Source organism: Myodes glareolus, chromosome 11 (assembly GCF_982192425.1).
Source record: "Myodes glareolus chromosome 11, mMyoGla1.1, whole genome shotgun sequence".
NCBI lineage: Eukaryota > Metazoa > Chordata > Mammalia > Rodentia > Cricetidae > Myodes > Myodes glareolus.
In genome coordinates this window covers 59,934,995-60,079,173 of record NC_142036.1, presented here as the reverse complement: position 1 = coordinate 60,079,173, position 144,179 = coordinate 59,934,995, and positions in this window count along the sequence as shown.

The following is a 144,179-nucleotide window of genomic DNA, read 5'->3' as shown; positions in this document are numbered from 1 at the left end:
TCCAGTAATAGGTTGCATCTAATTGAATTGTTGGCCTAAGGGGCCCATGGAAACCCGCAAACAGCTCAGACTATTGTCAAGACCACTGAATACTCTCCACAAGGTTATAGTAAGGGCTATTATTGAAATGAACACTCACATATCTCATTGAGCATGGATAGTTGAGCTATCCATGTCTAACTGGAGCCTTCACTTCCATGTTCTAGCATCGTTGTAAACAGTAAGATACTCTGCATGTTACCAGAGAAGAAATGTAAACACCAACTTCATAAACCTATTGATATACAATGGTCCCATGTGTACAAGATATACTGGTGTGGAACTAAGCGGTGCTTTGCATAGTCCCAGAGGAGCAAGGTAACCACCAACCTTGCTACAATCCCTGTGATCTACAATGCCTGTAAATCCATACTGGTGCAGTAATAGTACGACGGTTATGGGAGTAGTCAACTACTATCTGATTGGATTTAAAGTCCACTTAATAAAATGGAACCCATGCCAGACACTACTTGGTCTGAGAGTTGATGGGCCACGGACCTGGGAGAAAAACAAATACTATTGTTATACTAATAAAACAGCAATTAAATAACTCCTCATACCATTTTTCCTGTATGGATATATCAGTGTCCCATGAAACCATCATCAGGAAAGCTTTGTCCTGCAGTAATACAGAGACCCACCGAGAATTCTTTGAACATCTAGTTTTGTTTCGTTTTGTTTTTCTGAGACAGGATTTCTTTGTGACTGTCCTGGAATTCACTTTGTTCACCAGGCTGGCCTCAAACTCAGAAATCCACCTACCTTTGCCTTCCAAATTCTGGAATTAAGAGCATAAACCACCACCGCCCAGAGGAGCACTTAGATCTTAATGGGATGTGTTCAAATCCTTCTTGTCAGGGCTCAGGAAACTATGCAAAAAAGGAGGCAGAAAGAATATAAGAGCCAGAAAGGACTGAAGACACCAATGAAACAAAATTTTTTTTCAGATGTAAAGGGTTGATGTACATATAAATTCACAGAGACTGTGGCAGCATGCACAGGTTTTGCTTAGCTGTCAGCCAGAAGTGGTTACAGCCCTGAGACAGGGAAGTTATTCCCTTACCAAAAAGCTATTGTGAATTGACAGTTACTCAAGAGTAGTTTTCTCCAATGGAGTCTCACTGGAAAAAAAACACCTAAGGACAGGTCCCATACCCAGAAATAGATGGCCAACACAAAATAAACTCAATGGTATTATTTGAAATACTTCATCTCATATTGTTTTGCTTGGACATTTCTAGTCTTAATGATATTTTTCTTGCATACTATGGTTTCTGTTTTCTGAGTCTCACATTGCATGCCATCTGCAGTAAACCACCTTTTGGGGGGACTTCTGTCACAGTACTAGCCAGGATAGATTTGTATGAGCCAGGGTAGGGGCATGAGGATTAGAAACATTAGGTAGGAGGAACAGAGATATGAAAGAAACACAGAGACTTAGGATAGTACTGGGAGGGCAACTCAGTGAATACTGAATGCTGAATTGCTGAATTTATTTTCCATACACTTTATATTCCAATACAAAAACAAGGGGAAGAAGGCAAAAGATGCTTTAACATGTCACAAAGGACAACCAGAACAGTTACTTGCATCAAGCCATTATTTCCTAAGCAAAGGTATTTGATGTTTGGGACAGAAATATGCATTGAACACACCATAGACCAAGTATTCTGTAGGCAGTCACTCCCTATGTCAAACCTCCTATTTTAAAAGAAGGAGTGGAAGTAGGCTTGAATTCTTTGACCTTTTGTCAGGGTGGAAGAGATCCATCTCTATAGGCCATCTTAGTGTTCAAAACACCAAGTACCAGAACCACACCCTGGGTCAGGGTGTGTAGCCACATTTGTTTGTAACAACTTTGAAAGAGTAAAAATAAGCTCAAACTCTTTGACCTCCAGTAAAGGTGGAACAGGCTCACATCTGTGTGTGTCCCAATATTTCTGATTTGGGTTTTTATGGTTTTGTTGTTGTTTGTATGTATGTATTCTGTGTGTGTGTGTGTGTGTGTGTGTGCGCGCGCGCGCGTGCACATGTGTTTGTGTATCTCATGCTTTTCTTTTTATTTGTTTAAATTCTGGTTTGTTTGTTGTTTTTTATTTGCCTATGTTGTCTAAAGAAGATATGGGATTGGGAGGAGATGAGGGAAAGGAAATTAGGATCAGAATATATTAAAGGAAAAGAAATATTTTCAATAAAACAATAACAACAACAAAGAAGACTGGAAAGGTCAAAGAGACTAGAGTTAAGAAAAAGAAGCTAAGCAGATCGCACACACGTACAATTTCCCTAATGTTACTAGTTCCCAAATATTTTCTGATCTTTGTTACCCTGAGGGTGACAGCAACATATATAGACTCTAAGTGTCTAACAATTTCTCTTCTAAAAGAGATAGGTAATTCGATTATTTTTTAACCAGATACCAACACCTAAGTGCTCTTGTGGGAGAAACATTAAAATGCCTACTGTATTTGTGTAAAGGCCATTTGAGAGTTTAGAAGTAATTGGCTCCTATAAACTCATAGGGAGTGGAATTATTGGAAGTTGTGACTTTGTTGAAGTAGGTGTGGCCTTGTTGGAGTAAGTGTGTCACCATGGGGTTGGCCTTTGAGGCTTCCTTTGCTCAAGATATTACCCAGTGGCACAGTCCCCTTTCTGTTGCCTTCTGATCAATATGCAGCCAGTGCCATGTCTGCCTCCATGACATGTTCCCTGCCATGATGATAATGGACTAAACCCCTGAAACTGTGAGGCTCCCACCAAGGAAATACTTTTCTTTCCAAGAGTTGCTGTATTTGTTGACAGCAATAGAAACCCTAACTAAGACATCCTTATTGAACCACTCTTTATTAAACCCTTGGTGACATAAGACTTACTGGTAGTTGTTTAATGTTTCCTCATTGTATTTCATCACTGCCCTTTTACAGAGGTCTAGTAAAGTTCAGTGTGATTCAGTTACACAGTCTATGACACACAGCTAGTAAATAAAAAGTCCGGATGTGACCCTGAGCTACTTGATCCTAAACATTTTCTTATCTTGGGGAGGGTTTGAGATAATACTACAAACTTGACTTAACTTCTTCATGTTGTGAATATATTTTATTAGTATCATTAAATCTCTAGACTGGCCTTTAATGTGTATACTCGGCATTTTCCTCTGTCATTCCCCTTTCCATTTTTTCTGTTTTGGATAATGTCACCCATTTCTATAAAACACCTTCCATAATAATACTGTCTTTCTAAAAGGCAATTTGAAACAACATGGACAATCCTTTTTTTTTTTTTTTTTTTTGAGTTTCTAAATAGTTTTAATGACGTATTCCAGTGAAAATTTGTCACGTTTTTATAATTAGCAAGAAGTACAGTTAGGGATAGGAGTGGTTATTAAAGACACACATTTCTTATTTTTTCATTGCTGTGATAAAATATTTGACAAAACAGATTAGAGAAATGATATTCTCTTTTAGATCGTAAGTCCACAGTACAGATGGACAATCCTTAAGAGTATTAGTAGTTGAGCAGTGAGAATGCATTTAGAATCTAGTTTGCTTTTCATTAGTCATGTGATCTTAGATGGTTCCCCTTCAAGATAATGCTATTCCTTATCTTGTGACACAAGACCCTTTATGTTTTACTTCTTGCCTTCTACAGGACCCTTTATGTTTTATTTCTTGCCTTCTCCTAGACTCTCATTCTTTCCACTTAACCACTTAAGATATTCTTACCATTTTGAGAAACTAGTTTTATTCATCTTGCAATTTAATTGTCATGTGTATGTCAAATTTGGGAATTATACTTAAATCTCTATCATCAGATCATCAGAGGAATAAGAATGTAATATGCATACTCATACATGTGCCTTTCCTAGTGGCTGACATCCTCCCCAAATTTTTTCAGGTGCTCCCCTTCAACATACTTCTCACTCCCAATAGGTTAAAACACAGAGATAATTTGTCTTGTGAAAATCTTTTCAGCACAGTGTCTAATTTTTCTTTGTGTTTTAGTTGGACAGCCAAGACTGCTGTGTATATTTCCTTCACATTTCCTATTCTGTAGTTCAGTTTCAGACTCACCTGAGTTGCACGCATAACAAAATGGTCATTACACCATTTATTTTCAAGTTTTGTAGCAAACTAATTAGCAAACACTCTGTATGTTTAATACGAAAGGGAAACACCATGCCAGCTTTCTGTTTCTATGGTGAAGTAGCAGGCAAGGGCGACTTATAAAGGAAGATGTTTACTTAGTTCGGAGTTCTGAAGGCTCAAAGTCTAAAGTCATAGCACATGCCTTTTGTTACTCTTTGCCTGATGGGAATATATGGCAGAGTAAGCTGCCACATCTGAAACCAGACAATAATGAACGGGATCAGGCTAGGTTTGCTCTGTCAATAACCTTTTATTGACAATTGCTGCTGGGGTTCAAAACCTCTGTTTTTTTAGTGTTACAACATGTTCCAACACTCACATCCTGGAAACAGAACTCTAATCACATGTACTTTGGGGGACTAGCCCATAATTAAATCATTTCCAAACTATATTTATCCCTAAGGCAAACTATTGGTCTTTATTAAATAAAAATCATTTTGCATATCGAATTACAGTCCTCTAGAGAAGTGGGGGCAATAATATGAATACACATTGAGGAAGATTTATTAAATGGGTTCACACAATAAGGTCTGGGTAGTCCAATAATGGCTGTCTTCATACTTGAGATGCAAAACCCAAGAGCTTCCTGATCCACAAGGCTGGATGAGTGTGAAGTCACTCTTCTGAAGTTTCATCAAAGCTTCAAAGATGTTGTGTTCTAATGTCAGAGACAGAATTGGCTATGGTGGCAGCAGCAGTAGCAACATCATCAGCGTCAGCATCAGCATCACCATCACCATTATCAGCAGCAGCAAAAACAAATTCATAAACAATGTAGGTGAACTTGCTGATGAGATGCAAAACCAAACCAACAAAAGGCAAGAAGTCCTTTTTTTTTTTGTACCTTCTTGTGTTCCGGCCACAATGGAAGGTGTTGCTAACATTTAGTGTGGATTTTCACACTTTTATATATCTGATCAACAAAACTCCTCATAGGTGTTCCCAACAGCTCAGTTGATTTCAGATACAGTCAAGATAGTAACAAAAACTAAACATCATAGAGTTTTTATAGTTATCCAAGATAAATTTGCTAAAAACTTTGCCTGTTAGAGTCATATGGTACACTCAAGAATACCCTTTTCTCCCCTTTAACCATGTGAATTCACATGTCTACCTTGGCTTTACATTAGGATATATTTAATTCAAAGTGGGGAATATGATTTTTATTTTCCCCAGAATGTTTATTAAGCAGTATCTAGAAAAACTGTTAAAAAGAAACTGTTTTATAATGTGTCCCCACCCCTACTTAAGTTTTTAAAGAGGAGACAAAGAAATTCAGCAATGCAAATCAAATGTTAGCTTTTAGACTTTGAGTTACCCCAGCTCCCAAACTGAATGCAAGTTAAAGCCTGAGGAAGCCATACCAAACTCTCAGTGCTGCCATGGGCCACATGCTCTTTTGAAAATTTGTTTATTACTCCTGCCACACTCTATGTGCATAAAAGCCAAAAATATGACTGCACCTAAAGCTAATTCCTTCGGTTAAATTCCTCCCCATCGAACAAAGCAAGAAAGCAAGCACTCCACTTCTCTGTTCACTGCAAGATATATCACCATTTTGTCTCATTCATTTTATTTGTTTGAACTAAAAAAATCATTTATTCCTGTAAGCTCTTTAGTGAGAATATATTTGACCTTTTGATAATGTGGGTAGAACCAATTTTCATATATTTCAGTATAATTGCTTTCTGTGAAAAGAAAGGAAAACAGAGCCACATTTTCTATGCATGTTAGTATAAGGAAAGAAAATGGAACTTTTCTATTTTCTTTAGTTGGTTTATTATGAATATAAAAACCCCTGTTTAACTGGTCTGCAAAAATATTGTGTGTGTATAAAAAATATATTTTTAACTTATACCTGAACTGCTCTTAGTTTCTTTGGCTTAAAGCTCTTTCTGTTGTTAGTTGTTGGGATTAATGAGTCCTGGCCTTCAGCTGGATGTTGGGATTAATGAGTTCTGGCCTTCAGCTGCTCTTCCCTCCTAGAACCCTCTAATTAAAGTTACTAGAAACTGTGCCTAGTTTAGAGGATCAGAGGATGGGATTATCAATTGTTGGCCATTGACTGCAGTGTATTTAAGCCTACATGGTGTTAATAAAGGGGGCTTTCTGAACCAGCGTTTGGAGGTCCGTGTGTTGGTTTGCCTCTGCGTGTGTATTCTCAACCTCCAGCCCCTTGCCCGAAGCTCGCGGACTGGATTCTAGCGCACAGAGCGCAGACACGGGGGCGTGGTACGCAGCAGTTAGTCTTTTATTAAAGTCGTTCTTTCTATTTTAATTTTTTAAATCTCTCTCTCTCTCTCTCTCCTCTCTCTCTCTCTCTCTCTCTCTCTCTCTCTCTCTCTCTCTCTCTCTCTCTCTCTCTCTCTGTGTTTGTGAATGTGTGCATGAGGATTTTGGATCCAATGCAGATCTTCCCAAAGGGCAGAGTAATAGGATTCTTCTGGTGTTGGGATTAATGGAAGTTGTTTACAGCTCCAGATGGGTGGTGTGAATTGAACTTGAATCATCTGCAATAGCAGTATATATTTCAACTGCTGCCATGTCCCACCTTTCTTTATTTTTTCTTTTTGTTTCTCTCTCTCTCTCTTTTTTTTGCGGGGGGGACTGTGTATCTCTGACTGTCCTGGAACTCTCTCTGTAAATCAGGGCTGTAACATGAGGGTCTGCTTGTTGGCGTTTCTGTCCTGCCCAGTTCCCACAGTCCTTAGCCCCAAAGGAAATCACACAGATGTCGCCATAAGTTATAAACTGATTGACCCATTAGCTCAGGATTCTTGTTAACTTTTATAATTTTTAAATTCTTATACTTCTTGTATATGTTAGATACATGGCTCAGTACCTTTTTCAGCTGGGCAGGTCACATCCTGCTTCTTTGGTGTCTGAACAGGACTGTGGAAAGTGCTTCCTTCTTTCCAGAATACTCCTGTTCTCACTGTTCTGCCTCTACTTCCTGTCTGGTTGTCCTGCCTATACTTCCTGCCTGGCTACTGGTCATTCAGTGTTTATTTAAAACATAGTTGACAGAATACAGAATTGTCCCACACCACAGAGCAACTTCAAACTCACAGAGATCTGCCATCCTCTGCCTTGTGAGTCCTGGGATTAAGGCATACACCACTTCTGTTCAATCTACCCAACCCTTATTCTTTTGTGACTATGTGACTTTAAAATTTTCTCATCCAGTCCCTACTATTCCCCATGTGGGTGTAATGAGGTAGTGGAGCTATTTAGTCTCACAGATATAGGATAGTCCTTCATGTGTGTCCTGACTCTCATTCATCTGTGAAGGTGGGTCTGATCTTCCCATTTATATATTTGATGCTGAATTTATCCCTTGCCTTTGGATGCTGGAGCTCTGTACTGGATCAGATCTTTTTTGTAGGATCTGTCCCACCATTGGCATGTCTGCACATTCTCTATTGGCACACTTGAATGTTTCTGCCACTCCATGCTATGATGAATACGATCTTAGGAGGACTAAAAAGTGTCTCTCGAAAGCTTATTGATGGCCCCCAGGATGCCTCCATGGCACTGTGTCTCTACTTCTCCTATTTTCAGCTGTTTATCTCCACAGCTTCCCTATCCTTATTATAGGAAACACCAGGTTACACGCTGGTATGTATTTTCAACAGAGCTAATGGGTAGAATTTTAAGTGAATGGTATCTCTTCTCCCATACGGGTCAAATCTTCAATGAAGTCATGCTTTCCTCTTTCTAAATATTCTCTGCCCTGGAGTTTTGGGCTATGATGAATTGGGCCAGTGGATAGAAAGTTACTAATAAGGTGCTCATGTTCTCTACTTCAGACCTACTCCTCGCTTATGGGTACCAACTTGTCATTTTTTCCTTCAGTGATGAATAGCTGAACTAAGAGACAGAGAAGTAACAGGATTAAGCATTTATAGATTTTATGACATACATCAGACACTGAGCTTTCAGTTTGTATGAACTTCGAATTTCTGGTTTACCAAAGTAATACCTGAAAGTATCAAAGGTAACAATCAACATCCCAAGACTTCTACCATAACCGACTCATCTTTATAATCATAGAGAAGTCTGCAGTCATCTCAACACAGAAGTCCTTTAGCATAAATAACGTTTAGTGCTTTATAGTCTGTACTAGTTTTCCATTTAGAGCAAATTGGTTAATCCCAAGATGATCTAGCGACAATTTTCTGTCATCTCTCAATATCAACCAGACAGAGTTGACATCATTTTATCTTCTTATGATATGGTATACTTATCCTGCTAAGTAAGATCATTTGTCAGGGATTACATACTGTCACAAGTACTCATGGCTTTGTCAATCATTTATTTCTTAAATAATCCCCCCGGTTACTAATTTTCTCAAGAGTACACACACACACACACACACACACACACACACACACAGAGAGAGAGAGAGAGAGAGAGAGAGAGAGAGAGAGAGAAAGAGAGAGATAGATAGATAGATAGATAGATAGATAGATAGATAGATAGATAGATAGATATAGAGATTGCTGAGGCATTGACTCAAGGAAAACACTCTCAAGTCTTGCTTTCTCACCTTGCTATCTTTTATGGGAAGTTTGTAAGTGCTGCCATGTTGCCCGTGGAGATATACAGTGATTCTCACTCTTGCTGCATTTTCCTTTTCAACTGAGCCTAATTTGAAATTTAACCATACTGCCACAAGCATAGAAACTTAAATATAAACAACGAATAGATTTTACTTTAATTGATAAGTGTTAAAAAGCAACTCTACATTGTGATAGATTGGATATAGAAGCACAATACAAAAAGGAAAGCTTCACATACTTCTAGTATATTATTTTCAAGAATTCACTCACTCCAATACAGGTTTGATGTATGATATTGCCTATGACAGTTTCAGCATAAAGGGATGGCATTGGCTCAGTGATGTTCAGTATTTCACAACCAGTTTTTTTCCTCATGCAGACCAATTCCTTAACTAGTTTCTACTTTGCTTCTCAGCAAAATGTGTGCATTAGTTCTTCTGTTTAGCATACTCATTAATCATACTTCCCAAATTGAGCTCCCAGAACGATTCGTGGCTGAGAAGGCTCCTCTCTGCTCTGCTCATTTGTCCATTCTAATTATATTTAAAGGTGGCATTATATATTTTTTTTAATTTGAAACTTCAGAGGAAAGGAACTAATGGAGTAATCAGACAAAAGGATAGAAGCAGGCAGAAAGAAAGTGTTCTGTCACTAATCCAGGACAATGTGCACTTCTTTGTGCTCCCTTTCAAGGCGGGATTTGCACTAAGCATCTTTTATCTTGCAGAAAGCAGACATTAAGTGCATCACAGAAAAACCCACAGACAAAATGTGGTAATTGAACTGGCCAAGCTCTGTTACTCTCATCCCAAGTCTAACTAATAGGATCCTAATATAAAAGGAACAGACTGAGTCAAGACAAAGGAGATGTAACTCCTCAAGCTAATACACGGAAAAAGGGTCAGAGTATTATTCAATTACATAATCTTCTTTAAACTTTTAATTAGAGACCGAATCACAGTTTGTTGTATGCCTGGAGATTCCTAGCACATCCAATAAAAAGGATGGAAGTACTGAAAATCTATGTGTGATCTTAGTGTTTCCCTTTCTGAGTTTCTTTTCAGTTTTTCAGGGTAGAGATTGTCTTAAAGATGAAAAGTTGGTTCCTTCTGTGTTTGTTTGCTCTTCATAGAGAGTTTGCCCTTTCAACTTCATTGGGAGTGACTAGTTAATCTGGCCATGATTGTGATAGTAATTCCAATTCAGTCAAAATAATCAAGTAACTTTTGAGAGAATGTTCAGGAAGTGTGTGAGTTTTGACTATCTCAAGTGGATTATCACATGACTTATCACAGTTCTCAGTTTTTTTTTTTTTAGTAAATTTTATTAAATTATAAAAGTTTCCATTTCCGCCCCCCCTCCCAACACCCTCCCACTCCCCCCACTCCCCCCCTCCTTCCCCTCCGTCCCCCAGGGCAGTCAGGGTTTCCTGCCCTGTGGGAAGCTCCAGCTCCCTCCCCCTCCCTCCAGGTCCAGGAAGGCGAGCGTCCAAACAGACTGGATCCCCAAAAACCAGCATATGCAGAGGAAACAGGTCCCAGTGTCATAGTCAATGGCTTTTCAGAAAGACCCCGGGCCAGCCACAGTCAGAGAATCCGGCCAAATTCCGAGAATCTGGCTAGATCACGTCTTCGTTCAGTCCCAGTCCGACTGGCCCTGGTAAATTCTCATCAGATCCGTTCCCTTGTATCAGTGGGTGATAGCATCCCTCGCAGTACTGATTTCGTCTTTCATGTTCCTCCTCCTTCCGCTCCCGCTCCGGACCTCGGGGGGCTCAATCCGTTGCTCCAATGTGGGCCTCCGACTGCATAGCCGTCCTTCGCCAGACGAAGGATCTATGGTGATAAGCAAAATATACATCAGTATGATCATGGGCCACGGCCGATTCAGGCACCCTCTCCTCTGTCCAGAGAGCAATCTGGGGGATTTCTCCTTGGACCTGGGATCCCATATATAATCAAGTCTCCTGTAAACCCTAAAATGGCTCCCTTAGTTGAAATATATTGTTCCCTGATCCCATATTCATCCTACCTCCCTCCCCCCCCCCATCCCCGGCCACCAAGCTTTCCCCGTTCCTCCCCTACTCCCTTCTCTCTAGCCCTCTCCCCCTCCATCGACCCTCCCACCCCCCCCATGCACCCGAGGTTACCTGGGACTCTTGTCTATTTCCTACCTCCTGGTGGATAGCTAAATAATCTTCATCAGGTTCATCTTCTTATTTAGCTTCTCTAGGATCACGAATAATAGGCTCAAAGACCTTTAATTATGGTTAGAATCCACTTATGAGTGAATACATACCGTGTTCCTCTTTTTGGGTCTGGCTTACCTCACTCAGTAAAGCGTTTTCTATTTCCATCCATTTGCATGCAAACTTCAAGATGTCATTGTTTTTAACCGCCGAGTAAAACTCTAATGTATATATGTTCCACACCTTTTTTAACCATTCTTCTATTGAGGGGCACCTAGGTTGTTTCCATGTTCTGGCTATTACAAATAGTGCAGCTATGAACATAGTTGAACAAATGCTTTTGTAGTATGTTAGGGAATCTTTAGGGTATATTCCCAACAAACTTCTTCACAGACCTTGAGAGAACATTAATCAAGTTTATATGGCAAAACAAAAAACCCAGGATAGCCAAAACAATCTTATACAATAAAAGAACTTCTGGAGGCATTACCATCCCTGACTTCAAACTCTATTATAGAGCTACAGTATTGAAAACAGCTTGGTATTGGCATAAGAACAGAGAAGTCGACCTATGGAATCGAATAGAAGACCCAGATATTAACCCACAAACTTATGAACACCTAATTTTCGACAAGGGAGCTAAAGGTATACAATGGAAGAAGGAAAGCATCTTTAACAAATGGTGCTGGCATAACTGGATGTCAACCTGTAAAAAAATGAAAGTAGATCCATATCTATCACCATGCACAAAAATCAAGTCCAAATGGATTAAAGACATCAACATTAATCCGTCCACTTTGAACCTGATAGAAGAGAAAGTGGGAAGTAGTCTACAAGATTTAGGCACAGGAGGCCTCTTCCTAAGTAGGACCCCAGCAGCACAGACAATAAGAGAAACAATGAATAAATGGGATCTACTGAAACTGGGAAGCTTCTGTAAAGCAAAGGACACTGTCAGTAGGACAAAAAGGCTGCCTTCTGACTGGGAGAAGATCTTCACCAACCCCTCATCAGACAAAGGTCTGATCTCCAAAATATACAAAGAACTCAAGAAACTAGGCACTAAAACTCTAATTAACCCAATTAAAAAATGGGGTACTGAACTTAACAGAGAATTCACAACAGATGAACTTCGAATGGCCAGAAGACACTTAAGGTCATGCTCAACCTCCTTAGCGATCAGGGAAATGCAAATCAAAACCACTTTGAGATACCATCTTACACCTGTCAGAATAGCTAAAGTCAAAAACACCAATGATAGCCTATGCTGGAGAGGATGTGGGGTGAGGGGAACACTCATCCATTGTTGGTGGGAATGCAAACTCGTGCAGCCACTGTGGAAATCAGTGTGGCGGTTTCTCAGGAAACTGGGAGTCAACCTCCCTCAGGACCCAGCAATACCAGTTCTCAGTTTTCCTTAGATAAAATTTTATTTACATAAAATTTGCCTCTGTTTAGTACCATCATCTCTAAATAAAAACTGCCAGACAAGAAATATGATCTGGTAAGTCTGTCCACATTGTGGGGCTTCACCATGTTCTCTTCACAAACCTAGAAGTCTGGAATGAGGCGCACAACATACATAAGGTGCTAATTCTAAGAAGCAATGACCTTCTTTGGTAAAATAAATAGTACATTTTGACATAGTTTTGGGGACCTTTAGCTAGAATTTATCAAAATATGCAATACACTTATTTTAATGTGTTCAATACATTTCTGTTCTCTTCTGCTCTGATACTATGCTTTCTATATTAAGCATTCCAGACCCCTTTAATTTTCTTTTTGCTTCATTGCCTCCAGCTTATACAATCATTGCATTTAGCTTGCAAATAAAATATATGATTACCTCAGTTAAAGAATGATAGACAATCATTGTGTAATTAATAATTCTTTGAATGAATGTTGTTTTGATAACTTAACTCTAAAATCATATTTAGATTGCCAAGTTAAAACTTGAAGTTTTGGTAAAACTTTTAAAAATAGACTAGTGTTTTAAATATAGTCATGAAATCACGACTAAGGACACATTTCTGTTTATATTTCATTGTTATCTGTTTGGTACATTACTGTTGTCAGAATCTTAGTGATTATGACACCTGCAAGTTAAGTCCATGATAGTCTTGTAACATATGACTGCATAGCTTTGGAAGGGCAAAGGCACGCAAGGTCTTCACTCACAATCCTCACACTAATTTAGATTATCTGGCAGATGTTAGCTGTTTCTCTGCCTGGAGGAACACATGCCTGGAAGCAGAGATAGGCAGATGTTGGATCCATTTTCACCAGCAATCTTCCCTCTTCCCTTGACTTATTCCAAAATGTACTCAGCGTTGTTACATTAGTTCTCCAAACTTCATAAGATTTTTAAAAATAAATATTTTATTGATGCTTTAGTAAGAGAAATCACACTGACAAAGGAATCTTAAACATATTTTTTTTCAGTATACACATGTTTTATCCAAAGTTTATCAATTATCCCAACTACCTTATTTTTTTTATGTATGCCACTTAAAAGTTTCAATATTTTCCTTTATTGGTCTAAGCAATTTTGTCTACCTAGCTCATTTGTCAGAGCATAAGTCTTGGAATAGTAAATATTTCTTGCTTTCTAAGAAATCACATTTCAAGGTTCATAACAAAGCTTATTTTAAATATAAATTCCATGTGTTAATCTCATTAAATTAATCAAAATGTAATAGTACTCAGATGAATAAGAAACTAATTTTGCCACAAGGAATAAGCATTATAAAGTAACTTAGAGTTTTGCTCTGGATGATATGTATATAGTTCTTCTAGGGAGACAAGATTCGAGGTAAATTCCAGATTTAAAAAAGGAGTACATGTGTAGGACATGAAAGGTAGAAGGATATTCTTTGAATAATTTTGTTCTTTTTGGTTTCTAATAGTAAATGAAAGTAAAATCCATATTTGAAGATTCTTTGAACAGATAAAATCTCTTAGGCCTGGTATATGATCTTCATCTCACTTAATTTGAAAGCATCAGAAATACTTAACTTGAACTATTTCTTGTAAATATCTGTAGTACAGGAAAATGAAGCTAAGGTATATTCAATTAGAAGCCAACAGAGTCCATCTACACTTGCGTATCTAAGAACTTTTGATCAAGAGAGACCAAACAGATCAATTCTACCACTATATCCAATCAAAGATTTCTTCTGGCTTACTTCTGTTTTTCTCTGTAAAGTCTTACCCTTGTCTTCTCTCATTATAGTTGAAAACTACTTCCTATTTGGAGTTCCCTAATCTATGAATCCTTATTTGCTCATATAAACTTGTTGAAATTTTTCATGATTTTATGTGTGTGTTTCTATGTGTTTCTGTGTATGTATGTATGTATGTACGAAGAAACTATATTCATTTAAATCAATTTACTCTTTGGGGATTTCATATATGCATATAATACATTTTGGCCATATTTATCATTCACATTTTCTTATCTTCCAATATCAAAATCCCTTAATAACTCCCTGGATAACAATATAACTTTTTGTTTGATGATTTATTGAGTTAAACCAGTGGCACCTTCATGTGCACGGATTTGGATCTACATATTCGATCACAAATAACTCCCTACTGGCTACATCTCTGAGGATAATAATTCTCCATCCCCAAGCAGATAACTGAAGAGGATAAAAGGCCCAATTAAAGTTTAAACAATGTGATGCCAGCATAGACATCAGAAATGAATAGTCTAAAAATGACTGGCCTAGACATGTGAGAAAACTGCAGTAAGAAATGATTTAATCCATTGTTTAAATGTTTCTTTCAAAATACTGTATTTGTGTGAGATTATATAAATATGCTGTGAGATCAGAGGTGTACGTCTTCCCCTCTCTGAATAATGTGTGCAGTATCTGCCCATGGATCCTCATATTTTCTTACTCTTCCTGTTTTCTACAACCCCACTTCATCGTATTAAGAAGTTGAACATCACATCATCCAGGCACCATGAGCCCCTTTCTTGTCCATTAATTTAATACTGTCATATTGTCAGGTACAATCTTGGGCAGGTCCTCTATGGGTCACCACAGTTGCTATGTGTTCAGGAGTGCTATGTCAAGTTCTCAAGTGCAAAGTCATGAGTAGCTTTGTTAAGACTAGAAGGCAGTATTTCACTGATCCCCCTCATCATGGTCCAGTCCTTACAGTCTCACTACTATGTTTCATGATGTTGCTTGAGCTGTAAAAGGGTGGTTCTGTTGAGTCTGAGGGCTCAATAGTTAGCTGTTCTCAGCACATTTTGCTATGAGTTTCAATATTAACACCTTTTTTTTTGGTGAAAAGATTTACCAAGGCTTAGAGCAGCCATAGTATATGACCAATTAATAAAACAGGAGTAATATATACACTCCTAGCACCTATAACCTTTTCAGTTACAGACCTTTGTCCATGTTCATAGTACTTGGCATAAAACCTCCTGTGGCCTCAGGATCTACCCCCAAAAAAGTCATTAGTTACACACCTAACAGTGATGCCTCTACTGCAACTGTAGGCACACCTTGCCCTGCAAGTTGATATTATAGTATGTAATGTTCACAGGTAGGTAAGATCATTTATGGCTTTTCTCCTCTTTCAGTGTGCACATCACCTTCCAGCACTATGAAAGCTAATCAGTAAATAATTTCTAGATTAAACCAAACATAATTTATTTAGGTCAATATCCAAAAATATGTGGTGTCTTCAGCAACAGGGTCTCAATATCTAGTTCTAGTCAAGACCTAAGAAAAATGTGTTAGGAGCCATGTAGGAGGGTCATCTGTCTATGTGTTACTTTCATTGGTTAATAAAGAGACTGCCTTAGCCTTTGATAGGACAGCAGCTTAGATAGGCGGAGTAGACAGAACAGGATGCTGGGAGAAAGAAGGCAATGAGTCAGACGCCAGAGAGAGAGAATAGAGGACAGCTGCTGCTTTTTTAAAGAGAGAGAGAGATCACACCCTAATGGGCTGGTATCTCAGCAGCTATTGGCTGAAGGAGCAGAAGGAGCTCCCGCAGCAGAGCCACAAGACTTCTTTGGGGATCAATGCCTTGGAATAGCACGAGCAGCTCTCCTTGTGACAAGACCCCTGGAGGTAAGGACCTATGGACAGGTCACTGCATAATTCTGAGCATGACCCCAGGAGCATGTGTGTTCTGTGCTCTTCTCACTTTCACTGTGCCAGCCATACTGCTGGTCTGAATGAGTCACAGTATTATGCAGTTACATTACTGTTATGGAAAGAATGATTTTAAGTACAAGACTTTTAAAGAAATGTTATTAAATGATGGTATCTGGAATTAATGTGAACATTAAAGGAACAGGGAATGAAACAGAATCATAGAAACCCTCCGATCCCTCATTTTTAATAATTGTGCCAATACCCCGAGAAGTTAAGGGAGATAGATGAGGACAAAGGAAAAACAGTGCTAATGACTAAGAGCAAGTCTTCAGGTTATGTTGCCTATAGGATAAATGGAAAAGCTCGGTATGCCTTCAAAAGCATTAGAGGAATACAAAATTTAAAATGGCTTAATCCAGCTGTGGTTAGTGAGTTGATCATGAGAACCCAGACCCTACCAGATGTAAACATTAACCACAAGAGAAAAAAGTATCTCTCACCTTGCATGATACTTTAACAGCATATCCTGCCAACTGGGTAGATTGTTCTACCTGCAGGTGTGCCTAGTTAGAAAAGTTACTTTGTAGATTGCAAAATTCTTATGCCTCTGATTATAGAGATATTGTTCAAAAAGGTTAATAGCTACCCCTGGGAGAGCTGGGAGATGAGAGGGGAAAGAGGCACGGAGCAAAGCGGTAATTATTGTAACCATTTTTAGATACTTAGGGAGTAAAAACTGGTTGTAACACTGCAAGTAAACCATTGAAATGGTATAAATCAACACAGCTCAAGCAGTCTGGGGCCACTTGTTTGAACAGCAACAGGGGGGTCACAATACTTTCTTGGTGTCAACTCAACATGTTTGCCCCAGTTCATCAAACCTGTCTGTAGCAAATCTACCAACTGAAATGAAAGTTACTTTTATTGTTTTGTGAACTTTGGTGCCTTTCTGACCAACAACTCATGAGAAAGTATGCCATATGTATTGGTGACTTTTCAGTTGCTGCGCTAAAATATGACTAAAAGCAAGGTAATGGACAAAGAGTTCATTTTGGCTCACAATTCCAGAGGGATAAGCGTCCATCATGGTGTGGGAAGTATGCTAGTAGTAGACAATGGAGAGATCACATCTTCAAACGAAAAGATGGAACCCACACATTCTTTGCAGACAGAGCAAATTGGAAGTAAAATGAGGCTATAAACTCTTAAAGCTTGCCCTCAGTGATGTACTTCCTCCACCAATGACACCTTCTAAAGGTTTATAACCACTCCAAGTAACACCATTAACTGGAGACCAAGTGTTCAAATATGTTCACTTATGCAGGACATTTATAATTCAAATTACCACACCATACCTAACAGGCTGAAGGTGAGGTCAAAGTGATACATGAAACACATCTGAAGTCCGGCATCGTTGTGAGCTCAAAGAAAGTGGGGCCCAAATTTGTAACTAGCCAGCAACCCAGAAAAGTAGGGAAAATATCAACTAGCAAAACTACTTGGAATAGTTAGTGATAGTAGTTATTTTGTATTCATTTCAGGTGACTATATATTTATTTTGATAAAATTATTCTATTGTTGCAAAAGTAAGTGGGTCATGGCTACCCTTCCTTTTCTAGCTCTGTCTTCCTTCTTTTTCTAAAATTGTTCACATTGTATAATAATGCTATTGTTCTGAAAGTACTGCTCTCCGTTTACTCAGATCAATATACACAGAATGAATGCTAATGCAATGTAAATAACAGCGTCTAAACCCAAGTAGCTATTTGGAAATTCAAATGTTTTCTTTATTCTTTGTCTTTATTTATTAATTCATAAATATTTACTGAGTAATTATTGGGAAATGACCCTCTGGTTTTATGTGTACCTAATTTTCTTATCAGTATATTTCACTTTTACAATTTACATGAAGTTTTACATTACTTGTTGAAAGAATTATGAAGAGTTTTATAAATCCCATTTTATAACCAAGAAAATACACAAATTGTAGCTGCATGAGATCATATAACTGATGATCTGATGATTGACATAATATAGAGTTAAAATCAAGATTTGAGTTGGACATGTTGGCCCATCCATATACACTTTTCTATCTTCTGTTCAGCAAAAATGTCAGTTTCTTAAAATAAATTTATTGAAGTGTTAATCTTTTAGTTTCGATGAAAGATCATGAATTAGCTCAATTTGATTTTCTCGTTACATGTCATGAGAAAACAATGAAAGCTATATGGAATTTTCTATACTCATTGGAAGTATTCAGATACTTTTCTACTGCAGCATGAAAATGCCCTAAGGAAGTATTTGTCATTTTTATAGTTTATCCCCAAGGTTGTGCCTTTTTACCCTTGAGAATTCACTAGAATGACTTGCTCAGACACATCAACATCAAATAACTTCTGCACCATTGCAAAGCTCCTGTTTATTCTCCAGATCCCAGGGGGGGAAAGTGACATTGACTGCATTTAGGAGACTGCGAGAGTGCTCACAGGTACCAATACTTACTTAGCATAACCAGATTCAGGCTCACTTAAGCCTGTGAACTAAAAGGTCATCCAACTGAAAATGTCTTCCATTTGTTTTTATTATTCCCCTGTCCAGAACTATTTTGTAGCTCATACATACAATGAGCCCATGATAAAACAGCATTCATTGGCAGCTTGGGCTATAATGCATTTGCATTAAGGCTTCTTTAGCATTGCGCTGAAGATTACTTTAAAATTTAAATATAACAGATTGCCTGAGCTACTTCACTATGAAGATTGTGAGTTCAGAATGCAGCTAGAAATATTCTTCATGGCATTTTCTATCACTAGTTTCATTTCATGATATGGGTAAAAAAAATAATCTTAGAGTTTCAAATTATCTTATTGTCTTGTGGTCTGTAGTAGCCTTTCTTGTTACTTGATTCATTTATTCTCATTTATTCTATGGACATTAATATTTAATGAAATTAAATAATGATTTAGTAATACACAAAACAGAGCTGGCTTCTCTTTAGAGAGGCAACTTAATTATAAACAGGGGAATTATAATTTTGACACAGGTATTAAACAGTGCCTACATATCCAAGCACTTATAGCAATAATACAAGTGTACTGCAATTATACTAATGAGTTTAAGTGTAGATTATAAATGCTTACTGGGCAGTCACTAAGTAAACTGATGTCTTAAGCATAATTTCTTTTTATTCAAACAGTAAATGACATTGTTCCTACCCTTGAGGATGTTATGACTGTAGGGTAGAGACAAAAGTGTATGTGGATGATGACCATGCATCCTGTTGAATGTGTGTAAAGAAACAAAGTCTTGGAAGAATGAAAGAGTTAGTGTCAAATGTAGTCAGGGTCTGAGGACTCACAGTGATTTTCAAACTAAGATACCAGGATAGTTAGAGTTTACAACAACACCTTATGATATTTCAGTACCACCAGTAACTTGCAGAAATAATAATACGTCCAGTTCATACAATTTAAAAACCGCTCTACATCACAAATTATAATGGAGGGAAGAAGAAACATTGAAAACACTGACATTTTATTCCTAGGTGGAAGGGATCAATATTATATAAAAAGCTCTTCATTAGCACCGGGAGGAGGCTTGATTGATAAAATGCTGCTTGTTAGGAAATTCAAAGAACATTCTTCAGTTTAAATAAATGAACTAAGATCATTTTAATAATAAATACAACTGAAAAACTGAGAGGTTTAAATGACAAACACAGAAGGAATAAATTTTAAGTAAAAATATAATAATTTTAAAGGTGAGTTAAACATTGTGAAAGTCAAAATAGGAGTTTCCAGGAGATCTACTGAGAAGAATGAAAACAAAATTAACTTTTAGAGAATTTTTTTTTCAAGTATACTAAGAATTAAATATTTGAGTAGTTTTTGGCTTAGGAATACTAATGTTAGAAATGTATTTTAAGATAATTAGCAATTGGGCAAAGATTGAGACCAAAACTATGAAGATACAAATGGCTTAAAATGGAGTAAATAATCATTAATTATTTGGCGCATATTACAAATTATCATAATTGTGTTTATATAATAATAATCCAAACTCATTTTTTAATTTTTAAGATTTTTTCAGAATCTCATACAATAGTACTTACTTATATCATTTCTACCATTTTCTCTCCTCTGACAAACTCCTTTCATGTACCCCCAAATAAAGCACTATAGACTCTTGGCTGCCTCCCAGAACTTGAAGCTAAGACCCTGCTGATAAAGACACACCACATCCTTTAGAACAGGACTTGGAATCAATCTGGAGTTTACCTTGAAGTCTCCTCTCTGAGGACTAGCTCTCAAAGTATTGGAAAGCGCTATATAAGCTTTCAATGGAGAAAAGCAATCAACCATCCTACCCAAGTATAAAACCTGTGCACCACAACAGTGACCAATCTAACGAGGTATGTACAAGGGTGCAAAAAGCCACTTACATCTCAGGGTAAACAATGGCTGTCTAATTGAGCAGGGCTTAGGGACTACTCGGTACTGTGCTTTTAAATTGAATAAACAGATGACATTTAGAATATCTGATGAAAAATTCTGGAACTATCAAAGCTATTTTGCACATTTTAAGCCACAAGTATAAGTCAAACAAATTCCCAAACTATAAATAGTACAATCTACTTAAAAGTATTGGATATTCACATGCATGGAATACCATGAAAAATATTAGAAATATAGTGACATTTTAGATGGTTTGTCTTACGTCTTATTTAGTTCCTACTGCTTTCTTGAAATAAATGTCTATTGTTTATATAATAATCTAATATATTCAGTCTAAAAAATGAAAATTTCAAAGAAGTTTTACCACTTTCAGTTAATCTATATTGTCACTATACTTTCCAATGAAAATTCAACAAATTGATAGTAGTGGTTTATTGTTAAAAGTAATCAAATATCTATTCAAACTATTTGCTTTAAAATTCTAAGGGGAAAGATTTATTTTTTAAAACATAGCTGCATAGAATATATCATATTAGGAAAAGGAGGAGGAAGTGAAAGAGTAAAATATGGTTATTAACAAGAGTAACAAGGAAAACCACACAAACACAAATGAGGGAAATCAAATCAGCTGTAATTTTAGGTGTTTGTGTGGGTGCACACAAATCCACCTTCAGAGGCTAAAGGAGATCCTGTGGAAGTTATTGTGGCCCCTAAATACTAGTAATCTTATTTAATGGGTAAATTTCACATTAGAAGGATTGTTAAGTGAGTGCAAGGAAAGGAAAGGTATTTTAGTAGAAAAAAATCTTTGAATTTGGTTTATAATAAAAACAATGCAGGTTTCCTGAATGATGTCTGTTCCATCGGCTTCACTTGTTGCCTGTGATCTCTACAAATTTATTTCTTATTGCATTCTTTAAACTTTTACGTTTTCGCTATCATCTGATTGAATGGTTACGTTTTTATTTGGAACCAAGATTTAAAGTTACCTACATTCATTCTAAATATATACTTTTTGTTTGTTTTGTCATGTTATTGATAGATAATATGCAATTGAACAATAATAAACAATCCAATACTTTGAACCAAAAGCTATAGAAATAAACATAATTTAAGATGAGTCAATTCTGAATGATTGTTAATTTCATATTACAATTACAATTGTAAACTATGACTCCTTTGAATGTCGAGACTTATTATTTGAGTACAGGGTGTCATTAGATTTGAAGTTACATGAAGATTCAACTGGAAATTGAAAGCCAGTGGGAAAGCATGTAAGTTGATATGGAGAGTACATCTCAGTCTTTCAATAAAATGACTTTCTCATTATTGAGAAGATATCCTCAAAGGAATTACACAATGTTCCTGGTAGTCTACTTTTAACTTTAAACATTCCACAGCAATGATTTAATTACATTCTCATGTACAATTTTAAGTTTACTTATAAAAGTAAGTAAACTTAAATTTGTTTGCCCCGTGCCTAGCACTTCTTTCTCTATGTCTAATTTCTTATCAAATAATCTTCTCCAAAATCCTGTGAAATATAGATGTTTATCCTGTGAAATATATATATTTATATTAACTACCATCCTATATATGTGTGCGTGTGTGTGTGTTTCTGATGAGGATTGTGAGGTGCACACACACACATATGTGTTGTGAGGTACATATATATATATATATATATATATTTGATACACACACATATGTATTTATAAGTGGTAGCATTTGTGTTTAAGAGGTTAAGTAATTTCCACAGAATTGGCAGCATGAGCACCAAGGGGTTAACCAGCTACTTTCTGATTATATTTAAGCCCACTACATAAGATAAAGTCCATACCTGGCCTCATTATCAGGCAAAGAACCTATGGTTAGCAGATCATAGGTCCTACACAGTAAGAAGCTACTACTATTACTCTGTTAAAAGGGCATAGTATTAAACAACCTCTTAATGACTTATCATTATAGCCATAGATCTATGTATCTCACAGCCTTTTTCAGAGAAGTTTGTGATTGTAGTGGATGGTGATCAGCACTGAGAATCATACCTGACCAAAGTCCATAACAATAAGAAATTTCAGATTTCTCAGCATTCCTTCTTCTCAAGGCTCAGCATTCATTGCAAAGGAGATAGAAAAAAGAATGTAAGATCCAGAGGCACTGACGGGTGACAATGAAACAGTGTCTTATGACACCTACTCATGAACTTATAGTGGTGGTGATGGCATTCACCAGACCTATGCAAGCCCAAGCCAGAACAAATCTGAGCATGTGTTAATCCCACACATGTAGAGTAATGCACTACTGTAAATTTACTGTAGCCTTCCTTACCAACTTGATTTCTAGATGGTAGTTGGGTAGGTTTCACACCCAAGCTATTGTGAATAGTGCTGTAATGAATGCAGAAAAGCGAAGCTTGCTCCTGGATCCTGACTTAAATTTCTATAGATCTTTTACCAGATATAGGATTATTGAGTCATATGATAGTCTCGAATTTGACTTGCATAGGACACACATAACATTTTTCACAGTGATTGGACTTTAATTCTTTGTACTAACACTGTAGAAGAGTTCTGCCTTCATTTTATGCACACACACACACACACACACACACAGAGAGAGAGAGAGAGAGAGAGAGAGAGAGAGAGAGAGAGAGAGAGAGAAAGAGAGAGAGAGAGAATCTGTCTTTTTGGTAATTGTGGTTATGTCAGCAATGACGGGTAAAAGAGGAGATTTGATAGATGTTTTATTTTTATTTGCAATTCCTCAATGTTCTCAGTGTTGCTTCTCAGGTACTTGTTGGCTGTAAGTGTTTCGTTTCTGGAAAACTGTTCCTTTGAGTCATTGTCCCATTTTGCAATCATTTTTTTAAACCACTAAATTGTAACAGCTCATCACTCATTTTGTAGATTAACTCCTTATCAGTTGTCTGGCTCAGAAGAGTCTTTCTCTTCTCGTGGTTCGGCTGTACAGTTTGTTTTCCATTTGTTGTGCAGAAGCCATTCGACCTGCCGCCTTCTCACGACAATGTTGCTGGCTTTGCTGCTTCTGTCCTAGGTGTCATGTCCATGAAGCTATCACCGCGACTACTGTTACAAAGCTTTTTCTCTGTTTTCAAAGACTTCAAAATGTTCGTGTCTCATGTCCAAGTTTTAAATCTAATATGATTTTTTTTTCTGTCTAAAATTAGAATCTGACTTCATTTCTTCCTCTGGGGGTCCAATTTCCCCATTACTATGTGTTGGATAATAATCCTTTCATCAGTTTGCATTCTTGATGTTTTAGAAAAAAATCGACTTACTGTAGAGTTTGAATTTCTGAAATTATTTGTTGACTCTCTTGTTGGTTTCATTACCCTATATGTGCAAATACCACGCTCTTATCACCACTGTGGGTTTGAACTTTATTTTAATGTCAAAATGATGTCTCCAGGTTTTATCTTTTTAATCAATATTGTTTTGGCTAATTGTGATCTTTTGTAATGGCACACAGATATGGTAATTGTGTTTGCTATTAATATTTCTGCAAGCTACTATTCTGAATTATAATTTTATTTTCATGATTTCTTTCCATTTATGTTTATGTGCCATGCATGTGCAGGTGCCTGTGGAGGCAGGGATAAAGCCTTGTATCCCTGGAGCTGAAGTTATGAGGGCTGTGAACTGCTAATGGGGGTCCTCAGAGACAAACCCTTGTCTTGCAAAAGAGCAGCAACAGGCTTTTATTGCTTCTGCTGATCGTTTCTGGCAGTATACATTATTTAACAATATTAAATCTGCATGTATTAAATACTGTATGTACTGTATTTTCTTGTTTGTGTTTTATTTAAGCTCTTTCATAAATGCAGTATACTCTTAAGTCTACAAATCTTTTACCCCATTAGTCAAGTTTGTTTTTTGGAATTTTTGGATGCAATTATGTCTAAGATTGTTTTCTTATTTTTTTGAGACAGATCCTTGCTAGAAATGCAACTGATTTTTAAAATTTGTCAGTGTTGTTGAATTTCTACGCTAGTTTAGCAGTATTTGGGGAGGAGGTTTAAGTGCTTTTTGTATATTTGATGTCATTTGCAAGCAAGGGAAATATTACTTCTTTGCCAGTTAGATTCTTTTCCATTCATTTTCTTACCTGGACCCTTTAGTTATGACTGCAGATTCTGGACTAAAGGGGAGCAGTAAACCTGGGCCTCTTGCTTTGTGACTCAGCATGTAGAGAACCTTTTGAGTTTTCACGCCTCAGTGGACCTCTACCAACACTCTCCATTCCTGAAAAGAAGCTGAAAAATGAGAAGTGAAATCAAATGTACATCCCCAGAATGAAATGGTGAATAATTAAATGCATGAAGTGCTGATAGATGATACCACTTGGAAGAACCTTGGAAATATTATGCCAAGACACAGAAAACCTTGTTTCATGACTTACACAAATAATGCATGTACTTTAGAGATAAACATAGATAATCATAAGGAAATACGTAATTGTGGAGGGCTGCGAGATCTGTTGAGAGTAAATGTGAACTGACTAGTAATGGGTACACAATTTCTTTGAAAAATGCTTCAATTATTCTAAAAAGACTAAATGCTAATTTAGTTATTATCATGATGCTATTATTTTTAATAAACTCTCTTCTTCTTGACATTCTTTTACTTACTATGTAAAACTGCTCCATTTCCCTGAAGGCACTAATAACAGAAAATATGTGCAATATTTAACAATGCAGCATGTATAATATTTATCATGCTCATATGGTTCTGGTACATGCATAAGTAAAACAGTAGTCAGAGACATGTGTACTCTATCTCCTGTGTACACCTGATCCGTGCTAAATGTTTCAGCTTTGTCACCTCAGTTCTTTTTGAAGTCATACAGAATCAAGTTTCAGTGCTATTATAACTAAGAGGATTAACATTTGTGAAGATCAAGTAGTCAAGATGGTGTTGAAATGTTACCCTTTTAAAGTTCATAATTTTTATATACTATTCTGTTTCTGACACAAAGGTTGAGTATTTTTCATATTATTTTCTTCGTCCACAAACAAGTAAATTTCAAAATGTGGCCTACTGTTGTCCAGAAAAAATATAAATTTGTAAATTGCTTCATTAAATTTTACACCAACAAAATGGTAGAATTTTATACTGCCAGACCTCAGATTTTATGTTTTTAATTCACACCAAATGAAAACATGAGTTTGACAGCCTCTGTAAAATGTGTTCAGTGCAAAAGTGAAATAGGAGACTGACCTGAAAGAAACTCACTTCAGAGGATTTAATGACCCAGCAGCTGAGCATTGACTTCATCCATGGCAATAAATAGACAGAGAGTTGTGTAGATGTTTAGAAAACATTGAATTACTTATAAACCAGTTTAAAATATCTAATACTTTGTTATTAAATAAAGGTTAAGGATTTGTAAAATATATCCTTCTTTGAAACAAAGCTTACAGCATTTCTTGGTTTCTTCATCAGACACTTTAGAAACTCCATCAGATAAGAATAAAAGACCATGAAGGCTCTCTTATGGCATTAATTTTCTGGGAAAAAAGTCTTCTGATTTTGCAAACTATCTATTGAAGAAGCAAATGGAAAGCAAAAGGGCTTAAGATAAATTCATGCTATTTGTAAAATTCAAGATATCTGTAATTGGCTCTTCAGTGATGTAATGTTTGAATAAAAGTAGTTACATAGTTACTGGGTTCTCAATCCAGTTCTGTTTAATTTCTGATACTTGGTGTCAGAGTGAAAAGGAAAAAATACAGAATAAATCAATATTTGTGCAACCTGTTTTGAATGAAGTCTGTCTATTGTTGGGTAAGTGTTATACTATTTAAATACTTGTATTTCAGAGTGAAAAATAATGTTGAAATACTGACAGACAGATATATATATACACATAAATGCACACACACGCACACACACATACAACCTGCTGCACCATTTTTATTATTTATGTATGTAAGTATGATTTCAGGACTGACAACTTTGTTTTGGGTAGTAAACTGGACTTAACTTCTTCCTAGGAGTCAAACCTCCAGAGATTTTTCTTGCTTTTAAATTAGCATATCTATTGATACTGTCATTATAAGACTTCATTTATGCAGCTATTTCTGTGACACGGTTTCACAGTAGATTTTTTTAGTTGTCCTGCCCTTATAGTCTTCAGCTTTCTCTCTTCGGATGTTCCCTGAGCCTTAAGTGCAGGAGCTGTGTTGTAGATGTAGCCATTAGGGCCAGGCTACATACAATCCACTGATTGTGTCCAGTTGTGGTATTCTGTAATGGTCACCTTTGTTGTAAAGAAAAGCTTCTTTGATGAGGGTTGAAAGCTACGCTTATTTTCTGTGCTAAGGATAAGGTTTAGAATGTAGTTAGAAATTATGTTGGTCAAGTAAAGTGGGTTTGCTAGGTCTCTTCTAAGACTTCACTAACCCCAGGAACATGGCCAACTTTCCAGTTCCAGGATTTCCCTCCTGTTGATTAGGCCTTAAGTCATTAAACACCAAGATATGGGTACCTCTATTGCACCTTTAGGGATAACTTGTCATGTTGGTTATTACTGTGGTTTGTAGGTATCATACCTAGATAGGTTGATGAATTGCTTCCTTCCCTTGGTGACTTGCATAGTACTTTATGGTACTATGCAAACTAGACCCTAGGAAGAAGGCTTTCATTCTAATAATATATGGAGAAATATTGCTTTTTAAAATAAATATTCATCATGTTTAATATTTTCCTAGAATTAAATATAAAAAATTCTAATACTATCATTTGGGCTATGAATTATTTTGAATTTTATTCTGTTTCAAACATTTACCTGTGAATCTCATAATTTTACTTTTTAATGACCAAGTAATACTCCATTGTGTAAATAAATGACATTTTCTTTAACCATTGATCTGTTGATGGACATTTAGGTTATTTCCATTTTCTGGCTATTATGTTATGAATAATGCAGCAATAGACATGGCTAAGCAAGTGTCTCTGGGGTAGGATGATGCATCCATTGGGCATATGCCCATTGGTCTTGACTAGATAAATTCCTACGTTCTTAAGGAATTACCACACTGATTTCCATAATGGCTGTACAAGTTTGCATTTCCACCAATAGACACATCCTTGTGAGTTTGAGTTGTCTTTTTTGTCGCTTGTTTTATGAATCTTAGCCATCCTGGTGGGTGTAAGATGAAATCTCAATGTAGTTTTGATTTGTATATCCTTGATGACTGAGGATGTCGAGCATTCCTTGAAGTGTTTCTCAGTTATTTGTATTTCCTATTTTGAGAATTTCCTGTACTCTATTTTTAGATAGCCCTAGCTATCTTGGAACTCAGGCTGGCCTCAAACTCAGAGATCTGCCTGCTCCTGAGTGCTGGGATTAAAGGTGTGTGCCACCACCTGGCTCATACCCTGTTTGTAATTGGGATATTTTTCTTAACATTTATTTTGAATTTCTTTATATAATTTGGATATTAGCCCCCTATAGAGTGTGTAGTTGGTAAAAAAAATTGTTTCTTATTCTTTAAGCTACTTCTTTGTCCAAATAACAGTGTCCTTCCATTCATGAGGTCCTATTTATTAATTGTTCTTAGTGCCTGTGTAGCAATGTTCTGTTCAGAAATTTGTTTCCTGTGTCAATGCATTCAAGGCTAGTCCCTATTTATTCCTCTGTCTGTATCAGTGTATCCAGTTTTTATGTCAGGGTCTTTTATTTGGAGTTGAATTTTAGGCATGATGATAAGTATGAATCTATTTGGATTATTTAAATGTATCTGGTTTAATCAGTACCATTTGTTGAAGATGCTGTCTTTTTTCTAGTATTTATTTCTGACTTCTTTATGAAAAATCATGTGTATTTAGTATGGATTTAGTGTCTTCAATTCTATCCTATTGGTCAACATGTCTGCTTTATGCCAATACCATACTGTTTTTATTATTATAGCTCGGTAGTATAATTTGAGGTCAGGGATGGTGATATCTCCCCCAGATCTCTTATTATTCAGAATTGTTTTAGCTATCCTGAACATTTACGTGTGTGTGTGTGTGTGTGTGTGTACTTCCATATGAAGCTGAAAATTATCGTTCAGCATCTGTTAAGAATTATGTTGGAATTTTGATGTGGTTTTCAGTGACTCGATAGATTATGTTTGGTAGGATTGTTATTTTTACTATTTTGATCCTTCTGATCTGTAAGCCTTGGAGATCTTTCCATCTGATCTTTTTCAATGTCTAAAAGTTTTTATTACATAAGCCGTTCACATGCTTGACTAGAGTTACCCTATTTGAGAATATTGTGAAAGGTAATGTTTTCCTGAATTCTTTCTCAGTTTGTCCTTTGTTTCTAAGAGAAAGCTACTGATTTTTGTGAGTTAATATTTTATCTTGCTATTTGGTTGAAAGTTTTTACCAGTGTAGGAGTTTCCTGCTAAAATTTTTAGTGTCGCTTATGTGCACAATCATATCATCTTCAAATAACGATATTTGGTCTGTTCCCTATCTATTTGTATACTCCTGGTCTCCTTCCACTGTCTTCTTGTGATTCCTAAATTGTAGAATAAAAGATACAAAGAAATTTGCTGTTGCTCTCAGTATATAAGATGATTTTAATGTATGCTTACAATGCATCAGATATTATTTTTAATATATGTCCCCTTAATGCATGACCAGTTAAACTGTGTTTGTACTCTGACACACAGAAACAAGAAAATAAGAAATGTATTCTGCTTTAAGTCTCTCCATATGATTTTTTGTAATTTGCAATAGATTAAGGAAAACTAATACAAAATTTGTCAACTGAAAGTGAAGTGCTATTAAAAATGTGGTGACTGTCTTAGTAGTCATTAGTACTGTAGAAAATAGTAGTGAAAGCCTAATTTTGTTTCACTGGGTCGCTAAGAATGCTTCTGAGGTGTTTCAGAAGGAAACAGTTATGATTTTAATCTGACAGCAAAGAGCTTGTGGCAGATTCCTTTTAGTTATGAACAAAGTGTTACTTACAAACAGTGCAACTGCATTTAGTGAGGGCATTTCCAGTTGATGAACTACAAGTGTCTTTGGATATTTTCTTACTGGACACACTATAATTTTAAAGTGAATCCCCTAAATGACAGAGAGGAAAGCTAAGCATGGTTCACAAGAAGATCTAAAGCTATGATTCTGTCACTGTTTCCTAAAATCAAGCATTTTACTTTAGTTGAATCTTTGAAAATGTCTTTTATTCTTAAATCATGTGTATGTGTTTATGTGTGCACTACCTGACAGAGGTCGGAGACACTAACATCCATCTAGAGCTGGAGTTACTGGCTGCTATGATTTCCACCACACCCCCCTACCCCATGGATGCTCAAACAAAAACTGGCCTCTGCCAGCCCAGTACTAATACTTGAATTCCTCCTCAGTCAGAAACCTGAAAATCTAAAACTCTTTGCAGGCTGTATTTACCTCTCAGTTCATCTCAACAAAATCTGGGTCCTTAGGAGATCTAAATCTAGTGTCTATCCAGCATTTTACCAGGAAAATGGAAGGGGGGCAGTGTTAGCGCTGGGATTTGTGGGGGTGTCTTTTGTCCAATGGAGTGGAACCAGTGATTTTCCTGAAGGACTATGACAGTTTGAAGGAGAATGGCCCTCATAGACTCATATATTTGAATACTTGGACCCAGTTGGTTAAATTAGTCAGGAAGAATTAAGAAATCTGATCTTGTTTGAGAAGGTGAGTCACAGGGTGCCAGTCTTTAATATTTGAAAAGACTTGGGTCAATCCCAGAATTCTTTCTGTTTCTTGCTCGTGGTTCAAATGTGAGCTGTTAGTTGTCCTTAAAGTTATGCTTTGCTCCGCCATGATGGATCCTAACCCTCAGAACCCGGAAGTTCAATCAAATTTTTATTTTATAACAAAACATTGTCTTGGCCATGGTGTTTGTCACAACAATAGCAAAGTAACTAAGATAAGGATACACAAAGTTGTTGAGAAAATTGTTTTAGCATCCTGGTGGAGTGAAGGACACTGTTGGATTTGAGCCTATTTCCATAGACTGTTAGAACATCTGATCTCTAGTTGACGGCACTGTTTAGAAAGGTTGGCAATTTCTAGGAGGTGGCACTTCACTAGAAGAAATGGGTAATTGTGAAGTGAACCTTGAGGCGTTTTTACCTAACCCTACTTCCTGTTCACTCACCGTTTCCTCAAAGTGTCTGCAATGTGACTAGTCCTTACTCTGCCACTATGACTCCCATGCTTGCTGCATGTATTTGCCCCATGGTAGATTGTCTCCCTTTGGGAAAATAAGCCAAAATAAATTCTTTCTTCTGTAGGATGTATTTGTCAGAGCGTTTAAACAGAGTGGGGAGAAACTATGAAAGGAGCAGAAGACTATAAAATAAAATAAGGTTTTTTTTTTCCACCCTGAAGGACTCCAGGAGAAAGCAGGAGAAGAAAACTGTGTTCCACAAACTCATCCCAGTGTTCCAGGAAAGAGGACAGCATGGGCAACATAAGACCCCAAGGAGAGTGTTAAGAACTCATGGCAATGGCACAGATCTTGAAACCCAATCCAGGAAACCCCATTCTTTTTTTCAGGTTTTTTTAAATTGATTTTATTAAGCTATACATTTTTCTCTGATCCCCTCCCTTTCAGCCCTCTCCCAACAATCCCCATGCTCCCAATTTACTCAGGAGATCTTGTCTTTTACTACTTCCTATGTAGATTAGATCCATGTGTACCTCTCTTAGAAACCCTAACCTCATGCTCGTGGTTATTTGGAGATGTTACCTTCCTTTTGCTTTCTTATGTTCCATTTTGGAGTTAAAAAAATATCAAAGTGTTATAACATGTCTTTTCTCTAGTTTAACTGGGGAGGAGGGAGATTTGTGTCATTGGGTTCTCAGGTTAACAGATGTAGAGGAACTTTTCCCCAACAGCCTTACTGACCTATGTCTGATCTGAATTTAGGTTTTGTACTTTGATCTGGTGAGATATGAGATTTTCAGCTTCGAATGAATGGTGTAATAGGTTGAGGCTATGTAATAGGGAGATAATTGAATATTTTGCTTTTGGAGACATATGAGTTAATGTGGGCCAGAGGTTAGACTGTGGAATATGAATAGAAAATCAATTTCTATGATGTTGAAGTTTTATAAACTTATATCACTTCATAGAAGAATGTTCGTTTCACTTTTAATGTCATCTGAGTAAAAGCATGATTACTTACGTTAAATTAAAAAATATATTTACTTAACATAAAATTTTATGTGTATGTGTGCTTGTTTGTCTGGAGGTATGTGTACATGAATGTGGGTATCCCTAAAGGCCAGAAGATGTCTTGTGGTTCCTTGGACATGGGTTTAGAGGTGTTTGTGAGCTATTCAGCATTGATACTAGGAACAAAACTGAGGTCCTCTGTGAGATCAGTATATACTCTTAACCACTGAACTATTCTTCAGTCCCATGTATATTAATATTGGCTAAAGACATAGTTTTTTTAAATTTTTTAAAACAAACTTTTATTTTTCAAAAGATTGTGTTGTTCTTAAAACCACAAGTAATCTAATTGCTTTTCAGAAATGCCTTTCTGACTCTTGTGTGAAATTTTTCACTGTTAGAGAGTAGAGAGACAGATGTGGGTGCTGTCAAATTACAGAAATTAGTTTCCAGTCTTTCTTGAAGTTGAAGACCAAACAAGATGGCTAATGCTTGATACACATATGTAACCATTCCTACTTCAAAGTTATGCTGCTTATAGTATCCAAATTTTTAAAGACCTTTTTCACTTTTTCACACAAGAACTATATGCCTTTTAAAAGTCATTGCTTATTTCACGGCCAAAGTTATTAATATATGCATTTATTAAAAATTGAAAATAATTCATATAAAACCAAGTTGCCGTAGAGTATTAGAGCTGATTTATATATTCTTCTCTTCAGCTTGTTGACAATGTACCTATTTAAACAAAGGAGCCTGATGTATATGCTAGCGTGTGGCAAGTGTGAATAAGAAAGGAAAGGGTGTGTGATAAAATGGAGTCACCAAATTATTTCAAATTTGCAGACTAATGGGCTGAGTGAACAAAATCCTGTCAGGTGTCATCGTCACTGCCAACATTAATGCTCCAATTGGAGAGTAAGTGATTTCGCTGTAATTCCAGAATTGATCAGGGAATCTTTCCTAAGTTTAAAGTATGAGCAAATATTTCTAAAAGATTTTTACAAGTAAGAATAACTGGGGCACTTGTCTAACTTGGTACCTTATATTCAATGAACAACTACTGTATCATTACTTGGTGTTTCACTGAGCATCTCAGGGGATCTAATTTGTCACTGAATCATGCTGATTAATTTCAATTTCTCTAAACCAATGTTCAAAATTGAAAATGAAGCCATAAAAGAAAAAGCTAAAACAGCTATCAATTCAAGTAAACATTTAAAACACATAGAAAAACTGAAGGCAGAATATGGGACAAATTAGCTTTTACAAATACCCAAACTGGGAGAACAAGAGCAGGAGAAGAGACCATCACAGTGATCAGCTCAGGGATTGTATCACCTGTAGGAAAACAGACCATTGCAATGACCATCTCAGGGACCGTATGAGCTGCAGGAGAGGAGACCATCACAATGGTCATCTCAGGGACCGTATAAGCTGCAGGAGAGGAGATCATCACAATGACATGCATTTGTTGAGCAGACAAAAATCATAAAAGAATGGAATTTAAAATTTGAAACTTTCTCAAAGCACAGCATTTCTCCCTGTTGTCATTTCTCTATTTTTTCTATCTTCCTTATTTCCTTCTTCCTTTCCTTACTATTTCCCTCCTCTCTCCTTTATTTGCACTTATTTTGTGCTGGTGGTTACAACTGTTGTTAATTCATGACTGAAACAGTCATATCAGGTACAAAAAGAAGATTTTTACAGCACTTCTTCCTACCCTCTGCTTCTCATATCCTTCTCCACACTCTATTTCAATGTTCCCTGGGTCTTGGGAAGGTGATATATATGTCTCACTAAAGACCAAGCAGTCAAAAGTCACATATTCTCAAAACCTGGACCACTTGTGATTCCTTGCTTTTGACTACCACCCAATGCAAAAGATGGCTCTTCTGAACAAAGTCAAGGACTACACTACTCTTTGAATATAAACATAAATATTTAGAAGACATTTTGGCCACATGTCCAATTATCAAGCCTTTTTCCTGGTTAACTTTAATTTTCCACTTGAAATAGTCTAGCATTATTTGAGATGACAAATATCAACTGAGATGTTTCCTAGATCAAGTTGGTCTTTGGGCACATCTGTAAGGGACTGTTTTGTTATTAATCTTTTGTTTTTGGTTGTGAGCCTAGCTTTTTATGGCTGAGTCATCATCTCTGTCCCTGGTTATTAATAAAAACCATACTGTGATTCACCTTACTGTGGTCAGTACTTTTCTTAGACTGATGGGCCTGAGCTATATAAGAAAGTTATCTGAGTGGTTGATAGACCCAGTATCATTTTGTTAGAGAAAACTGATTTTCCCTCTTTCAGTAGGTACAATTCATAAGTAGTTTGGTTGCTAATCTTTACCCTGTCGCTAGGTTTTCATTCATTCATTCATTTCTTCATCCACATTTTAAAACTACAACAATAAAATATAGTAAGATAAAGCAATAACTCTTACATCGAAGTTGGACAAAGAAAACCAACAGAAGAAAAAGAGCCCAAGAAAAGGCAAAAGAATCAGAGTAGCACTTGTTCACAAACTCAGAAATTTCATAAAAATACTAAGCGGGAAGTTGTAATATATTAACAGAGAACCTGTCAGGCCTATTCAGGCCCTGTGTATACAGCCTTAATCTCTGTGAATTCACATGAGCTTTGATCATCTCAATTTAGAGGGACTTGTTTCCTTATCAACCACTCCAGGACAGAAAATAGTTGATCAACATATAATTGGAGAGCTTGGCTTTGTGTGTGTGTGTGTGTGTGAGAGAGAGAGAGAGAGAGAGAGAGAGAGAGAGAGAGAGAGAGAGAGAGAGAGAGATTTCATTTGGCTATAGCTTGTTTTTTGTTTGTTTGAATTATTTCTTTTGGAAGTTATTCTCTTTTGGTTTTGGGAGATTTGTTGTTATATTGGGTTATTGTTTATTTTTTCTAAGAAAGAACTTAAATTTGGGTGGGCATAGCAGGGGGGATCTTTTAATAGCAGATTTCCAAAGCCTATCACCTCCCTAGCTATGGACTTCTAATTGTACCTATAGAACCAGGTATGATTTCCTCTCATGGAATAGCCTCAGATCCAACCAGAAATCAGTTTATCTCTGGAATATTAATACTTCTATTGTTTCAGATGTCATAACATACCTTGCAGATCAGTACTGTAGTATACAGGGCTGAAAGCAGAGTAAAATCATTAGTGACATTTCTCCACCAGAATTTTATATCACTTTTTTGTCATTATGCATGCCAGCCTTTGGGGAGAAACGTGTGTGTGTGTGTGTGTGCGTGTGTGTGTGCGTGCGTGTGTGTGCGTGTGTGTGTGTGTGTGTGTGTGTGTGTGTATTACAGCTCTAATTTTATTTCTGCTCTTTTTTTTATCTAAATTGGGTTGTGTCTTTAGAAACAGGGTCTTACTATCTAGTTCTGATGGACAACAAAGAACACTGAAAATAGTTTGTGTCCTTTTAGGATTCTCTAGGGGATCTCTATCGAAAATATCATATGGAGGTGTTCCATACCTGCTGCTGGATTTTTGGGTTAAAACACTTTGACTTCTGGGCAAATATTCAGCTATCTTTTGCTCCATGGCAGAGATACTTATACATCTCTGTTTATAACGACTCTATTCACAAAGCCAAGAAATAGACTCACACTAGAAGTCCATCAGCTGATGAATAAATAATGGAAATGTGGTACTAATGAACAAGTCAGTACTAAAGAAAAATTAACCTCTGAAACTTTTAGAAAAATAGATGGAAGTGGAAAACACACTGAATGAATTAAGTAACCCATGGCCAGAAAGAGAAATATCATATGTTCTCTCTTACATGTAAATTTCAGCCTCACAAGTTTAGATGTTTTTAAGTTGCCATGAGTATCTGTTCTATAGGGTCAGGAAACAAGAAAAGAACCACAGTGGAAGAGGTTAGGGCAGTAAAACACATGTAACATAGGAGTACAAAGTAGGGGTACTAGGAGATAGAAGGTTTAAATGGGGCTGGAGCAGTAAATGGGAGAAAGGTAGAAAGGGGAAAAATTACCCAGAATAAGAATGTATGGAAAAAACATAAACCTACTTCTTTATGAAAGCAGACATTTTTTTTCTTTATCAAGTATCTCATCAGAAAACTTTTGCCTTTTTCTGACATTTGGATTGGAAAAAATTTTCAGATGACCAACTCCAAGGCTACGTTAAATTGAAAACTGAAACTTAACAGATGACTCAGGTTTCTGGGTTGGCAATATGTCAGACAGAAGGAAGAAAATAAATTGATGCTTTTCTAGAAATTATATGAATCTGAACTTCATGTAAAAGCTTGACAAAAATAAAATTTCATAATATTTGAAAGCTATCCATATTGCTATTGTTAACAATTGTACTATTCCTTTCTTATCAATCAAACTTTTACTATTAATAGAGTTCATAACTAATTCTTCATATATATGTATGTATATATGTCTTAGGGTTTCTATTGCTGTGAAGAGACACCATAACTGTGGCAACTCTTTTTTATTATTTTAAAATAGAAAAAAATCACAATCTTATATCATTATACATACCAATCCAAGTTCCCACTCCTTCCCCTCCTCCCATTCTCTCCACTTACCCCCTAAAAACCCACATCCAACCCTCAGAGTGGGTAAGGCACATTGATTTTGGGAAGGTTCAAGGCCCTCCCTATAATATCTAGGTTGAACAAGGTATTCATCTGTTGGTGAAGGCTGCTGGCTGGTTCCTGGCCATCTGGTTAGCTTAGATCCGAAATAATCGCACAGAAACCGTATTAATTAAATTACTGCTTGGCCCATTATTTCTAGCTTCTTATTGGCAAACTCATATTAACTTAACCCATTTCTATTAATCTGTATATTACCATGTGGTTGTGACTTACTGAGTAAAGTTCCCAGCATCTATCTCCAGTGGCTTCATGGCTTCTCTATAACTCTGCCTTCCTCCCCCCATGCTGTTGGCCAAGCCTGTTTCTTTATTCATTAATCAATAAAAGCAACACATAGACAGAAGGACCTCCTACACCATTCATCCAAAGAGAATAGACTACCAAAAAGCCAATACAAGCAGTAGGAATAAATCGTGGTGCCACTGCCAGTGTCCCCTCAGTCTGCCCCAGCCATGCAACTGTCATCCACATTCAGAGGAATTAGTTTGGTCTTATGTTTGTTCCTTCCATGTCCAGCTGGTGTTGGTGAGCTCCCATTATCTCAGGTAGACTGTTTCAGTGGGTGTATACATCATGGTATTGACCTCTATGCTTTCATCCCACTCTTCAACTAGACTTTGGGAGCTCAGTCCAGTGCTCTAATGCAGGACTTTGCCTTTATTTCTATCAGGTGCTGGATGAAGGTTCTATGATGATATTTAACATATTCATCAGTCTAACTACAGGGTAAGGCCTGTTCGGTCACCTCTCTTCAATTGCTTAGGGTCTTAGCTGGGGTCATCCTCGTGGATTTCTGGGAATTTCTCTATAGTCAGTTTTCTTGCTAACCTTATAATTGCTCCCTCAATCAAGATATCTCTTTTTTTTTGTTCTCATCTCTGTCCTTCCTCCATCTTGACTATCCTATTCTCTCAAGTTCTCCTTGCCCCTCTCCTTCTCTCCTCCTCTTCCCTTTCCACCCTCCCTTCTTGCCCAAACCCCAAACTCCCCAAAATCAAACTCCGTCTGATTTTGTCAGACGATCTTGTATTTTTTCACTTTCCAGATGGATCTTTATATGTTTTTCTTAGGGTTATCCTGATTACTTAGCTCCTCTAGGATCATGAACTATGGGCTCAATATCCTTTGTTTATATAAAGATAAAGGACTCATAAGCATCCACTTATGAGTGAGTACATACCATATTCATCTTTTTGGGTATGGGTTAACTCACTCAGGATGATATTTTCTAGTTCCATCCACTTGAACTTGAGTTTTGTGCATGGGGATAGATATGGATCTATTTGCATTCTTCGATATGTTGACATCCAGTTATGACAGCACCATTTGGCTAAGATGTTTTATTTTTTCTATTGCATAATTATAGCTTCTTTGTCAAAAAACAGGTGTTCATAGGTGTGTGGATTAACATCCAGGTCTTTGATTTGATTCCATTTGTCAACCTCTCTTTTAGCCAATACCAAGCTGTTTTCATTACTGTAGCTCTGTAATGGAGCTTGATGTCAGAAATGGTGATGCTTCCAGAAGTTCCTTTATTATATAGGATTGTTTTGGCTTTCCTTGGTTTTTGTTTTTCCTTATGAAGTTATTTATTGTTTTTTCAAGGTGTTTGAAGAATTTTGTCGAGATTTTGATGGGGATTGCATTGAATCTGTAGATTGCTTTGGGTAGGATTGCTATTTTTGTTATGTTGATCCTACCTATTCAAGAGCATGGGTGATCTTTCCATTTTCTGGTATCTTCTTCACTTTCTTTCTTCAAAAACTTAAAGATTTGTTGAATAGGTCTTTCACTTCTTTGGTTAGTATTACCACAATATATTTTATGTTAGTTGTGGCTATTGGGAAAGGTGATGTTTCTCTGATTTCCTTTTCAGCTTCTTTATCATTTGTATGTAGAGGGCTACTGAGTTTTCTGAGTTGATCTTGTATCCTGCAACATCAAAGAAGGTATTTTCAGCTGTAGGAGTTCCCTGGTAGAGTTTTTGGGTAATGCGCGCGCGCGCATACACACACACACACACACACACACACGTATGTATGTATGTATACTATCATATCATCTGCAAATAATAAACTTTAACTTCTTCCTCTTTAATTTGAATTTCCTTGATCTCCTTTTGTTGTCTTATTGCTATAGCCAGAACTTCAAGAACTATGTTGAAGAGATATGGAAAGAGTGTATAGCCTTATCTTGTTTTTGATTTTAGTGGAATCACTTTGTGGTTTTCTCCATTTAATTTGATATTGGCTGTCAGCTTGATGTATATTGATTTTATTATGTTTAAATATATCCCTTGTATCCCTGATCTCTCCAAGACTTTTATTATGAAGGGATGTTGTATTTTGTTGAATGCTTTTTCAGCACCTGATGAAATTATCATATGGTTTTTTTCTTTCAGTATATTTATATGATGGATTATATTTATAGATTTTTATATTTTGAACCATTGCTGCATCTCTGGGATTAAGCTGATTTGATCATTATGGATGATTTTTTTATGTGTTCTTGGATTTAGTTTGCCAGTATTTTATTGAATATTATTGTATCTATGTTCATGGGTGAGATTGGTCTATAATTCTTTTTCTTGGTTTAGTCTTTGTCTGGTTTCAGTGTCAGGGTAATTGTATCTTCATAAAGAGAATTTGGAAATGTTCCTTTTGACTCTCTTATGTGGAATACTTTGAGGAGAAATGGTATTAATTCTTCTTGAAAGTTCATGTAGAATTCTGCACTAAAACCATCCAGCCCTGGCCTTTTTTGTTGTTGTTGTTGTTGGGAGGCTTTTGATAACAGCTTCTATTTCCTTGCAGTTTATAGGTTTATTTAAATTGTTCACCTGGTCTTGATTTAATTTTGGTATGTGGTATCTATCCTAGAAAATTATTTATTTCTTTTATGTTTTTCAATTTTGTAGAGTACAAGTTTTTGTAGTATGACCAAATGATTCTCTAGATTTCCTAAGTGTTTTTTTGTTATGCCCACTTTTATTCCTGAGTTTGTTAATTTGGATGTTCTTACTCTGCCTTTTGATTAGTTTGGATAAGGATTTGTCTATCTTGTTGATTTTTCTCAAAGAACCAACTCTTTGTTTCATTAATTCTTTGTATTATTCTCTTTGTTTCTATTTTATTGATTTCAGTCCTCAATTTGATTGTTTCCTGTCTTCTACTCCTTCTGGGTGAGTCTTCTTCTTTTTGTTATAGAGCTTTCAGGTGTGCTATTGAGTCACTAATGTGAGTTTTCTCCACTTTCTTTATGTTGGCCTGTAGTGCTATGAACTTTTCTTTTAGCACTGCTTTCATTGTGTCCCACAGGTTTGGGTATGTTGTGCTTCATTTTCTAGGAAGTCTTTAATTTCTTTGTTTATTTCTTCCTTGAACCAGTGGTGGTTCAATAGTTCACTGTTCAATTTCCCATGAGTTTGAAGGCTTTCTGAGTGTAGTGTTGTTAAATTCTTACTTTAACACCATGGTGATCCAATAAGAAACAGTGCGTTATTCCTATTATTCCATTTTTTTTTAAACTGTAAAGGTTTGCTTTGATACCACGGCAACTCCTATGAGAAAAAACATTTAATTGGGGCTAGCATATAGTTCAGAGATTTAGTCTATTATTGTCATGGCAGCTGGCATGTTGGCTTGTAAACACACATGTGCTGGAAAAGTAGCTGAGAGTTTTGTATCTACATCTACAGGTAGAGGAAGCAACCAGCAACCATGTGGCCCACTGAACATAACTTGAGCATAGGAGATCTCAAAGTCCACCTCCTCAGTGGTACCCTTCCTCCTACAAGGTCACATTTACTCCAATAAAACCACACCTCCTTATAGTGCTACTACCTATGGAGTGCATTTTCTTTCAACACGACATATATATATGCAAATAGCAACAACAGATACCGATTGCACTTCCTGGGATGTACTTTTTGTCATATATTGTCATCTTGTCCTGCAACTGGTAAAAGCAACATGATAAAGAGAATCGAAGTAGACGGGCATTATTAAGAGATATGGATATGGAGTGTAGAGTCTGTATTTACTGATTTGAAATCAGAACTTTAAAAAGTGGTAGTGACTTTGTCAATATCATATATTTGTCATTTTTACCTCTATCTAATATATATTTCTTTCTATTTCTCATTTTATATCACATTCACTAGTTTAGCTTTCTGTTATCTTTAAAATTTTCTCTTACCATTTTCTAGTTTTAATTTCTTTAGTATCAGTTTATAAGTATTTGTTAATGGGGCATTGCTTACATATCTGGATATTTAAGTGGTAATGAAAATTTATTTGGTAAAAAGATTTAGAACATACAAAAAATAAAATTAATAGATGGTCATTGTAATAGTGCCTATAAGTTCTATTTGAGAGATGTATTTAGACAGAGAATGTCCTAATTAGAGTTACTACAGCTATGATGACTAAAAGCAAGTTGGGAAGAATTTATTGGGCTTGCAATTTCACATCACAATCCATCATTGAAGGAAATCAGAACAGGAACTCTAACATGATAGGAAACTGGACACAGAGCTGATGATGAGATCATGGAGGAGTGTGTCTTACAGACTTGCTCCTCATGGCTTTCCCAGGCTGCTTTCTTATATCATGCAGGACCACCAACCCAAGGATGGCACCACCCACCATGATCAGATCCTCTCCTACAAGTCACTAATTAAGAAAATGCCCTAAAATCTTGTGCACAGCCCAATCTTATGGAGACACTTTCTTAACTGAGTAATGATGATGATTTTAACTTTTGTCAAGTTGACATAAAACTGTCCAGCACAGTGTGGAAGTATACAGGCTGGGTAACTACTATCATCTGTGAACTGGAATAGAAAGATGTAAAATCAAAACAAACTTATAAATTTACACAAGGAGACAGGGATTAAGATTTGTTACTTTGTAGAATTTAAGTTGTTACATTAATTATAGGTAGTTCAATTTGGGATAGCCAATGAAATACAGAGAATATTAATAAAAGATTTTTTTGTTTTTATTTAAACTCTAGTTGGAGGAAGAACCTGTGGAGAAATTTAGTTAGTGTTTAATGGTAGAAGAGAGGAAAGCAAAGAAAGTGCTTTGGTGAGCACATATACTTGCTTTGTTTTGACTCTCATAACTGGGCATATAAACCTTGGGGTTTAATTTTTACTTACCAAGATAGCTGGTTTTAATTGTCAATTTGATGCAATCTAAAACCACCTGTGAAGTGACCCTTGGTGATGAATTGACTTCATGTAATTGGTACATGTGTATGTCTGTGAATTTCTTATTTGGGTGAGTTGAGGTCAAAAGACCCACTCTGGACATGAGTGGTACCATTTCATGGGTCAGGCTCTGGAATGTATTAAAAGGAAAGAGGTGTGCTGAAACTGGCATGAATGTATTAATTTATTGGTTGTCCTCTGCTCTCGACTGTGGGTTTAGTGAGACCAGCTGTTTCAAATTCCTGCCAGCTGACAACCCTACAATGAAAGACAGTAACATGGAATTATGAGTAAATAGACCCTCTTTCTTTCGTGTTGCTTTCTCTTATGCTGCAAAGGGAAACTAAACTAAACATATGTGGAGTGATTTTTTTTTTTTGGTGGGGGAAAGTTGTTGGGATAACTGTAAGGAGAAAGGAAACAGCAAGGCATCTGTAATTGTAAGAGATTAGTGTCATCAAGAAAGACCTGATGCTTTGCAGTGGGACTGTAGTAAGGTATTTTCTCCGGTCAGCACAGAAGATGACACACCTGTGATTCCAGGTCCTCTTGTCGCCAGTGTTCTAGCTGGTAAAGAGCAGCATTTTGGTCCAAGGGATAATGAAAAGGCACAGCCATGCACGGCCCTTTTGGAGTAGCAGCTGGTGACCTGGTTAGGATTCTCCATTCTGTTTTGGAATAACAGTGCACAGATTTTGCTTGCAAGTAAACAGTAAAGTAATTCTTTGACTCCCTTCTTCACCTTCTTGAGCAGCAGGGCTTGGCAATGTCATCTAGATGATACTGGTTGTAAGATATGAACTAAGCACATTTGGAGACATCATGGAGAACATCTAAGGACAGTCATTGTGTGGTAGAGTTAAAGTCCCTGCAGAGAGACCTCAAAAAGCCATTTAATAAAACTGTGGAGATGAGTCAAAGCTTTAGTACAGAACCCAAAATATTAAAGATGCAAGAACCTTGGGGCCTCCACCAAGAAGTGCTGGTGAGGAGTTGACCAAGCCTCAGCTTACAGAGAAGCTGTGTTCTGCTAAAGGAGTGGACTTCCCAAGCTGGACACAGAACTGTGGGATTTTCGTTGGCATTGCTGGATTTGGATTTTGTTTTGATGTAACTATTCTTTTTTCATGTCCTTGTTTTGAGTTTTGAAATAAAAAAATATCTATTCTGTTTCATTGTAGGTTGAACGTGTGTAACTCATTCTGATTTCTAGGTACTCACACTTAAGATACATTGGACTTTTAAAATATAAGAGTTTTAAAAATTTTGGGAACTTTTTAAAAACTTTAGAAACATGCATGAGACTTTGGGGACAGATAGGGGAAGGTTATGTCTTACTGACCTGTTTGTCAAATGGCCTAGAAGAGGAACTGTGATGACTGGCTTTAATTGTTACCTTGACACAATCTAGAAATGAGTCAGAGAGGAATTGTGTGGATTATGTTGACATGTGGATATGTCTGTAATGGGGTTCTAAGTTGTATTTGTTGAGGTTTAGGATGCCAACACTGAGTGTGGGTGGCATCATGTCAGGTGCTGTGCTGTGGACTGGATGAACATATGAGAGTGAGCCACGTGCCAGCACACATGCATTAACCCGTTGCCCTCTGCTCCCTCAACTGTGGATGTAAGGTCTAATTGGGTATTTCAAGTCCCTACCCTCTTTTGTTCCCCCGAATGATGGGCTGTAACTTGTGATTTTCACATTAGATTAATATATAACATAACTAGAAGATTCAGATACATCAAGTGTGTAACTTATTTCTTAGATTTACTAAATTTTAAATTCTGAATTTATAGGTAAATTGAATGGAAAGTTCAGAGTTTTGTACTCCATACCTGTACTATCAATATTGTGTTCAAGAGTGATACTGTTATTATAGATGATGGACCTGCCTTGATGCATTATTGTCATGTAAAGCTTGCAGATTACATTGGGATTCGTTCTGGATGTTTTTCACTTAAGGTTTTGTGAAAAGCTGTATTTATATATACCCATTATTGTATTCATGCAATACCATTTCATTGCTTAAAACACCATTATTCATTTCTTGCTGTTGTAACTGTTTCTTTTTGTTGTGTTTATAGTTCTGTCCTTTTTTTCATTAATAGCAATAAGAGACACATATGAAGCAGCAGAGTCAACAACTCTTGCTATAATATTAAAAACTATTACTAGACATCTTTGATGCTGTCATTCTAGACTTACCACTCATAATAATCTATAACTCAAGCTTTTATAATTTGGCATGTTGTGTGAAGATTCCCCCAAAGCACATGCACAGTATTCAGCACAGAGCAAGGATCTTTATGTTCACGACACAACATATTCAGACTGGCCACACTAGACATAAATTTGCACATTTCTAACTTACTTAGCTTAGAAAGTAAGCTTGCTATCAGGGGTCTGGTTCTGTGAAGGAGGATGAATTTCCTGTGGTTCCATGGATGGTGTTGAAACTCAAAAAGCTAACGATAGCACACAGGATATATTATCCCTTGGAAGTGGTTTGTTTAATGGTACAAAAATCATTGTCAAACACACTCCCCAAAATGAGAATTACAGTGGAAATTTTTCTGTGTATATTGTACATGTCTGATAAAGACATTCAGAAAAAAATAGGAGATGGCAATTGGTTTAAAACAGTATGAAAGTTCTGGTGCGGGAGAATTGTCTGTATTCTGTCAATCATGTTTTAAATAAATGCTGATTGTCCAGGCAGGAGGCATAGGTGGGAAAAACAGACAGGAAGTGGAAATGATGCAAGGAGAGCAGGAGAATTCTGGGGAGGAGGAAGTTGATTCCTCTCACTCCTGCCCAGACCATCGAAGCAGCAGGATGTGAGCTGCCCCGCTGAAAAAGGTACTGAGCCACATGGCTAACATAGATCAGAAAAATGGATTAATCAAGATGTGAGAGTTAGCCAGTAAGAAGCCTGACCTAATGGGCCAATAAGCTTTATAACTTACAGAGATCTGTGTGTGATTTTTTGGGGGAATAAACAGCAGGGGGGACTGGGCAGGACAGAAAAACTCAAACAAGCCTAGCCCCTCATGTTACAAAGTTCAGTTCTGTAACAGACAGTTTAGAGAAGTTTGTTTCTATCATGAATTATGATTCACTTAAAGATTCATTATCTTACATCTAGTGTTCTACACAAAGAGAGAAAGAGAGAGAGGGACAGACAGATACAGAAGACCGACACACACACAGACACACACACACCCCTTCACAAAGGGAAAGGACCAAATAATCATCTCTCCAGTCTTGTCTGACTGTACTTTAATATTGCACATATATAGAGTCATTTACCATTCTATCTATTCAGTTGGTCTCAATGACTTAAATATGAAGTTGTTAAATACCATGTGTAGTCCTGTAGTAAGAGTTTTCAACTTGAGTATTGATACAGTTTATAAATTTAACTCATATTTATGCTTGGTATTAGCTCAAGTAGGTACTTTTCCTGATCTCATTTTTATTAGACTCTACAATGATTCTATCTAATCATGCACGTTTTTTAAAATTATGATAGTTGTGGTCTTGTGAAAAATTTAAAGTGGAAATCTAACTACAAAATTACCAGAATCCTCTGAATAACAACCATTTAATTTTTTCAGTGTTATTTTATTTCTAACAGCAACATGGAATATGAAATTCAATCTTTCTTTCTTGATTTCTTAATATGTATTTTGGGTTGAAAGTTTATTTTTTCATTGGCACTTTATGTTAAAATAGTTTGCCACTTTTGATGTGTTAAAGATAACTGGTTGCAATATTTATTTTTAATATTTCCTTAAGAATTTATTTCAGGCTTAGGAAGCAGACAACTCAAGGGATCAGTCTCAATTGCATTAAATTCTTTAAGATTTCACTGAGTTTCCATGTTTTTGTGTAGTGACAAGTATGAAGAAACAATATAAGATGAGGACTCATTAACTTGGCAGATATAAGCTCTCCTTTCTCTCTCTCTCTCTCTCTCTCTCTCTCTCTCTCTCTCTCTCTCTCTCTCTCTCTCACCATGTGTATGTCCATGTTTGTATGTGTGTGAAGGTGCATGCAAACATGTGTATGTGCATGTGGAGGCCCGAGGGTGACAGTGGGTGTCCTCTTCTATTGCTCTCTCCCCATAGACTTTCACATAGAGTCTGTCACTGAATCTGACATTCACTGTGTGGTGAGATTTTTCTGGTGAGCTCCAGGAAAATGTTTGTCTCTGGCTTGTAGGTCTGGAATTACAGACCAGAGCATCTACACCTGAAATTTTATATGGATGCTGAGAGTTGAACTCAGGTCCTCGTGCTTGTGTGTCCTGCACCTTCCTAAGACATCTCTAAAGGCTCTAGGCATAGATTATTTTAACCACAGGACATTAAATTTTTAAATTATATTCACAAATGTGTGTGTGCGCATGTGTGTGTATGTGTGTGTGTTTGTTTACTCTTGTACATGTGGATGTCAGAGGAAATCTAGCAGGAGATCCTTCTCACCTCCCACATTGAGGGTATCAGAGCTTGAACTCAGGTTCTCAGACCTAGCAGGAAGTGTCTTGACCCAGTGAACTGTCTGTCCAGCCCTTTTTCACAGTTTTAGAAGTAAAAACATAAATTGAATTCTGTATTAGATTAAATTAGAAGTTTCGCTATATCTTCAGGAAATACTAAATTATTTACTTCTCTCTTTGAATTGCCTTTAGATGTGAAAATTATTTTAACATTAAATCTTAAGGAATGATTAAACCTGTAGGCATGAGACATTCATCATGGTAAAAGGTTGCATTGCCCTGTGCTGCATGCTGTTGTAGAGATTAAACATAAATGCACTTCATTGAGGGATTCTGCTCAGTTGTGCTGCATGTGAATGTTGTAATTTACTTGTGGTGATTGACTGGAAGTGACCACACTTCATTAGGTTATGCATTGCCCACCCATGCATTGCCATTTGTTGTTTTCCATAACTACAATAGACCCCCACATTAACTTTCTCTTGAATACCTATAAAATGTACTCAAAATTAAGATAGTAAAAATTTATCTTTCACCCTGAGGATGAAAATAAGGCTTGATTTGCATTATTTCTTTTTTCTTTTTTTCTTGATTTTTTTTTTTGCTCTCTAATTTTTTCTCTGCTCCCCTTTCTGCTTCTCCCTCCCCCTTCAAACCTTCTCCCAGTTTCCCATGCTCCCAATTTACTCAGGAGATCTTGTCCTACTTTTTCTACTTTCCATGTAGATTAGATCTATGTATGCCTCTCTGAAGGTCCACATTGTTGTCTACGTTCTCTGGGATTGTGATTTGTGGGCTGGTTTTCTTTGCTGTATGTTTAAAAGCCACCTATGAATGAATAAATGTGATAATTCTAATGACAATGTAAATAATAAATCTATAATCAGTTACTTATAACCTATTTGGTTGTTGCTATGTGAAGAAACCTGTTGGCAACTATTACTAAGGTAACTAAAAATAATTCTAATGGATGATAAATGAGATCAAATAACAAATTTGTATTATTTTTCTTTCAATTAATTATCTATAGGAATGGAGTGATAAGTTTTTTCTTATATTTATTAGGCACATAATGTTGACTTTAAAAATAGATCTAAACACCATATCTAAAATTAGAACATCACAAATTATAAACCCAAACAAGAAAATGTATGAATACTGGATCAATAGCTGTTATAAATGGATATATTAAATGCATTAGAAATGAAAATTTCTAATTTGCTATGTAGTTAACAGTCATCAGCTCTAAAAGAAATTCATCATAAGTCACAGCATATTTCAATAATGCTTTCTGGAAACACAACTACTTGTCTTTTCATTCTCCTGCTTATGCACTCAATACAGCTTCTTTCTTAGTTGCTTAGTTAGACATCAATGGGCCCAAAGCTGTTCATGCTTACAACTGGTCAGGGCAGTTGTATTTTGATGGCCAGAAGTCTAATGATTTCTACTTTTCTGCTGAAAATATCTTTGCATACTTAGTCACTGAAAACTCAGATGAAAAGGAGGGTTGTGGGTAAGTAGTTAAGTTTGTACCATCATTTCTAGATGATTCATCTCAATGTGCCTCAGACCTCGACTGTAGCCTTTTGTCTCTAGGAGAAGGAGAGAAGGGCAGGCAGGAAGGAAGTGGGACAACATTTTCCAAAAGGCATTCTCATTACCTTAAAATGGAGTGAGGAGATCTTTTCAAAATGCAAGTTCCTAGATATCCTGCTCCAAGTCAGGCAGACTGACTATAGATAACCCACCCATCCCTATAGTCATGCCTGAGAAGTACTGTTATAAACATATAAAAATACAATTCCCAAGATTAGGCCTAATGGTTTTCAGAAGAAAATAATCTCTGAAAATTGAGAATGAGGCTATTGACTCTATTTTTGGAAGCATTTATAAACTCTGGCAGGTTTGCATAAAGTCTTTTTCTTCTGGTGTTAGTGTAGTTGTACATTTTTTCTCAGTTAGGGTTTGAATAATAGTTGTTTCAACATATATATAGCTTTGTTTAGAACATATAAATGATAAATTACTTGTATGTATGCTTATCACCTATGTATGTATGTATGTATGCATGTATGTATATATGTATCTATCTATCATCTGTAAATGTTATGGTTATTCACTTACTATTTACTCGGCATCAGAACCTGAAATTCATACTTGATTTATTTGCTTGACCCCTTCGTCACAATTCAACTTTGTCAATACATGTCCTGCAAAAGTCTCCAACCTATAAAATCACCTCATCATATACTAACTACCACATATGAGTCCACTGTCACCTTCTTTTTATCTGATAGACAGTTTCTAAAGTCAGTTTTCATGTCTGACTTTGCTTTCCATAGGCCTTGCTTAAAATTCATGTATTGCCTTCAAGTAAAATTACTTGACTTTATTCCAAAGCTTTTCCTAAAGTCTCTCTACTCACGAACACAATTTTTAGAATCCTCTGTTCTTCATTTGTTCCAGGTATCTTATCTGTGTTCTTTTCTTTACATTTAAAAAAGAAATTTATTTTATGTGTGCGTGTGTATATGAGCATCACATATGTGCCTGATGCTCTTGGAAGCCTAAAGAGGGAATCAGATCTTCTGGGATCAGAGTTATAGATGGTGGAGTCAGCATGTGGGTGCTGTGATCAGCCCAGGTCCTCCAGAAGAACAGTCAATGCCCTTAACCACTAAGTTACCTCTCCAGCCATCTTTACTCCAGGACCTTTCTCTTATCTCCATCAGCTGGAGCAAGATTTCTTCAAACAAGTATCTTCTTGCACCTAACCTTTAAATGGTTAAAGTGTTTATACAAGTTTATTTTCTCAGATATTCTTCGTTAATTCCCTACAGAGGTAAGGGTATTTTCTGACCCGCTTTCCTTTAGTTATCTTTTGTAATATTTATGAATGCAGCTTGTTTAGTATGTAAGCTTCCTTTGGGATTTATTTGTACGTGGCAATTATTTCACAAGGTCAAATTTACTGAGGTTGAATATAGCATACTATGTTCTTCTAATTCTTGGCTTGCTTTTATAAAGAGAACTTTTGAATTGCAAAGTTATTTTAAGTATTTAGAATTTGAACATGCTCCTTCAATATAGAGCAGCTTAACCTTGCAGCCTTATCCCCTTTTTCTTGACTCATCTTTGCTTTGGAGAATATTCAGTCATTCGCTCTAGGAACTACATATTAAGTATTCTTCCAAAATGTATAATAAAATTAAATCCCCACCCTCCAAAGCCCATGAGCAGGTAAGCTTGAATTTCAAGAGGAGTGGGAAGAACAGTGGATGGACTTCACAGTTCACTCATGAATGAGAGTTGGATTGGACTATTTTCCTTCAGAACCTTTGATTAATTGCCTCAAGACTTAAGAACTAGGGCACTATAAGTTTTCATTCAAATAATTTTATTTACAAGTCTCTGTAGCATAGACTTGTGGCATATCTGGTATTTTCATAAAATAACTTTATTCTGCATCTTCATATAAAGTCCCAGTATATTAAGTGTGAAGAACAGAATTCCATGGAAAAGCACAGTACAAAAAACAAGACTACCCATGGATAACACGCATGCATATGTGTTGTTACCTGTAGAGACAGTGAATTTACAGACATGTTTAAGAGTGTGTTCTAGCTGTTGTAGAGTCAGGAGTTGTTGCTTCTTGGCATAGATTTCCCCAGTGACTTACCCTGTGAGTAGGCTTGATGCTTTTAACACATCACATTCTTACCTTCTGAATCTGATTTCCCATAGCCTCTGATTAATTTTCAACATGTACTTTAAGGTGCCACATTTACTTTTAAGATTTGAACAGTAAAGAAAAAAGAAACTATTTGCCATTTTAAGGTAAGTAAATATTTCCACATTCTTTTTTTCATTGGTGAAAACTATGGCATGCCGGTGTAACGTCTCTTCCTTAAAATCGCATATGTTAGAATATGGCAAATCTGGAACATTCATGTTGTGTTCATCTCCAATGCTGTGACTCCTGCACTCACCCGCACTCTTGGGAAGAATTTTGTCAAATGTTATTACTCTGGGAAACAAGTAAGAATCTCTTTGTAAAATGTTTTGCAATTGTCTCTAAAGTGTTTCTTGCGAGTGCATGTGCGTGCACACACACACACTTAAATGTTGAACTGGCTACGTGATAGAACAATAATTTAAACAATAACAGAACATACACACAAACACACAGCATGTATAGAGTCCCCTTTTAAGAGTTATAGGTTAGAACTTCAGAAGTTTGATGTTATTGCTACATGATGACCAAGAAAGGGCTTGACTTCATCCGTTAATATTTATGCAAGTAAGAAGTCCACTTCATAAACATAATGTTTCAGGATCAATTTGTTGAACTAGATTAGGATTTCAACTGTAAAGATAAACATGTGACATTGTAGTGAGAAACATAGAAGAGGATGGAATCTTGTTAGGAAGGTTTGCCCTTGTAAAGGTCAGAAGACTGAAGCATGGGAAGTTTTTTTACAAAATGATTCTAAGCACAAATCGCACTATCCGTGGCATTTCCTGGAGGCTTGAGCAGAAATGCACACACTCACAGTTCTGAACTTTACCCCAATCTTTAAATGTAATATCCTAATGTGAATAATCTTGAGAACATAAGTATGTTGACAGCTTAATGCCCCGACATCCCATTCTCATTGTATTTTCTTTTCTCACTGATGCTTGAACATAATTATAAGCATTGCTTTAGAAAGACAGTATTCAAAACCCACAAAAAGCTATTTTGCATTAGAGAATTAAAAACCACATACTTTAGAAAGTAGAGAACTTTGATTTTTAAATGATCCTTCCAAAACCCTAACACATTTAGGAGAACGATGTGTAGAGGGAGTGTTTGGTAAATTGTTACTTGAAGCATCTTGGACTCCTCAGCTACTTGTTAGTGAATTTAGCAAAGCATTTAATACAGACTTTATTTAAACTTACAGCAGATTGAAAACGATATGTTTTGAACACTCACAAAGGAACAATATAACATTAATGATTTAATGGGTAGCTTGACTATCAACTCAAAATAATGATGTTTTGTAAACGGAATTTCTAAAGAACGAACTCATCAGTCGTTCTAAGCTACAGCCATGCTTACAGAAAAGCTAATTTAGCGAGCTTTGTATGGAAACTTGTTCTCTGCAGTGCTTTTCACGAAGACACTATCGTAGTTAGGAATGATAGCCAGTGACATTACCCATCAGTGCCCCTTTGGTTTGAAGCTTTTCTTAACAACCACATATTTTCCATACCCAGCTTTCTCTTTTTACTTGCAGGTAATTATATTGTAAGGAAATTTTAAGAATACCTATTTGTAAATAATCTTCAAAAGTCGTTCTCAGTAGTAACATTTATTATACAAGAGCCATATAGTTTAATTATCTTGGGATAGGATTAGAGAAAGTATTCTAAAATTTTTAGGAAATTTACTTGAAGGAAAATGCAGTGTACTTAAAACACTTAACTTCCTTTAAATGCATGGAGAAGAGTGCCTGTCTCTGCCTTGTGAACAGAAGATGTCATGGAGGCAATAGGAGGCTTGCCCCTAGGATTGGTCTTACGTAACCTTCTCATTAGAGTCTAACCAGTTGATTGAAGACTGTCTTATTTGTATCAAAATAGAAAAATTAGTAGGCTACTAGCTAGCACATGATATTTACACAGGTGAATTGCTTAAAGTTAATAAATTTTCCTCATTTTTGATCTCAGAAGAGTGATGTTGTACTTTGAAAAAATTAGTTTCATAAATAACCTTGAAATTACTCATTGAATGGATTATGAAAAGTTTACTTCTAAGAGGAAATCTATTATTTTGTTTCATAAATTGTGATAAAATATATGCAAAGCAGAGTGATATTACAGATGCTACTTTTATGTATTGATAAAAACATGTCTTTGCAGCTAGGCATCTCTGGGTTTAATTTTTAGTTCCTTCATTTAAAAATAATACTGTCCTATGTAACTTACTTATTCTTTCTATGTCAGCTTTATATCTATAAGTGGGATTAATATTATAGTTAATTGATTATTTACTCAGATATTATATGCTTGCAAAATCTAAGAAATATTTTATTTCAATAATTATATGCTCAAAAATTTTTAGACTTGTAACATTCCTTTGTACTTTTTATACCACCTTTTATTACAAGTACAAATTCAGTTTTGTTTTCCTGCAACTATAAACACATTCACCTTGCAGAATTGTTATTGTTTATTCTCCAGTCTCTTTCTTCATATACATGCTCTACAAATTATATTTGTTTGTACTGTGTTAGAGTTTTGGAAAACATAAATTATTGATGATTCTTGATAATGATCTTTGTTGCATGATTGTGGATGTAAGTAAGGATGACTGTGGTGCTTCCACACAGCAACATTTTATTAATATTTCTTTTTGCTAGTAGTATTCTCTTTCTATCTTGTAAACGAGTTTTAACTTCATTGGTTAGAAATACAGATCTGTTTAAAATAAACTTTCATCATGTTTGCAATTCCTACCTAAGATTCAGGTACATAATTTTACTCTCATTATTCAATTGTACATGATAGATTTTGACCTATGGTACTTAATTATTTTTCTCAAGTTATATTTGATCTGCATCATGGTTAGAGTGTGTATTATAAACTGAATTTAAGTTTGGGAATTTGCAGAGATATCAGTTACTGATAAAAATATTCTGAAATTTTAAAATTATGAAAATAGAATAATTATTTTTAATGTATTATTTCATATATCTTAAGACTTTCATGGTGATTTAAATTAATACTTAAGCAAATGACTTTGTTTTCTTGTGGGAGGGAAGTATTTGTCCTTTACACAAACACAATATTCTTTTTACATTTCATTAATATGTAAATGTTACAGAAATCCAGACAGCTAATTATTGCTTATTTTAGTGATATTGTAATCTTCTCATCATAGCTAGTTTATAATGTTTCATGCACACAATGATCCTGATTTCAAAAGCTAATTCTCAAAAAGAAGGGACTGGATAAGAATTCAGCTAACAGGTTATATTTAGGAAGTGATCTTGCCCATGCATTGAAGACTACTTCCCACTTTCTCTTCAATTAGGTACAGTGTGGTCATACTTATATTGAGGTTTTCAATCCATTTGGACTTGAGTTTTGTTCATGGAGATAGGTACGGATCTATTTGCATTCTTTTATATGCTGACATCCATTTTACACCTTTCAGAATGGCTAAGATCAAAAACACCAATAATAGCTTATGTTAGAGAGGATGCGGAGTAAGGGGAGCTCTCCTCCATTGTTGGTGGGAATGCAAACTTGTACCAACACTTTGGAAATCAGCATGGCGGTTTCTCAGAAAATTGAGAATCAACTTACTGCAAGACCCAGCAATACCACTGTTGGGCATATACCCAAAGGATGCTCAGCCATACTAGAAGGAAATTTGCTCAACTATGTTCATGGCAGCATTATTCATAATAACCAGAATCTGGAAACAACTTGGATACCCTTCAGCTGAAGAATGGATAAAGAAAATGTGACGTATTTACACAACGGAGTACTACTCAGCAGTAAAGAAACAATGACATCTTGAAATTTGCATGCAAATGTATGGAACTAGAACAAATCATCCTGAGTGAGGTAACCCAGACCCAGAAAGATGATCATGGTATGTACCCACTCATAGGTGAACACTCGCTCTAAAGCAAAGGATAAGGAGCCTATAGTTCATTATTCTAAAGAAGCTAAGTAATAAGGTGAACCCTAAGAGGAACATACATAGATCCCCCTAGGAAGAGGAAATAGACAAGATCTGAGAAACTTGGGAGCATGCGGGTGCGGGGAGAAGGGAAGAAGGAAGGAGAGGAGGGAAGAAGGGGACAGGAGAGGAGAACTGGGGGAAAAATAAAGAGTTTGAACTATCACTGTTGCTGTGTGTGTGTGTGTGTGTGTGTGTGTGTGTTGTATAATGTTTTACTCCTTTGGCTTATTGATGGGGTCCACTATCCAGCTCCAAAATAAACACACATGGAGACTTATTCTTAGTTATGATTGCCCAGTCTTAGCATGGCTTATTTCTTATCTGCTTTGCTTAATTTAAATGATTCCATCTACCTTTTGCTTCTGGGCTTTTATCTTTCTAACTTTTGTGTATCTTACTTTCCTTCTTACTCCATGACTGGATGGCTGGGTGACTGACCCCTGGTGTCCCCTCCTTGCTTTCTTGTTGCTCCTCCTCCTTCTCAGTTCTATTTATACTCTCTACCTGCTAGCCTTGCCTATCCTTGCTACTGCTTCTCTTTATTGGGAGCCTCAGGTGTTTTAGACAGGCAGAGTAACACAGATATACAGAGTTAAACAAATACAGCATAAACAAAAGTCACACACATGAAAATAATAGTCTCCTACTTCTCTTCTCTTCTCTTCTCTTCTCTTCTCTTCTCTTCTCTTCTCTTCTCTTCTTTCTCTCTCTCTCTCTCTCTCTCTCTCTCTCTCTCTCTCTCTCTGTGTGTGTGTGTGTGTTTGTGTGGTTTCTGTGTACTGAACTAGGGCTTCACATGTCTTTACACATCACTCTGCTGTTGACCTAATTCTCCATCTCTCTTTTTACTTTTTATTTTCATTTTAAGAAAATATGTTGGTGAACTGTTCAGAATGGCCTTGATCTCACTGTTGGAGTCCAGCAAGACCGAACTTGGAATTCTTCACCAGCCTCCCAAGTATCAAGGACTGGATCACATGCTGGTACCCACAGACCAACTGGCATATTATTTTCAGAATAAGTAATGGTTTTTACAGCAATGAAAGTGGGACAAAATCCCTCTGGTGTGTACATCCTTCATGCTGTATAATATTTGTTTAGTATACACTTATGTCCTCTAAGCATTGTTTTATGCCTTATCAGAGCATATTACTTTCAAAAATAGAATAGATTTTGTTGTGACATCTCTACCTTAGGAACAAATAAAATTATTACATTAATGGTTAATAACAAATAATGAGACTTTATTGGCTGATACCTGTTCAAACATAGCATCTCTAATATATATTGCTTCATCAGGTAAAGCACAGCACAAGAAAGAAGAAAGGAAGAAAAAAAGAAAGAAAGGAAGGAAGGAAAAGAAAGAAAGAGAGAGAGAGAAAGAAAGAAAAAGAAAGAAAGAAAGAAAGGAAGGAAGGAAGAAAGAAAGAAAGAGAAAGAAGTGGAGAAGTGGAGGACAGGGGAGGTGAGGGGAGAGAAGAGAAGAGGAGAAGGAGGGAGGGAGGAAGAGAAAGAGAGAGAGAGAGTACACCTACTATGCAATAGCACTGTATCTTTTTTGGTTTGCTTCTAAATCTGAAGCAAAGCTTTGTGAAACTAGAAAGAAGAAACTACATTGAGGAAATCAATGGAGAGATTCAGTTTAAATGGAAATACAAGATCATTTGCTATTTCATGCTTTATTTTAGATTCTTTGTGGAAAATATACACGTACTATAAAAGAATCCTTAGGGCATTATGAAATAGTTTTCAGAAGTCATCAGAGAAAGTTATAATGGGAGAGTTGTTAAAATTCTAACAGGGTAAAACATTTGGAAATGGAAACCATATATGGTGTAATAATTTTTCAAAATAATAGGCAAGATGACCTAATGAGACATTTCCATTTCCAGAGTCTGTGAACCCTATAGTTTCATTGCACAAGGAAAAATTCTTTCTCCAATGAGAGTTGGATGGCAAAATCCCACACATTGCTTTGAAATTCATGGGCCAGTATTCTAGCCCATAGGGTAATGGTGTGTAGAGGCAATTGAAAGCACAATAAAATTGGGGCTCTGTGTATAATGGAGGCAAAATATAATTTTATTGTCCGGTGTCAGTTGTATATTGCTTAGAGAGGGATCCATATACTGTCTATTTAAAGAAAACTTAATTCTTTTCTTGAATTAATAAGTGCTTCCTTGATCAATATCTATCTTCATATGGCATGTGAATAAAATAATAAAATGTTAAGCACTAAACTATTGCTAGCAAAATTTGGTAGCGGAAAAATGTTTTATCATCTGCATAAATATTTAATTTCTCAAAATTCCAATCACTTATACATTCCTAATCTTTGTTAATTATATAACTTAAGTCTTAGCTTTCGTCCAGTGCAATGTTGTCTTTTTATGACTTTTGGAGTATATTTCATCAAGGAATAGTGATGTCGCATTGTCTCATATCATCTCATTGTTAGAAATTTCATCAGACACTTATCAAATGACATTCTTCATCACCAAATATGTTTGTGTCATATATCAAATTTTTCGGAAGTATTACTTTTCTATAAAATAATTTTTTTCATTTCATTTATAATGATGGTAATATTATAATCATATTCCAAATACACCAAACTTTTACATTAGTTTGGGTTTGTTTTACTTTATTATGCTCTCACGTTGTCTTTACATGCATGTGCAATTTGTAATATTTGAGAATTCTTGAAAATGAGTTGGGGACTTTAGTGTTCCTCATCACTAAATTCTTTAGAATGACTTCCTAGTAAGAAAGATATTTTCTTCATAGTCATAGTATAAATTTTGAATATTAAATTTCTAATCAATGTTACATTCTGTGAATAATGCAGACTACATATTCCTATTTTGTCACATCAGCTTCCTTAGTCCTCTGGGTTAGTTGTGATGTAGTGTTAGCTCTACTACCCCTCAATGGATACAAAACACACTTTCATTGTCCAGTCTACTGTTGTTCAGGGAACCCAGCTACTGGCTATTCAAAAAATTAATTATTTTCTATTATTCATGGTTTTCTTTGTCTCCTGTGACAGGTATATTTAAGAGAAAAGTTCACTCTGTGATGTCTCTGTTGGTATAATTCTGGTTTTGTATGAATATATTCAAATTAAGTATTCTTGCCATTCTGGCATTTGCAATAAAGGTAGGGCTGTTTACATGATTACCTCATGGCATGGCAAAACAGGATTTAATTATTTTTTATTAAAGTTAAAAGTCCATTCTCATTTAAAATAAAACAACCGTCCCAGCACATATAATAGGAAAAATAGTCCCAATCTAAAGAAAGGCTGTATGAATAAGCCTATAGCTATCAACTTATCTACCAATGAAGTACTGAGTCCTTTTCTCTCTGATCTGCTTACCCCAGTACAAGAAGATATAAAGGAAAAAATATATAAATCTAAGCTAAAATATTTATATTTCCTAAATAAATTCTTATGTGATCAATAAACTGCTAACTGAACATGGTAAAATATTCAATATAGTCAGTGTATGAAATAGCCAAAATATAAAATCATTGTATTTCTATATAGAACAACTGACAGTGAACAATGAAATTTCCAAAAAAATTAAATAAAAAAAACTCCTTTAGAGACAGATTTTGCCTTGTAGCTAGTCTGGTTTGGAGCTCACTATGTAGATTGGGTTTGTTTTGAACTTGCAGCCATTCTCTATGTACCTTCTCATAATTGGTACTGTAGACACTATATATTTAACCCAAACATAAAATTCTTGGGAGAAATTTGTCACTGTCTATGTGGCAGAAAGAGAAGCTGAGTGTTTCTGGCTATATTTTCCAGAAACCTCATAGAAATGATCCATTTCATTGTCTTACAAGGTATCAAATGCCTGTATTTCCCAAACACATTGGAAGAGTTCAGTTATCTGAGTTCAAATTCCAGAAAGTGTTCTCAGTAGAAATTAGCTGGCTACACATAGAGCATGTATCTCCCTACACACTTGGGGATAATAATATTAATATATACTTTTTATTTGATTTCTTTTTAAAAACAATAGCATTAATGGAAGCTATCTAATTCCAAAAGTCACTACGAATGCTTCGCTGTCAAGAGAGTAGAAGTAGTGTGTTTTCATTTGGACAGAGGTGAAGTGATGAGGGCCGTGAGTCCAGAAATAGCAAAATCCACACACAGTCTATGGGTATTCAGCAAAAGTGTCAAAATAACAATGGGGAAAAAATCTTTTAAACCAGTACTTCTGAAACAGTTATATATGCAATCAATAATTATATCATACCGTGAAGAGTAAGACAAAAACTAAAAGTATGAAGAGACACACTGAAAAATATCTTGCTACATTGTGCAGGCTGCTCTAACAAACAAAATGAGTGCTGTACAAACCACAAAAACCTTGCTTCTCAATGTTTAGGAGGCTAGGAAATTCAAGATCAAGGTGTCAGCAAATTTCGTCTGTAGTGAGAATATATTTTTTGATTTATGGATAGTTTTCTTCTTGTCATGACCTCATTTTATAGAAAGGAAGAGTATTTTATTTACTGCTTTGTTCCTTTTTGAGGCATGGTTTTTCCAGGAAGGCCGACTTAGTTTCAAACTCTGGTCTTCATACCTAGACCTCCCAAGTGTTGGATTAAAGGGTGAGCCAATAATAGACATTAATTAATTAAAAGACATTATTAATCTTGTCACACATTAAGCAGCTTTATTACTTACTATATGCTCTGCACTAAGCATAGTTAAAAATTTAGGGGAGAAGCTAACGAAGTAATAGTTTACATAGTATTACTTCAAATGGTTAATTTCTGTGAAGATTAATGTAAAATGGCCTTAATAAAGAGCAGCAGGTGTGAAAGGGATAGTTTTATATATCGTGATTAGGGAAACCTCTTTGATATGACGTAAACACAGAAGAGAAGCGAGTAGTTACTAAAAAAGGTTATGAAAGTCTTTAATAATAAGGCAAATAGCTTCTTGCAGTTATGTCCAGTACTCTAAGAGAGAATCATGACATTTGCAATTGCAGAATACTGTAACGAAAGGAATAACTGAAGGTAGATGTGAAGAGTAAAGAGGAATTAAAGAGATTGTGGACTTCTGGGGGATGTGATTTTTTTTTTTGTGAATGAAGAAAGGAATTGTGCCAAGGCTAAAAGCAAGAGAAAGATAACAATGAAAATCTTTGTTTTTTAATTTTTTATTGTTCTTTTTGTTATACATATCAATCCAAGTTTCTACTCCCTTTCCTCCTCCCATTCCCTCCAAATATCCTACCAACTCACCCCCATCCAATTCTCAGAGAGTATAAGGCACCTTGCTTTGGGGAAGGTCCAAGGCTGTACTTACTATATATAGGCTGAGCAAGGTTTCCTCCAAAGAGAATAGGCTCCCAAAAAGCCAGTACATGCAATAGGGATAAATCCTGGTGTCACTGCCAGTAGTCCCCCATTCTGCCCCAGGCATGCAACCATCAACCACATTCAGAAGGACTAGATTGGCCCTATGTTTGTTTCTTCCCAGTCCAGCTGGAGTTCATGAGCTCCCATTAGCTTAAGTAGACTCTTACAATGGGTGTACCCCTCATAGTCTTGACCACTTTGCTCTTATTCTCATTCATCCCACTCTTCAACCAGACTTTGGGAGCTCAGTCCAGTGCTCCAATGCAGGTCTCTGCCTCTGTTTCCATCAATTGCTGGATAAAGGTTCTATAGTAATGTTTAATATAAACATCAGTCTGACTACAGGGCAAGGTCAGTTCAGTCACTCTCTCCTCTATTGCTTAAGGTCTTAGCTAGGGTCATCCTTGTAGATTACTGGTAATTTGTCTAGTGCCAGTTTTCTTGTTAACTCTATAATGACTCCCTCAATCAAGATATCTCTTTCCTTGCTTTCATCTCTGTCCTTCTTCCTCGACTATCCCATTCCCTCAAGTTCTCCTCACCACTCTCCTTCTTTCTTCCTCTTCCCCTTTCACCCTGCCTTCTCCCACCAATCCCATGCCTCCAATTTAATCAGGTGATCTTGTCTATTTCCCCTTTCCAAGTGCATCTATGAATGTTTTTTATTAGGGTTCACCTTGTTACTTAGCATCTCTAGGATCATGAACTATAGGCTCAATGTTCTTTGTTTATAGCTAGTATCCACTTATGAGTGAGTACATACTATATTCACCTTTTTTGGGACTGGGTTACCACACTGAGGATAGTGTTTTCTAATTCTGTTCATTTGCATGCAAAATTCAAGATGTCATTGTTTTTTTTTCCACTGAGTAGTACTTCAGTGTGAAAGTGTGCCAAATTTTCTTTATTCATTTTTCAGTTGGGGGGCATCAAAGTTGTTTCCAGGTTCTGGCTATTACAAATAATTCTGCTATGAGCATAGTTGAAGAAATGCCTTCATAGTATGATTGAATATCTTTTGGGTGTATGCCCAAGAGTGGAATTGCTGGATCCTGAGGTAGGTTGATTTTCAATTTTCTGAGAAGCCGCCATACTGATCTCCAAAGTAGTTATACAAGTTTGGATTCCCACTAGCAATGGATGAGTGTTCCCCTTGCTTTACAGTCTTTCCAGCATAAGCAATCATTGGTGTTTTTGATCTTAGCCATTCTGACAGGTGTAAGATGGTATTTTAGAGTTGTTTTGATTTGCATTTCTCTAATGTTTGTGTTTTCTTTCTTACCTCTATTTCAATCTTCAAGTCTTGAACTGTTTGCTTCACCCATTTGAGTGTTTTTTCTTGGGCTTCTTTGAGGGATTTATAATTTTCTTCCATTTTCTTTTCTCCGTTTCTTTAAGAAAGTTTTTCATTTCTTCTTTAAAGGTCTTCATCATTTTTACAAAGTTATATTTTCTTCTGCATTAGGATGATCAAGTCTTCCTGCTGTATGTCCACTGGGATCTGGTGTTACCATGCTGCTTTTTAGGTTGTTAGATGAATTCTTGCATTGGTGCCTATCCATCTCTTTCTTCAAATAAGGCTGGCAGTGTCTCTTCCCTTTGGTTCAATCCTTCAATTGGCAGTCTGAGTGTTTAGGAATTTATTTTGGTCTGCTATGTACTGTCAATGTCTGCCTCAGGAAGCCTCTGAGGTCTCTCTAAGTCTGCTCTCTTGGTCTTCTCTCCTGTTTCAGTGCCTTGGTCCTCTCTCTTGATCCCCTCATTATTGAAGCAAGTTCTTAGTCCCTTCAGTACTGTAGTAAGCTGTTAAGTTCCCTTGGTATTTGATCAAGATATGTTTCAGAGTTCTACTAAGGTTGCTCTTAAGTCCTCTTAGTATTGGAGCAAGCAATGTTTTAGAGTTCCACTGAGGTTGAAGGAGAATAGGCAAGTTTGGGGGCAGGGTGGGGCTAGTAGCTTGGAGAGTCAGGTGGATGGGTTTGGGTTTTGGGGAAGCCTACCTGCAAGAAGGTCTCCTGCTGGTTGGTTAGAAAAGCCAAGGGAGTTGGGGGAGGGGGCTGAGATTTTGTCCCACTGTGGAGGTCCTAGAGAGCAGGGTGTCCTGTCCTGTGACTGTTCACTCTCTTCTTAAGCCCCCTCAATATTTGAGCAAACTGTGTTTCAACAAGGAAAATCTTTACACTTGGATCCTTGTGTGTAAAGCAGAAAGTGATGGTACGTGAGATTGGATATTACTATTTTTTTTAAAAAGAGAAAGGATCATGTAGAATTGAGCATCCCATAAAAACACAAAATCAGAAACCACTGAATGCAAGCAAAAGACCAGCAAGGAAATGACCTGGGGAGGAGTTGGGGGAGAGGAAATCATGACCATAAAATATTCTATGATTATTTTTCAAAAAAAAACCCAAAACAAAAAACAACTCACTCCAAATAACTTCAAATTTGGACTTCATTCTAAGGACAGAGAGTTTTGTATTAAAATAAGCTGAAGATCAGATAGAAAGCCCTTTAAATGGAGCCCTTAATACTTCTTTTCAAATTTAATTAATTAATTTTATTGCACATGGGTTGTAATATGCAGGTGTAGTGTGCATATGTGTGTGATGTGCTAGGGTAGTGTGTGTATAACATACTTTATGTGTGAAGGTCAAAGGACAGTTTTTGGTCAGACTTCACAGTCCACCTTGTTTAAGGGAGGGTTTATTTTTGTTCATTGCTGTGTATGCCAGGCTACCTGGTTCATGAGGTTCTAGGATGTTCTCTTGTTTCTGTCTACCATCTCAACTTAGGGTGCTGGCATTAGAAATACATATTGCCACATCTGAGTTTAGTATGTTTTGGAGATTTAAATGCTGGTCCTCACACTTGTATGGCAAGGAATTTATCCATGAAGACACCTCTCCAAACCCATTAACATTTCTCAGTCTTGGAGCGAGCTTGATGAAAGTCACAGAATGGGAAACAGTGACTTTAAACAGATACTCTATTAAATATAGGAGACCTTTTCAGGATGTTAGTCCTTAAAGTTGAAACTTGGTTGGTAATAATATATAGGCAATGATATATGGTATACAGTTACACAAAACATTGACCATGTGCCAAATTGTGCATTAGGTAGAGAGATACTTTTATTTTTGTATTTTGATCTTTGGGGAAATGGAAAGGTGGAGCCTTAAAATTACTCACATAGAATTTATGTAACAGTTGTCAGCTTGGAATTTGTAGGATCTTTCAAGAGAAGGCAGATGAGAAGCGTAAGTAGTCACCAGAAAGTAAGGCCCAGGAGAATGAAGACTGGCCAATGAAAGACGCTGAATCTCTGAGGAGCTTAGAAAGCAACCAAGAACGACCTGACAGCCTGTCACCAAAGTCAGCATTTTAGACTGAGGAGGATTACTGCATGCTGGGTGTTGAAGAGGCTTGGATAATTTGAGAAGAAAATCCTTGCCAATAAATCAGGGGATTGTGACTAAGACAGTGCAAAGCAGACACGAAATAAATGTTTATATCTTATGGAAAAGAAATATAAAAATACAACAGCATACCAATGCAGTACACTAATCATGTTTTATACAAGTTTTATTTTTTACTTTTAATTTCACAAAGACTCTAATAATTAAGCTTTCATGATGACTTTATTTTAAAAGTAAAAAAAAATATTTGCATAGTTTGGCTCTATTTACTTCAAATTGAAGTTGGGAAGATCATTAAAATATTTTTCATCAAAATCTTGTTCAGCTTCTATTATTTAATTAGAGCAATAATATCTAGAGAGTATAAAGTGTGCTAATTTATTAAAACTGTGATATATTTCTAGACAGAGGTGTGTCAAGGGTGTAAGTGACTTTTTCAAGTCATGCTATTCAATATAGATTCAAAAGTATGAGAAGGTATGTTTGATTTTACAGAACATCAAGTAAACAAGTAATATAAATAAAAAAGTGGGCTATCCCTTCCCGTCAGGACTTAGGAATCTATGTGGAAGAGGAGGCAGAAAGACAGGAAGAGTCAGAGTATTGGCTAACTCCAAGGAAACAGCTTTATTATGAACGGAACAGGCCTGACACACACATGAACTCCCAGAGACTGTGTTAGCATGCACAGGAGCTGTTCACGTTCAAACCAGACAAAATTCACAGGCCTGTGAGGATGTGGGCACAAAGTCAAAGTTTCACCCATACCAAGAAGTTATTTTAACTGATACCTGTTGGGGAAAGTTTGTTTTTTTTTTTTTTTAATGGAGTGTAATTTGATATATCACAAACACTCTAGGGCAGGTCACATGCTCAGGTATCATTGGGCAACACCAAATAGACTCCATGTTTTTTTTTTGTTTTGTTTTGTTTTTTTCTTTTGTGTGTGTGTGCTCTTTTCTTCTTTTTTTTGTAATTTTTGTCCTTTTTTGGTCGTTGTTGGCAAAAAGAAAAAAAGGAAAAAAAAAAGTAAATTACTTGAGGCATAATCGTCATCAGAGAGGATCCCTCCAGCAAATGGTAGGAGTAGATTCAGAGACCCACAGCCAACTATCAGGTGAAAAACACCACTGAAGATGGGGGAAAAGGATTGTCGGAGTCAGCGAGGTCAAGGACACCACAAGAACAAGGCCCACAGACTCTACTAAGAAGGACTCATAGAAGCTCACAGAGACTGGAGCGACAATCATGAAGTATTTATCGGTCTGACCTAGACCCTCTGTATATACCTTATAGCTGAGTAGCTTGGTGTTTTTGTGAGTCTCCTAACATTGAGAGTGAGGACTGTCCCTGACCCTTTGGCCTGCTTTTGACATCCCTTTCCTCCAAAATTCCTCATCCAGCCTTGGTATGAGGCTATGTGCCTAGTCTTATTGTAACCAAAAAAAGAATTAGGTATAGCACTTTGGGGCATATACTCGGACTTTACATTGTACGGAGAGACACTTGTTCATGTATGTTCGCTGCAATTCTATCCATAGTAGACAGAAACTGAGAACAGCTTAAATGTCTCATAAATGATGAATTGATAATTAAAATATGGCACATTCACACAATGAGATAATTGTGCAGCTGTAAAGACATATGAAAAATTTAGGTGAAATGGTAGATATAGAAATAATTATCCTGAGGGGATAACCCAGACCCAGAAAGATAAGTGTTACATGTTTTCTTTCATAAGTAGATATTAGTCTTTAAACTTTAGATATATATTTCTTTGGAAATCTATGAAAACTAGATAACTTTTGAGGGACTATGGAAGGAAAAATAGAATATAATTTTATAAAGAGGAAATTTTCTAATAATATTTTTATTGTTTCTATTGGACTATACATTTTTGTCTGCTCCCCTTCTTTTGTCCCCTGTCCCCTTCTACCCTCTGACATGACCCCCACACTTCCACTTCATTCAGGAGATCTTGTCTTTTTCTCCTTCCTATGTAGTTCCATATATGTCTCTCTTAAGGTCCTCTTTGTTGTCTAGGTTTTCTGGGATTGTGGACTGTAGGGTGGTTATTCTTTGCTTTATATCTAAAAGGTACTTCTAAGTGTGTACATATTATATTTGTCTTTCTGGGTCTGGGATAAAATGGCAAATTTTAATAAGATTTAATAAAATGGAGAGGGTTTAGGGGAGCTGTGAAAAGGAGGATAGCTAACATTAATGGCCTTTAGAAAAGCCACATCAAAGCCTACTGTAGAAGATTCCTCAAGTATATCCATATTTAGGAGGATTTAAATAGAGTTACCATTTAATAGAGGAGATAATACTCCAAATAGACATTTTATGCCAATAAAGTGAAACCTCCCAGTGCCAACAATTGGTTGCATCTTAAGTCATTGGTCAAAGGTGTCCCATAGGTGACCTCAAATATCACAGGCTATTTCCAAAACTATTGATTGCTTTCTATAACTTGATTATAAGACTCTGTTGCTGAACACATTTACTTATGTCTGTAAACATAGAAAAACCAAGCTGGTGTCCAACTAAAAATTCCACCCGTACTGACTATCATTTCTAGTGGATTTTGAAGTCTCCTTTGCTCAACTTTAATTTGGTGTGACATTCAGACCACTTCCTATAGTCTTTCACTTCCTATAGACTTTCACTTCCTATAGACTTTCAGCTCCTGCCCCAGCACCATGTCTGTCTGCTTGCTACCATGTTGCACTATGATACTATCATAGACTAAACCCTGAAAATGAAAGCTTTAGCCCTAACTAGATGGCTTTCCTTTATAAGAGTTGTCATGGTTATGGTGTCTCTTTGCAGAAATAGGAACCCTTACGAAGACACCAAGTTAGGTCCCCAGGTGGTCTCTACCAGTGTGAAATGCAAGCACTTATTTTCAGCCCTTTTAGTCCTTCACTGAATATTTATGGAATAAAATAAACCTTCACATATATGTCTCAGAAACAGCTCAGTATAATCCTGGTCAGCATTTTCTTTACTTATTTCAAAGAATATTTAGTATAGTACAGAATCTTTATGAATAATATCAAAATGATTATAAAGACTTTCTAGGAGGAGAAACTACTTACTTTGAAATTTTTTTGTAGAACCCAATAGTCTACACAGTAGCAAAATCTTCTACTATAAAAATCTAACATCTAATTCAGAAAAACGAGAAATAAAGGATAATCATTCCATGGTAATTTCTTTGGGACTAAGCTAATTTTCCTCTAAATGTTCTCTAAATGATGCTTAAAATTGCCTCTTATCTCAAGATGTTCTTATCATGTGTAAATGTTAAAAAAATTATACTTTATATGTTGATTAAAACAATGACCATATTCAATTTTATTTAGCTGAGTTTTATAATTGGGATACATTCCATTGACATTAGTTCATCTTCTGGGGTGACATGACTTGGTGGGTCAAGGTGAATATAAAAAGGCATGATGCACATAGAGGTATTGGAGATGTGTCATCCATTGTTCACAAAGGCCTAGGTGTGCTTTGGGACAATGATCTATTCCCTGTCACTTGTATTTTAAATAAACACTGATTTGTCAGTAGCCAGGCAGAAAATGTAGGCAGGGCAACCAGGCAGGAAGTATAGGCAGGGCAACGGGAATTCTGGGAAGAGGGAAGTTTCAGACTGCAGTCATCACCCAGACACAGAGGAAGCCAGACACAGAGCAAGGAAGATGTGACTACCTCGCCGAAAAAGGTACCAAGCCAGTTTGCTAATGCAGACAAGAATTATGAGCTAATGTAAGTTATAAGAGTTAATAAGAAGCATGAGCCACTAGGTCAATCAGAGTATAATTAATGTAGACCTTTGTGTGATTTCTTGGGGACTTAATATCTGCATGCACCAGGCAGGACAGAAACTTCAGCCAACAGAATGGTACCCAATGCTCCTTCTGTTCCTTCAGCCCATAGTCTTTAAGATATCAGCCCACTTGGGCATGGTCTCTTTTATTATAAATGCAATTGTAAAGCTGTGCTCTCTCTCTTACTTTTGGCTTTTACTTCCAGCTACTAGACTCTTCCTGTTCCTCATTAGTGCAGAGGACTGTGATCTAGGACAGTGATCTTTAAGTCTCCCCTAAATAAAACACCCTTTATTATACATAATTCTGACCTAGTGTGGGATTATTTTGTATCCTTTGAAATCATCTGGCTCCAGAATGTGGGGACCAGTCCACACTTTTTGGGATCAGTCCACCAGTCACATGGAGCGTTGGGCACTGGCTCTCCCACCTGCAGCTTTAGCCAATCCTCAGATGCAGCTACCTGCTGCTCAGCACCCCCTGGCTCGTGATCCACATGCCAGTCCACACCTTGCTGCCTGTGATCCCCTTGGGTGCACACAGTCCTCAACTCGCACTGACAGACAGAAAACTTTGGATTTTTCTCTTCATCTTGGGCGTCAACTCTCGGAATTATTTGATTGCCTTATTAACTGTTCTTAATTTGTTAAACAAAACATATTTTTAAATACCTAAGTAGGCAACACATGCTATCCATTGCTGCTAGTGTCTCTTGGCCACTTGGCTGCAACTGTGACACTAGCTTGCGGATAACTATTATTGCACCTTCTCCAATTCTTTGGAATTGCCTTATGTCAGTTAAGATCTGAAATATTACAAACTCTGGCTGATAACATCCAGGAGTTCAATAATTATTTTGCTTATATTATGGAAGGTATTATGCATGACTTATGCTATTTTCCTTCCCTTTATTTGATTCTAGGAATTAGCTTTGTTTTCAATATTATCTCTTTAAAAATTGGTTCACTACTACTGAGAGGGATAGCATCAATTTGATAAAATTACCCGAAAGAATTTGTGCTGTTTAATCTAACAGAATTTGTGCTTTCAGAATCTGTTGAAAAGTTAGGATATGTCCAAGGATGAGACATTATCTTTACTGAGCAAGTCGGGATCCTCAGAGACATGCCGGAACTTTAGCTGGTAAGCCACAGCCACATGGCGATACACAGATTAATAGAAATTGTTTAAATTAATATGTAAGAGTTAGCCAGTAAGAAGCTAGAGTGAATGGACCAAGCAGTAATTTCGTTAAAACTGTTTCTGTGTAATTATTTTAGGGCTAAGTGGCCAGAAACAAGCTATTGGCCTCCTCCAACAAATTGGCACCATCAACGTAGGTAACTACATCCACATAGAAACCTGCCTGGCTTTTGGTAGCCACATCTTTTTTTTCTAGATGGGCTTGCAGTGAGCAAGGGTAGGCTGCTTTAAGAGAAGTGCACTAAAAGCTGCAGGGCTTTGAAACAGCAGCTTCCCAGCCATGAGCTGTGCGGCTAGCACATAATCTGGCTCTTTCAGGAGGCCGACCATTTAAATGGGGTTTGTAAGCAGCATGTTACAAAGTGCTTTGGGCTTATAGCAGAGCTATAGGGGAACAGAGCTAGACAGGGAAAACTAAACTGAATGCTGGGAGAGAGACGGCAGTGTCAGGGATTTGCCATGTAGCCCTGCTGGAGACAGACACCAGAACTTTTACCAGTAAGCCACAGCCATGTGGTGATACACAGATGAATAGAAACAGGTTAAATTAAGATGTTAACTTAGGAGTTAGCCAATAAAAAGTTAGAGCTAATGGGTCAAGCAGTGATTTAAATAATAGGGTTTTGTGTGATTATGTCGGGGCTGATCAGCCAGGAACCAACAAACGGCCTCTTTCAACAATCTGTTAAGTCTCCCCTAAATAAATAACCCTTTATTATGCATAATTCTGAACTAGTGTTGAATTATTTTGTATTTTCTGCCATTACAGTCGGCAGCAATATTCTTTTCAAATCTATCCTGTTAGCCTTTTGAGGTCAGAAGCCTAAATGGTGTGCTCTAACTGAATAGTGATTGTAAACAATTGGGTCTCTCTTAACTATTTTTATTCATCTGGACATGCTGAATGCACATGGAGCTTCATGAAAATATGATAAGTGTAGTCTTACAAAGATAAGCAGAAAAGAAACAGGTGAAATCATTTAAATTCTATAAGATACTTCTTAATTCCAAAACAGTATTTTAAGATGTACTAGATTTAAAATTCTGGTAATGTAATACTTTGATTTATATTAAGTCCCCCAAAATAGCGAGCATTTTACATTTAAAATAAATCTCAGTCTAGACTCGCACTGACACAGAGGATTCATTTAGGGTGAGTATTGAAGAAAGTACCTTCAGTCATTCAGGTTCTGCTCTGCCAATTACCTGGTCCTTGGCCACATGTGGGTCTAAGAACTACTGCCAAAATCACATTTGAGTCAAACAATAAAGTATATTTAAAAAGTTTTTTGTAGAGTAGCAACTATAAACTTAAATAATTTTTAGAAATAAATTTATCTATCTATTTATTTTCCATCATCTACAGTTTTCCTTCCCTCCTCTCCTCCAAGTTCTTCCCAGTTCTTTCTTCTGGTTCCACCATCCTATACCTCCTCTTTCATTTCTATTCAAAAAGGGCCAGCCTCCTACGGTATCAGCAAAACATGGTATATCAAGTTGTAATAAGAATAAACATTTCCCTATATATTAAGGCTGGGAAAGCTACCCAGTATAAGAAGTAGGATTTCAAAGGCCTGTAAATGAGTCAGAGACAGCTCCTGATCCCACTGTTAGGAGTCCCACAAGAGTTCTAAGCTATACAGCTAACATGTACACAGAGTGGCTAGGTCAGTCCCATGTAGGTTCCCTGGAAGTCAGTTCAGTCTCTGTGAGCCCCTATGAGCCCAGGTTGGGTAATTCTGTGATTTCTTGTGGTGTCCTTGACACCCTGACTCCTACAATCCTTACCAATTGACGTTACCTCAGACTATTTCAGTTTGGCTCATTTTACAATCCACTGAATCCCATTGCTGTGTGCTGCCTGTCAGGTGAGTGTAGAAAAGTGCTCCATCCTTGAAGAATAGCTTCCTCAATCCAGAAAGTTTTTCAGTGATCATTACCATGATAACTTTTCTTTGACAACTTTTCTTGAATTTTATCTTTGATAATGTCACACATGTGAAAATTAAATTCTGATGACTGTCATCATCACCCTCTTCAGTGTCCTTCCCACCATCCCAATGCCCATCTTCTCTAACATCCCTTTTCCACATTTCTCTTTGCTTCTTTCCTTCCTCTGTTTATTCTTTTCTTTCTTCTTCAGAGAATTATGAAGCATTTGTTTCTCAACATTTAAATCAGAAACAAATAGCCATCAGTGACTCTTTCAAATCTCTTTCATATGAGAAGCAATAGTTAATTTGGATAGAGAAAAGCTTCCTAACTAAGGCGAATAAAGGATAATGTGTTGCTTCCAAACCAGTATCTGAGAATATTTAAAATAGTGTTCTCAGATTTTTTTTCTTAACAGGTTCATCATGTATTTGTTCATGGATTTTATTTCATTAAGACAGAGTGGTTGTATTTTATCTTTAAGCACAGGTGATATACTAACTCATAAAGTCAGCATATTTTGATCACTGATGGAAACAAAAATTGTGTTTACTTTATTTGCTAGAGTGGTTCAAGAAAACTATTTTTCAACAACTAATTGGCATGGATCATATAAGAATGCTTGCATGTATCCTTTTTTTCTCTCCTCATTTTTATTCCACTTAAGCTATTCTCAAGTGTTAAAGGATCTTTCAATTTTTTACTTAAAGCTTGTCACATAGCCTAAACTAATTGTGGGAGTCCAATGATGTGAGTCTGTTCCACCTTGACTTTGAGCTTATCTTTATCTTTATCTTTATGTCAAAGTTGTTGACAACAGGTGTGGCTACAAAGAGGATATCCTGACCTAGGGTGTGGTTACTTGATGTTTTGGACATTAAGATGGCCCATAGAGGTGGATCTGCTCTACCCTGACCACAGAGAATTCAAGCTTATTCCTGCTCTTTCATTTTGAAATGGGAGGTTTTACATATGGAGGATTGTCCATAGGATACTTGGTCTAGGGTGTATTCACTGCCTATCCTGCCCAAAAACATCAGAATGCTTAACTCATGAAATACTTCCTTGATGGCTCTAGTATTGAAGCAAGTACGTGTTCTAGTTGTCCTTTGTGTCATGTTAAAGCAGTCTTTCCCCTCTGTTCCTCCTTTTGTATTGGGGTATAAAAGCATATGAAAAATAAAGACAGGCAGATTCAGTATTCAGTATTCACAGAGTTGCCTTGCCAGTACTAGCCTATGTATCTGTATTCCTTTCATATCTCTGTTCCTCCTAGCTGACATTTTTGAATACACAAGCCCCTACCCTGGATGTATGAACCCGTCATAGCTGAACCACGAAAAAAGTCACTCCAACGTATGGTCTACAACTAATGGAAAACCATAACAAAGCACAAGTCTTCAGTTAGTCCAATTTTGCTAGCCTGATTCAATGTGCTACAATTTTATAATTCCTTCTGGATGCTAAGTAATTATTTTTTGAACCTTATTATACTTATTTTCTTGTAATTAAGGTATTTTATAAATGCAATCATATAATTCAAATATAATTATAACACAGTCAGAATCTGTATATGGTTCATTCCTTTCTCTTTTAAATATTGTCCAGAGAGACTTTCTTCTTGGCCTTAAAGATTATTTCTGATAGTAGTATTTATAAACTGGGAGATATTGACTTTAAGCAGAACGACTTAGCATTTTGTTGTGCTTTCCTGAACATCACAGGACTGATAGTGCCTTCCATCTACACATTAAATGACAGTAGCTACTTCCTCATTTTTCCCTTCCCAGTCACAAAGAAAGTGCTGATACACCCATCATTTTCCCTGTTGTTTTAGTTTTGGCACACTAGCTGCACCTTCATCTGTTGGTATTTCAGCTCACAATTCCAGCTCCCCAATTCCTGGTCCTGCTTCTCTATCAGCAGCCTGGATGCTCGTGCTGCAGTCTGGTAGGAGTCCTGTTCCCACAGGCCTTGGCTCTGTTGCTGCTGCTAAAGGTAGCTTCAACTAAATCTCTATCACTCTTTTTATAAAATAAAGAAGACTAAAGATTCAAAGGTTGGCGTAAAAAAAAAAAACTGCAAACTCAGAAAGGTTGAGTCACAATTAGTTAACCTTCCCTTTTTGCCGGTGTCTCCAAAATGAGCTGTATTCCTGCTTTGTCAAGTCAGGAAGAAACTATGCCACTCCAAACACCTCCCTACTATTTCCTCTGTCTCCCTCTCTCTCTCCTGGATGCCATCTCATGCTTTATGACCACTATTTGTCAACTAATTGCTTCCTCAACCTCCTGAGCTAAGGTTAATTTTATTTAACTCACTCAAAAGCAAACTCAGGGTTCACAGTGTTATTGCACATCCGCCCAAATTTCCCCCTTTTTGTCTAAGTAAAAAGGAAAAGTTTTAACTTTAGCATAGGAAAACTAAATACAATAAGAACAATTGTCAGGTAAGGATTACATTCACCCAACGAGGCCAATCTGGATGACAAGATTTTTTGATGAAATGATTGGTACATATGCTTCTGGGTCTATGAATGTTTGTCCCGGTTGCCCAGACCAAAATAACCACACAGAAACTATATTAATTAAAACACTGCTTGTCCCCTTAGCTCTAGCTTCCTATTGGCTAACTCTTACATATTAATTTAACCAATTTTCTATTAATTTGTGTGTCGCCACATGGCTATAGCTTACTGGCTAAAGTTCCCAGTGTCTGTGTCTGCTGGCTCCATGGCTTCTCCCTGACTCCTCCTTTCTTCCTCCCAGCATACAGCCTAGTTCTGTTCTTCCCTGCTATAGGCTCAAAGGCAGTTCTTTATTCATTAACCAATAAAAGCAACACATAGAAGGACCTCCTACATGACATAAAACCCTCAATTTCAATGCTATTTATTTGTTTTTTAGCTCTAGTCTTTGACCATTTGTAGAAATTTGCCAAAATATTTGTCTTATTGTCTCTTCTGAAAGTTTCTTTTTTATCTACTGATGCAGTTCTGTCAGCTAGAGCAGTATAGTTTTTAACAACAGATGCTAAGTATTTGATTGCTTTGTGTATGGGGTTTTCCCAATGATGACAGAGAATGATTGAACCAAAGTTAATATTGGGGTCTTTCAGAGGTCCCCTAAAGTATTTCCCAGTGGCAAATGACTACCTTATCTGTCCATTGTTGATGTGCATTTATTTGTTCAATCCTGGACTTGGCCACACTTTCTGTATATTCCAGAAGGCAGGGGCCTTCTGTTAGGATCATCCCTAGATAAAACATTGTTTGTAGGAACATCTTGCCTACAATCCATTTTCAGTTGACCTAGGTTACCATGGTTAAAATATCTGACCTTTTAACTTTTCTTATTCTTATCACCTCTCCAATCCAAATATCATCATAAGTATGGGATCAAATATCAGTTGTATTCCAGATCTCTTCATCTATGAGTGCTAGTTAATCTTGCCTTTAACCACCTAGTCACATTTCTGCATTCTGAGTTAGCATTTTCAAAAACCAAAGATTCAATTAAAATTTGTTTAACTTCTGGATCTTATTAACTATTAACAACTGAGGTCAGTCTTTGTAAAAAAAATCATTGAAAATTTCTTTTGGGCTTTGTATAATTTTAGTAAATGATTCAGTCCTCTTTCCTTATTCTCCAGCTGTGTCTCAAGCATGCAAACCTGCTAATTGTCAAGGAATTAACTAGTTATCATCAAATATAGACTGTCTTTGCAGATCAGCATATTGGCCTTTATCAAAATGATGACCTGGCCCAGCGGTGGTGGCACACTCCTTTAATCCCATCATTGGGAAGCAGAGACAGGTGGATCTCTGTAAACTCAAGGCCAGCCTAATTTACAAGAGTTCCAGGACTGCTGGGGCTGTTATACAGAGAAATCCTGTCATGAAAAACAAAAACAAACAAACAAAAAGAAACTGGTTTGGAGAAATCTATCATGCTTCATTTTTATAGGACCCCAGCTTCCTGTTTCCACCATATTCTCTATTGCAACTGAGGACCAGCTTCCAGTGTTGTAACTAAATCTTTCTAGTCCTCTGAAATAATTCTGTTCTAGTGGCCTATGAAGTTGGCATTTGCCTCACAAAGGGTGAATGTGTACCATATAAATAACCATTTCCCTAGATTTCTTCAAATCTAACATTTCTTCAGGATTCCAGTTCATTTCTGCATAGCCTTGGGGGTACTTACCATCTTGTAGTCATTCCTGTATGGGAGCCAGATACGTTGAGGTTAAAGTCATAATAACCTTTGACCACTTCCCTTCAGTTTCATAATGCAATGATGTGGTAGTTTCTGCTCTAAATTCCTCTGTCTGAGTATTTTTCTTAATTTTATTGGTAGGTCTTTCTGAAGCTTGTATCTTATCAAACAATTTTTAAAAATTTTATCTGTAAGTTTTTCTAAGGTTTGCATCTTACCACTCAAATTATGATATTTGGCACAGTTATCAAACCACTTTTTAAAGGATAAAATATTAATTACTAAACTGATAGTAATTACTATTAACATTATGCCAATTCCAGCATAGTTATTAGTCCCTTATTTAAATTTTTCAATTTCAAATCATTCATAGTAACCCTACACAGTGTCCTAGCACCACATTAAGATGTTCCCCCTTCTTAATGTGGGAAAAAGTTTTCTTTTTAATATAACTTTCCTCTGAAGGACTTTCCATGTATCATCAAATCTGCTGACTTCTCACTGTTCGTGTACATTGATGGTGGCGAACTCAATACCCTCCCACAATTTGCAAGCTCCAGCCTCCTTTTCACAGTCCTGGCTAATGGCAGTTGCTGATTGTAAGAGTCTGCACTTTCCAGTGGATACCCACACCCGATTCAGGCTACGCGCTTTCCCGAACTCCGGCTCACGAGAATGGACGATTGTCCTGAGGGTTAAAAAAGAGACACACACAAAAGAGACCTTTGCTCATTTACCAGAGTAAATGGCAACTTTATTAAACTCAAGTCAGGTATATATACCAGTGGGCTAGAGGGATCGAAAATGCAAAGCCTCCTCCCATCCAGGAGCAGGAGGAGAAGATTAAAGCTTCCAGGCCCCCTCGGGCACGGTCAGCTAGGGGAGGCAGGCTATTGGCCCACTGCTAAGACCTTGAATACAAGTGGAATCACCATAACAAAGAGAACCAGGTTCTTACTAAGTTATCCCCTCAAACCAGAGCTAGTGCAGAGTCTCTGGAGGTCACACGGCCCTGCGAATCACCAGGAGAGAAGGGAAGAAACCTTGGTAGCTACAGCTGATCTGGAGTGCTCTCATTCACAGAGAGGCCCAGACAGGAACTGTGGCAGAGCAGGTGCGACTCACCTATCTGTGCAATTGTGGCCATGTTGGGAACCAAGTGTTGTTTTGACTTCAGCACAGTGGTTGTGCCTTACTTCTGCTGTATCAGCCAGCAATGCAACTCCCCGGTTACTAGACTGCTTCTCCAGCAGCGACTTGGCTGCTCAGGCTGTAGCCTGGTGGCAATCCTGCTCCTGCAAGAATCAGCTCTGTTGTTGCCACTAAAAGTAGCTGTAACTAAATTTTTATTGTTCTATTTATAAATAAGTTTCAAAATTCAAAGTTTGGGGTCAAAACCTTCTAGCTCAGAGAGACTGGGTCACAATTAGCTAACCTTCTCTCCTCACTGTCGTTCCCTTCTGCTTCTCCAAAACAGAAAGAGATGCATCACTCCAAACCCCACCCTGTTTTTTCTTGTTTCTCTCTCTTTTATGGATGCCCTCTGATGCTCTATGATTACTTTCTGTCAAGTAATTGCTAATGCAATCTCCTAACCCATGGTTAATTTTATTTAATTAACACAAGCACAAATCCAGGGTTCACATAGTGATTGAATCCCCCAAACTCCCCTACGTTTCCAATATGTCAGGGCAGTACATTAATCAAACTCTTACCAGTTTTTTCATCTCTCTTGTTGTCTTTTCATTTTCATATATGTATATATACATATATATGTTTAAATATATACATATACATATATATACACACATACAAATATATTTAACATTTATGTCACATGTTTGTTATATATCAGGAACTATTTCTATGTGTTACACCTGGAGCAATTTGTTTTATGGCTCTTCACAGTTCTATTAGGATAACGATAATAATAATGCAACAGAAACCAAGCAGTTTATCCATTGTAACAAATTAGAAAATAGCAGGGTCCCAGCTAAGTCCAAAAGTCCTATCTAGAACCTAACATCTAATTGCTGTTCCATTTATGACGTGATCTAACGAGATTCTCGGAATTTGGCCAGATTCTCTGAATGTGGCTGGCCCGAAGTCTTTCTGAAAAGCCATTGACTATGACACTGGGACTTGTTTCCTCTGCATATACTGGATTTTGGGGATCCAGTCTGTTTGGATACTCACCTTCCTGGACCTGGAGGGAGGGGGGAGGAACTTGAACTTCCCACAGGGCAGGAAACCCTGACTGCCCTAAGGGATGAAGAGGGAGGAGGAGAGGGAGTGGGGGGAGTGGGAGGGTGTTGGGAAGAGGGGCGCAAATGGAAACTTTTATAATTTAATAAAATTACTTTAAAAAAAAGATAAATATTTACTAAGAAAGTAAGCCCTGAGCATATATATTTCTTCTGCTGTTCAGTCAAATTAGAATTTTCATTTATATTTACTCCAAGATGGAGACTGCAGGCCATACTTTTACTAATTAGTTCTTTGAGAGTTTTGAGTACTGTATGATCTATTTGGATCCTATTCAAGCCCCTCCCTGAACTCTTCCCAGATTTCCTTCTCTCCTCCCAAGTTTACGTCCTTCTGTTTTCATTTTATTTCAAGACTAATTTGTGATCTCCAAATATTCTTGAAGGCATGGTCTTTCACATGTGCAGTTGCTGTTCTGTTTCCAGGAGTTTCTATAGTCATTGACTGACTCTGGCTTTTACCCCTTGCCCATCCCCTCTGCCAAAGTGACTCTTGAGCCTTTGACAGGGGAATTAAAAATATATATTCCTGTTAGAGTTGAGCATTCTTTAGTATTTTGTACTCCAAATTAGTCCAGTTATGGGTTGTGTATTAGTCATTGGCTACCAGAAATGGGGATTCCTATAATGATAGCTGAAAAATACATTGATCTATGGATTTAATAATAAGTCATTAGGAGTCAGTTCAGTTTAATAGTATGTGCATTTAGCAGTATAATAGTTCTAGATTCTTCTTTAGTGACTATGTCCTTTCTAGTCACTGATTCTTGGCCTGATATTGATGCAAAAATGGACTTCATATTGTGAAGTGGGACCCAAATTCAATCAGAAAGTGGTTGATTATTCCCATGATGTTCATGCCAGTGCTGTACTAGTGGGCACGGTTTGCCACGACAGACAGACATTTAGCTTTCCAGGTTTGCAGGTGGGTGTGATTGATGTTTCTTTTTCCCCTTCAGGAGTTTTCATATCACCTTCCAGCACTATGATAGTCATTCAGTAGGAATGAAGCTTCTGGGTCTGTACTGATTTGATTTCATCATGTTTCATGACTCAAGTGATATGGTATCTTTCAGAAATATTGTGTTTCCATCAAATTCTGGAGAATGACCAAAGCAAAGGCAAAAGCTTATAATGTTTGAAAGTTTTAGGGGGCTGTCTTTGGGACCTCATTGGCCAGCAGCTCCAAAAGATGTCACCCATTCCCATTTCTGGTACTGGGACTTTTATTAGGTATTCTCTAGTGTCTATTAAATACATTATTCATTATTGCCCTGTAAATGTCTAACTGCACACACACACATATGCATATATATATGTGTGTGTATGTATGTATATACATGTGTATATATGAATGCATACATGCATATATATGTAAATGTAGTAGGATTCCGTATATCCTTTTCAAAAGGTCTTTAGTGTAATTTACTCTTCTATTTTATTCTCTACTTCCTCACCCAGAGTTGACCCCTTTTCTATTCCATTATTCCTTGTTTTTCTTTTAACTAGTGTGTCTAACTCCCTTTCTTTGAAAGTCTCTCCTGTCTCCTTCCCCACTTCTATTGATATTACAAATCGAGCATACATATCTAAGGATTCAAAGCTAATATTCACATTTGAGAATCAATGTGTGATATCTGATACTGGTCTTTCTCCAGAACACAGTGAAATAACAAACAACTGATAGAAGCGACATTCTTCAGAAAGTCAGAACTGGGCAATCATTTCCTTGTCCCTATTCATCCATTCTAAACATTATGTTGAGTCCCTCTTCATGTTGTGAAAAGATACTATGAACAACAAATTCATGAATAAGCCTCATTTTTGCACAGTTTCAAAGAAAGTGATAATTGTTGGTAATAACTGACAATATAAAAAACTGAAAATAATTTTCCTATGTGTTTATTTTATCATCATTATTTGATGCACAATGAGCATTTAAAGGCACCTACTACCTCTAAGGTACCATGGATTTGAATGTTTGGATCCAATTATAACACATAATTGTACTTAGAAATATGACTAGTTTAACTAAAGAATTAATTCATATTTTTTTCATTTTTAAAAGAACACAATTATGAAATAATTGGCTTGAGTTAAAAGCTGCTATTTTTGCATTAGAAATATCTATCAGTTTACTTCTGTATCAGTCACTGTGTAAGGACTCTATTGTGTGGATTATTCTTTCATTTCTGATATTTCATATTTCTTCCTTTTTGATAAAGCTATATAATTTCATCACTTCCAGCTGATAAAGAGTATTTTAAAGAAACACAAATTCAGTCAAAGTAAAGTGTTCACATAAAGTACATATTTCTTCATAAAGATATTGTTTTTAATTTACTAAATTATTGTATGTGCCTTTTGTTGAAAGTCACTATGAAACTAAAAAAATGCTAATAATCTCACTAAAACCTTACTGAAGAGAACCAGTAAATTCTATTAAGAGAAAAGGAGGACTACAAAGATTGGGGAAAAGAAAAGAGGAGAATAAGGAAAGAAAGCTAAACTGTGGTTAAAAATTTAAGGTTGCTGAACTGGATGAGGAACAATTTATGAACAAAATCTAGCACGTTACTTTGTAGACCCACCAGTGTGTCTCACCAATGAATTTTTTCCCATGTCACTCCTTAGGATAGAAGAGCACTTGTCAAAACACCCACATCCTGTATTAATGAAGAAAAAATGCCTGACTTCCTCTCAGCAGAAGGGAGAGCAATTACCACTCTCTGATCTGGTGGGGTTTTCTGGTTTCCTCCTTTTCAGCAGCAAATGAAAATGAAATGCTCACTGAAGGCATCCGCAATGTGTTGGATTTTGATCTTCACCTTGTTGTGTCAAGCTCATGTTTAGTAACTTTGTGCATTGAAATGACAAGCTAAGACCATGTGTTCTCTGTGACAGTTACTGAAGATCGAATCTGTTCTAAATGCCTCTCATGCCGCAATCCCTGTCAACATTTCATTCTTGGAAAAGCAGATGACCTGCCATCTTAAAAGAAATATGAATACTGTTGTAGACACTGGAATATTGTTCTGTTCTGACTTCTTTTTTTTTTTTGAGACCCCTGTTCTGACTTCTGTTGATAAGTTTTCTGCATAATTTTAGACTGAAGTTACAAATGAACACATGCTTTTAAGAATAAATGAGCAGATCTGAAATGAAATTTAAAGCATTCTTTTTTAATTTTTTAATTTTTTATTTTATTTATTTATCATTATTAAAAATTTCCACTTCCTCCCCTACTCCCATTTCCTTACCTCTCCCTCCTCCCCCCCTCTCTCCAGTCCAAAGAGCAGTCAGGGTTCTCTGCCCTGTGGGAAGTCCAAGGTCCTCCCCCTCCATCCAGGATTAGGAAGGTGAGCATTCAAACAAACCAGGCTCCCACAAAGCCAGTCCATGAAGTAGAATCAAAACCCAGTGCCATTGTCCTTGGCTTCTCAGTCAGCCCTCATTGTCAGCCACGTTCAGAGAGTCCAGTTTGATCACATGCTCCCTCAGTCCCAGTCCAGCTGGTTTTGGTGAGCTCCCATTAGATCAGTCCCACTGTCTCAGTGGGTGAGTTCAACCTCATGGTCCTGACTTCCTTGATCATGTTCTCCCTCTTTCTGCTCCTCATTTGGACCTTGGGAGCTCAGTCCAGTGCTCCAATGTGGGTCTCCGTCTCTATGTCCATCCATCAGTGGATGAAGGTTCTATGGTGATATGCAAGATATTCATCAGTGTGGCTATAGAATAAGCCCAGCATTCTTATGTTTAAAGTTTTTGTGCTCTTTTTTTGGTTTAGGAAGATGACTAGAAGGTATACTTTACATTGATATATATGTACACACACACACACACACACACACACCATACCTTGTATCTACCTGTTTACATCTGCAATAATAATAATGAAAGGATTTGCAACCATGTAAAACATGGCACTATACTAAAACAAAATTTAAAGTTTAATACAATACTGTAGTAGAATGTTTTAACTTTTAATTACATAATTATTATTATTGTATATCCATTGTGTAGGAGGGGCACATATGCTACGGAAAGTATGTGGAAGATGGAGGGAAAGTTTGTACAATTGGTTCTCTTCTTCAACATTTATATAGATCCTAGGGATCAAATTCAGATTGTCAGTCTTGCCATATTCTGAAGATCTCTTAAAGATTTGATGAATGCCTATCTAACTGAAATATATGTGTATATATCTAGAAAATCTAGCTAACATGACTACAAGCTTGACTATAGATGATTATCTATTAATCTATATTTCTTAATTATACATTACATATTAAAATGAGCTTGACAAATACAATGCCTTAATTAAGACCAGAAATACATATACATGGTAAAATAAATTTGACCTTAAATTTGTGTCAATAAGCCAAGATCCATACCAATGCAAATCTCTATAGCATATCCCCCTTTAAATGTAAACAAACATTTATAAACAATATTTGAAAATATGGGTGTAGTTCTCTCCAAACTGCTTTCTGCTTTTTGTTGGGCAAAGTAATTTTTCAGGGGTGTTCATAGTGACCTTTCAGGGGTTTTGGTCCATCAAACCACATTAGTCTGAAGTTAATCCACAAGTTCTCATCTTTGGCAAAATTTCAACATGTTTGTCTCTTGTGGCAGCTCCATGGCTTCTCTCTAATAAACCTTTATAAATGCCACTTAACTATTCTATGCCTCCTAATTTTCTGATCAAATATGCAATATCATTTCAGTACATGGCATATTGTTGCTCTTAAGAAAGATTTATTAAATCTATATCTTCAATTTATGAATTAATAAGTGAAACTCTAGCTTACAAACAACAGATTTAGCATTTCAGTAATAATAATGCATGACATTATTAAGTTAGTAAGTTTCTTCTGGAAAAACTTCTTAAATAATTGGAAAATATGCTTACTTGTCAGTGAAAACATGCAGGCAAAACATCTTTGAGAAAACAATATGTCAATGTTTCTAGAGTTGGCTAGTCATTTGCTAACTGGATTTAGATTAATGCAAGTAAGTTTTTAGAGCAATACCCTTCATGTAAGTACTAACTTTACCCATTGAACTTAAGACCTTTGAAATAAGTATGTGGGATTTTATGAAACTATCAGATGTCACAAACATTGAAGTGACAAACACTCTAACAGCAGCTCAAGAGTTTCAATTTCCAGGATACTAAAGAGAGTTACTTTTCTTCTTCTTTTTTGCAAATAGGATTTTGTAAATCTTCTAAAGAATTTGTTTATATATTATATTATTCAGATAGAAATCACCAAAAAATAGAGTAAACTGCAGAGTATTGTGTCGTGTGCTTACTCTTGGCTGTCTCCCCTGATCTTGACACTCCTTGTCCTTCCCAGTATTTAGTGTGACATCTGTCTCCTAGATATGCTTCCCTTTCCCCTTCATATTCTAAACACTGTAGTTTAGTTTCTTTCCTAACTCCATTGATACTTCATGGAGTTATAGAAACTCCATGTTTCTAACTATAGTTGATTGATATACTCCTTAAACATTTCTGTGCTGCAGGTCACCTTGTGCGATTTCTAATTTTCTGCAATTTCAGGTAAACATGGTCAACTGAGGTTCAAGCAATTTGAAGAAATTCCATAAAATAAACAACTTAGGAATTTTACATTGTTTGTCATTCTAAGAATGATTTAAACACAGACACTGTGAAAGCCTGACAGTTAATTTTGTTCCTGGCACGGCTTTGACATGACTAATGGAGGGAAAGTGCTCTCAGTATGTACATACTAGGCAAAGTGATGATTCATATGCTAAGTGGAATAAAGCAAGATGGGGCAGGATTTCATCATACTTCTCCAAACGTCTTTCTAGGGATCCATGAAGAAAATCAGGAAAAACTTGATGCTAGATCACAATGGGAAAGCCCTTCACCTCAATTCATGTCAATTGCCTTTGGCATCACAAGAGAGATAGAACAGTTCAGCAAGATAGCCTAGAAAGGAGAGAAAGCAGTATTGTCATGATTTTTAAAAATTGCTAGTGCATTTCATTATAAAGCCATGGGTTTCATAGTCCCCGTTTTTTAATTTATTAGGTTATATATTTTGTGTAATTCTCATTATTGTATAAAATTGTTACAAAATATAAAAGTTACTATAATTCTTCTAATTTGTCATTAACTATTAACCCCTTACTATGCATAATTTATAAACTGTATCGTAGGATTTTACATATAATAATAAGCAGAATATAAGTGCAAGTCAGTACTATGCAAGTTCAGGCATCCACAAGAAGTCTTGAAACAAAATCTTTATGAGTACAGAGAGATAACACCACAGTAGTTTATCTCTTAAAACGCTTTCCACTAATAATCTTGAAGAGGGAACAGCATCCTGTTGTTTTGCTTCTCTTTTTGGCCTCATCTTATTTTAATTTCTATTGTATTGTTTAGTCCTGTCTTCAAAGTGCTAAAACTTTTTGGGCTTCTATTCTAGGACAGTGTTCTCCTCTCATTGAGCACCCCTTTCAAGTTATCTCACCTCCTGGGGCTTCCTATATCACAGATATGTTAATGAGTCCTGTGTGGTTAATTTTTATATTTCTGCTGCTTATTTTTCTTCAACCTATTAGATATTTTTGTTTGAGAATGTGCTTGTGATTTTAACTCATGCACAGTTCCACTTGAGTCCGTTCCTCATCTTCTGACCTCCTTTGTCTATAAATGACCCGGTAGGTCTCGTGTTTTATGCAATGTTGTTTAGGTCACAAACATAAGCCTTGTCTTTGACTTCCCTACATCTTGATCTCATAAATAATAAACAAAATCTATACATTCTATCACAAATATTCTCAATGCCATTATCCCCAGGCCACTAACTAATATTTTGGAGTTGTGCAATTTTAATCTTGTTTGTATTCCTCAACTTAGCTTCCGTCCATCAAGTGTTCACCCTTCAATAATCTTTCTAAAACCCAGATTTAGACTTAGCATTTCTGTGCACACATTGTTTCAGTGATTCTTACTACACAGGAAGTGAAGTCAAGACTGCTTAGAAGACATTGAACTTTCCTCCTTGCAAATTATTCAATTTATTTGTGCACTTTTCCTCTTTTTCCTAATGTCAATTACATTAATCAATACAAAATTCCTATACTCATCTAATTGTTTGGTTTGATTCACAGGGTGTTTTCTTTGCCTAGTGCTTCCTACATAGATACCAAAAAACCCATTCCATTAAGCAAACAAAAGACATTAAGTAGCATTCTATATGTAAATTTAAAATTTGTCATTGAGAAATTGAAACCTAAAAGTAGTGCACTTTGTTATTGTTTTGTTTAAGAAAAAGAGTCAAGAATTAATTACATTCTAAGAAAAATTTAGAAGTTTTAAAATACATTAAAACAACTGAATAAACCCATTCTATTTTCCTTTCACATAAAAGTTTATCAAATGGTGAAAACTATACATATTTTTATTATAGTTATTTTAATAAAATAAAAAATGTTTACTTTGTGCATATGACAAGTTACTTGTTATTACTGAGTCACCTTTGAGGGTAAACATTAACTATAGAAAATGTCCATGGTGAAGGTTTGATAATAAGTCACAGATTTGGTATTTATTTATTTATTTATTCGTTCATTCATTTGTGTATTTACTTTAAATCGTGACCAGTTTCCCCCTCTCTTCTCTCCTCCCAACCACTCCTCCCACCTCCTCTCTGCCTTACCGTCATCCACTCCTCCTCTAATTCTATTCAGACAAGGGCAGTTCTCCAATGGATATTGAAACATGGCATATCAAGTTGCAGTAAGACTCAGCACCTTGCCTTGCATTAAGACTGGGCAAGGAAATTCAGTATGATGAATAGGGTCCCGAAAGCCATACAAAAGTCAGAGATATCCCCTGCTCCAATTGTTAGGAGTTCCACAAAACCACCAATTACACCAAGCCAATCATACAACCTTTGACCTACTGTCTATCCTGCCTCTGGGATGTGCTGTAAAGGTTGCTAAGGGACAAGGGTGAGCAGAGATTGTAAGAATGGCCAAGCAATGACTGGTATAGCCTGATACCCATATCATGAGAGTGAGTCTGCCTCTGAGACTGTCTGGATCCCCAGGATCCTGAAACTGGGTGGCCCAGAGACTTAGGATAGAACCAAACATGACTGCAGATGCAGTAATTTTTAAGAGACATCTGTTTGCACACTTGAGAGCAATGTGAACATAACAGGCATGTGTTTATAGCATACCAGCAACTCAAGGACACTTCCTTAGTGTCACTGTTCTAGTTATATAAACTAAGTATCATTATTTTTTATTTTAACTTACATGCTATTTGTGTTTTCCATTTTGTTCAATTTTATGATATAATTTTCAGCCATGAGCATATTTAATCTCTATAACTAAAGCTACGACAGGAATGTGTTGTTGCTCTAGTCTATATTTCTTTCTTTCTCTCTTTTTAAATTTTTAAACTCATTTAAATGAATTTAGACTCAGACACTGTAGTCCTGGCTGACTTCAAACTTACAACCATCCGCGTGCCTCAGCCTTCCTCGGATTATAGGCATGTGTCACCATGTTCAATTTATATTCTACAATTCTTACCTGGTATAAGTTTCTTGACATTTTTTTAAAAAAACTATTTGATAATATAATTTATTTTAATATTTTAACACAAAGATTTAATACTATCTTTTTGGAATATCAAAGTATTAAGTACTTAAGAGATTAATAAATCTTTCATGGAGTTAAATTCCAGAAAACACAGTTTCAGATACCAAGGGCTTATTGCTTACTGTTCACTTTAACATTTGCCCCAGTTTAATTCCTCCCTGTGATAACTTCTACCTGTGTTTCTAAGCTAAGAAAGTGGATGGGAAGTTTATACAAGCTTTTAGTTTTATTGATTAACAAATAGAGCAAATACAGCTTTTATTTAAGACTCAAAAATGTTCATATACAGAAAAAATCTTCAACAATATATGATTTTTTTTCAAAGTATTCAGTAAAGTTGTTCTCAATTCTTCACTCTCTGTATGAAGAATCATCCACTACACCATCTGTGATCAAACATGGAGCAAGATTATACCAATCATATCTGTGCTGTTCCATGGATTTTGAATTTCATCACATAGTTTGTTTTGGTCTGTTAAATGTTAGTGGATGTGTCAGAAACAGCATTATGTGTACATTCAATCCTTGGTTTGTCCTCTCAGATTTCTGTCAGTTGTCATAAGAAAATGATGCCAGGAGTAGTCGCTGGGATACAAACAAAATGAGAAGACATAGGAAACTCAAATAAAATCCGTGACCTTGCTGTATCTCAGCTGGGCTTAGCAGGACCACAGACAATGCCTCACTGTATAAGAGAAAAATAAGTATTATTTTTTAGAAAATATATTTTAAGAAAAAATATTTATATTTAATAAATACATATATTTTAATAAGTAAATACTATTTTTAAATTTTTTTAATGACTACAGTGGTGGTTGTTACACAGATACGCTGTTAGTAAACATATTTGATGTCCTTTATATTTTCCGCTGTAACATTTGTTTGTACATTTTCTTTTAGATTTTATACACCTTAGGTCATTTGTAAAATCAATTTTCTAGATAATATTCAGATTATATGTAAAATATTAATTGTTTTATTTCAAATAACTTAGCAATTATAGTTGTTTATAAATTAACTTCAAATAAGCCTATAGAAGACTTATATGTAGCAAAAGACTGGCTAATTACTATTTTTTTATATTTGTTTTTTATACATACAATATTCTGTCTACATATTTGCCAGCACACCAGAAGAGGGCATCAGATCTCATTACAAATGATTGTGAGCTACCTTGTAGTTTTTGAGAATTGAACTCAAGACCTCTGGAAGAGCAAACAGTCAAGCCTCTGAAACTCTGAGCCAGATCTCCAGCCCTGCGAAGTACTAATGAAAGTTTTATTGATATTCACTTCAAAATTTTCATTTGAAACAAATATAGTTGTTTGTAGGAAACAATATTTTTGAATTATTCTATTTTATGAGTTTTGATTTATTTGGGTATTTGAAGTTAGTTCAAATTTGAAGTTAACTGCTTTTGAGATCTTTATGTCAAATTTGCTAGTAATTTACATAACATTATAGTTGTTACATTTGATTGTGAGAAAAAGACAAAATATTATGGCACAGAACAAGCTAAAGTTCTGGAAATGAGAGACCAACGTGGTTCCAATCACCTAGAAAGAGCAATGTGGTTTGAATGTGGTTTGAATCACCTAGAGTGAGCAATGTGGTTCTAATCACCAAGAGAGCAATGTGGTTTCAATCACCTAGAGAGAGCAATGTGGTGTGACTCAGCAATAGGTGCTGATGGGAACGCTTCAGACCGTGATGCCCCTCAGTTCCCGTAGACTCTGAGCATGTTTTACAAATGATGTGGGAAGGGAAGACAATCTTGTCAACTTTTGAAATTCTAAAGACTGTAGTGAAAATTTCTCCTTAACACACAGTGAACTATCTCTGCAGGAGAAGCACATGGTAGCTGTTTTACAAGTCAACAGTACTTACTGTCAATGTTATCTCAGCAGTCTGGAGCGAAAAGTGTTGCCTAATTCCATGGTACTGTTTTGAAAAATCGAAACGTTTGTGCTTGTCACAGTGCCTTTCTCTGGAGATCTCTTGAAGGAGTTCGTAAAACTTCATAAATATCTTGGTGTTCGCAGAGAGTGGAAGCTGTATTCTGGCTCATTACTGCATCACATTTATTTAATATGCAGTGATTTACACTTCAAGAACCAGGACAAGTAAACTGTGTTGAGTGATTAATTAAAAGGCAACTGGTGGAGCCTTGTGGCACAATGAGCAACTCAGCAATCTGCAGCAACATCGCCTCTAGACATACTGTTTCTGATGGTCCCCACATTTTCTTCCTTCTTGTTTTCTCTTTGATGAGGGGTACCTAGCATGCTAGATTTCCAGGGCTTCACCACAGGCAACATCTGTGCAGGTGCAATCACCAGAGACTTCTCTTCTCTTCTCTTCTCTTCTCTTCTCTTCTCTTCTCTTCTCTTCTCTTCTCTTCTCTTCTCTTCTCTTCTCTTCTCTTCTCTTCTCTTCCCTTCCCTTCCCTTCCCTTCCCTTCCCTTCCCTTCCCTTCCCTTCCCTTCCCTTCCCTTCTCTTCTTTTCCTCCCACTCCCCTCCCCATCCCTCCCCTTCCCTCTTCTCTCTTCTCTTTTGAACACATGTTGAAGCTATAGCCACAGTGTGATGTGCAGAATTGTCTGGGTAACCATTAGCCAGTGTTCCAGTGCTGTAGAGAGGGGCAGGCAAAACAGTATTGTGAGAACTGAGTATAGTGCTTGCAGAATGCTGTACCATAAGCACTTGGCTCTTTATGGACATGCTTTGCTAAAGCCTCAGTCACGGTGGAATTGAAGACTGTTTGAGGTTATCTTTGGATAATAATTATTTCCTAAATGTCTTCAGGAAATGGATGTTGGAGTCCCCTCTGTGTACTGTGATTACCATTAATAAATTAAGAAACTGTTTTGGACCTATAGCAAGGCAGAACTTAGGTCCCTGACCAGCCAGGAATGAACAAGCCCCCTCTTCCAACAGGAAATAATGGTTTTCACTTTAAATTTTTTTATCAGGTGATATCTTTTCCTTAATTTTACATCAGAATTTCATTTACTTCATAAAATTGAGATTTTTCTGTTTTGCATTTTCTTTAAATACATTTAGGAATGTTTTTATGACGAGTGTTATCACTTCCCCAACATTTAGAACAGAGATCACTGCTAGGATCATTGTTAATTCTACAGATCAGAGTGTTTCTGGGCTTATTTTGTTACAGCACTTTAAATTTGTTTACACCATTCTATTTCATTTTAATATTTCACTGCATTTTATCTCTCAGAATCTTTTCAGTTTTGTAGGTTAAAATTATTCATGATATTTTCTTATTAGTGTTTCAACCATTCTTTTCCAGACACAATTTTTGTTATTTATTTCTAGCTCAATTACACCATATTTGGAGTACACAAGGTATAAAATTGAAATCCATTGTAATTCAATGGCAGTTTCTACATCACTCATTATATGACCAATATTTGAATGTCTCATTTATCTTTAATGAAATTTTTATTTACACATGAATAAAAATTCTATATATCTAAATAACAAATGGTTAAGAATGTTATTGAAAATACAAGATTCAGAAATAAGTGTGTGTGTGTGTGTGTGTGTGTGTGTGTGTGTGTGTGTGTGTGTGTGTAGGAACAAGCAGTCTCTGGAGCATTAACTAATTCACTTCTAAATAACTCATAAGTACTTAGATGAAGCAGTCACTTGTGTTTTAAAATAGAAAATATATTAAAATAAAAGAACAAAGTTTACCTGTATCAAAATAGTATAAAATGTACAAGTAGTGAATATTCACAAGGTTTTCATACCATTACATGTACATAGAAAAGATGAAATCCAAATCCAATATAGTACATCATTGTGCAGAAGTGCGTATACACATGTAATATATACACTCTGTGTGTGTGTGTGAGAGAGAGAGAGAGAAAGAGAGAGAGACAGAGAGACAGAGACAGAGACAGAGACAGAGAGAGAGAGAGAGGAATATAGTCGTCAGACTATGGGAGAGGAGGAGAAGGAAAAGAGTTAAATGGAGAGAGAAGAGGGGAGCACCAAGTGTAATGTGTGAAGACAGCAGGAGGCCCAACATCTGGGGATAGGAATAGATCACCCGGAAAGAAGGTGTTGGGGGGAAGGTGGGGGTCAGTTTAAAACAGAGTCTAATTATACACATGTATGAAAAGATCACAATGAAACTCAAGTCTTTATATACTAACAAAACAAATAAATAATACATTATACATAATAAATTATAAAACACTAAATTAAAAAGTGTCCACATTCTTATTGCTTTTTTACTGGCTTGTTGTAGTGTTTATGGAGGAACATGCTACTGAATTCTTCTACTGTGACATTACCTACTGGCTTACTCTCATGACAGATTATATAATTTTGTTTCATTGCTCTGTGTGCAAGTGTTTGCGTATGTGTGTCTGTGTGGTGTGCATGTGTATGAATTCAGGTATGTGTGAATGAGCCTGTGGTTGTGCACACATGTGTGGTGCATGTGAAGGCCAGAGTTCAACATCGGGTGTTTTCCTCTACTGATTTCCACCTGTTTGATAAAAGATTTTTCTCATTGAGTTAGGAATTCACAGATTCTGCAATGCTATCAGGAAAACATGCTCCTGGAGCCTGCTGTCTCCACCTCCACCAGTTCTGAGTGCTGGGATGAAATAACTCTGCCCGTATTTTTAACATGGGTGCTTGGAGATCCTAACTCAGATGAATCTCAGTGACTGAGCTTTCTCACTGCCCCAAGATTTTTTAAAAACATCAAATTTTAATATTGTATCTCACCTAAAGATATATTTCTTATTCATTATAAATAGCATCTTCAATTCTAGCGGTTGTTTTGTGTGTGTGTGTGTGTGTGTGTGTGTGTGTGTGTGTGTGTATTTGAAGTTGGATATTAAACCCAAGGACTCTCACATGACAAGCAACTGCTGTATCACTGAGCTACATTCCCATCCCTGTTAATGCTGCTTGAATTTTTATCTACTTTATCTATTGCAGTTACTCCAACCTCTTTAAATAAAGTCATAGTACATTTTTGTCTATTCATTTACAGCAAATTCTTCTGCATTATCAAGTTTTGATTTTCCAAGTGGAGCACATAAACACATGCTATACCTATATCAATGCCATTATTGTTAAATTTTCAGATTCATAATTTTAACATTGTTTACTGCTTTTCAAAAATCTGAGGCATATTCAAAATATATTTTATTTTATTCAAAAAAATTTTTGTGGTATCAGTAAGGCCTCTCACATACTAGATATGTCACATACTGTGACTGAGCTAAATGCATAACTATAACATATAATTACATTTTTAATGTTTGTACCCTTTATTATTTTTTAAAACCTTGTGTGTGTGAACATTTGTAAACAAGCAGCAATCACTTCAGTTTTCTGCCTCATAAGTCTTAGTGAAAAAACTTCAGTACAGTGTGCGATCAGCAAGTGGTTAGAGCAGACTCATAAACCACTCTCACCTGGGACTAACTTTGAAAAGGCATCAGAGAGGATCGTGCTTATAAGACATGAGCAGCGAACCATGCCCTAATCGTTTCAGCAAACCCAAGATAAATATTCATGTTCTCACTTGGGTAGTGATCTCTATGGGTCTCGAGGAAGAAATACATTGCACAGACGCTCTACTGTGCATCATAACCACAAACGGCTTGAACAACTTCACTTCCCCACACTTACAAAGTGCCAACTGTAGAATATTCTGCATTTTATCTGAGGTGTGACGAATAACAGTCTGCACTGGAAGTACCCTGGCTGTCAATTTCCACTACCCGTGAAAGTCCTAGATGTACAAAAGAGACATTTTCACAAGTCTCTTAAACAGATGTATATTTGTAATTGGACCTTCAGATGTTAAGGTGGTGCAGAGCCATCAAAAAACCCATGGCCAACCCTGGTCATAACAAAACTCTCTTTGGCAGCATTGGATACAGTCTACTCATTCTTTCGATTATACTCATTCATGCTGAAGAAGAATGACCCTGGAGTGCAGATGGGGAGAATCCACCAACACCAAAGGTAGTGTCCTGTGGTTTCCAAGAACTGCCTCATGGTATCAGTTTCTGTGCATCAGGACAGAGGTCATTATATCAAGGATGGAGACAAGCAGGGACAATATCTAGCTCCTATGTTCATCCAGTTGGGAGCATGCCCAGCATCTGTTCCTGGGGAATGGCTGCAGAATTTGATGACAGCTAAAGTATTGGTAAATCTGCACCCTGGGAGTCTCCATGCAGAAATGATTGAAAGTTGTAAGCTGCCTTCTTCCCTTAGGACATTTGAACAAATGGTCTTTGACCATAGTAACAAATAATTCTGGGTGCCCTCCATATTTTTCTTTGTAGTAAAGCAGAATTAAATGCCCAACATGAACTTTTTGACGCCCTTATCCTTCAAAACTTCTTTGACCTCATCTTTGTTTCCAGTATAACCAGCAAGTCTGTATCATTATATGCTAAGAATAATTTGTGGGTACTCTTTTGTTAATAAGGATAGATACTTCATTCTCAACACCTGTATCATATGTAAGCACCACTATGTGGCAAATAAAATATTCACTCTAGACACATGTTACCATGACAGGGAGGATCATTTCTTTAGATACAATTCAAGTCTTTTCTTAGCTTTATCCCAATTTAAGCCTAGGAGCTTAGATGCCTGTGTTTACTAATATCACATTCAGAGAAACAGTATGTCCGCATGCTTCTCTCATTTCAGAAATACTGATGCCATTGGGGCATTGTTCCTGTTTTATACAATTCAAGAATAGCTCTGGGCACCGTGAAATAGTTTTCTTTTGCTACCTCACTACATCCTTCCCCATTCGGACATGTATTGATTCTCAGGCAGAGCCAAGCACCCTGCCAATTGCATTTATCTATACAGTAAGTATGGGCTGGTTTATAAGAAGTCACTGCAAACCACTACTGTTGCTATTCATTTCCATGGTGATGGCGATTCTTACATTCCCATCTCTTTTCTTGCATATATGAATCTCATGTCCTTTAGTTGCTGTGTGACTTGTCTGATTATTATTACAGCTACTGTTCCTGTATTGTTCATAGAACTCAGGCTGGATTTTAAGGATGAAGATTAATAGGATGGGGCAGCTATGGAATTTCTCACGCAATATGATGTTCTGCTGGGATAGCCACATACTTAATGCCAAGAATAGTAATTTATTTGAAACCAATGAATCCTGTGATCTGTCCCTTGTCCTTCATCTTTCTTCTTATTGCTGGTTGACCAATTATTGCCATGCAGATTCATTTTGTTGTTGTCCGTTTTCCCTTTAGCAACAACTATGGATGTACTTGAGGATTTAGAAAGTTTATAAGGCCTACTATATAGTGTCTGGTCTTGGTTTTCTGATTAACCAAGTCACTATAAATGTTGAGGGGCTATAGGAAATCCTACAGCCAGTGGTTATCTGCCCACTGGGGCGTGGCCTCTTATACTATTTATGCCCATGTAGAGTATGCATCCGGCCTCTTTTCCGACTGCAGGATTCGGTTTCTGGTCTCTATTCAAGCAGAGGATTCTAATTTGTCAGTCTACCCCTAAATAAATAACTGTCTCTTTCTCATTTCTGAGCTAGTGTGGGATTTCTTTTAAGCATTCATCTTCACTGTGGACCTGCTGTCCCACTTTAAGATTCTCAAATATCACTCATAACACAGTTAGAACTAGAGATGGTTCACTGTCTTCTCTCTCCTACAAGTCTAGCCTGCCCAGAAGAACCTGCATCTTTGAGTGTCTACTGAAGACACAGGAAAGCAATGAGACCAAGAGCTCATTCTCTTTTACCTCAATAGGAACCTTTCAAAAATGACCATGAAGTGACCCTGCCTGGCTATACTCACCAGAACTGCAAGTAGAGTTCACAAATTCTTTTACCAGTTGAATTTGTATCATTCACAGAATCCATTCTTACTTTAAATACTCTATTATGAAAGCCTTTTAAAATACACTCCCTAGGCAATGCTGGTCTCCATTCAGTACCATTTGCTTCATTTAATCCTCCCACATTTATGAGTCATTAATGTTCTCTCTTTAAAATCTATGTATTTTTGCTTCATATATAATATGACCACTATTACTGCTTTACAAAGTCAATTTGCATTTTTATTCACAAAATTTATCTTTTCTTTATTAAATGTGATTTACTATCATTAAGCTTAAGAAACACCATGTAATATTTCCTTGAGTTAGGATCACTATCTCTGTGTTTGTGTGTGTGTCTGTGAGAGAGAGAGAGAGAGAGAGAGAGAGAGAGAGAGAGAGAGAGAGAGAGAGAGTTGGTGCTGGAATTAAAGGTGGAATCCAGGGTCCCATCTATGCAAGTACTCCGAGCTGTCCTAGCATTCTTGGATATATTTACTTTGGGTTTTGTGCTTTGGTTTAAGAGTTCCAATATTTTGCATTTTAGAAATGGATTTCACTATATTCTAACTAGATTTTTTTTGTCATGAACCAGATACGAGTTGAACTGTGCCACTTCTGATGTGATCTCAGATTTCCTCTGGATCCCTTTGAGCTTTTACTCCTTAGAGAGATTGTGCTAACCAGAGTGTTACACAGTATCTCTAAAAATCTGATAGTGACAGTGATCTTTTCTTATCCTGGAAGACAGTAAGAAATGTTACCTCTAAATGTGGGATTCTTTTCTAGAAGCAGATTTCCTTGAGAGTTTTGCTCTTTTAACTTTTCATTCCCGGTAATTTCCTTGATGTGTTCTGATAACATATTTATATTATTTCATATACCTCTAGAAGCATATACCTCTAGAACCCTTAGTAGAGGGGTTGCCTAAAATTGCCTACCTGCCCAACCTTTACACAAAAGTATATAAAGATAATGTTCTACCAAAGCTAGAAATTTAAAAGCATATTTCATATTTAATTTGAAAAGTTACTAAATAGGTTCAAATATTCAAATATGGTATAACATTCTGAATGAAAATATCATAAGTGTTAAAATGATATGAACATTAGAGTGAAGTGAAGTGGTAATATGCAGATAAGAGAGAATGATTATGCTCTGTTTTCTCCTTGATGTAAAATGACATGCATCTATGTTTGCAAAAATTCTGTAATTTTTGCATGTGGATTGATATGTGTCTGTTATATTTAACAGCAACTATATATTATTAAAGGACAGTTATATAGAGAAAGGAACCCATTTTGCAGTGTTGGTGTGAGTGTAAATCAGTATTACCATTATGAAAATCCGTATGGAGGTTCCTCAAGAATAGAACCTTCTTATAATCCATGTTTTCTCCTACTGACAATATAAATGAAGGGGTATGGATCAGGGCTCTCTTGCTTCATTGAATTCAAGCACAAAAAACTTATGGACTAAATTTTAAAGAGGATCCTGATCTTACTTAGATCAGTTCATGTAGAGGAATGTAAATACTCTGGACTCTGTGAGGGCAATGAATATCACAGACGTTATGCATCAAGATACAGGAGAAGATAAGATCCTGGCCTCTTTGCTGCAGGCTTACTGGCTAAGTTGAATGAATCAAGTGCAAAGGAAAAAAGACCTCTAATTGCTTTCAGGATTCTATTTGGGAGAAATGACAGGCTTTGGGTAGATTTCTCTAAGGCAAGATAGCTACCAGCTAATCCTATATATAATCCTACACACAGAGACTGTAAACCCTATTATAATATATTTGATAGACCCATAAGAAATTTAAATTAAATCTATCTTCAGTCCACTGTTGTATGATGAACTAGAGACTAATAGGGTATTTTAAGCAGCTATATTAAAAAGTAAGTTTGAACACAGGGACTTGATTCATGATTGTGGAGCAGCTGCTGTGAATATTAATAATACTGGTTAATGATTTTTGTTTTCCCCTCGCACATTTGGAAATTGTTTTAAATTAATTTTTAAAATGACTATTCCTCGTTGCCTTTTAGCAGCTTTGGCGCAGGGTTATGCCGCTTCACCCCGCCGGCTGCTGCTTTTCTGCATGCAAATACACAGGCGTTCCCATGAAGACATAATTAGTGCGGCAGGTTTCTGTTTGTGTTTAACAATTAAAACTGTGCTTTGGGAGTCGGTAACAAGAGAATTTGTTTACCTTTAAAATTGCAATCTGTTATGATAGATTTTACCTCTCACTACGAATTCATTCCCTTTTCATGAGGATTTTTGAAATTCTGTGCAGCTTTGTGTAGTCTCTTGACTTTTCACAATGAATCTAACATTGGTGTTGTTAGTATTTTATGACCCTAGATGGTGCCCAACAAAAACTTAAAAAAAAAATCTTGGAGGTGCCAACTTTTCTGAACCAATCAGTATTTTTCCAACTGATCTGTTTCGGATGTGGTAGGTCTAATTTCCCATACAAAGCATGAGTTTGGTTTAATGTGGCCTTAGGTTTTTGTCAGCTCCATTTCGTTTATAATTTAGCTGACTTCCTCTAGCCTGTTCCTTAACTGTGTACATCATAGAATTATTTCTGAATATTACTAGCTGCCTTAAAACGCTAACTATGTTAAGACTAACCAGAGAATAAAAAGTCACTAAGTATTCTGAGGAACAAATATTGTGGAAAATACATTTTTATTTACTGAAGGTATAAAATGTAGTTTCCAAGTATTTTAACGAAGGATTGTGGCATAGGCCTGTGATACCAACCCTTGGGATGTGGAGGCAGGAGAGTTTTAGTTCATTTTTAACTGTCTAGTAAATTTCAGAGCAACATGAACCACAGGAGATCTTTTAGAGAAGAGGTGGGAGAGAGAGGAAGGAATGGAGGGATGAGGATGGGAAAGTCCAAATAGAAGCTGATAGAACCGAAAGGCTAATAACCATATTTTAGTTAAAAATACCATGAATTAAATTAATATTGAAAATACATTTCATACATTTTAAAGATGTAACTTGAGTCCTTAGGTAGTTTACGTGTCTTTAACAAAAATACACAGTAGTGGGCATTTGTAAGTGTATTGTAAGCCTTTTTTTTTTGATAACATTAACCTTTGTCTCTCAAACTGACATGAAAATATTGTGTGTCTGTGGTATACATCATGATATTTAGATCCTTCTACACAGTGTTTCAATGTGAAAAGGTATTTAACATATGTACCGTTGTTACTATTCTCATATTTTGTAGAGATATACTTTAAATCCTTTCTTTCAGATATTTTGAGGATTATAATACATTGTACTGTTAAGTATAATTTCCTTGTTGGGCAATACAATACCATGTCTTATTTCTCCTCACTTTAACATGCTCCCTACAACCTTCTTTCCCCTTTCCTTCTATGTCCTTTCTCCAGTTTTTACTAACTACTGTTCTCTCTACTTCTATGCGATCAACTGCTTTAGAGACCACAAACAGTTTGGGTCATTTAATACTTATTTTACTGTGATCAACTGAATTCTATGTTGAAAATGACAGTATTTTATCTTCTGATTCAACAATACTCCATGTGCATATGGAGCACATTTTCTTTGTCAGTTTTTCTGCGGATGGATACTTAGCTTGATTACATACCTTGCTTATTGAACAATCCCTTAACAAACACAAGAATATACTTGTCAGGTTGACATACAATCTCATTCCGTGGGTTAAATTCTCACTAGAGGGATTGTGGATCATGTGATCATCCTGTTTTTAGTTTTGAATAATCCTCCTACAGACCTCCACCATGGTTGTACTAATTTACAGCACACCACCTTCATGGTAAGGTTATTTCTCTTATGTTCTAGCCATTACTTGCTTTCTTTTGGATTTGAATAAAAGCTACACTAAAAATGAAAATCAGAGCGACATTTCTATAATAGCTTACGGTATTCAGTGGTTTTCTATATGCTAACTGGACATTCACCTTACTCTTTCCTCCTTGTTTTCTATGGTATACAGAAGTATTTTGATTTAATGTGATGTTGTCTTATTTTGTTCTTATATTGGAGATAATATCAAGAAAATTTTGTGCAGGTTGTCTTTGTCCATTTGTGTGTGTGTGTGTGTGTGTGTGTGTGTGTGTGTTACTAGAAAAATACTCAAGGTAGATTCTTTATCAAGTAGTTTACTTAGCTCACACAGCTAAAGATTCATGAGTGTGACACTGTATCTTCTTAGCCCTGGTCACCACTCATCTGGAAGCATTACAGTTTCAGGAATGAACATAGAACAAGAAACCACATGGGAAGATGAGAAGCAAGAGAAGTCAAGTATGTTATTTTTTTAAGAACTGGTTCTCTTAGGAAAAGACCCCATGGGAACTTATTAGTCTTTTTTTCTAGACATATTACTATTTTCCTGTCTTTTTTAGTTAGTTATTTTGTTTTTCAAATTTTCAGAGATGAAATCTAGATCATAATTTTGTTGTATTCCACACATTTGACATTTTATAATTATTATTCCTACTTCAATTTTATCTTTTAAAATTTTGACTCAGAATGCACTTCCCAGTAAAATACAATTTCCTTATGACATTATCTTCCATTGTAGTAATATAGTTATTGATACATTAATATTTACACAGAGCAACTTGCAGTATTTCTGCATGGCTCACCTTTTGTTCTCCTTTAAAAATTTCTTTTCTCATCTACTCTGGGATCAATCAAATATTGCTTATTTATTATTCATTTACTTTTTATTTGCTTTTCGTATATGTTCTTATTGTTCTTTATAGTGAATAGTCTAGAAATTACAATATGCAACTATGACTGTAATACTCTACACAGTTTTCAATCACTTTTTTAAAAAGTGTGCAGCTTACTAAAACGCTATTGCCCTTCCAAGTTATTTACTATGATGTCTCATTATCATTCAGTTTACATCGATGTTGACATCGTTGTACCTTGTGTTTAATCAGTTAACATCCGTTTTTGTTTACTCTCTCTAGTGGTTTTTGCCTTTTCGTGCATGGTTGTTTTGCCATCTGGAATCATTTTGATTCAGTGTGAAGAACTCTTTTGAATATAATTTTCAGTCAATGTCTGACCTTAATTAATTCTTTCAACTTTTGAATTAAAACATGTTTATGGTAATTTTATTATATATTCAATTTTTTGAAGCCAGTAAATTACACTTTCTTAGAATATTGTTGGATTTATCCAATATTCAAATTTCTTTTATTAGTTATAAAGCATCATTTCTTAAGATTTAATTTAACATATTTTCTCTGCTGACTTACATATTATATATGCTCACTTATGTTCACTAACTGATGAAGTATAGTGTGTTTTGTCCAAGAGTCTATATTTTTAAATTCTAATTAGTGGTTTTAAGATTATTCTTTGTGTAAAGACTAGCTTTGTGCTATAATTAAAATCTCCTGTATTAATATTTATTCATTTTCCTTTCTCTTTTCTTTTGTTTTGAATATTTCCTATCAACTTCGGTAACCAGGACATTGTTTTTTATTTCTCTTTCATTATTTTGAGACCAGGTTTCATAGAGTCTAGATTAGTCTTAAACTTACTGTGCAGCAAAGGATGACCTTCAGTTTCTTATCCTCTTCCCTATTCTTCCAGAGTGCTGGGTTATAGATGTCTGCGACATGTCTTGTTTTATGAGGTGCTGGAGGCTGAACCCAGGATTTCTATACATTAGGCAGATACTCTTAGTTGAGTTGCATCACCAGCTAATATCCTTCCTTTCTTCCTCCCTTCCTTCCTTCCTTCCTTCCTTCCTTCCTTCCTTCCTTCCTTCCTTCTTCCCTTCCTTCCTTCCTTCCTTCCTTCCTTCCTTCTTCCCTTCCTTCCTTCTTTTCTTCCTCCCTTCCTTCCTTCTTTTCTTTCTCCCTCCCTCCCTCCCTCCCTCCCTCCCTTTCTTCCTTCCTTCCTTCCTTCCTCCCTCCCTTCCTCCCTCCCTTCTTTCCTTCCTTCCTTCCTTCCTTCCTTCCTTCCTTCCTTCCTTCCTCCCTTCCTTCCTTCCTTTCTTCCTCCCTTCCTTCTTTCCTTTCTTCCTTCCTGATATAGAATCATAAACTCTCTTCATCATTAGCACCTTTCATACATGGCTCTTTTCATTCTAAATATGATGAGCCAGTTATTTCTCCCTAAGTCATGTCACTCATTCATTTTAATTCTGTTTGAAATTTGATATTCAAAGGCAACTGCATACATTCTGTTTTCAAAGTTATGTATTAGGTAAGATTTTTTTCTATTAAATTTTTCAAGACAGGCTCAAAAAATATTACCTTTCCATATCTAAAGGGATGTGCAAGTTTTCTCATTAGAATTTGGCTACCAGGGAATTCCTTGGGTTATAATTTTCTTGATTTGTAATCTCTTGGGTGTTAATATATTGTATATAAAGAAAGAGTGAGCTTTGTTGAAGAAGATTTCTTTCCTTGGAATATTCTGCTTGTCCTTCTTTTCAGTTAAGTTTTTTTTTAAAAAAACAGGGTGCAATATGAAATTTCCTTTAAATTATGGCATTTGCAATTACACTGACTTGAGACTTTAAGAAAATGAAGTGTGTATTCATTAAAAATTGCCCCATATTGTTCTTCAATGTTTTTCAGTAAAGTTACATTTAGAGCATAAGAATTCTTAGATTTTTTAAATCTAATTTGTTTTAGTAATATTTTCTTTAATTTTATTTTTAACATTTTCCTTTATACCTTGTTTTATATTTCACACATTGAATTTTTTATATGCCAAATCTCACTGGTTTTTATCAATGCTCATTTCAGTAATACCTTAAAAGTTTTTACTTTTAGTCTGTATATTTTTTTATTTCTATTCTCTAACACCTTGACTTTCCAGTGTGTTTTCCTTGACAACATTCACATCTCTTTTCTGTAATTCCTATAAACATTTTCTTCTTTCTTGTGTTTTTTGCACCTCCATTTTCCCCCTCATACTTTCTTGGTCATACATACTATCTTTTCATGGAATTTCTTACCTTGGGAAGAGGGAGAGGAAGATGGCCTATAACTCTCAATCCTCCTCGTTATTTTACAATACAGGGGCACAGGACACATCACAGTGCTCAGCACATCTTGTTTCTGGCCCATAGTCTGTCTGTCTGTCTATCTGTCTGTCTGTCTGTGTCTATCTATCTATCTATCTATCTATCTATCTATCTATCTATCTATCTATCCATCTATCTATTCATCTATCTATATACCCTGCACAATTCATATTTTCTCGGATGACTTCTTGTCCCACGCTACCGTCTCGCCAGCAAGAACCACGCGGGACACTAGGATCCTTCTGCAGAAATAGCTTTAATGCCCCTTGGGAGAGAGAGCATCAGCCGACATGGCCGGGGACCCTGGACAAGGGGAACCCAGCCCTTATAAAGGAAACAGTCCCTGCTTCGGACGTGTCACCCTTAGATTGGCCCGCTGCTCATAATCCTAGGTGATGCCTCTAGAGTAGGCAGGGACAGCAGTGGGAGGTTACTGAGCACATGTGCGCTCACCTGGCGGTGAAATCGGATGTCAGCGCCATCTTGTGATGGAGTATGTGGCTGCGGTCCTCTACAACTTCTTTTTATATTTTATAGCCAATTTTGCTAGTTTCCCCTTTTAATTAGTGAAGAAATATTTGTTATAATTTTGCATGCCCTTTATCAGTTTTTCTGATTTATCTTCTGTAAAAGAAACCCACTGTTTTTCTCTTTATTCATGTAATGCTTTTCATTTTTCTGACTCACAGGTTAGTTAATTTTGCTTGTTAGAGTTGCATGGTTTCTGAGTCAAAGAGAAGAGAGACTGACCAATGAGGGCCAGGCAGTGTGCTGCTGAGTCTTCGAGGCCATCCACTTATCATCTTCAATGTTGTCTATTCACAGTCATGAGGACTACTTCGTCTAATAATTTTCTTTTCTGCTCTTCTTTAAAAGGCTTGTCCTTTTTATTTTTCTGAATAAAGCATAATTTGTATTTGTGTCTTAGACCCCTATAACACACCACAGCAAAAAACACCTGAATTGTCCCTTAATATGACATGAAAGAAGACTAAAATTTAGTAAGATGGCCAGTTTTACTATGTTAATTCTATCTGCCTTAGAGCATGGGAGAACTTTCTGTTTTCTGGTGTCTTCTTCAGTTTCTTTCTTCAAAGCTTTAAAGGTTTTGTCATATGGTCTTCCACTTGTTTGGTTAGGGTTACTCTGAGATATTTTATGCTTTTTGTGGCTAATGTGGAGGATGACGTTTCTCTCATTTCTTTCTCAGTCTTTATATCATCTGTGTAAAGGAGGGCTACTGATTTTTTTGAGTTAATCTTGTATCCTGCTACATTACTGAAAGTGTTTATGAGTTGTAGAAGTTCCTTGGTAGAATTTTTGGGGTCACTTATGTACCATTATATCGTGGACAAATAGGGAGAGTTTGACTTCTTTTCCGATTTGTATCCCCTTGATCTCCTTTTGGTGTCTTATTGCTCTAGCTAGAACCTCAAGTACTATATTGAATAGAAACAGGGAGAGTGGACAACCTTGTCTTATTCCTGATTTCAGTAGGATCATAGTGTGTTTCTCTCCATTTAGTTTGATGTTGGCTGTTGGCTTTCTGTATATTGCCTTTCTCATGTTAGGTATTTTCCTTGTATCCCTGCTCTCTCCAAGACCTGTATCATGAAGGGAGGTTGTATTTTGTCAAAGGCTTTTCCAGCATCTTATGAAATGATAATGTGGATTCTGTTTTTCAGTTTGTTTATATGGTGGATTACATTAATGCAATACCTATCAAAATTCCAGCAAAATTCTTCACAGACCTCAAAAACAGTACTCAATTTCATATGGAAAAGCAGAAAACCCAGGATAGCCAAAACAATAATGTACAATAAAGGAACTTCTGGGGTCATCACAATCTCTGACATCAAACTCTACTACAGAGCTATAGTACTGAAAACAGGCTGATATTGTCATAAACATAGACAGGAAGACCAATGGAATGAAATAAGAGACCCAGATATTAATCCACACAGCAACAAACACCTGATTTTTGACAAAGAAGCAAAAAAATATAAAATGGAAAAAAGAAAGCATATTAAAAAAATGTTGCTGGCATAACAACATGTAGAAGAATGAAATTAGATCCACGTCTATCACCTATTCATAAAACTCAAGTCTAAATGGATCAAAACCTTAACATAAAGCCAACCACACTGAACCTCATAGATGAGAAAATGGGAAGTACACTTGAACGCATTGGCACAGGAGACCACTACCTAAATATAACCACAGTAACACATACACTGAGGGAAAATATTAATAAATGGGACCTCCTGAAATTGAACAGCTTCAGTAAAGTCAAGGATACAATTCTCAAGACAAATTGGCAGCCTACAGAATGGAAAAAGATCTTCATTAACCCCACATTAGAAAGAGGACTGATCTTCAAAATATACAAAGAACTCAAAAAATTTGTCATCAAAAGAACAATTAATTCAGTACAAAAATGGGGTACAGACCTAAGCAGAGAATTCTCAACAGAGGAACCTAAAATGGCTGAAAGACACTTAAGGAAATGCTCAACACCCTTAGCCTTCAGAAAAATGCAAATCAAAACAACTCTGAGATTTCATCTTACACCTATAAGGATGGCAAAGATCAAAAACAATGATGACAATTTATGCTGGAGAGGATGTGGGGTAAAGGAAACACTCCTGCATTACTGGTGGGAGTGCAAACTGGTGCAGCCCCTTGAATATCAGTAGGGTGATTTCTCAGAAAATTAGGATACAACCTTCTTCAAGACCCAGCAATACCACTTTTGGGATATATCCATAGGGTATTCAATTGTACAAGGTCATGTGCTCAACTATGTTCATAGCAGCATTGTTTGTTATAGCCAGAACATGGAAACAACTTAATTGCCCCTCAACCAAAGAATGGATGAGGAAAACGTGGTGCATTTATACACCGGAGTACTACACAGCAGAAAAAATAATGATATCTTGAAAGTTGCAGGCAAATGGATGGATCTAGAAAACAACATATTGAGTGAGGTAACCCAGACCCAGAAAGACAAATATCATATGTACTTACTCATAAATGCTTTTAGACATAAAACAAAGAAAACCAGCCAATAATTCAAAATCCCAGAGAACCTAGACAACAATGAGGACCCTAAGAAAGACATACATGAATATAATATACACGGGAAGTAGAAAAAGATAAGATCTCCTGAGTAAATTGGGAGCATTGGAACCATGAGAGAGGATTGAAGGGAGGAGAGAGGAAGGGAGGGGAGCAGAGAAAAAATGTATAGCTCAATAAAATTAATAAAAAAGAATAATGTTAAAAAAAAAGAAAAAAATTAGGACACCCAAATCTCTTACGATGGATGTTAAGGTCATTTGATTTTTATTTCCAAAAGATATGCCTTTTTATTATAGTTGGCATTTAACATCCTTACACACACACACACACACACACACACACACACACATGCACGCACACATGCACGCACACACGTTCCCACTGAAGAAGAAATAACTTTATTAAAGTTTAAAATATTCTTTCATTTTCACACATTGACACTTACGATAGTGATATTACTACTTGCTGGTTACATACTGTATCATAAGTAATTTTCTTAGTATCTTAAGTAACTTATATTGAACTCATTACCATATTTAAAAATTTCCAAATATCGTATTTCTCTTCTGACTACCAGAGCAAATCTAGATTTCCCAAAGCTTAAGTATATACATGCATATTATAGAATTTATTTATATATATATGTATATATATATTAATGCTACTTAAGTGCTAACCTCACATCAATGTAATATGGAAGACAGCTTTGCAGCACATCCCCAAAGAGATGATTTCTCTGGGACTCAATAGAGAGCACTATAGACAGTTATATGATTCTCTGTTTATATGAAATATTATCACAACTCATATACAAGAAGACTGTCAACATGTAAATTACTGAGCTATAGTGTTGTGCTGCAAATTGAGTATTTCAGAGGATGATTCGCTAATTGCACAACAGCTCCAGGCTTGAAGAACTTGGAAAGATCCTTCCTCATTTTTTCCTACTTGTGGCTTACTTGGTAATGAGGCCTGATTATTTTCTTGAAATGTGTCCTTTGTTTGCTTAACAAGCTGATACCTACTGATAAGGCAGCTTTACTTTTACATGGTAAATTATCTTAATTAACTTTAATTGTTCACAGACAATTTTATGCAAATGGAGATACTTACAAAATAGAAATATAAAGATTTAATTCAGGGATAAGAAAGCTTGATGAGAATTAGCTTTTCTTTCATTCTTTCTAAAATTTAAAATCGCTAATAGTGTTGAATGCAACAATTAAGCTGTGACAAGGAACACAATGATAATTTGCATGATTAGAGGTCAGAACATTGGGTACTCATGAGTCTACAGCTCTGGGAGAGTTTCCATTCAATTAAACCAATCAATTTATTAACCAAGCAGTCTGTCTGTCTGTCTGTCTGTCTGTCTGTCTGTCTCAGTGTTTTATGTGATACTCCCCCACCCCTAGAGTTGGAGGCTTTCCGCACCTAATATCAAACCGTTGCACACCAGGCTGTGTTCTTCAGCTGCTCACACCATCTCCTGAGGTCAATGTATGTTTCCATTTCTTTCGAAATACAGCTCAACTGTGCCGGTAAGTTGTCAACATGGATTTTGAAACGATTTACACATTAGAACAATATTCTAATACATTGGTTTAGAAATCACTTGGACATGTGTACATTCTAAGGTTAGTCTGCAGTGGAAAGTAATAAAAGTAATTATCAGTAAGAAGTAAAGTAAAAAGAAATTATAGACAAAAGTTATGGTACTGATTTTCACTTTGGAAGGCCAGAACCACCTTTGATTTTTCCTTCAGTGTAATTACGTGAATTAAATTACTTACTTTCTTTTATTTAATTTCTTCTTTTTATTCAGTTAGAATGCTTATAATGAAGGGTCCTTAGTACTATGCTTTCATTATTTATCAGTCCATCTCATACCTTCTATTGGCTCAACCTCCTCTCACCCTCATCTACTACGAGTCTCACTTCTCTCTCTCTCTCTCTCTCTCTCTCTCTCTCTTAATTTACTTATCCTTCTTCACTCACTTATCTATGTACCTTCACATTGCTTCAACACACGTTATTTTTATGCATGGAATAAAATAAAATTTATATCCAGATAATGCTGAAGCATGCATTGGCAGCCCATATATGACAGTTCTGTTGAACTTGTCCATATTGGGTTTCGTGGACTAAGTTATGGGAAGACTGACCAGGTTTCTTCCTCAAGAAGGTACCATATCTTATTACAGATGGTTGTGAGCCACCTTATGGTTGCTGGGAACTGAATTCAGGACATTTGGAAGAACAGTTAATGCTCTTAAGTACTGAGTCATTCTCAAAATACTTGCTATTATTTTTACCTTTATTCCAGATAACATTATTTGAATAAATAAGTAAAGTTTCTAGAAGACAAATTCAATATCTCTTTGTAGAGTTGATGCTTTATTAGACTCTTCTAAACATCATGTAAATGAAACTAATGATAAATAAGACAAGGCCCCTTTCGTAAAAGTGAGAGATAAGTAATTGATAAATTAATTTTTGTGAAAAAGTAGAACATTGTTAAGGGTATTATTTAAAAGATATGCATATAGTTATTTTTACCTGAATGTATGTCTGTTCACCAAGTGAATGCTTGGTATCCTTGGGGCCAGAAGACAGTGTTAGATATTCTAGGACTGAGATTACAGATGATTGTGAGGTACCATGCAAGTTCTAGGAAGTGAGCCAGGTCCTTTGAAAGACCAGCCAGTACTCCTAACCACTGAGTCATGCTTCCAGTACCAATGTAAGCTGGAGTATATGGTGGTGTTTCCAGTAAAGCATAGTTTAGTAAAGTCATGAAAACTTGACTCCCAGGCTAAAGTACAAATGGTGATATTCATTGTTTCAAATTTTACAGAGCAGCCACACATATATGAGTTACATTTTGAGAAAATATTTTCTTTATTAGGAAGCAAGATGGTTCTTCTTTTTGTTAGTTTATCTTTGGCATAACGAATTACAATATGAGTCTGCCATCCAATACTTATTTAAATGTAAAACTCCTTAGAATAACAATTTTAGCCCACAGTATATAATTCAATGTCAAAAGATTCGCCATTCTATATTAAATAAATTTTAAATTATGTGAAGTTATTACTTTTAGGTGTTTGAGTTATTTTCTGGTATAAATTTAGAAAACATAACTGCTATGAGGAAAGCCTTACATCAGCGGAGGGACAGTGACAAGGATAGTTCCCTCCCAACTGGGTACGGGATGGATTGTCTAAGACTGTGGCATTGGTGCAGCTGCCTAGAAGCACAGCTAACATGCAGATATGAAAAAGGAAGAAGCCGTGTATGGGAACAATCTGCCCATCACATGACAGACTTATTCTAAAAAGGCTGCAGGGCCAGTCAGTGTGCGAAAGTCAAGGTCATTCCAGATGTATGGTGCATACCTTGGGAGAATTCCAAGAGAGAAAAGTGACAGTCTAATTTTTTTTCTTCCAAGTCACCAAGGCCACTGCATAGATAATTGTCTACAGTCCAGCAATGTTTATTTCATCTCAGGCTCTCAAATTTGTTCTGGCCAGCATGAGGCAGTGAAAGTTTATTTGTGTCAACCCGGTTTGTTCACATCATTTTTAGAAATCTTTGCAGGAGTGGATTAAGGATTCATTTGAAATTATGCAACAACCACAGCAATGTCTTTCTCTGCCCCACATCAGTTCTTTCTCTTCTCTGCCATGGGCTTTGATCTCAAGATCACTTTCTTAAGGTAGGCGTGAATGCAGTGATGCTTCTGCTTAAATGTCATCCTCTTCAACCGGAAGTCAACATTCATTCTAATGGTAGTAGTCTTCCTAAGGTCCTAGTTACATCTGCTATTATATTCCATGTTCTTTGTCTGCGGTGTCTACCATCACTATAGAAATATTTCCAGGTTTCAAGGCACAACCATTTCATGGTGTTAATCCACAGCCATCTTGTCATCTTATCGCTTAGTTTCACTCATCTCCATGGTCTCACAAATTCCCTTTCTGTGGGATTAATAAAGTCACCATTGGTTCTTTGCTGGATTAGACCCTTGTTACAAAAGATAGATTAGCCAAAGGAAGCAAATGGAAGGTTATTAACATAAATATCCCCCACACATAAGGGAGATACATAGACAACGAAAAGTTCTCAGGGATAAAAATTCACTTTCTGTAACATCTTCAACAGGGAACCGCTTTAGAAAAGTGACGAGACAAAGGAAAAGGACTTTGAGACCCTAAGGCAGTAATTTAAGGGGAGGAAAAGATGTGACAGATAGAGGTTATTAAAGTTTATTCATGTGAACTCCTCTGGCACTATCCACAAGCTGAAGGGGATCTAAAGATGCCTTCAATCATCCTTTGGTGCCCAGGCTGTAGAGGGAACAGCATGCTTTTCTTCTTTATAACTCTGTGTCTGGCTTTTAGTAAATCAGAGTGGAGGTAGAGTCATGTAACATATTCTTCTTCACTGCCTTAATCTAAACAGTTATTCATGTTTCAGCAAAGTATCCAGTCTTCTCTATTTTTCAGACTCCTGCCATACTCTGTAGAGTCTTTGAAAGAATGAATCTGGGATTAAGATTATCACACAGATTTGGGGGAAGTTATTTTCTGTCTGAAGTTGATGGCTAGCAAGAAATACAAGATTTGGGCAGAGGAAAACTGTAGCTTTGATGTGAATTTGAGGAAAACCTGACTTGACCCTGCAGACAATTAGGAAGATGAGATAACTAAGAAGCCATGAGCCATGTGGGTATTTTGTCTTGTGTTAAAGAGTCAGTGAGCCTGGTTTCCTGGAAAGAAAGTTTTTTTTGGGGTGTGTGAGAATAATTTTCAGCTGAGATGTTTTCCTTAGTGTTGAGGCTAGTGATGCCTTGGGTCTGGGATTATAGCTCTTCATTTCCCTAAGGCAGATATCTGGGTGCCACATCATAACGACAAGCATTCCAAGTGTTTCCCATCACGTATTCCGATGCTAAGCAAAACTCAGCATCCTTATAAACTCATGTTGGGAACATCTTTGCCTGTCTCGATTCCAGTTCCACACCTTCCAGCCATTGGAGGCGGTAAAATAGGCTGCAGTTAGAATATTTGTACTTCACCAGTTTTTAAAGGTCATTAGCAGCACTCTTATGAGCAAAATGGCAAAATGAACCACAGGCGAAAATAATTATGTAAATTTATATTTGGATGCTTGTGTTTGAGATGTCAAGCCGACATGCTTGGAGGCTGTTTCCTGCTCACTAATTTGCTTTATGACTTGGATGAAAATACCAAAGGAATCCTTGTGACAATTTTAGATGCCATGAAGCTGGAGGTTTAAGAAATAGGGTAGGTGACAGAACCAGGTTCCATAAAAGACTCTTAACAGGCTGGGATAATGGACTCAATCCAGTAAGATCAAATTTAATTGTGGCACGGGTTAGGTCCTGCTTTGATGTCTTCACTTAGGTATAAAATAGGGGGTAGGTATTAGATTCAGCATACGTACCTGAAGTCCTTGTTAAACCAAAGTAATAGCACAGCTCTATGCAATAGACGTTGACTTTGACTACACATGACCTCAATCTAGGTGAAAGATAAAAAGTTCTAATGCACAGAATCCACTCTCTGATTCATGAAACTTCTCCAGAGCTGGGGCCTAAGTATAATAAATTTTTAAAGACTTTTGAGGTGATTCACATGTCCAGCCAAGTTTCAGGATCACAAATTTTCTTATAATATGACTTAGTCCTTAGGTGTCACTGCTTTTCCCCTGTACTGAAGAGGGGCAGAGACAAAGGCTGAGGCAACCTGAGTGAGCTCAGGATGTAGTCTCCAGTGAGCTGGGCTGAGACTTGAGATGAGACTGCTCCATAACTTTCAGATTTGCAACATTCTCCATTTGGATATTCGGTTCGTTCAGGTCATGATACAAGCACCTACACCTTGGGTCTGTAAAGATAGCTCATTATTAGTTAAGCACACTTCCTCTTCTTTTAGAGAACCCAAGTTTAGTTTCAGTACCCATAGGGTGGCTCAACTGCCAGTAATTTCAGCTCCAGGAAAGAATTTGATGACCTCTGCTGGTCTCCCTGTGTGCCTATACACACAGGCCTATATCTGTAGTTGCAGATATAAAAATAAACAAGAACTAAACAGTAAATTTAAAAAAAAACATTTTAAAGAGTGTCTCCTTCTTAAGGAATGCCATAAGTACACACTCAGTAAGATTCTACCCGTTGAGCCGGGTGGTGTTGGTAGTGGTGTGTTGTACACCTTTAATCCTAGCACTAGGAAGGCAGAGGCAGGCAGATGCCTGTGAGTTCAATGCCAGCCTGAGTGAGTTCCAGAACAGCCAGGGCAAACATGTAAAGAAGAAAGAAGAAGCGATGGTGACGAAGAAGGTGACGCTGGCCACCATTCAGTATATCTTGAATTAACTCAGTCGTATGGAAGGATTCTGAGCTGAAATGGTGCTGACCTTTGTGTCATACAGTAAGGAAACTCATCTTGTAGCAGCTGGAAGGTGGAATGGCCAGAAGAAAAAAAAATAGCAAGAGGAAATAATTGTAAAATGAGGTTACCAGCAAACTGCACAACATGGAGGTCTGTCTGTGATGATGCTGTCACTACATTTTATGTCTCCAGGTTTTGGAATCTTCCTTCCAGTTGGCTTTTGCCCATTGTCCAAACTCTGTTCTCTTCAAATTCATATGGACTAATCTAATCTTTAATCTGTATACAAAACTTTATTTCATTAAGTATAGATTAATATTGTCATTGCTTTTCTAATTTCCATATGCTTTTCACCCTTGAGTAGAATGGGATAAAATCTATTCACAATTTCTGAAGACTATGCTTGATATTAGACCTTTTTGTGTATTGTAGTTCAGTGCTGGACTAATAGCCACCTGTGCTGAGAATTCAATGCGTAGAATATTGGTAGTGGGGGAGGGGGTTGTTGTTTTTTCATTGTGTTTTTTTGTTTTGTTTTGTTTGAGAAAGGGTTTCCTGTGTAGCCCTGACTGTCCTGGAACTCACTGTTTAGACCAGGCTGGCTTGAACTTACAGAGATCTGCTTTCCTCTGTCTCCGGAGTGCTGGGATTAAGTGTGAACCTCCACCACAGGCCCAGGGTCTGACGACACAGGCCTCCAAGCTGTTCTTTCTGCACTCTTTCTTCTTCATTGTGCCTATGCTCAAGAGAGCCAAGTGTGCCTTTTGAATATTTATGACCTTTTGAACATCGTGCCCTTAAATCCTTTTTTCTAATGCTAATTTAAATAGTGTCTCAGTTAAATCATTTAAGATGTTTTCATTTGGATGAAATTTGAAGTCTATTTTCTTGCTTCCACCCTCATGAATAATTTTGAGTAGGAAAAAAAAACCTTATATCTGGATTTGAGTAGCTAGGTTAGAATCCTTTTGGGTGTTTTTTTTTTTTTTGGATTTGGATTTGATCTCTATTAAATAGATTCACTGCCAACATGATTGATAAAAGATGGGCACATATCCCACCGTTCATCCTCATGCCTCTGAGAGATTTCCCCCAATTAATCACAGCCTTGTTTGCCACTGAGTCCAACCTCAGGCTTATACTTTGTTTCAAGACAATGCTTCAGGCTGGCCCTCCGGCAAGGTATGATGGCTGTCACAAACATCAAAATCACTTTCTTATGCATTCAGGTGATCTTTAACATTTGAAGGCTATTTCACCGATATAAATATTTGTGGAAGACCTCAAAATATGTGCTTTAGAATTTCTCCATGGACATAAGGCTGCCTGTTATAATCACGGAGAGTGATTACTGTTTCATTGGTCCTAATGATCCCTCCCATCTGAACAGATGCTTATTAATAAAGCCGTCTGAGTTACACTCTCCATTTTTACCTAAGCTGTTTCAGTAGAGGAGGACATCTTGGGAAGGTTAAGTTCAGCTTGCTCTTGTGTGATCGCCTCTTTAATTAGTTATGGTTTGTCTCCAGGACCCACTGATTGTGGTATCTCCTTTGCGGTTCATGGATTAAATGCTCTTCTGAAAAGAAAGGCGTTCTCTCGAGTTCAGAGATGCACTGTCCCAGTGGCCATCTCTGCATCACGAAGTGCTAAGAAGTTCAAAAATGAGAGAGGGAGGAGAGGGAGGTGGACAAAGAATAAGTGTCTGTGTAGGAGTATGAATGTTTGTCCATTTATATGCTTCAACCTTAAAATTTCATAAAACTAAAGATGTTTTGCTGACTTTGTTCTTTACTTTAGAAGAAAAAGGTTTATTTCATCTTACAGTTTATAGATAAACTTGACAGGAAGTCAGAGTGGATGCTCAGGCACGTCACTGGAGGTGAGAACTGAAGCAGAGGCTGGGCAGGAACACTGCTTATTGCCTTGTTATCCATGACTTCCTCAGTTTGCTTTCTTTCTTTTCATTTTTTTAATATGACTTTTTGATTTGGTTTTTTAAAATTGTTTTTATTAAGCTAAATATTTTTTCACTCCCCTCCATTCTCCCTTCCTACCCCTCTCCCCTTCTACCCCCTTCCATGATCCCCATGCTCCCAATTTATTCCATGAGATTTTTCTTTTTCTACTTCCCATGTAGATTAGGTCCATGTGTGTCTCTCTTAGGGTTCTCTTTGTTGTCTAGGTTCTTTGGAATTGTGAATTTGAGGCTAGTTTTTCTTTGCTTTAAGTCTAAAAGCTACTTATGAGTGAGTACATATTATATTTGTCTTTCTGGGTTTGGGTTACTTCACTCAATATGATGTTTTCTAGATCCATCCATTTGCCTACAAATTTTGAAATGTCATTATTTTCTTCCGCTGTTTAGTACTCCAGTGTGTACATGTACCTTATATTCTTTATTCAGTCTTTGGTCAAGGGGCATTTAGGTTGTTTACAGGTTCTGACTATGAGAAACAGAGATTCTATGTAGAGATTCAATGCTACTTTGAACAGAGACGAGCATACATCCTTGTGGTATTTTGTCTTTGCTTTTGTTTCATTTCAAAATTTTCAGAACTTGGGTGATGGAGTAAGTTGTTTTCAGTCTACTGAGATTTCCTCCACTGCTAGTGAGGTCAGTGATGTTTGAAAAAGAATGAAGTGGGAAAATAATGGATGTGAACGTTGAGTGGTCAAGGCATGTGATTTTGTTCTATTGAGGTAGTTTTATTAAAATATAGTCATCTTTTCTATGTCTTGCCTCCTATAGTATTAATGTCTGCCAATTATTTTAGCATAGTTTCAAAGCTTTGTAGAACATAATGACAGATACATAGTACTTAGACAAAATAAAAATAACAAAGAACACCCTGCTTGAGGAGAACCCTTGAATATAGTTCCTCTGTCATGGCATTTGAAAATAGGAGAGCCAAGCCTGAAAGAATAATTTCAGATAGAATATCAGAGTAGTGAAAGCAGACAGCATACTTATTCATGCTGCTAATTCTCCTGATTTCCTCGGTTAACATTTAGAATTTGCATGGTTCATGTGCTACAATTGATGTCCTATTATTAACACATTGTTTTCAGCGAAAAATAAATCCTTGGCTACATCAGGGCTCCTCTTTGTACACTATGAGTGTTGACAAATGTGTAATGACCTCTATTCACCATTACAGTGTTTTTTTTTTTTTTAATCTGCCTTAAACTTCCCAATATGTTATCTATTTACCCATACTTCCTTCCTGGCCTCTGGTCCCTGACAATCACTGATCTCTCTCTGCACTTACATCTTTCATAGAATGTCAGTGGCAGTCTTGCAGTATGCAGCCACGTCAGTCTGGTTCCTTACATGTAGCAATGTGTATTTAAGGCTGCACCAAGTTACAGCTTATTTGTTTTTAGCACTGAATAATGCAACCTGTCTGGATGGCCCACAGTTTACTCCTTCATTTATCTCCTGAAAGGCATCTAGGTTGCTTTCAAGTTTCATCAATCATGATGAGAGGTACTAACAACCATCCTTGTGCAGATTTTTTTTATAGATGTCAGTTTTTGGTTTGCTTAAGCAAATGTCAAGGAGCATAACTGTGGGGTTATTACTGTTATGATAGGAATGTGTTTAGTTTGATAAGGAACAGATAACATGTTTTGGCCACATAGAAAATGATAAGCCGGTAAAAGCAACCTCATAAGGAACTCTGAGAATGTCTTTTATCTTTTATTTCCCATTAACACCAGCAAGGCTTGAGAGTCCTGGTCATTTCAATTCCTCAGCAGCGTTCAGCACTTTCAGTGATATGTAGTTTAATCATGCTAGCAGGTGCACAGTGTATTGCACTTTGTTTTAATTTGCAGTTCCCTAAGGACATACGAGGTTTAACATATTTTTATCCACTTATTTGCTATTTTAATGCACTTTGCTCGGGCTTTTGTACATTCATTTTGTTCATTTTTAAATTGAGGTCTTTTTTTAATTGATAAATTTTTAGAGTTCTTCGTATATATTGAGAATATTTTTATATAATAAATTTTATTTATTCTTTGAAAATGTTACACATGTTAGCAGTCTATTTTGTTCATTTATATCCACTCCTCTGCTTTAACTTTTCCCCAGAATTCCTGCATGTTTACCTCTAAACTTTAATCCCCCTTTTCTTTTCTTCTCAAATAAAATGCTGTGACAAATAGGGCTGCACACATAATCATCCACTGGAATATTAGTACCCTATCCATAGCCACTCCCAAAGAAGACTGATTTTCCCTTTCCCAGCATCCAACAACAGCCACCAGCTCCTTATTTAACAGTGTGACCTCATGAACCTGACCCCATATCCATCTATGTTGGAATGTTGACAAGACTGCTCTTGACAGGTAGGTCTTACACCTGTAATCATATGTAGTGGGAGTTCCTGAGTGCACAGCTGTGCTTTGTCCAGGCACAGCATCTCACAACACTCATCGTCATCTTCCAGCTTGTAGTTTATTTCTACATCGTCTTCTGTAATTTCCCTTAAGCTTTGGGGTGTTGAGGTGTCATATCTCATTTATGGCTGAGCACATAGAGTTTCACTTTTCTCACTGATTTTGGCTGGTTATCAGTCTCTCCATTAATCTCTGTCTATTTCAAAAATGAAACGTCTCTGATCAAGATGGGTGTAGCCATATTTAGAAGGCAGTTTGACAATCTAGACCTTAAACAAAACGACAGTACTAGGTTTCCCTGGGGCCTAAAACTTCACCATCCACAAACATTTGACCAGGTTTCCATTATGAGGTAAGGATTCCCTTCTGTGGGTCTAGCCTCTAATGGAAGTAGCTGGATACCCACACAGCAGTCAGGTCGCTACTGTACCTGTAAATACATTTTGCCCAGCAAATTGAGATGGTAGTGTTCAAGGGCCATCACTGGGTGATCCCACTGATGATTTTTGTCCCACAGCAACCTGTATAGGACTTTCTGGCATACTGAACTGAGAAGGAGTTTGCTTGCATTTTTATTTTGCTCAAACTTTGAAGAGTATTTTCTCTATGCCTTTTTATTTTCAAAACAGTTTTTAAGAGTACTAAAGTTTTTACTTTTGATAAAATATAAGTCATGAATTTTTTTAGGGTTTGCTTTTGTTTAAATGTGATAGAATGCTACAATCAAACCCAATTAGTGATCAGCTATCTATTTCCCTATAGTGTCTCAGAGGAGTTTTGTAGGTTTGCATTTTGTACTTAAATCTATGATCCACTTTGAGCCAAGTTTTATGGAAGGAATAAAGTCTTTTTCTAGATTATTTTTTATCATGTGGATGGAATGTTGTTGCAGCTCAGTTTACTGAGAAATCAGGCAGAGCTTCTACCTATCTTTTCTGTCTGAGAATACTCCCTTTCTAGCTGCTGTACATTTGACAGATTCTGTGGTTTCTCCCCACACTGCTATCAAGAAAAGCAGCAGATGACATTTTATTGGGAATGTAACAGATCAATACATGATACTCTTCAGTTCAACTGTTTTATTGTTTCTATGATTTTTATTGTCTGTTTGAAGCTTTATTAGTGACACTCATCTTGGCTCAGGTGACTTACTGCACTGTAAAATACGGAGGTATGCTTTTTTCTGGGCATTTTCTGTCCCAGGATCATACTACGGTTATCTCGGCCACTAGAAAAGGAGTCTTTGCGCTGTGGTTATGATATTGACTAAAATTCAAATCAAGACATTTATGAAGTACTTGGATAGAACGTTTATTTAAGGAACAGAGGGATCTAGGGCAGTGCATCTCAAGTGGAGGAGGGCATTACAATCCACTGAATTAGCTATTAACGCGCAGAGTTTTGAAGTTTAATTTACATCTATTAAAATCAGAATATTTGACTATTGGGCTTTGGAAAATGCTTTTTTTGCCTAACGTTTTGTGTGATAGGTTTTTTGAGACAGGGTCTCTCTGTGTAGCTCCCAACTGTCTTTGAATTCACTTTATAGACGAGGCTGGACTCAAACTTACCGAGTGAGATTTACCTGCCTCTGCCTCCCCAGTTCTGGAATTAAAGGCTTGTGCCACCACCTCCCTACTGCCTCTTAACTTCTTTGGTCAGACTTATTTCTAGTATCTTTGGACTGAGAACTTGTATAAAGGCTCAAGGAGTTAGGCTTTGATGATGGGGAACTCATGATGATATAAGTTTGAGACAAGGATGAAGGCAAATAAAGAAATGAGGGAGGTGGAAAAGAATGAACGTGTGCAGTCAGTTCACATACAGAGAGAACAGTAATGTTCAGCTCTTTTCCCTTCTTATTCAGTCTGGGGATATAGTTCATTGGACTGTGGCTCCCATGTATCAGACAACTCCTGCCTGTTCATTTAAACATTTCTGGAAACACCCTTTTGGGCAGATCCAGAGTTGTGCTTCCATGGTAAGTCTAAGTCCCATCAGTTTGACATTAACTATTTGAACATTAACAACCTGGTGTTCCAATAAAAAATTATGAGCCTATATGTTTGAATAAAAAGCATGTTTATTTTCATGTGTGGGTTAGAGGGCAGGGTTTTGTTATACAAATGCTTTTCACATTTATCGTTTCTGAAGTTAAGTAGTCTACGTTTAAACTAAACAGGCTTGTTGTAATTTCTTCCTCCATAGTTAACATGAATGCTCAGGTGTGTTCAAATTAGACAACTGCGGATGAATCCACACTTTAACCAACCCCAAGTCCTGCAGGTGCTTACATTTACTGTAAGTGATATATTGACTGTATCCATCTTCATCACTCACAATTCTATGCTTAGATTTAGGTCTCCTTTGTTTTATGATCTTACTGCAATGGCTTCTTAATTCATTTCTTCTCAATTCACCTTTCAAATTCATTACTGTCATAATGCATTACATAAAATCGACACATGTTGGTGTCATTACTCTGATCGAATTCTTATATTTTAAAATCATCATAACAGAAGTCTCCAATGTGCTCTCATCCTTAACTATCTTCTTCAGCTCTTTTAATTTTACTTTGAGACAAGGTCTCACTATACAGCTGTCACTGGCACTGAATTTGCCATGCACCCTAGTCTGGTTTTGTACCCATCTTCTTCTTGTCACAGCCTCCCACGTACTGAGATCTCATGCATGACACACCATGCACAGCACCTTCATCATCAGCTTTGCCTTCAAAAGCTCAGAAAGCAATACAGTAGACATGAATTTAATGGAAAGATACACACACACACATATACCAAATTAATGGTGTGTCTGTAGATAAAATTTTTTATTTCTTTGAATATTTTCACACATCTTAGCTCTCCAAAGTGCATTCTTCTTTCTAAGAGTTATGACCACTGCCCCAGGAAGCTCTCCTCGGGGTATTTACACTCCCTGCATTTAACAGTCTACTGCTGTGCCTTCAGAGTACCCCACAGTGCCACATTTATCTGCAATCACTTATATAGCTATTTCCTCCCCATCAAATGGAATCCCTGCATGACTGATATTTTTCTTTAAATGCATCATATATGTAAAAATCTTAAAACTGCCTTATGAAGCAAGCATTCAAGATTTCAGTATCAGACAGTATGAAACATCAATTAACTTGAAGATTATAAAAGTTTTATATGGTGTTAAGAATATTTGTTTACTCTGTGAAGATGTGTCTTTGCTTTCTGTTTGACTTAATAAAGAGCTGAATGACCAGGCAGGAAGATGTTATGTGGAACTTTGGGGACAGAGAGAACTCTGGGAAGAAAGATGGAGTCACAGCTGGAGGTAGAGGAAGCAGGATTGGCAGTAGGGCGATGAGCTACATGGCAGAATTTAATTTAAGTTACAAGAACTGGTTAGAAACAAGCCTAAGCTAAGGTCATACATTCATACTTGCTATTATTATAGTCTTCTTGTTGTTAATTGGGAGCTGGCTGTCAGTACGGAGAAAGACTCACTACAACAGTTTTTTTTTAAAAAAAAAAAAAGTAAATCAAATATTGTAAAAGGAAGCATTTAGAATGAACAGATTAGGTTACTACACCAGAAATAAAGCTGTTTCCTTGATCCAAAGATGAATTGAAACTTCAGAGGTAAACAGGAGTATGGGTCAACCTCACAATTGTACTGGAGGTATAGGAGACTTGCCATGAGCTTCTCAGCATCAGCTACATTGGGGTGATCAAAGCAAATAATGCTTTACTCTAATGACCAATGCCGCTTTGTCAGAGAATCTTAGAGGGGTCTCAAACTTCATTAAAAAGTTGAAATATTTAAAATTGTATTTTGAAGCAGAAAAACAAATAGAATACTTTCTCTAACCCCTGGTAAATATTAGTCATTCCTAATTATTCAAAAATAATAAGCCTAACATTTTATACTTTTTATTAAATTTGCATTATATTTTTTGTTCAGAAACTCCATAAATTAGAAATTAGTATAAAAATCTGTTCCAAGCTAGTATACTCTAAAGTGTGACATAATTAATCATAGCACATCGGGAAAGGATGAGCAAGCAGGTGACATCAGAGGCAGCGACATTACATCATAATCCCTTACCTTGGATTCAATAGCATCCCACAGTGGTGACTGAATATAAACCTACAGTTCAAAACTAAGGAACACAGCAGTCAGTAACCCATGTGATACAAAGTAGATACTCAACTAGATATCATATGCTACCAAATAAAAGTTCCAGTATCAGGAATGGGTCATATATATGGTTTTGAGTTGTTGACCAAAGGAGTCTTATAACTCACCCCTAAACATTATAGGCTATAACCAAGGAAAGTAGTTATCCTCCACTGCTGACAGTAGGACTCTTTTATTGAAGACACCACATAGTTATGTCACCAAATATGAAGTAGTCGAGTTAGTGTTTAACTGGACGTTTAACTCCTACTGACTAGTGTTCACAGTGTTAGAAGGTACTGCGCAGGAGAATGACTTTCACGGTCTCATAGACTTAAATACTTGATCACTAGGTAGTGACACTATTTGAAAGGATTTGGAGGAGTGGCCTTGTTGGAGGAAGTGTGTCACTGGGTTTGAGGTTTCAAAAAGCCTATTGCAAGCCCAGAGTCTTGCTTTTCCTGCTGCCTTTGAATCTGGATGTAGAACTCCCTGTTACATCTCCAGCAATTTGTCTACCTGCAAACCACCATTATGATAATGTATTAAACCTCTTAAAATGTTTTCTTTTATAAGAGTTTCCATGGTTATAGCATCTCTTCATGGCAGTAGAACACTGACTAAAACAGCATACTACTGGGGGAAAAAAGTAAACATCAGGCTCATCCAGCTACACCTGTTTATTATAATCACAAACTACCTACAAGATATAATCACTCATGCAATATAGCATGAATGTTATGGGAGTAGTCAAGAACCTTTTACTGGATTTAAGGCCTGCTCCATGAGATGGAAACCTTATCCAATATTTGTATTGAGTTCCAGAACCTAAGACTAGATAAGCCATAGCCCCTAGCTGAAAGCATACTATTATTCTGCGGGATTAATATAGAAATAAAAGGACTCTTAATGGCATTTTGCTGTATGTATAGGTCAGTGTATCACTTAACCTTCATTACAGAAGCTTCTTCTGGCGGTAGATAGTAATCAGCATAGAGAGCCACAAAATGGATAATTTACAAAGAATGAGAGACTTTGGAGCACTCAGCCTTAAATGGGATGCTTTTGTTATATCCTTCTACTCAAGACTCAAGCAGAGTAGGAACCTGAAGGCAGGGGCTGATGCAGAGGCCATAGAGGAGTGCTGTTTACTGACTTCTTTCCCTTGGTTTGCTCAGCCTGCTTTCTTAAAGAACCCAGGACCACTAGTCCAGGGATGGCTTCACCCATGATGGGCTGGGTGAACCTGTACAACATGTGTTTCTTAATTCAAAAGCTAAAATTATTGCCAAAGAAGAGATATATTTGCTATATTTTCTTTATACATTTGTCCACTGGATACCTAGGTTGGTTCCATATCCTGGCTATTATAAATAATGCTACAGCAAACATGGGAGTATAGATGTCATGTCATGTTGACTTCATTTCCTCAACTGCTAACACTGCTGCTAAACTAATTCTAATTTTAGAGTTCTGATTCATAAAACTTCCTAAGTAATGCAAATGGTATTTTTCACAGAATTTGAGGAAAAACTCTTGAAACTCATTTAGAACAACCAAAGACCCCAAATATCCAAAGAAGTCTCAAACAAAAAGAACAAATCTGGAAACATTGCAGTACCAAATCTCAAACTACATAGCTAGGTTATGGTAGTCAAAATAGAATGAGGTAAGCATAATAAGAGACATATAGATGAACTGAAAAGAACTGACTTCATATAATTACAGACAAATGATTTTCAACATTTATTTATTATTGTTATCTGAAAACAAAACAAGCACACATATAGGAGTGTGATAGTCTCAACAAATTTATTGCTAAAAATGAATACTCATTTGAAATATCCTTAGAGGTCAGGAAATTAGTAAAGAGCAGTATTGGAAAGGATTTTAAGGGGGTGGATAATAGAATACTGTAGAATATGGATTATATAGGGGTAATAGAACAGGAAATGTTAAATAGGCTAGGGGACAAGAGGGATAAAGTAAAGGTTGGAATAAAGAAAATAACACTAGAGACTTTTTAGAAAGTCATATGGAAATCTGTTAGTCTAGAAGTTTCCTAAAATGCACACACACATATATATCAAAAGAGTTAGAATGAAGTTATACTATATGGGGCAACAATGTCATGAGTAGACACTACAGATCAACAAATGCAAAACCCAGTGCCAGAAATGAGTTACCATTTTTGGAGTTGCTGGCCAGTGAGTTTCCATAAATTTAGAAATATTGAAGGCTTGTGGCATTGCTCCAGTACCTAACATAAAGATTCTGCTGCAGAGGACACCACTTATTTGAGTCACAGCATACGAAAAGGAAATCAAGCTGGTACTGATCTGGAAGCTTTATCCCTCCTATTTAGCTTTACTGTGCTGAAAGGTAGTTCATGCGGGAAAATCACTCTTATCCAGTTCTGAACCTTGGGACCTAGAGTAATGACTGACCTAGGAAGTCTTTCCCACTGGCATAATAGTGGCAGGGATATCATGGGAATAACCAACCATATTCTAATTGGGTTTAAGGGCCATTTCACAAGTTAATTCACAACTGAAATTGATACCATGGTCAAGAACCATGACTAGACAGATCATAGGCCTTAGGTGAGAACCTACTGTGATTATTTTGCTAATTGAACATAGTAATAAATTAATATCTAACGACTTATCATTATTCCTATACATTAGTGTATCTCCTAGCCCTCATCAGAGAAACCTCATTTTGCTATTGATGACACAGAGACCCACATCTGTTTGAGGTTCAGAGAATTGTCAATTGCAACATTTATATTATAATCCCTTCCTCCCATGGCTCAGAGATCAATGTGGAAGTAGAAAGACTATAAGAACCAGAGATGGTAGGTAACATCAGGGAAACAGTTTTTTTTTCCTCCCAGCACATGTAAATTCATAGCAGTTGGAACAGCATGCTCAAGACTTTTGTAAGCTCAAGCTAGACAAAGATTCCAGCATAGAAATGGAAAGTGGGCACAAAGTCCATCCCATAGTTGAGGAGCTATTGGCATTTTATAGATTCTGGTATAGAACGAATCATTTTGCTTTAAGGCTATGACTCCCGATGAGTTGATCCCACTTTACAAGAAGGGAACATGCCTAAGAGCATTTCAGCTGTGCCAACTGTACTTGATGAGGAAACATAAGAAGACACAAAGTAGGGTGGATAGGTAAGAGAGGGTAGATATGGGAGAAGGTGGAGGTGAAGGTTAATATGATCAAAGCACATAGAAAATTCTCAAAGAGGTAATGAAATAAGAAAAGAGAGATACAATCTTTAGAATATGAGAGAGTGCTTGCTTCAGCAGCACATATACTAGGATAGAGAAAATATTTACAACCCATGTCAAACAAGGATCAGACCTGGACTACTTAAGAGACTCAAGAAATTAAATAAGTCAAAAATTAAAATTCAAATAATTTGATTAAAATGATCTGAAGATCTGCGGATTTGTCTCGTGAAACACAAAAGTTTCCAGATCTGAAAAGTCCCCAATGTAATTAGTACTCACATAAATCAAATCCACATCTATAGGCAACTTGACCCTGACAAGAGTAACTATCATCCAAAAAGTTAAAAATTAATGATAACTGCTAAGGATGTAGTGAAAATTGTTGAACAATACACTGTTAGTATGAATACCAAAGAAACAACCATCTTAGGGCATATTTAATTTTGTTTATTAACAACGTACACTTATTTTAGGAAGCCTGCCTATTGGATTAGTCAGTCCCTTCTTTCATGAAATGCACATACAAGAAAGGGTCAATGGACAGTGACAAATAGCCACCATACACATAATAAAAATATGTGGCATACTAGTAGATGATGTGGGATTTCCCTCTGTATGCTATGAATACCACTGGTTAATAAAGAAGCTCTTTTGGGCCTGTGATAGGGTAGAGTAGAGCTAGGTAGGAAAAAATAAACTGAATTCTGGGAGAAAGAAGGTGGAGTTAAGAGAAGCTATGTAGCCTAACTGGTGACAGATGCCAGAACTTAACCCAGTAAATCACAGCCTCATGGCAATACACAGATGAATGAAGATGGGTTAATTTAAGATATGAGTAACCAGAAATATGCTTAGCTACTGGACAAACAGTAACATAAATAACATAGTTTCTGTGTGTTTATTGTGGGACCAGAAGGACAGAAACCTCCTACAACAGATTCACACCCAACATGGGGCACAAACCCACAACTCTGAGATGAAGAGTCTCATGCTCTACTAACTGAGCTAGCCAAGCCAGAAATAAACGTAGCTATTAGCCCAACAATATAGCTATTAGCCCAAATAATATAGTTTCTGTGCATTTATTGTTGGATGGAGTGGGACAAAAACTTTCTACAACAAATTGACACACAAACATGGTTGAGTGTATCCACATTAAACCCGAGAAAGCTTGGAAAGAAATTCTAGACATAAAAGAACAGAGTTAAACATGGCTTAACATTATGGTTCCATTAATAGAGATTTTCCTGATTCACCAGTAGCAAAACAAACAAACAAACAAACAAACAAAAACATGTGGTTTTGAAATGGCAGCTTCCTGGGCCATGCTGCTAGCATGAACTTTGGGCTGTCTGGCTAAAGAGCATTTAAATGGGGTTTGTAAGCAGAGTGCTACAACTTGTTTAATGACAACATAGATGCGCAGTGTGACTGAAAATGATGCTGTGAGCATAGCTCATGCTAAACATACCTCTGTCCTGTCATGTTGGACTGGGCAGAGCTAAAAGACAAAGCAGCCTTAGTTGCTGCTTAGCATTTTAAGAAACATTCCTGTACAGAAAAAAATTTTAGATGTATGGTAGAACAGATTCAGACATAAAAGTCCTCTAAATGAGACATAGTCTGCTTAAAAAATGTACATAGGCTTGGAAGAGAAAAGAAAAAGAGTAAAGATGCAGTAAATGTAATATAAAAGAGTAAAGACAGTCATAGATTAAAAGAGTAAATAAAATAAAATAAATGTTAACCTTGTAGAAAAGTAATAGAGTAATAAAGACAAGCCACATAAAGATGGAATTGAAAACACACAGAGAGTCTGGATTATGTGTATTATTGTGTTTTCTTTGAATTTTTTGACTGTGAAGGAGCTAAGTACAGAGAGACATGTCATTGTACAGGCTGCTAAGCTAAACCACTATGGATATTTTAAAAGTTTCTTGACTTCAAAATTTGAGTCTAAGGATATGCTCCATTCGAAAAGAGGTTCTTATTTTCTTTACACAGAGATAAAGAACCTGTGGATTGCTTCCAGACTAATGTGGTTTGATGGACCAAGAGCCCTCCCAAAAGTTGCCATGAACACTCCCCTACAGTTACTTTGATCAATAAAAACAGGAAAGCAGTTTGGAGAGAGCTATGCCCAAATTCCCAAATATCGTTTATAAATGTTTATTTAAATTTAAAGGAGAATATGATATAGATATGAATAATTTGAATTGGTATGGATCTTGATCTAGTGATATATATTTCTGCCCTTGATTAAGGTACTGTGATTGTGCAGTTCATTTAAAAATGTAATGTGTAATTAAGAAATATAGGTTAATAGTGAGTCATTTATAATAGTCAAGTTTGTAATTGTGTTAGGTTTTCTAGATATATAGAGATATATTTATGTTAGATAGATAATCTTCAAATATTTTAAAGACCTATGGAATATGGCATTTAAAATGTTTAAGAACTTAGAACTTTTTATGACAAGAGACACATCTGCTCCTGGCAGCACCAATATACTTCAAAAGGAAGTTGCAATATACACAGAATAATAGAAATAGGTTAAATTAAGATGTAAGAATTAGCCAATTAGAAATTAGAGCTAATGGGCCAAGCAGTGATATAATTAATACAGTTTCTGTGTGGTTATTTCAGGTTTAAGCTAACTGGGTGGCCAAAATGAACAAGCAAGCCTGTTCCCTCCAACAAAGATGGGCACCAACGAGGCTCCTTATGGAGTTTGCTAGCCATTTGGGCAAGAAACTGTTTTTGCCTTGACTTCTTGATGATACTGTATGAATGGACATGCAGGGCCCACAGAGAAATGATTACTGAAGTTGCCTAAAGGTGAAACAACCCTTTGGGGTTCCTACTTCATGAAAGAGTCTGCTAGATATTCCGCAGAACACTGATAAATGTGACTGACAAACTGTCAATATAGGTGGAACTGTTTTTGAAATTTTCTGCCTCATGGAAAAGTCTGCTGGATACTATGGGTCTGTAGGCTAAAGATGGATTCCCCAACATTATAGAAAAATTTTGGGTGGCTGACCAGACAGCAAGTACTTCTGTTTACTTAGGTAATATTATATCCTTCTAGAGTCTTTGATAGAGTTGAAGAATAGATAGTTATATTTTCCCTTAGTTATGATGAAAGATAAAGTTGCTATAAATATTGTAATTGTAATTCTTGCTTGATACCTGTTTTGTTATATGTAATTTTCCTATGTTAAAGTTAAAACCTTCCTTTTTATTTAGACAGAAAAGGGGAAGTGATGTGGGATTCCCCCATATAGGCTGTGAATACCATTGGTTAATAAAGAGGCTGTTTTGGGATAGGGGAGAACAGTGCTAGATAGGAAAAACTAAATTGAATGCTAGAAGAAAGAAGGCAGAGTCAAGAGAAACCATGTAGTCCTGCCAGAGACAGACATAGGAAATTTACCTGGTAAACCACAGCCTCATGATGATACACAGATTAATGGAGATGAATTAATTTAATTTACTTTAATTTAATGGGTTAATTTAGCCAGAAATATGCTTAGCTATTGGCCAAACAGTATTGCAATGAATATTGTTTCTGTGTGTTTATTGCGGAACCCAGCTGGACAGAAACCTCCTACAACAAGTAGGTGAAAATTGCTGTGGTAAAATAGACCAGGCTAATTCTGATAAGAAATAACTTTTCTAGAAAGAGGCTCACATGTTCCAGTATTAAACAATACAGTCAGCATGGTCAGGATAGGCCTTCCTTACATTAGAGAAAGATGAGGACACAAGTAAGGACAGTTAAATAAGAAAAGTGCTGAGGGCAGTGAGGTAAAGCCCCAAGTCAGATCATATTTGGCCTTCAGAACTGGTAAGGGACTGGGAATAGTCAGAACAAAGTTCACAGAGTACAGGGAGCAGCCCAGAAGGGAGCACATTTGTAAGTTCCTAAAAGGTAGAATGACATAATTTAACTTGTGTGTTCAAACTGCTACTCTGGCCCCCATGTTGATGGTGGCTAAGATGGGTTGAGCAGATGCAAGGAGAGCAATTAAAATATGTTTTACTAGTTAAGCTGAGTGATCATAAAGGCTCGGACTAGCCTGGACTCCTCCTGATAATGTATAGTAAAAAATACTGGTTGAGTAGAGATGGGAATGATTTTTTTGATAGACTTAAACAAATGTCTTGTTTTCCCACAGATTTAGACAGACTTGAATAGTAGAAAGTGTTGCTATGGTTGTGATAACTGCTGTCAAGTCCCAGGAAGACTAAGAATGAGAGTTGACTGAGTATGAAAAACAAACATTGCTTATAGAATTGATATAACAAATCCAGCATGTACACACACTACACACACACATATTTACACATACACATGCATGTACACATCTTAAATCTCTAAATATCAAAGAAGTTCTGACCAATCATATTCACATGGTTAAATAAAATATCTTATTTTTTGTACTTTACTCTCTCTCCAAGTTTTATTTGTGTATCTGAATATGCACTTACACCTGAGAATATAAACTGTGGGTTATATATCATGTAACTTTATTACCTAGGTTGGGACCTTTTTTGAAACCCCAAAATGACCATTTAAAAATGCCAAACCATTAAATTAAAATGTATTTGTCTGGGCACCATCCCTCTGGCTTAACTGAATATATCAACATTTTTAAGGTCATGTGAGCAGTGCATGAAATTTACTCACTGACATTTCCCTTCAAGGAAAATCAAAAGTTGGGACACAGCATCCATATTAGATTTGAATAGGATGAAGTCTAACTTTACAATTTATTTATAATTAAACACAAAATTAAACAAAGTTAACTCTCAGTTTAAGGAGTTATGGAAAACCAGGCCTAGTGGCACAGACCTATAAACTCAGCATATGGGAGGTGGAGGCCTCAGGATGAGGTGTTCAAGGTCATTCTTATCTAAGGCCACACAATTAAAAATAACAAAACTCTTGGAATTTTTATTGGAACAGATACTATAGAGAACAAACAACAATCCTCTTTTTCCTGAATAATTGAATGATTTATTTTATTTTTGTTTTTCAACATCCCTGACTGTCCTGGAACTCACTCTGTAGACCAGGCTGGCCTTGAACTCAGAGAGATCCACTTGCCTCTGCCTCCTGAGTGCTGGGATTTAAGGCATGCACCACTACCACCCAGCTCTGAATAATTGAATGCATTAAGCAAAATTTCATACAGTTAATATATAGAAATAGCAACTTATTTATTTATTAAAATAAAACAAATTAAAACATAGAGTTTGAGTAACATACAGGACTGGGTAAGTAGATTATTATCAAAGTCCATAGCAACTATCAGAAAGTAGACATTATTTTTATCTTTGCTGGCATTATAAGAATAAAATTATAATTTGAAAGATGTATAAAAATGGAAAGGAGAAAAAATAGTCACATTGAATGTATCAAGCTCTTCTGAGAGTATTGGAAATATTTCTGAATTTGAGATATACTGTTTTCACTCAATTTTTTTTTTCTGAGAATTACTAACATTAGTACTGTATTTGCACCATTACTCTCCCCTCCTCTTTCTGCTCAAATTTCTATAGTGTCCCCACTGTACTCCATCTCAAATTCATGTTGGTTTCTCCTTTAACTTTATTATTACCATTAAGTATTTGCATACTTATATACATGTGTATACAAATACAACCTACTGAGTGCATTTGGTGTTACTGAATTTATATGTTTTTATGGCTGACTACTTAGTATGGAATAACTAAAATGTGCGAATTTCCTCGTTTACGTTAGCATATCAGTTAGTATTGTCCTTTTCTAGGTCTTCTGTAGGCAACCAAATTGTTAACATTTTATGCATGTAGATATCCTATCATGTATAAAAACTACTGTTTGCCCTGAGTTGCCCAGGTTTTCTGGCCCTTACAATCTTTCAACACCCCCTTTTCATAATGTTCCTGGAGTCTTTTGTATAGGGTTTATTTTGTACATATATCAATTGAGCCTGGGACAGGCCAGTTGATTGTTTTCTGTATCTTGACAAATTGTGGCTTTCTGAAATAATGTGTGTCTACTGAGGAAAAATAAAAAAAACCTTCCTCAGCTGAAGTAATATGAAGTCATAATTATTAAACCACAAAGTAACATAAGATCACAAACAATGACAATAATTAAAAGGACTTTTAATTTAATTAAAAAGGACCAAAAGACAACCCAGGACCAGACAATTTTAGAGTATAATTCTACAAGACTTTCAAAGACAATTTAATGACAACTCCCTTTAATTCAACCCACAAACTAGAAACAGAAGAAACATTGCCCAATTTGTTTCATTAGGTTATAGTTGCCCTGACACTCAAACCACATAAACCACAGAAAATTACTGACCAATCCCTCCTATGAATTTAAATGCAAAAATACTCAAAAAACACTTCCAAACTGAATCCCAAAGTACATCATAAAGATTATTCACCAGGATCAAGTTGGTTTCATCCCAGAGATGCAAAGGATGCAACACAGTTAAGTTGATATATATATATATATATATATATATATATATATATATATATATATATATATATATATGCCACCATACAAACAAACTGAAAGATAAAAATCATACGATCCTCTCATTAGATGTAGGACAAAGTCATGGATAAAATCCAACACTCCTTCATGTTAAAAGTCATGGAATGATTAGGGATACAAAGTATATATCTCAACATAATAAAGGCAGTTTGCAGCAAGCCCATAGCCAACACCAACTTAAATGGAGAGAAATGCAAAGTAATTCTGCTAAAATCAGAAAGAAGACAAAGTTGTCCACTCTCCTCATTCCTATTTAATATAGAACTTGAAATCTGAGTTAGGTCAAGAAGACAGTCAAACAAGTGAAATACTTGTAAGATAAAGACACTGAGGGGAGAAACTGAAAAAATTATAGAAAATGGAAAGATCACCTAATCACTGAATCTCAACCACCATCCTTTTCTGGAAGCTCTTGCCAGTGGTTTATCTTTGGTGATACAACTAAGGACCATTTTATGGAACTAAAACTCCAAGAGACCAGTGTGGATTTAAAGATAGTCTGGCTGTGTTACGGTTATTTTTAATTGTCAGTTTGACACAATTTAGAATCATCTGGAGAAGAGCCTCAATAAGTGATTGTGTAGATCAAGTTGGGCTGTAGGTGTGCCTGTGGGATATTGCCTTGATCATGTTAATTAGTATGGGGTGACTCAGTCCATGCTGTGTGTGCTGGGTACCATTCTCCAGATTTGGGTCCTAAACTGTATGAGAGAAAGAAAGTAATAAAAGCATGCAAGCATTCATTTGCTCTGCTCCTGACTGTATGTAACGAGGCTAGTTGTTTTAAGTCCCTTTCACCTTGATTCTTCTGCTACAATGGGATACAAACAAACCTTCTCTGGCAGAAAAAAAGTCCTCCAATCAAATTGGACCAGGAAGCAAGCAGGAATCACTTTTCTAATATCTGAAGAAACAAAACAAAACAAAAACAAACAAACAAACAAAAAACAGACTTCAAACCAAAACAAATTGGAAGAGAGAAAAGGGGACACTTTATTCTATTATTATTCTCTTGAACATATATATGCCAAACTCAAAGTTATCAAATTTCCTTTAAAAACTTACTACTGGATTTAAGACATCAAATAGTACTAATCCATTAACGAGTTGACTGTAATTCACCACTTTCTCCAATGAGAGCTGGTTGTCAAGGAGGTTGTCAAGGAGGAGGAATCCAGGTCACTTCCAACATCATTCCTCTAAGCCCTGTGTCTGAGGACTGTGTTGTTTCAGCATTAGGATCTTATCCTCAAACTCTGGAAGGCAACTAAGGATGATAGTAATAGCCTGCATCATTTGGGGAGCCGCTTAGACTTCCCTGATCACAAAGTAAATGAAGTTTTCCATGTATGGATCTAGAATTTTTATGTATAATCTCTGGCTTTCGTGGGGACATAGCATTTGTAATTATGATCCAGACACTGAAAGAAAACCTGGACCTGTGTATTAAAAGGAATTATGGGAATTCATAGAAAAGTGAGCCTGTGAAATGCACACAGTCTAATGCAGTTGTCAGACTTTAAAATACAAAAGCAGCAAATCCTTCATTGATGGAGGAGGGTAATCTGTCTATGTGTTACTTTCATTGGTTAATAAAGAAACTGCCTTGGCCCTTTGATAGGACAGAAAATTAGGTAGGCGGAGTAGACAGAAGAGAATGCTGGGAGAAAGAAAGCAGAGGCAGGCAGTCGCCATGACTCTCCTCTCCAAGACAGACACAGGTTAGGACCTTTCCTGGTAAGCCACCACCTCGTGGTGCTACATAGATTACAAAATATGGGTTAAAACAAGATGTGAGAATTAGCCAATAAGAGGCTAAAAATAATGGGCCAGGCAGTGTTTAAAAGAATACAGTTTCCGTGTAATTATTTTGAGTAAAGCTATCCAGATGGGAGGCGGGAAGTGTTCCGCGATGTCCCGCGCTACTGTCTCGCCAGCAAGAACGACGCAGGACACTTAGGATCCTTCTTCAGAAAAGCTTTAATGCGTCTTGAGAGAGAGAGAGCATAAGCTTCCAAAGCAGAGACCCAGAATGAGGGGAACCCATCCCTTATATAGGAAACAGTCCTCGCTTCGGACGTGTCACTCTTGGATTGGTCCGCTGCCCATCAACCCAGATGATGCCTCGGGAGTAGGCAGGGACAGCAGCAGTGGAAAGTTATTAAAGGCATGTGCTACAACACCTTGAACTCACAGAGATCTGTTTCTGCCTCCCAAGCATAGGGATTAAAGGCGTGTACTACCACACCTTGAGGTCACAGAGGTCAATCTGCCTCTGCCCCTTGAAGTCAGAGGTTAATCTACCTGTGCCTCCCTTGTGTTGGGATTAAAGGTGTGTACTGCCACACCCTGAAGTCACAGAGATTAACTACCTCTGTCCCTTAAAGTAATGGAGAATGTGGTTGCGGCCCTCCACACCGCCATTCAGTTTATACTCCATGAACTCAAGAAGTTCACATAGCTTCCTTGAACAGGAGAATTAGGCTGGCATCAAAACTCTAAACAATAACATAAAAGCAAAGCAAAAACAAAGTATTTCAAAGAAAATCAGAGAAAGATGTGAGCCAATTATCTGATGTGGGATTCCCCTCTGTATGCTGTGAATACAATTGGTTAATTAATAAAGAAAATTGCCTTTGCCCGTTGATAGGGCAGAACTTAGTTATGCAGGGAAATCTAAACTGAATGCAGCGAGAGAGAAGGTGGAGTTAAGGAGAAGCCATGTAGCCTTGCTGGAGCCAGATGAAACTTTACCCGGTAAGCCACTGTCATGTGGTAATACACAGATTAATGAAGATGGGTTAAATTAGTATGTAAGTCTTAGCCAAAAAGAAACTAGAGCTAATGGGCTGAGCAGTGATTTAAGTAATGTAGCTTCTGTGTGATTATTTCGGCTCTGAGCTACTGAGCAGCTGGGAACCAACAAGTGACTCCATGCAACAGTTATCATCAGTCCATTCATTACAAGTTCTGAATTTGCAAACATGCCTATTCATTAAATGCAGTTTGTAAGTGAAAACAGTGCTATCTTTGCTTCTTGTTGGAGGGTTTTCTTTTTAAGAAGGCCCTCAAGTTTTGTGGTGAGATGGATCAATCTTCCTGACTGTAAGAAGGTTAACACATGCCTTGTGAGGAAAAAAAATGTGTGGTAGAGAAATGTATTTCAGTCAGGAGTGATAGCACTGTTGGCCATGAGTTCAATGCTGATCAATAAAACACATTCATTGACTAAGCATCCTTCAGGAGAAACGCACGTAAAACAAGGTTATGTATTAATTAGTTGCTGAAAATATTCTGGCTGAAGTCTCACAGAAACTTAACCCTATATTTCTTCTTGGGGAACTGATTTACTTATCTCAAATTCAATATTTATTTAAATTTATACAAATAACCACTACAAAAAACGAAAGTCAACTATATAAAAGTGTGTTTTATATCTAGGTCATATGATTTTCATGTTATCTTGACAGGGAAATATTTTTAAAAGTAAGCATCCAGGAAGCACAGTTTTTGCAAGGTCATCTTTATGAGTCTACTAGTCATGAAGATATTTGCTTCTTCTAAATTAAAAACAAATGACCCAGGGAACGGCATCGGCTTGCATTTGGTAAATTTTAATACTAAATATATGTCCATAAGCAAAAGTGGGATGAGCTTGGAAGAACTCTAAGCAATTGTTTGCTCTGATAAAGTAGAAATGGTCACATTTTTGGATACTTAAAGGGCTTAGGAGAGATAGAAGAACTACCTTGTGGATGGTTGTTTAGCAAATGTGAGACGTAAAGTATTACAGTAAAACTGACAGACCAATCAGCTGAAGGGAAGTAGACAACAGGGTTCATAGCATTAGCAGAGAAAGCACTGTAGGAGTAAAGACATAGAACTTTTTATGCCTCAAAGAATTGCAAACAAAGCACAAGGAAGCCATATCATAGAAAATAGAAGACACGATAGTGTTTTCTGTAAGACTTATAACAAAATAGTAACTTTGAGTCAAATATATTAGCAGTAAGCATAAAGGAAGTTAGTTCATATTAAGGAAACTCCAAAGAAAGTCTCAGTTTTGTGTTTTATTCAGGACATATCAAAAACTGAAATGATTCAAAAAGACATGAGTTAAGAATAAAACGGAGACTCTGGGGAAAGGCTGGTTTTTAAAAGCACTGACTGCTCTTATAGAGAACCTGTGTTTAATTCCTGATGCCTACATAATGGCCCAAATTATTTATAACACCAATTTTAGGGAATTCAGTGCCCTCTTCTGACTTCCAAGGGCACCAAACATGCCTATGTTGAACATATATACATGCAGGCAAGCCACACAAACACACACACACACACACACACACACAATAATTCTAGAACCATTTTTGAAATGATAGGCTCATTTGTAGCAGGCAAAATAAACTCTAAGAAAATATAATTCTAATATTAATGGAGAATTTAAGCTAAAACTATCAAATGTCAAGAGGATACTTTCTGAAACTGGGAATTTTTGATCACAGTGAAAATAGGGAAATTATTGATATGAAAATGGGAATGTAGTTGTGTTGGTAGAGTGCTTGCCTAGACATTTGTTTTCAATTTCTGGTGCCACAGAAAACCAGAAGTGGCAGTGCACACCTATACTATTAGCACTGGGAAACTAAAACCAAAAAGATCAGAAGGCAATGATGAAGTGAATTTTAGTCAAGCCTGGGCTACATAAGACTCTGTCTAAAAAATACAATAAGAGTAATTATGGATTTTTATATGCTGACAACCTACCAGGTTCCTATAGAAAAGATGAACCACTGGAACTACAAAGTTGTTAGGTAGAAAGATAGTAATCATAAAATGATTTCATATACTCTCAGTAAAATGCAAATATACAGATATATTAATATATATCCTTAAATGAATTCAGAAATTTGGAATCACATCAGATCATGTCAGTATATTAATTGAAGCCATTCGTCCTTAACATTTCCTGCTTGCCATGTCAGATTAAATTGATTGTTTATGGCTATATTATTTATGTTTCTGTGTTATGTTTTGTGACTTAGACTAGTTCTTTCTTGTCTGAACCTTGTAACCATGTATGAGAAGTGTCAATCAATTATCAAATTATGGTAACTGATATACATGATGACTCTTGTACGAAATAATTAAATTCAAGTTGGTGGGAGACCTATTAATTAATCTTACTTGTCAACTAACATAAAAATATCCCACGGGAAAAGCTGAGGTAAACACATCAATTGGCTTGAAAAGAAGTGGCCAGTTTAGATTCACATTGCAATTTAAAATATTGACACTCACACATACTTAATAGCTCCTTAGGCTCCTCCAGCTGCACAACCTTGAATCACGCTGTGCACTGATCCAAAATGACATTTCAAAGTCTTATGCTCCACCAGCACTCTTCTCTATCATGTCTAATGCTTACAAGAAATACTGTCAGACCTTCTGAGAACTATCTTTCACCAGGCACACACATGAATGCAAAATCAGATTGTGTAAACTGTGCATATGTTGAACAAAAATAAGCCACGTTAAGAATGGGAGGAGGAAGGTCACTCCTGTTCTGATAATATTCATAGCATCAAATTATACACTTTCCTATATAAAATATTAGACTAAACTTAAAACTCTTCTAACCTCATAGAGGAATTAAGAATGATTTTGATTTTCAATTATATAGCAATGATGTCCTGATAGAAACTTCCAAAACATAAAATTTGGACAAAGAAACATTTAATTAATCTTTGGGAGACTTTTCAGTGTTAAAATTGGAATTGTGCCTCAACATCTGTAATATCAGTATAGTTATTCTTTCTACATAATTTCACTCATGCCTGTCTTCTGACAACATAGGTAGTCAGTCCCTACCATTAATTAATGTGCACCTGTACTGTGTTTGGTATTGTCTCCCTTTTTCTTCTTTTTTTTCTTCTTCTTCCAGTTTCAGTCAGATTTTTCTTTTTTGTTAATCTTTACTATTTACAGTGAATCTTCCTTAATCTGGCCTGTTCTCTCTAGCCCTGTGTCTTCCTTTTTCTCAGGCAGTTCTCTGAGAATTTGGATTATATCTCTGCTTCTGTGCCATATCTTGTCATAATCTGCTCCATTCTTTTGCCCACTTGTCATATCCCATTGATATTTTCCATAATATAAATGTTGACAGTTTCCATTCCTACCTCCCTCCTAAGGTTAACTCCAGAAAGTACAAATGATCATGTCCCCTATTTTATGAAAATAAACAAATCCAATAAATTTTGGATTTAGAGTTTAGTAGAAATATTTTAATATATGTTTAAGAACAATGAAAATAGAGAAAGAGAGGTACTGAAAAGGAAATCCAAGAGACACCAGAGAGCATGGGTGTGGGCTTCTTCAAGGAAAGTGGCTGACATGAGTTTTCCCTACTTCTGTCCCTTCTGACATGATCAATCACCACTGCATATGAAGATTCTTCATTCTCTTCTTCATTTTTTTCATCTCTATATATTTTCTGATGGCTTTAAGTTCTCGATCAAACAAAAGATAGTATCAAAAAGTGATAAGTATGGGCTTGGGTTTATAGATTAAAGAATGGCAACAGGGATCAACTACTCCAAGAGGTTTTAAAATGATAAGGAATAAGATGTTATATAAACTCTCATTTGTACACTGCATACTGTATATATGTAATATTATGTTACACATGGTTATAAGTCAATTTTCTTTGGTACTAATAGTCAGTACTTCTAATAGTGCCTATTATATCATCAGTCTTTAGTAGACAGTTCTAAAATAAAAAAAAATGAATGAGTCAACAGTTTTATGGAATTCTCAAACAGCATCTAGAAATGGAAAAAGCCTGAAGAATACTAAGGCTTCAGGAGCTCTTTTGTAAGAATTACCTTGGTTATGGTGTCCTTTTACAGCAATGCAACACTGACTAAGACACTGTGATTTTATCTTTTGAAAATATTTAGATTCAGACCTAAGCTGTGGATCTAGAAAAGAAGAATTCAAACTGAATAAATTGAGACAGAATTTAAGAAGCTTCACAATGATCAATGGCAATGAGCTAAAAGGGTGGTCTGGGTAGACATATGTGTGGAAGAGGATCATATATGCTAAGAATAACTGAATCCAGTACTTAAGTGATACAGATCAATAAGAAAAACCCTTCCAATGTCAGAGGAGGGAAAGTTGAGAGAAGGGTAATGGATTTTGCCTGCAATGATGTCATTCATTTAATGTATTTCAACTACTTGCCTTACAAACAACATTTCCTCAATGCCTAACACATTTAAATTTACTAATATATTTGATTAAATAAAAAATCACATAAAAGTCAAATTATAATTTATTTTATAATGTAAATTTAATTGCATGATGTGTAGTATATTATAAAGAGCAAAAGGCCTTATTTATTTTATGTGATTCTATAATACTTTTTCTTCTTGTGAATGGCCATGTTTATTAGTTTTTGCTTTTCAGTGGCAGCAGTCATTAGAAATCTAGTACTTGAGGGTAGTTTTATACATTTTTGTTGCTTTGAAATTTGACAGCATCATTCTTATATAAATTGCACTATGATTACATCCATCTCCATCACCCTCCTTCATCTTCTTCACACTCGTACTAAACGACTTCTCAACTGAGGCCCCAGCATCTTCATGTTCCTCCATCTTATCATTTCACCCTCTGTCCATCTCTTAATTCAATTCCTTTCTCTCTTTCCTAACCTCTCTCCCTTTCTCTTTTCCTTCCTTATTTCCTTCCAATTTTTTCCTCTATCTCCCATCCCCCCCTACAGGTAATCACAATTACTGTGTGCTCCTGATTCCATTAGCGTTATCCTATCCAGAAGATAGCATCTCACTGAAGTACTCCACCATCATTGCAGCTCATAATTTCACCCTCTCTTCTGTGTTATGTTCACCTGACTTGGCAGGGGATAGCGTAGGTGCACTTTTGGTGCCAACCACTAAACAGCGACTTACTTTAAGTACTTTGACCCACTCTAGACTGCAGACAACTGCTGAAAGAATTTCATGGCTGAAAGCTACGATGACCTGAGGATATAAACCCAAATATGTTAAAAGTAACCTAGCTAAATGTTCATTAGGCAAAACAGCAGCCATGGTGCTCTTTACAGACCTGAACTTAATGTGTGAAATAAAGTAGAAATTCTATAGTGGCACAAGGACTTGTCCAACTGGAATTGCATTTATTTTTGCATAAAACAGAGAACCAACACTTTACAACTTGTGTTGTAGTTATATGGCAAGATACAAGAATATAAGTGTATGAATATGCAACATTCATTTGCTTAATACGAATACTGTCTTGGCTACAACCGGTTTGCATATAGGTTACGTTTTCCTTTGGGACTAGAATTGGATGAATTGCCCTGTAATTGGGTAGAAATTCATTACTGATTCTGCTTTAGCTGTTCCAGGGATGACTTTACTGCTTATACAAAGCTTTTCACAGGAGTGAAAAATGACCACAGTATCTAAGTATGAAGATGAGCCAATAATGAATGAGCTTGCTAAACTGACCTGTTGTTTAAAGAGAGCTGTAATTTTCCAAGAGTCATTACCATTTAAAAAAATCAATGGAGAAAAAAGATTAGTGCAGAATAGAGAATCTAGTGATGCTCATGAACTCTGCAATGTTTGGTTACTGCAAGGTTAATATAGTTGAATTATTCTATCACAGTAGACTAATGAACCTTCTAGATTTTTATAACTTCAATTCTATAATTTTCCAAAAAAGACATTTGAATGATAAAAGAAAGTATAGTTCTACTTGAAGTGAAACTGTGATGTCTCACAACTATTTGCTTCTGAGAGACAGATGTCCTTGTTCATCCTGAATTCCTTTCTCAACACACAGCGAGTGCCTGCATTCTCTCACAGGGCATGAAAATGGCTCTTCTTGAATCTGTCCTTTGAATAGTCAGCACAGTGTGATCATTACCTCTAAAAGGCTCATGGAAATTTGTGCACACTTTAGCTAGTTGTGAAATTCTCTAGCTTTTGTCAAATAGAATGTTTTCATGTGTTAGGAAAACAGTTAACTCGTCATTCTAGAAGCTATGGAGATGGTCATCTGCGAAGAATGTATTTTAATTTATTAACTTGGCATATATGTGTGCATATATGTGGTACCTTCCAGTGATCAGTCCTCTCCTTCTGTCATGTGGGTTGTAGGACTACAACTCAGGTCTCCAGGATTGATGCAAAGCAGTTTTACTTGGTGAACCATCTTTTCAGCCCAAGAAGATGTGTTAATTAGTAGGAATAAATCATTAAATAAGAATCTTGGGGGGCTCAATCCGGTGCTCCAATGTGGGCCTCCGACTGCATAGCCGTCCTTCGCCAGACGAAGGATCTATGGTGATAAGCAAAATATACATCAGTATGGTCATGGGCCACGGCCGATTCAGGCACCCTCTCCTCTGTCCAGAGAGCAATCTGGGGGATTTCTCCTTGGACCTGGGATCCCATATATAATCAAGTCTCCTGTAAACCCCAAAATGGCTCCCTTAGTTGAAATATATTGTTCCCTGATCCCATATTCATCCTACCTCCCTCCCCCCCCCCCCATCCCCGGCCACCAAGCTTTCCCCGTTCCTCCCCTACTCCCTTCTCACATGAAAGACGAAATCAGTACTGCGAGGGATGCTATCACCCACTGATACAAGGGAACGGATCTGATGAGAGTTTACCAGGGCCAGTCGGACTGGGACTGAACGAGGACGTGATCTAGACAGATTCTCGGAATTTGGCCAGATTCTCTGACTGTGGCTGGCCCAGGGTCTTTCTGAAAAGCCATTGACTATGACACTGGGACCTGTTTCCTCTGCATATGCTGGATTTTGGGGATCCAGTCTGTTTGGACGCTCGCCTTCCTGGACCTGGAGGGAGGGGGAGGGAGCTGGAGCTTCCCACAGGGCAGTAAACCCTGACTGCCCTGGGGGGCGGAGAGGAAGGAGGGGGGGAGTGGGGGGAGTGGGAGGGTGTTGGGAGGGGGGGCGGAAATGGAAACTTTTATAATTTAATAAAATTTACTAAAAAAAAAAAAGAATCTTGAAGTACAGAATGACAATAGCTGGGGAGACTCCTTTTTGTTGACCTTAGTTCTCAAGAGAGTTCTAGAGGGGAAAGTGGGCTTTTAGAATGGACAGTAGTCTCACAGTTTTGTCATGTGTTCCTTGCTCATATTGTTTGTAATTTTATACTTGATATCTGTTCCTATTGTATATGGCTTTATATTGGGTGTATATTGCTCTTGTTTAGGCAAAAGGGGAAGATGATGGGGAAAACTTTGTTAACTAATAATCTTTAAGAGGTGGGTCTTAGTTAAGGTATGGCTTCGCTGGGACCCAGGTAAAAAGGTATACACCTCTGTGTGCACACTCTATGCACATGGGACACTGATATGCTTGGATCTCTCATTTCCTGTTTCATGAGTGTTCCCCTTAAAATAAATGAAATATAATTGTTTTATCTTTAGCTAGTCTGGTTATTTCTACAATGGATCCTGGAGGAGAATCTACAACTCTCATTTCACTAAATCAGCATAATCCCCAACTACATTCTAATATTTGTCCTTGCACCCATGATAAATCCTCAGCACTCATCAAGAAAATTCCTACTTATAACAGGCAGAGACTATTATAAAAAATCACAAACAATCAAAATGAATTAATGTGGAGGGCAGTCCCAAATGAACGCTTCTTTTCTTTTAGAGGCCAGGTCTCTTTTTCCATCTGAGCTAATCTAATGAGTTGTTTTGTCTAAAAGATAGTGGAAGAATTAACAGTGTATTAGTTCTGATTCCATTCCTCTCAAGATGCATTGAGCTCATTCCTTTTTCTTAGACCCTGGGAGTGCCATCTAGACCAGTCCAAATAAGCTTGCTGGAAGACAAGAGACTTGAAAAGAACAGTTAACTGCATTAGTCCAGTCAGAGCTGAGAATGTTCATCCCACATAGAAGATCAATCTTCTGCAGCAACAGCTATTGAAAGATGGATGCACCAAGTTCAGCAATTTTCAGTTGCTCAAATGAGCTGACTGAGTATTTGCAATGTTCAATTTTTAGTTTTGGGGCTTGCTTTGAATTTAGATACACTAGGTAAACCTCCAGAGTCATAAATGGTGTTAGTACCTACAAATTCAAGTTTATCAATTGAAATTCCATTACAAACAAGTGATTGCATATTGGAAATGTTACAGAAGGAAAATATGTTGGTGTAGTATATGGAAAGTGACATTGATTATTCTTACACTGTGAAGGATTTTGGATCCTGCCTAACTAGTAGATTATTTACTAAAAAGAAAAATGTGGGGAAAATCTTACTTTCAATCTTTGAAAGTAAACCACAACTCAAGTTTTGTATTGGTTTATATTGTTATAACAACACCAATTTCCTTACAGAAGGTTCCAAAACATCTTCAAAATAGCATTTTCACATGCTGTTGAAAGGAGCAAGCCCCTTGTTCTTCCTGACCACTCTGCTAGCTTACTCTCGAAATGACACAGAAACTGTATTCATTAAAACACTGCTTGGCCCATTAGCTCTGGTTTCTTATTGGCTAATTCTTACCTCTTAATTTAACCCATTTCAATTAATCTGTGTATTGCCACATGCCAGTGACTTACCAGGAAAGACTCAGCATGTCTGACTCTGGCGGCTCCATGGTGGCTCTTTCCTGACTCTGCTTTCTTCCTCCCGGAATCAGTTCTGCCTTCTCCGCCTACCTAAGTTCGTCCCTATCAGGCCCAAAGCAGTTTCTTCCTTCATTAACTAATGAAAGCAACACTTGAACAGAAGAACCTCCTATACCAACAAGATAGTGTTGATAAGTTGGTTAAACTTCAGTGACGTTCAAAAATTTAGTTACAAAATGAAATCTTGGGACTGGAGAGATAGTTTAGCAGTGAAAAAGCAGTGACTGCTCTTCCTAAGAACACAGGTTCAATTCCTAGCACCCAGACGGTGGCTCACTACTCTCTGTAACTCCAGTGCCAGGGGACCAGATGTCCTCCTCTGGCTTCAAAGAGCACTGCACACACAGGGTGCACAAATGTACATGCAGCCAAAACAACCAGAAATATAAAGTAGCACACACACACACACACACACACACACACACACACACAAATTAAAAATCCAAAAACAATAATGCTAAACTGCTACAAAAAGTCACAGATATGGTAGTTTGTTGTGTTGGTAAAAATTCTTTTACTTTGGGTTTCCTCTAGATAACACTTTAATCTCCACAGTAATAATGTGTTGAAGAATGAAAATTTTGTCACACTATTTAATTTTCACACTATTAATCACTGAGATGTTTCTAGTGTTTTAAATTAACTGGCTATCAAGAACATAGATCTACCATTAAATGAATAATACTATACTCAATTACTTGATTGACTTCAAGGATTTACTTCATTAACATTAATGATATGAACTTTCAGAATGTTTTTTATAAGTCACAGACTAGAAAGAAAAAGATCAATGGAAGAATTTTTCACTCTTGAGAAAACATGGTTCATTAGAAAGTTTTCTTACTCGTTGGATGGTTAGAAATGGATGCAAGTGATGTGAAGAAGGAAACTGGTAAGACATGGCTAGGACTTTAATTGGAGAGGTGGTGGAAGGTCAGTCTACAAGGAGGTAGAGAAAAATCCACCACATGTGTTGATAATGCTCCCCCGCCACCTCCAGGAGCCACAGACTCTCAAAATCCACACCATCAAGCATGAGAAAACCTTTTTTGCATGTTGTTGGTGAGGGGAGACCAAGATACTCTCCAAATAATACAGTCTATTACTGCTGTTCTTTGTGCCTCCCTGAGACTGAAGGTAAGGACATATTTCTGAAGATACTGTGCACTTCAGACATAAAGCTTAGAGGATCCCAGCTCGGTCTGACCTGGTGTCTTCATCCTGAGGATGTCGTCATGCTATGCAAGCTTCCAGGAAAGGAAACAATCAGTAGTAACAGTAATCAACTGCTTTTTAATTAAAATTAAGGTCTCATAAGCAGGAGGGAATCTATGCCAAATACTAGAAACTAACTACCTGAAACCTAGTGTGGTTATGGATCTTAAAGAATCTATTACTATCACTTACTAAACCAATGTCATTGTTAACTACATCCTAAATTCTTATCTACATATATATTGATAAGTGTAACTCCTATTCTCTGTGCTGGCTAGTTTTATGCCAACTTGACATGGACAGAGTTATTGGAAGGAGAGAACTGTAATTGAGAAAATGCCTCCATAGGATCAAGTTCTGCCAAGACTGTAGGGAATTTTATTAATTAGTGATTAATGGGAAAGGGCCCAGCCCACTGTAGGTAGCTCCACCTCTCAACAGGTGGTCCTGGGTGCTATAAGAAAGCAGACTGAGTAAGCCATAGGGAGAAAACCAGTAAGGAGTCCACCTCAATGGCCTGCATGGATTTCTGCATCAGTTCCTATATCCAGATTCCTGTTTTGAGTTTCTATCCTGACACCCTTCAATGATGAGTAGGGATGTGGAAGTATAAGCCAAATAAACTTTTTTCTCCCCATATTGCTTTTGGCCATGCTGCTACATCACAGCAATACAAACCATAACTAACATGCTCCCATCAAAGAAGCTCCTCTTTGCCACAAACAGACAATTGTCAAAAGCTACAGCTGATCAAAAGATGGAGAGCAACTCTGGGGTACCAACCCCAAATTGAGACATCTACAACACAATCCCTGCTCCTAATGGTTAGGGATGTCACAGAAGAGGAATAGAAGGAGTTAAAGGACTAGTAAATCAGGAAATCTGTTTTTAGATTGTGTCTCCTAAAGAGACAACAAAACTTCACTCATGATATTTCAACAGTACGGCTCCATAAAAACATACACATGAGCTAACATGGAAGGAGGAAATCTCAATGGATCCCATTGTGGAATACCATTTTAACTGTGTAAAGGTGTGTTACATTTGTTTCCTCTTCCATTATAATGATATAAAGATGTGTTATATTTGGTTATGCTGCATTTGTTTAATTCTGTAAAGATGAGTTGCTGTTTCATCTTGACTGCCTAAGGCATCAGATTGGTCAGATAAAAAGCTAAATGGCCAATAGCTAAGGCAGGAGAAGAATATGTGAGGCTGGTGGGCAGGGAAAATAAATAGGAGGAGAAATCTAGGCTAAAGGGAAGAGAGAAAAATGAACTGAACTAGAAAAAAGAGAATGAAGAAGAAAGTCCAGGATCAGAAGCCAGGCAACCAAATATAGAGACATCAGGAGAGTAAGATATACAAAAAGAAAGGTAAGAAAGCCCTGAGGCAAAATGTAGATAAAGGGAAACAAATGAAAATAAAAGGCAAGATAAGGTCGAACATTCATAACGAATAAGAAGTCTCTGTGTTATGATTTGAGAGATGGTTGGTGGCCCAAGAGAAAAAGCCTGATACAGGATCCTACTCCTGACTGGGTAACTAAGGAGTGCCAAGAAATGGAGAATTAGTTTTCCAAGGATGAGCTATGTAACTGGTTATTCAATTCTAATTGGTCATCCCTGAAATCAAATTCATACAAAAAATGCTAAATGGACTGAGAAAATTGTGTTTATATATTTTTTGTGCACACACACATGCACACATGACACACACATATGACAAAAGAAAATAAGGCATAGTTTTGAAGTAAGTGGGGGCATAGAAAGGATTGGCAAAGGTGAGTTATATAATTATATTTTAATTGAAAATAAAATAAAAGTTAGCATTTATATCCAAATGCCAAATCATTAAAATGTCATGTAGTTAGTTGAACACAATAGAAAAGTTGTTTTATTAGAAGGAGATATTCATGCTTCCTTCTGATGAATAATATAATTCCTCCCCAAGAAACTATACAAATGAATGCACGAACAAAGCAATAGAAGACTATTTCTACATCCAATAAACTGGTGTCTGATGGATCCAGATAAGGAAATATTGTTGCTACTCAGAGATAACATGAAAGCCTCAGCAAACCAGGCACTGTATTTAAGTGTTACATAAAATTTACTATAATATAAACATATCATAAATTCTATATTATTTATACATGTAGTCTTTTTTTTAGAAATTATTCTGTGGGTAAATGTCTTAAGGCATGCTTGTCTGCAATAACTATTTTTCACACACATACACCCATATATCTATTATGTTTCTATCTGTTTTCTCTAAGAGTATCATAATCTTTGCTGCCAATAAGTTCCCAAAGGAGTAGGCAAACACTGAACTCTCCAGTGGTAAGTATCAAATCAGTGTGATCCATATGAAAATGAAAGGCTTTTTTAAGACTCTTAACTCTGGTGGTCATATGAAACAAATAACTTCATGCCAGAAGTTAACTATAGCAGTTATATAACTGCTGCAAGAAGTAGCACAGACACACATATCCACGGGCAGTGGTATGCTTATAAAAGAGAAATAGCCCAGATGATTTCATCAGTCACACTGTTTGCACTAAAGGAAAGAGCAGTTACAAAGGTTCCTTAGTATAGAATATATAAGCTGCACTCTGGGTGAAAGTGGAACTACTCAGTAACTATTCTGCTTGTTTGTCTTTTGGCATTAAGCACACAAACTATTAATTCCATGCCAGAAGGACAAGCAAAAACCCTTACAGCAGCTCAAACACATCTTAAGTAATGAACCAATCAGAGAAATATATTTATAACCATCATTTCTTATTTGCTGAACTTGCGTGAATATTGGATCGGCATCGATCACCCCATAAACAAGGGTCACTGACTGGGCAAAATTGAGATTGACGTGACCTGTGGCCAGGGTCCTGAGTTAAATTTCATGAAGTGTTCACATAAACAATCCTTTAGCAACTTACCTCCATTAAAATGCTTATATTTCTAAAAAATACCTTACTCTAAATCCTAAATTCTAATTTTCATGAAATTATTTAATAATTCACACAGATCTACAAAGCACACTTGCAAAAATGGACTATGTCTTCTAAAAGTTTGTATGTTCCTATTAGAAATATTGCTTGAAAATAATTTCTTATAAATGAGATTGAACTCTGTTTGCTCTAAGTATTTCTTTCAAGTGTAAAGCATTTTTTTCTGTTACAAAAATATTTTAATATAGATTGATGGTACTTAAAAATACATGCATTTTCTTCCTTATTAGGTAATTCTCCTGAGATCTGCTTATCTCATGAAATGTTTTGTAAACCCCAAATCAAACTTCATTAAATTTCTACTGTATGAACATCTGGGATGCAGCTCAGGGCTCATCTTCAGTGACGGTATCCCTCTACTGTAAGCTGCAGATAAACTAATATTTATATTTTCTATTTGTCCTCAGGCTCCTTGCATTATTCAATTCCACAGCACATGTGTGAAGCAGGTATCAAGAGACTTTGACCAGGTGGAAACAAAAGCTTATTGAGAGCAAGTTAACCATGATGGCAGGCTTGGCTCGCACTCTTTGTTTACTGATTTTTGAGACAAGGTCTTATGTCACACAAACTGACTTTGAACTCCTCCTCCTGCCTTCACTTCCAAATCCTAGTGTCACAGGCATGTGCTACCACACAGGGACAGTTTTTAT